Source organism: Calypte anna, chromosome Z (assembly GCF_003957555.1).
Source record: "Calypte anna isolate BGI_N300 chromosome Z, bCalAnn1_v1.p, whole genome shotgun sequence".
Classification (NCBI taxonomy): domain Eukaryota; kingdom Metazoa; phylum Chordata; class Aves; order Apodiformes; family Trochilidae; genus Calypte; species Calypte anna.
The window spans coordinates 9663384-9785946 of NC_044274.1; the positions used below are offsets into that span (position 1 = coordinate 9663384).

The 122563-nt window shown below is 45.6% G+C and overlaps 7 protein-coding genes across 14 annotated transcripts in view; 3 read left to right on the top strand and 4 right to left on the bottom strand.

The window, feature by feature from the left end:
• Positions 1-15483, top strand: part of UBAP1 (ubiquitin associated protein 1) — a 36052-nt gene extending 20569 nt beyond the window's left edge. For all 6 annotated transcript variants that reach the window (XM_030466911.1, XM_030466906.1, XM_030466910.1 and 3 more), the window contains exons 3-8: positions 2365-2489; positions 5654-6583; positions 11340-11375; positions 11805-12002; positions 13402-13503; positions 14784-15483. In XM_030466911.1, the coding sequence (XP_030322771.1) occupies positions 2365-2489; positions 5654-6583; positions 11340-11375; positions 11805-12002; positions 13402-13503; positions 14784-14924 (1532 nt within the window). In that variant the 3' untranslated portion in view covers positions 14925-15483. The remainder of the gene's footprint in view (positions 1-2364; positions 2490-5653; positions 6584-11339; positions 11376-11804; positions 12003-13401; positions 13504-14783) is intronic.
• Positions 15484-25658: 10175 nt separating this feature from the next.
• Positions 25659-52344, bottom strand: KIF24 (kinesin family member 24). The gene is made up of 12 exons (XM_008498167.2): positions 51743-52344; positions 48327-48516; positions 46497-46594; positions 44257-44472; positions 42642-42729; positions 40539-40660; positions 38823-38928; positions 34270-34341; positions 33422-33531; positions 29475-31892; positions 28470-28563; positions 25659-25799 (listed from the first exon to the last, which is right to left on the bottom strand). Exons 1-12 carry the CDS (start codon positions 52342-52344, stop codon positions 25659-25661), a joined length of 4257 nt encoding a protein of 1418 aa, XP_008496389.2.
• Positions 52345-58095: 5751 nt separating this feature from the next.
• On the top strand, positions 58096-65440 carry NUDT2 (nudix hydrolase 2). Of its 2 annotated transcripts, none has more exons than XM_030467787.1 (4): positions 58096-58133; positions 58831-58884; positions 60407-60552; positions 64492-65440. In XM_030467787.1, exons 3-4 carry the CDS (start codon positions 60420-60422, stop codon positions 64803-64805), a joined length of 447 nt encoding a protein of 148 aa, XP_030323647.1. In that variant the 5' UTR covers positions 58096-58133; positions 58831-58884; positions 60407-60419; the 3' UTR covers positions 64806-65440. The 2 variants fall into 2 exon arrangements, with proteins under 2 accessions (XP_030323647.1, XP_030323648.1); XM_030467788.1 differs by lacking the exon at positions 58096-58133 and adding an exon at positions 58248-58272.
• Positions 65441-66109: 669 nt separating this feature from the next.
• Positions 66110-83260, bottom strand: LOC115599951. 2 transcript variants are annotated; one of them, XM_030467786.1, is made up of 6 exons: positions 82895-83260; positions 73044-73511; positions 70453-70593; positions 69974-70042; positions 69232-69322; positions 66110-68822 (listed from the first exon to the last, which is right to left on the bottom strand). In XM_030467786.1, the coding sequence occupies exons 1-6, from the start codon at positions 82947-82949 to the stop codon at positions 68615-68617; spliced, it is 1032 nt and encodes a 343-aa protein (XP_030323646.1). In that variant the 5' UTR covers positions 82950-83260; the 3' UTR covers positions 66110-68614. The 2 variants fall into 2 exon arrangements, with proteins under 2 accessions (XP_030323646.1, XP_030323644.1); XM_030467784.1 differs by having other exon boundaries at positions 73044-73514.
• Positions 83261-93038: 9778 nt separating this feature from the next.
• LOC103532413 (myogenesis-regulating glycosidase) lies at positions 93039-95391 on the top strand. The gene has a single exon (XM_008498164.2). The coding sequence runs from the start codon at positions 93145-93147 to the stop codon at positions 95230-95232; it is 2088 nt and encodes a 695-aa protein (XP_008496386.2). The 5' UTR covers positions 93039-93144; the 3' UTR covers positions 95233-95391.
• A 3142-nt stretch (positions 95392-98533) lies between these two features.
• LOC103532467 (myogenesis-regulating glycosidase) lies at positions 98534-113261 on the bottom strand. Its single transcript, XM_030466725.1, has 2 exons — positions 113164-113261; positions 98534-104453 (listed from the first exon to the last, which is right to left on the bottom strand). The coding sequence occupies exon 2, from the start codon at positions 104314-104316 to the stop codon at positions 102280-102282; it is 2037 nt and encodes a 678-aa protein (XP_030322585.1). The 5' UTR covers positions 104317-104453; positions 113164-113261; the 3' UTR covers positions 98534-102279.
• A 1399-nt stretch (positions 113262-114660) lies between these two features.
• Positions 114661-118850, bottom strand: CZH9orf24 (chromosome Z C9orf24 homolog). The gene is made up of 7 exons (XM_030467701.1): positions 118704-118850; positions 117361-117505; positions 116693-116805; positions 116506-116581; positions 116172-116385; positions 115933-116019; positions 114661-114781 (listed from the first exon to the last, which is right to left on the bottom strand). Exons 1-7 carry the CDS (start codon positions 118848-118850, stop codon positions 114676-114678), a joined length of 888 nt encoding a protein of 295 aa, XP_030323561.1. The 3' UTR covers positions 114661-114675.
• Between the last annotated feature and the right edge of the window lie 3713 nt (positions 118851-122563).

Here is a 122563-nt window from a genome sequence, read left to right on the forward strand (position 1 = left end):
GTGTAGTACTTTCTGTATGTGGGTTTTGCTTATTGCTGTAGAATTTGCCATTTAAAACAATTTGCAGAAGGGTTGTACAAGAATAAAAGGGTTTTTAGCTTTCTGGATCAGATTTTAACTTGGTTACTACTGTCGTGACTGGGCTGGAACAAAGTTAGTAGTGTGTGCATCAGTCTTTTGCCTCAGACTTCTTACTCTCATGTGTCCTAAATCAGTTGGTGTCTTTCTTAACATGTGTTTGCAGGTTTTGTAGCAGGGTTGTTTTTAAGATGAGATTAGAGCAGTGGTTGCTGCCAGTATACTGAAAAATCAGTATACTGGGGAGAAACTTAAGGGTTTTTATTCCTTCTAGCTTCTGAGGTTGAACTGGCAGGTATCAGTTCAGCTCATCCAGTGTAGGTGAGTTTAGGGTGATAGGTTTTGTTGGTTTTGGTTTTTGTTTTTTGTTTGTTTTTTTTTTACAAAACAGAGTGTTGCTGTGTAAAACAGTATGTGTGCTTGTACCCTCTTTGCCCAGTATCTGTTTCAGGCAAAGGCTGCAGCTGTGTGAGTGAGTGTGCCTACCACTGACCATGTCAATAGGTCTAATGAGAAAAGTATTTGCACACTGAGCAATTTCAGCTGTGAGATGGGTGTAGAGGTAATCCTGCTTCCCTTGGGTCACCCTCCTTAGAGCAGGACTTGTGCCAGTGGGACTTAAGCAGTGCAGACTGTCAGCATCCCCTACATGGGGCTCTGAGGAGTCTGGAGATCTGGTTGTCTGTCACCTGGCAGTGATTGACTTCCCACAGTGCAGAGGTTGCCACAGTTGTTTCTGCATAACCAGGCACTTCAGCATATACACATTATCAGGCTGCCAGTTCAAATACTCTTTAAGTGCTTTATTGCTAATAGTTGTGTGTTGGTGCCATCTGGATACTCTGTTGTACAATGCTTAAAGTCAAGATCATTGAAAATGCTATTATATTCTGCTTGGAGTGTTTTTTTCATTCTAGTGGTGCATGTAGGATGTTGGGTATTCAGCCTATTCAAAGCTGGAGGAAATGCCACTTGTATCCTCACAGGACTATGGTACCAGCCATTGTGGTGTGCATAGTATGAGTTCTCAAGTGATGACAACACACTTAACATTTAAGTCCAAATTAACAGGATGTTCCTGTTTTCAAAAGCTGCTCCTCTTGGAGCCAGTGGCTGCCTTGTTGTAGGTGAGTCAACAGTGAAGGAACACAAACAATACATAAACTGTCATCTGAGTATGAAAATGGGTTATAGAAGTATCAACTTGAATCTCACTGAGCAAGAGGTTAGTCATTAAACACTATCTTAGGAATTGCTACTAATGTCTTTTTTGATCTGTAACGTTCAGGGTAAAAGAAAACTCCAGGTTGTCTTACACAGCCAGAAACCTTGCCTGTAATTCCAAAAAGTTAGACCAGTGATCCAAGACATCCCCTTTTAGTTTGTAGAGAAACACTGCAATTCATACTGTGGGATTTTTAATGCTTATTCACAGCAGGTGAAGGAAAACAAATCAATAGTCTGGCTTCTTGGAAGTGGCTGAGCTCTAAGTGATTCTGCCTCATGAGCTTGCAGGATGCTTGACAAAAGAGTTTTGTCCCAAAGGACTTTTTCATACTGTATGTAAGTGATATATAAAGGACAGGTGGAGGGGCTGTGAAACACATCTGAGGCCTCTCATGGGTGTGATCTCAAATCAGACAGATGATAAAGTTAGATTCCCTTGTTTCAAAAATCGTAATCGCTGTGGTAAATATTCTTGAGCTATTTATTTCATGGTGTTTTGATTAAAGTGTAGTGTCTGCTCTTTGGGCCACTGTGGCCACTTTTTGCCCAAACGTTACTTCCTACTTGTATGCCAAAACCTGTGTTTCAGTTTATCTTAGTTGCTCTAAAGCTGGGTCATTTTAAAGCCTGTTTCAAATGATACAAAGGGTTGGATCTTTTTATGGAGTCATTACAGAACACAGTATTCAGGAGAGCTTCAGCTTCCAATTGTGTAGACATAATCCTCACACAAGTGAAGCTAAGATGTTGGGTGTATTGACTTGAAGTTAATTGTTGGATTGTTTCATTGTGGGTGTGTTTTGGGTTTTTTTCTTAAATAGTTATGAGCTAGGATAGTGAAGAAAAAAAAAAAGCCAAACAACTACAAATAAACACCAACAACAAACTGAAGTCCAAACAGATGTGTTACTGATCAAGCAGCTTCCTCTGTATTGAGTCACCTGTTGTAGTTAGGGCATCAAAGGTAAAAATAGATCCCAAATAGGGAAATGTGCAACTTAACTGAATTCATTAAATACCTAAGATTTTTCTTTTTAAAATTTCTGCTTTTGATCTTAGGGCCTTTCAGTTACCTGGATGATGTCCCATTTAAAATAGGAGACAAATTCAAAACCCCAGCCAAGGTTGGATTACCTATTGGTTTCTGTCTGCCTGATTCTTCTCAGCTTGTCAGAGAAGCCCAGGTAAGTGATGTGTTTTGCTTTTCCACTCTGTTCCCTTCACCTCTGAGTTGCTGTAGATTGCAGGTATTCACTGGCTGCACAAATGTCCAATGTTACTCTTGTTGGCTCTGTAGTGTCATTTTGTAGTGTCAGAAGATCTGTTAAAATGTATAGAAAGATAGAAATATGATAGGCTGTGCAAAAAGCTTCTGCTTCTTTTTACTTAAAAAAGCCTAATAGCATTTATCTTAGCACAGGGTTTTTGTGTAATAGTTACATATCTAAATGTTATCCTGGCTAAATGTGAATAGCATCTTTAAGAGGAAAAATGGTAAGAACAGATACCACCCTGCTATGGCATACTTGCAGAATCTTTTTTGAGGGTAACAAATATATAACTATATTTTATGGGTTCTCACAATAGTGGGATAAAGAATAAGATTTCCAGTTCTTGGTGTTTCTAGTAGGGCAGATTACAGCTTGCTACAAATGGCTTCTGGGTCTTTGAGAAGCACATCTCCGTTACCATAAACTCTTGACAGCATAAAATCAATTGCTGTAGCATAACTGTTGAAAATCTGATGTTCAAATGCAGGTTGTCATACAGGAAATTTAACTGAATTGTGTTTTCTCATTTAGATGTTGTTTTCCTTGGTCAGTCCAAATTGTTGGTTGTTTTCACTGCAGCTGTGACAGGTTGCTGTAGATGGTTCTGCTTTTATTTATTTTTCATGCCTGCAACTCATCCACTGGAGAGCTGAATATCTCTATTAGCTTACATTGAGCCTTTTTCATTATACCCATGACATGATTACCTGATTGTCCTAATACACATTTCCACCCAGCTAAGCTGAGATGGCAGAGCTAAGGGAGACTTGTGTCCTAGTGTGGGCTTCCTTGTGCTGTGTCCCCATTTTCCTGCCAAGGTGATGCTCAAATGTAGTATTCCTGGGTAGGCTGCTATGCCTTGCACAATATGATGTGAAAATACAGACTGCATCTCCCACTGCAGTTTCACTTTTTTACAGCTGTAGTGAGAGTTGTTTAAAAAAAAAAGCTGCAGAAAAGCACAATTGACCATAGTCTAGTATTTCTATATAAATACTCTCCATATTTTTAATGCTTAAAAATATGGCTTTGGTCAGTTTTAGTCATGTGTATGACCATGTAGTTATCCACAAAGAGAACTCAGACAGCTCTGCTCAGACAGAGGAGATTGTGTGCATGAGTAGTGCCCAGCATCTGGCAGTGAGATGATTTGGACATGTGCAGAGCATTCAGCACCATACAACATTCTGACCTCTAACCTGGGATGATACAGATCCAATGGATGGACCACTCATTGGATAAGGAACTGGCTGGGTGGTCACACCCAAAGAGTTGTGATCATCAGTGTCCAAATGAGTGGTGTTCCTCAAGGGTCAGTACTTGGACCAGTGTTGTTTAACATCTTTGTTGGCAACATGAGCAGTGGAATTGAATGCAGCCTCATGGAGTTTGCTGGTGACACCAAACTGTGTGGTGAAGTCAGCATGCTGGAGGGAAGGGATGCCATCCAGAGGGACCTTGACAGGCTTGAGAAGTGGACTCATGCAAACTGCATGAAGTTCAACAAGTCCAAGTGCAAGGTTCTGCACCTGGGTCAAGGCAATTCTGAGCATGAATACAGGTTAGGAGGAGAAGGGATTGAGGACAGCTCTGAGCTGTGCACCTGCAGCTCAGAAAGCCAACCAGGTCCTGGGCTGCATCAAAAGGAGCACAGACCCCTGGTCAAGGGAGGTGATTCTCCACCTCTACTCTGGTGAGACCCCACCTGGAGTGCTGTGTCCAGTTCTAGAGTCCCCAACATGAGAAGGACACAGAGCTCCTGGAACATGTCCAGAAAAGATCCAGAAAATGCTCAGAGGGCTGGAGCACCTCCCCTGTGAAGTCAGGAAGTTGGGGTTGTTCAGCCTGGAGAAGAGGAGGCTCTGAGATGACCTTATAGCAACCTCCCAATATCTGAAGGGGGCTACAAGAAAGATAGGGTAGGGGTTTTTACATGGGTGTGTAGTGAGAGGACAAGGGGAAATGGTTTAAAACTTGAAGAGAGGAGGTTTAGGTTAGACATTAGGAAGAAATCCTTTTTTGTGAGGGTGGTGAGACACAGGCACAGGTTAGCCAAGGAAGTTGTGTCTGTTCCCTCCCTGGAAGAGTTCAAGTCCAGGTTGGATGGGGCTTGGAGCAATCTGGGAGGTGTCCCTGCCCATGCAGGGGGATTGGGACTGGATGGTCTTTAAGGTCCCTTCCAACTCTATCCATTCTATACTACTTAGATTTTTCTAAGTCACCTTGCAGATAAATGTGTGTTTCACAGCTCCTGGGGTTTTTCAGTTAAGGGAAGGGAAAATTATTACATAGTTGAGATAGACTTATATTCATGATCTCACTGGACCTTGCTATGGGTTGGTGTGTGATGAAACTTGCAATGTGCTAACCTGGTCGTATAGAAGCTTCAGTGATGTGAGAAAAGATTGTGGAATCCTGTCATGCCAGTAACAGCAGCAAAATCTGCTACTTCTGGTAGTGCTCATTGCTGTAGCCAGTATATCAGCTGTGGCTGGTGAGCTCTTGTCTCTGGGGTAAGAATAGCAATACTGCTTCAACTAGTAGGTGTGAAGTCCCCTATTCCTAGGGCAAAATGAGTTGTACCATATTGGTCTTTGGAAGCAAAAATACACAGACATAGTCCTCATTGACTTGTGCACATGTGGACAGGGGGTAGTTCAGTGTTGCCAGATCTGGGTTATGATTATCCATCTAGTATCACATCAGACTTCCTTGGTACATCTGTTGTCTGAGCTGTGAAACTGATTTTTGGGGTGATAAGTAGCTCTGAAGTAAAACTAAATGTAGGAAGGAGGCAAAATTGAAACCATAGCCAGGTTTTGCTAATAGAAGGAAAACTGACTTTTTGGTGTCTTCTAACTTCACCTGTATGTTGGGTTACAAGAGATGTTAAAAAAATCATTCTGCCTGTCCAGGGCAATTCATGTGGCTTTTATTCTGTTACTCATGTTGCTCTTACCAGTAGTGCTGTGATCTTTATAATGTGTTTGGTTTTGTTTGTTTGTTTGTTTGTTTGTTTGTTTGTTTTCTTTTTCTTTTTTTTTCTTTTCTCTCCTTTCCTCTCCACCCTGGGTCAGTATGACTTCTCCCTGGAAAAGAAAACAATTGAGTGGGCTGAAAATATCAAAAAAATTCAAGCTGCCCAGAGAGAAGCTGAACGCAAGGCAGAAGAAGCCTTAGCAAATTCAAAAGCAGCTCCAGAGGACAGCCACAAAATGGGGTTCTCAGAGGGACCTTGCCCTGAGGCCATGCCTCCTCCTATTAACCCCATCCTTGCTAGCCTGCAGCACAATAATATTCTTACTCCCACGCCAGCTGACAGCAGTGCTGTGAAGCAGAAGGTTCTCAGTCCACCTCGTCCAAAAGCAGATTTCAACCCAGCTGATTTTGAATGTGAAGAAGACCCGTTTGACAAACTGGAACTAAAAACTATCGACGACAAAGAGGAATTGAAAAATATTCTTGGAATTCATGTTGGTACTACTGGGCCAATTGTTGCCCAGCTGTTAGATAATACTTTACCCAAAGGAGGATCTGAATCAGTGCTGCAAGATGAGGAAGTTCTGGCATCCATAGAAAGGGCCACGTTGGACTTCAAGCCCCTTCACAAACCCAATGGCTTTATCACTTTACCGCAGCTGGGAAACTGTGAAAAGATGTCCTTGTCTTCCAAAGTTTCCCTGTCCCCTATCACTTCAGTGAGCAATATCAAGTCCCTGTCCTTTCCTAAACTTGACTCCGATGAGAGTGATCAGAAACCATCAAAGCTCACGAGCACTTTCCACAGCACTACCTGTCTCCGCAACGGCACTTTGCTCAGCTCTTTGCAGACCTGTGCTCAGAGTAAAGCTAGTGAACTGAACGGACACCATGTGGTTGGTCTTTCTGCTCTAAATGAGGACAGTGGCACGGAGATATCAACATTATCCTCTTCATCCAGGCTGCCTTCCCTGGCTGTGTCGACAGTTTGTACAGAAGAAGAGTCCTCTCAAAGCACAGCGACTACGGTAAACGTGCAGTGGGTTGGAATTGGGGTTTGCTGGGGAGATGTGGAGGTGCAGAGGCAAATGTTGCTTCTAAAATGCCCTGTGGCTTTGGGTTTAGTTTCATTTAATAGGAGTCGTGCGTAGATCCTCTAAATTTACACAATAAACTCATCAGTCCAACAGGTCCTTATGCTGGCAGTTCTGAACTTATTCATTATTGCTCTGTAGGCTTCCCAGAACACTTTTTATACTAATTTTAGTGATTTTTATCTCAGCTTTTGTGTGCTCATAGTTCTCAGAATCGTTCTGGTTAGAAAAGACCTTTAAGATCTTTTCCATCCATTAACCTAACCTTATCCAGTCTAGTGCAAAATCATGTTTCTAAGCACATCTGCATGTCTCTTAAACACCTCCAGGGACGGTGATGCAATCACCTCTGTGGGCAGCCTTGTTCCGATGTTTAATAATACGCAGGTCCTTTTCCTCTGAGCAGCTTTCCAGCCATTCTTTCCCAAGCCTGTAGTGTGTCCTGGGGTTGTTGTGACCCCAGTGTAGGAACAAACTCTTGGCCTTGCTGCACTTCATACAATTGGCCTTGGCCCATCAGTCCAGCCTGTCCAGGTCCCTCTTCAGAGCCTTCCTACCTTCAGGCAGATCAACACTCCTGCCCAGCTTGGTGCCAGCTGACTTGAATGTGCACTCCATCCCTTTGTCCAAAACGTTGATAAAGATATTAAAGAGAACTGGCCCTGATACAGAGTCCTGGGGAACACCCCTGGTGACTGGCCACCAGCTCTGTTGAACTCTATTCACCACAGCTCTTTTGAGCCTGGCAATCCAGCCAGTTTTTTACCCAGCAAAGAGGATACCAATGTAGGCCACATGTAGCCAGTTCCTTCATGAGAGCACTCTGAGAAACAGTGTTGAAGGCTTTACTGAAGTCCAGGTAAACAATGTCCACAGGCTTTCTCTCATCCACAAAACAGGTCACCTTATCATAGAAGAAGCATGTTGTGCAAGCAGGACCTGCCTGTCATGAACCCATTCTGACTGGACTTGATTGCCTTGTTGTCCTGCACAGGCTGTGTGCTGGCATTCCAGATGATCTGCTCCATAACCTTCCTCAGTATCAAGGTCAGGCTGACAGGCCTGTAGTTCCCCAGATCTTCCTTGTGGCCCTTCTGGGAGAGGTGCATCACCTTTTCCAGTCTACTGGGATCTCCCTGGTGAACTAGCACTGCCTGGTAAATAGTGCAGACTGGCTTGGTGAGCACTTCTGACAGCTCCTTCAGTACCCTTGGTGGATCCCAGCTGGCCCCAGAGGCTTGTGTATGTCTGGGTGCAGTTGGTCACTAACCATCTCTTCTTGGATTATGGGGCTTTAAAGTGCCCCTCATCCATGTCTCCTAGCTTAGGGGACTGTGTGCCTTGCATACCTTATCTATAGATACATTCTCTATATGATCCAGCATTCTGTCTTATCCAGCAGAAAAAAAATCTGATTCTGAAGTGCTTTTAGGTTTTGAGTTAAAGCTTTTCTGGATTTGTTCCTCAGCTTGCTGATTGCATTTGCTGTAGATAATAGGAAATGCAGGCTTTCCATGGAATAGAGAAGCAATAATAGATTGAAGCACCTAGATGTGCTGTGTCATTCAGGATAGAAGAGAGAGCTTGCAGTTGTTCTGCAGTGAAATAAATGTCTTTTTTTTTTTTTTTTTAAATCTTCCTGAGATTTTTCCTCCTTCCCTCTTTTTAAAAATCTAATCTTTAGAAGAAAGAAAGTTATAATAGTCTGAGATCTGGTATTTACCCTCTTCCTTTTGGTGGAGGATGGAAAAATTGCTTGGTGGATACCAAAACCAATCTTGAAGATCCCCTCAGATCTCTAAGGTTGCAGTTGTTTGCTGCATGGCTCTGAGGTGGGAGCTTCATGCTTTGTTTCCTCAAACTTGCAGCAAATTTTAAAATTACTTTGGGGACACTTCACACCACCTGTTATTGTCTTTTTCTCTTTGTGAATAAGAACAGAGATTTGAGTAAGTTGTGGGCTTATTTTAAAAAAAAACAACAATAAGTGAACATAAATGCTGAGCAGAAAAGAATCATGATTTTGTGAAGGCATGAAGCCCAGTGAAAGCTGTATAGTTAAATTCTTTAGCAGGCTCTCAAATAATCTGGTTTCTTCTGCTCAGTATATGTGGTGCTTCTGTTGTTTTTTTGTGTGTGAAACCATGTGCTCTAAAACTAGTGACAGTGCTTTTCTCCCATTTTTCTTTCACCAGGCTTAGGTAAATGCATTATTAATTGTGAAATACATTATTGTGGCAACCAGTGTATTTGTCAGAGCACAGCAGAAGAGCTGTTTTTTATCACTGGAACAATTTAATCTAGTAAACAGAAGCAGCAGTACTCTGGGAACTGCTGGCTGCTGCTGATCACAGGTTTGAGAGGAGCTCAAAGGTGAAACCTTGAAGTATAACGTGTGGCACAGCTCTTGAATTAACATGTAAGATCACTTGCAAGTACATAGGCATTCAGATGGCCAAATTTTTGGTCTACCTATTCAAATCTCTCTGCTCCCTTTCCCAAGAGGGAAAGTGGATTTTCAGGTGCTATAAGGGAAGACATAAACACAGAAACAAACAAAAAAAGGACTTAATAAGAGAAGTGGTAAAGATTTTAATTTGAAACTATTTCTGCCTTGGAAGTAGCAAACCAATAAAATAGGTATGCTGGCAGAACTAGTTCTTCCTGTTTAAATTTCAGGACTGGACTCTGTTTCATATTTTCACAACATGCTGAAAGTGGGTGAAAAATGACAGCTGAGCTGCAAGATTTTGAAGCAAATGCAACAGAAGTCTTGAAGTAAATGTAACAAAAATATTTAGAATATGAAAAGGATAGAAGGAAGTCACAGTCATCCCAGTGGCTGGGAGAACCCTTTTCTGCAGGGTTACATAAGAATAAGCCTGTCCTTTTTAGAAAGCCTCAGTACAATTGTATGTGTATTCCACAGTGATTTTGTCTTGCCCTCACAAGGCTTGAGCTTGTACCTTGTGGACTTACCAGCAGAGTTTGTTCTACCAGTGAACTGGATCTAGGATTTTTTGATGGGAACAAACTTGTGATTTCTCTGAGCCTGCTCTGATTCTGTCCTGAGTGGTCTTGTTTGCAGCTCATTGCTTTGCTCTTTGCAGCATAGGCTGAGGGAAGAATGACTAGTGAAGAGTTTGGAATTAAACAAAGCTGGTCAGAGATCTGATTAGTATGATGTATTTTATATAGAGAAATCTCTGGTTACAAGAAGATGGGGCCATGCAGGATATAAAATGGCTGCACTCCTTGAAGGTTTAAGACCTAAGGGAATGTGTCTGTTGAGTGACCAGCGCTTGCTTTGTCTCCTGAAATTCCTTTAAGTGTTTCCTTCCTCTGCTGAAAGTCACTGAATGCAAGCACATGCTGATAAGCTCAGGTAGATTGAAGAGGATGAGCTGGTTTTCCCAGACTCTTGAATTTCTGGCTGTCAGAAGCAGTGTTGGTTTTCCTTACTGCAGCATCAATAACAAAGCATCTTCCTTCATTTTGGTAACAGGCTGGTTCCAGGGCTGCTCCAGAACCCCCATTTCAGCCTATCTCATATTCTAGTGCTTTTTACTCTGGCAAAAGTGTCTGGAAGAGGGTATGTTCTCTACCATCATGAGGACAGATTCTTAGGTAAACCAGTCCCATCAGACTGAGTATGACTTCTCAGGCTTTGTTTCCTAGAAAAGAAATTGTTACCCTGGAGATGAAAATGGTGAGAAATGCACAAGAAAACCTTCTTGATGGTAGTTCAAGGTATTTTGCAAGTAAATAGGACTTGACAAAATCCTAATAGGTGTTTCTCAGAATTGCTTTGTTGTATTTTTTTTTTATAAGCAGGGTTTTGTTGTTTAGTTATGACCTTTCTGAAATAAATGGATGATCTTTCAAGCAGTCTTTGGTATAATAGTTATTATTAAGAAATGCAAAGAGCTGAGGCTTTTTGGTCAACAGTGTTTTCTTTCAGTGTTTCGTAAGCCTGTTTAAAATGCAGGAAGACCTTTAAATGGATGAAACTAAATGTGCAGATTTGGTGAGGCTAAGTTCTGACTTTTCAGTGCTGTTATCTTGGGTGAAGCCATATGAAGTGTTGGGCTGGTTCTGCAGGAGCAGAGGAGGTGTACAGCAGGGAACATCACCCAGCCTTGGTGGCACACTGGGAATGGGACCAAGAGTTGAGTGTTGGTAGAAAAATCACGTGTTGCCTTCAGGCAGTGTGCCATGTTGCTTTCATATGGCACGTGAAATGCAATGCTTTCAGAGTAGAAAAGGAGTAGTTATTTATCCTACTCCTTCTCCTGGTCAAAAAGCCCAGGAGAAGTCTTTAAGCAATGACTTTAAAATCATCACTGTGTCAAGAGCTGAATAATCACCAGTGTATGGTGATGACATGAACATGCAGCTGTTGCAGTGACAGCACAAGCAAGCTTACAATTACTGTGAGGTGGGGACACATCCTGCTTGGAGTTCAGGGGTTTGTAGGGTGGTGAGACAAGAAATCATCCTTATGATGACCATACTATAATTACACACAACTGTAACATCTGCATGTCACGTGTGGAAGCCTGATCAGATCACAGATCTCCCTAATGTGGCTTATTCCCAGGTCTCTCCCATAAAACCCTTCTCCCCCAGCTGTAGCAAATTGTGCTCACAAGAGCATGATGTTTATAGTCATTCTTATGTTGTCCAACAGGTACACCCAGACTACAAGGAAACAGAAATCCCTGTGGTAAGTGCCCCAGCACCTGTGTATTTGTACTGGACCATGTTTGTAAAAATTTCCAGATGCAGTGTTCCTTTGAGTACAGACACCCATAAGTGATGAGTAAACTTGGGGTGAAGGAAGCAGTCTGAGGTACAGGGCTTGGCTGTATCCTAAGGACTTCATGGTTGCAAAGGTTGGGAATTGAAAGATTTTGGTCCCATGGAAGGAGAGGATATATTGCAAAGAATCTGAGTTATAGTGTGTTGCTTTTGAGGGTAAAATGGGTATGGTGAGAGTCAGACTGTGCACTGCTTGGTTGTGTGGGTAACTTCCCAAGAGCAGTCTTTAAAGCCTCCCTAGTTAATTGGGATACCCGGTTCTGCACTAGCTAGAAACAGAATGTGGGGATGCAGAAGATGACCATCACCTCAATTTCTGGATTTTTCCCTCTAGGTAACGCACCAAAATTTCCCAATGTCTAAAGTGCCCAGTAACACCAGCTGCACAAAGTGGCCAGGTGTCCCTGCTCCTGAGATGCAGCAGACCCTCACTGCTAGTGAGAGGCAGTGTGTGGAGACAGTTGTCAACATGGGGTACTCACCTGAGAATGTCCTGAAAGCCATGAAGAAGAAGGGACAGAACATAGACCAGGTAAGAGCTTGTGAAGTGGGGGGGAAAAAAAAGCAGGGTGAGGGGGGGAAAATACTTCTGGTCTAACAGGGGGTTGCAGTCTGTAGGTAGAGAAGCTGTCACCTGGCACTACAAAAAAATACCCAAGAAAAGTGTCTTCAGCCTTTTTCAAATGAGAGACTTGAGTCAGCTACAGCTGTGGGTGCTGGGATAGAGCTACCCTGAGTTTGGGTGGGCAGTAGCAGGTCTTCCTAGGACCCACAGAACCATCTGAAGGAAGCTTGGTGAGGCTCTCTGCTGTGTTTAGTGCCCTGTGACCAAAAAAATAGACAGCTTCACTTCTTCCGAGCATGAGGGGTTACAGTGCTGACACCCCTCCTTGTAGAGACACTGGGCCTTGCAGGATTAGGACAGCCCTGAAAAGCTCTGGCAAGGCACTGCTATCTGACTTACTTTTTGTTTGTTCTGGTCCATCTGGTCCTGGTGTTTGCTGCCTCATTCCTTGCCTCAGAGACTTGCTTAAACCAGTCACAGAGCATAAAGCACTGCAGGGTGATGTGTGGCTCTGGGTCTTTAAAACAAACGTTTTACAGCAGGGGAATGTGGCCCGACTTTCTGAGCTGACCCTAGGCAAGGTGTGTAAAGCATCACCTGGAGGGACTGTGCCTGTCACCTGGGGAGGAGGAGTGTCCCAGTGCTTCCTGCTCCTGAAGCTCATCTGCTTGTCCACCACCTACACATTGAGAGCAGTTTAAACTGTGTGCTGGGGTGAACTGTAGTATCCAATGGAAACAATAGGCTTAGGAGAGTGGTTTTAAATCCTGCTGTATTTGCAGGCTGTGTTCTTTCACCCTGCTAGCACTGCCTATCTGATATTTCCCCATGCCCCTTGAGGCTGAGGACAGATGAGAAATCTGGCAACGTTTTTTGGGCCTGTGAGCTGGGATTTGCAGCTCGCTCACCAGTTATGCTCAGCTGATCTCAAAAGGCTGACTGCTTTCAAATTCATCAGCTCTTACAGCTCTCTGAGAGGAAGCTAAGAGCTGACACATCTTGACTGCTGGACCTACAGTTTCATTTTAAAAACTTGTATAAAAAGCACAGTTAAACTTCTGTCTTCTGCTCAATGATCAAGCACAAAAGTCTAAATATAAGCTTCTGAGACTGTTTTGACTGGAGAGGAAGATGATGTTTCAGAGCTGGTGGGAGAGCACAGGAGGACAGAAGTGCTGGTTGTTTTCTGTGAGTGAGCTCTTGCGTAACAAGTGTTTGAAGTCTATTGGGAAGGACTTTATCTTGATCCATGGTGAATCCTGGGGTATAGTCATGCTCAGTCCCTCTGTGAGTATGAAGATGGGATTCAGCCACACACTTTGAATGCCACTCTGCAAACTTAGTTCCTTTTCTTCATTCCCCACAGGTTTTGGATTACCTGTTTGCACACGGGCAGCTTTGTGAGAAGGGTTTTGACCCACTTCTTGTTGAAGCAGCTTTGGAAATGCACCAGTGTTCAGAGGAGAAGGTGAGGGTGCAATAGAGACAGTGCACTGGGATGAGGAATTCCAGCAGCAGTTACTCTGTTCCTCTTGTTTCCAAGACTGACTGCCAAAGGGACATCCTTGTAGTGATAAAGTGAATATGTGTTTAAGCAATAGAGTTCTTTTGCACTCTTTTCTTAGTATCCCTTGCATGCAGTTTTTATGGGCAAAGGGTTTCTTTAAAGACTCTGCTTACTCTGGTTGCAATGGTTTGAACCCAGAGTTCTGTGAGAGTGGTGACTGGTACACAGACAGTTAATTTCAGAAGCAGCAAATTATCTTCCAAACCCTGCCAGCCTGCCCTGCCTCTGCATTTTCTCCCTTGTACAAATGCATCTGCCTGGCTGCTCTGCAAATTGGGTTAGGGCTTGCTGTAGAATCAGCTGGAATACATTTTTTGGGGTCTGGTTCATTGTCTGGTTGCTTTTCCAGCACCAGAAGTACAGAAGCAGGAGTGGGTAGCCAGGGCAGAGCACAGCAGGGCCTTTTAAAATCTGCCTGCCTGTTGTGTCCTCAGTTGCTGTATGAAATCTTTAGAGGTGCAGCCCAGTCCCCTCAGACACACATATGGCTTCCTGCCTTTCTGGGACTTAATGATGAGCTTGCTAACAGAGTAACTGTGAAAATGGGACAAGTGACTGAGTTCAGGAAACACATTTGCTCCTGGGAAAGCCCCCATATTGGAAGTGGCTCATCTCCTGATTGCCCATTTTAACCTGGTTGCTTGGGGTTTTTTTGCCTCTCTGGAGTGGAGTGAATGGCAGAGGGATCACAAAGTCTGATGAGTTGACTCAGTTCTTGTCAGTTTTTTCACAGTCTGGGAGGATTTATGGATGATGATGGTTGCATTGTATGTGTTAAGAGCCAGTTTATAGCAAGGGCAACTCTACTATTCCCAAAGTCAAGGCGACCTTAAAAAAATCCAGATGCAGCAGAAGCTGCTGGATGGGTGAGCAGGGAGCCATTAATCATCATTTTTGGTAACCCACACTGGGCTGGGCTGATATTTCCTACTGGTAAAGACTCCCCTGCAGACTGAGCTTTGGTGTCTTGCTGAAGAGGATTTTGAAAATGCAGGATTGCAGACAAAGGGGACTGAAAGTGAAGCCCTGTGGGCTACTGAACCCACAGCTCTGCCAGCTCTGGTGTGAGTGGACTTTTTCCAAACAGATCTGGATTGGGCTGCACATGGGGAGGAGGGATCCACACCCAGCCCTCTGTGCTAAACCCCCACCAAGCACTGATCCTCTTGTCTGTCTTTCAGATCACAGAACTTCTCCAGCTAATGAGTCAGTTTAAAGAAATGGGCTTTGAACTAAAAGACATTAAGGAAGTCTTACTATTACATAACAACGACCATCACAATGCTTTGGAAGATCTAATGGCCCGTGCAGGTGCCAGCTGAAAACACATTCCTGGATTTTCTGCGTGCAACAGAGCAGGACCAGCCTTGCCACCTTCACATCCAGTGTGACTTGTTCTTGGCAGGAAGGAATCCAGCTTTTCACATATATGGGAGAATGACTGAGCAAGCCCGCCTGTGTGCATCACTCCAGCATTTCTCTTTCCACTGAGAGCCAACTTTCTTTCTTAAATTAAATTTTTAAAGTGTCCTTTCCTAAGTTTCCTTTTTCCAGCTTGGCCACGGAGAGTTTAGACTGCTCAACCTCTACTGGAACTGTACATAGGTAGAGACAGGTGTGGTTTCCCCCCTCACTGTTGCACTGGAGTTGGACAGAAGATTACTAAGTTGGTTCTGAAAATAGGATGCTTTGGTTCTTTGAAGCTGCTTTCATGGTGTCTGCTTGTACTGAATTACTTACTTGACTGTGTCACAGTCCAGATTAACTGGTGAAATTTGACCTTTAGTGCAATGGAGTTTTATTTTTTGGTTGGAAGTTAGTCTGTAACTTAGTAAAACACTGGTTCAGGAACTGTTGCTATGCATAAGGAGAGAAGCTGTTCCTCTTGTGGGTTTGTTTTTTTTTGTTGTTGTTGTTGTTTTTCCACCCATGCTTCCAACCCATGCTACCAAACTTGAGTGTCCAGTGCCGAGTGGTGTGTAAGTTCCCTTCAGACAGGTAAGCTGTGAACTTTACCTGGACCTGAAAATTGTGTTTATTCTTGAACCTGAAGGCAGTGTTGGGGCTCGGCATTCTTAATCCCCCAGGCTTGTAGGATATTTAAGACAATGCCCTGCTAGGAAATCAGTTACCTTTTTGTTTTCGGTAATACTCAGTGTGATGCAGGAGGTTTCTTTCAAGCACTTTCTTAAAAACAAATATTACTCACTGCAGTAGTTCCATTTCTCACACTGCTCTAGAATTACATAACACCTAGTACTAGAAATCAGATTTTTGGGTTGGTTTTGATAGTTCAAAGTATTACATTGTACATTGTTCAAGTTCTAAATACATAAAATATCAGCAGTCTTGAGGAATCTTTAAAGTAATTTGCTAAAGTATTTTGATTCTGCAGACAAACAACTAATAAAGCCCTCAAATACAACTCCCAGTGTCATGGTTCCCATCTCTCATGCTCTTTGGCTTCAGCAGATGAAGAATGTGCTGGATCCCACCTGCCCAGGTGCTTTCTGCTCCTGCTGGCACACATGAACCTGGGTCAGGCTGATGGGCCAGAGCTCTCCAGGCAGGTGGCTGCAGTGGGGGAATGTGCTGCATTTTTCTGTGGCTTACTTGTTTTTTTTCAAAAACTAAGCCTAGGAATCCAAACTAACATTAGAGCATGGAGCTGGGAGCATCGGACTTTGGGAAGGGAAAACTGGGCTTACTGCCTCATCTTCAGTTTTCCAGGAGGATGTTTTAACTCATTAGGACCCCAAAGGAGATGGCATTTGTCTCAGTTATGTTACCAACTTGATACAAGCAAAACATCTTAATTTGGGTCCAGTGTTAATTTCTAGAATTCTCTGTGAGGTGCTCAACTGTGTTAATTTACATACCTTTACTTAAAATGATACTGAGGAGAGATGTAGCTGGCAAGTATCTAGATGTGGAGATGTCTGATGAGTAGAACCAGGGCAGGCTGCCTTGCATTGTATCCCAAAGCACTGAGCTTCACCAGATTGCTGCTGGTGGGGCTGAAATCAAAACTTGTTTGAGGAGGACATTCAGCAGCTGGTGGGTCAGCAGCTGCAGCTCTGTGGGTGTCAGTAAAGCAGTTCCCCAGCTTTCCTTCTCAGGTGAGAAATGTGATAGCTTGAAACAAGGAAATGGTGTTCTTGGTCAGTTAGAAAAGCTGGAAAACTCAAACTGCTTTGCAGTCACTTCTGAGGGTGCTCAGTTGTGTTGCTTGTGTTTGCTCGCTCAGAATTATTATCCAAACAAGTCCCTGTCTGGTCCTAGACAGTCCTGGAGGGGCAACAAGTTTTGCTAGCAAAGAAACTACTATTTTAACCAAACCTCAAAATAATCTTATGGGTTGTGGTTATGTGTGTTTAAGCTTTTTCACAGTTCCCTGTGCAGGGGCTGGCCCTTACCCCCACTTCAGTAACTGCTCTGCTTTGGAGACTCTTGTAGAAGTGAGAGCAGAGGGGTGAAGGTGGGAAGTGATACCTGTGAAGCTGGTCTCCTCCTTCCAGTGAGATGTGTACCCATCTGTGTCTTCCCCTGGTGACATGTTTAGGCTTCAGCAGTTGTTTGTGGATTTGAGTCACTGGGTGGCTGAAGGATGGAAGTGTTTTTCTGGGGTGGCTCCTCACCCTGGAGCGAGGGGATTGGTCTGGTGGCTGAGGGGAGAGGCACGGAGGAGACACGTTTAACAAGGGACAGTATGTGATGAGATTTGAGAGTTGTTTTGGGGGCTGTGCATAGCTAGTGACCCTGGTTCTGTCATTCTCTCCTGCCAAGTTGCAAACCAAGTGCATCCTGGATGTGAGGAGGTCCTACTGATGGCTGGTGCGAGGCTGGGTCTGCCGTGCTGTTTGCTGGTGAGGAGGTGACTGTTCCCCCAGTCACACTTAGAGACCTTGGGGCTTTTCCTTAGGTTCCCAAGTCAGTCTGACCTATGTGCCTGATTTATGTATGGGACACTGCTTAACTTTGCCAGAGGTTGTTCTGCTTTCTTGTGCTAGCTGCTGCCAGGCACCACGGTCTGGGCTAGAGGCCTGTGAGGAGCAGTGTAGAGGCAGAGCCAAAACTGGCAGCCGTGCTTTGAGCCAGAGACCTCTGATAGTGCTGATGAGGGCTGTGACACTGAAGAGACACACACACAGTAGCTGAAGGGTCCCACTTTGTTGCAGGTGACTGTAGTCCTGTTGGGATGAGAGGTGCTGCTGTGGTGGATGATCCAGACTTGGATCCTGCAGTCTGTCAGGCTGCAGAATCTGATAGTGATACCCCAGGGCTATGGAGTGCCCTGAGGCTTTTCTTGGACAGCTTTTTCTGGCTGCTTCTGCCAGCATGGCACCAGAAGCTGGTGCAAGGGTCTCTGTGTGCAAGGGTTCAGTTCAGGCACATGTGGCTGGAGGACAGGTTCTGAAACACCGGCTACATCAACAGGCCTGGCAAGAAGGGGATCTCGTACCAATTCTCAGCCACAGTTAATCTTTTGCACTCAAACAAATGGGGATTTTGATCAATTTACTTTAAAACAAATTTTACCAGAATTGTGTAGTAAATTGAATTTTATTTTAAATAATGTCAATAATTCAAATAAAGTATCAAGCATCTGCTATGAGCATTAATCGTCTTTGTTAAACATGAATATAAAAGTGAAACCATTGTAGTGCTGTATTTATTTATTTGTTCGTCTCTTATTGTCTTAAACTGCTCTAACAGAATCACAGAAAATTAGGGGTTGGAAGGGACCTCAAAATACTGTAAAGCCCAACCCCCTGCCAGAGCAGGGTCTCCTACAGGCAGTCATGTAGGAATGCATCCAGGTGGGTTTTGAATGTCTCCAGGGAAGGAGACTCCAGAACCTCCCTGGGCAGCCTGTTCCTGTCCCTGTTAGTTCCTGTGTCACCCTCACAGTGAAAAGATTTGTCCTCATGTTTATATGGAACCTCCTGTGCTCAAGCCTATATCCATTGCCTCTTGTCCTGTCATTGGGCATAACTGAGAAGAGCCTGGCACCATCCTCCTGGCTCTTCCCCTTTATGTATTCATAAACATTAATGAGGTCACTCCTCATTTTCCTCCAAGCTGAAGAGCCCCAGCTCCCTCAGCCTTTCCTCATAAAGGAGATTTTCCACTCCTTTATTCATCTTGGAGGCTCTGCTCTGGACTTTTTCAAGGAATTCCCTGTCCTTGAACTGAGAGGCCCAGAACTGGACACTATATTCCTCACCAGGGCAGAGCAGGAGAAGGGCAGAGGAGGAGACCCTCTCTCAGCCTACTAACCACCCTCCGTCTAACACACCCCAGGATGCCATTGGCCTTCTTGGCCACCAGGGCACATTGTTGGCTCATGGTCATCCTTCCATCCACCAGTACCCCCAAGTCCCTTTCCCCTTCACTGCTCTCCAGCAGCTCAGTCCCCAACCTATACTGGTACTTCGGATTCCTACCCAGATGCAGGACTCTGCACTTGCCCTTGTGATTCATTAAATTTTTTCCTACCCGACTCTCCAGCCTCTCTGGGTCCCTCTGAATGGCAGCACAGCCTTCTGGGTGTCATCAGCAAACTTGCTGAGAAGACTCTGTCCCATCATCAAGGTCACTGATAAAGGGCTTTGGCCTTGTTGCCTCCCTACATGCTCTGACCAGATCCCTAAAGTTCTCCCAAGTGACCAGTCTCTTCTTCCATGAGCTGTGAATTTCTTTCTTCCATGAGACTTTTGAACAAAGTTCCTTGCTGATCCATGCAGGCCTCTTACCACCTCTACCTGTTTTTTTCACTCAAGGGAATGCACTTATCTTGGGCTTGAAGGAAGTAGTATTTAAAAACTGACCAACTTCCTTGGGCTCCCTTCCCTTCCAGAGTCTTAGCCCATGGGATTCCTGCAGGTAGATCCTTAAAGAGTACAAAGTCAGTCTGGTGGAAGTCCAGGGTTGTAGTCCTACTTAGAGCCCTCCTTCCTTGTAAAATCCTAAATTCCACCATGTCATGGTCACTGTCACCAAGGCTGTTTTTTAAATAGCCAGACCCAACCATTAATATGTTCACTAATACAAGGTCCAGCAGTCGTTCTTCATTGGTACTTCAACTGTGCCTCAGAAAGTTATCACTGATGCACTGCAAGTGCCTTTTGGGTTAAACATGCCTGGCTGTGTGGGCTTGCCAACAAATATCAGAGTGACTGAAGTCACCCATAAGCACTAAAGAGTGTGATCAACTTCCAGTTGATTATAGAAGGCCTCATAAGCATCTTCCTCTTGGGTTGATGATCTGTAGTAGACAAGCAAATCGGTTTAATTCCTGTTTGCATGAACCTTAATTCTTACCCACAAGCTTTCAAACCCTCCCACCTCCTCCCCCTGTACAGGACTCAGTACATTTTAGTTGCTCTCACACATAAAGGGCAACACCACTACCTTGTCTTGTCTTTCCTAAATATTGCACAGCCATCCATGACAGCATCCCAGTCATGGGAGCTGTCCCACCATGTTTCAACAATTGCAATTCCATCACAGCCATGCAGCCTAATGCAGATCTCCAACTCCTCTTGCTTACTCCCCATACTCTGTGCACTGGGATATAAGCATTTCAGACAGGGCAATTAGTTTTCACTTTTGGTATTCCCAGACACTTTCATGACTAATACCCTACTAGTGAGCCCTGTGGTTTTGTTGTCCCTATGTGTGTCACCATTTCTCACCTCGAGTGGGGTAACAGACTGAAGGCCACCTTAGGTTCATCTCTAGTGAGCCTGGTTTTATCCCCTTCCCCTCCCAAGCCCAGTTTAAATCCTCTCAATGAGGACTGCTAACTCCTGTGAGAAGATCCTTTTCCCACAGTGAGGTAGGTGTACCCCAGCTCTTGCCAGCAGACTCAGTGAGGCACATCCTGCTGCATGGCCAAAGAACCCAAAGCTCTGCCAATGACACCAGTCCCTGAGCCATGAATTTACCTGTTGACTCTTCCTGTTACTTCCCTCATCCATCTCCATCATTAGAGGGATGGAGGAGAACACAACTTGAGCACTGGATCCTCTAACGAGTTTCCCCAGAGCCCTGAAACCTCTCTTCATTCCTTTTGTTGATTTTGATATCGCATCATCGCTACCCACCTGGAAGACCAAAAAGGACCAAAAGTGGGTGTTAGTCTGAAGGCCTTACCAGGGTGGGAAGTTTACTTGTGAAGTCCTTTACCCTGGCCCCTGGGAGGCAGCAGACTTCCCTGTGAAGTGGGTCTGGTCTACATATTGGGCCCTCTACACCACTCAGGAGGGAGTCACCTACTACAGTGAACCCATCAATTTTTCTTATCAGGGTCAGTTCTGATGCCAGCCTGAGGTGAGTCAGCCTTGGTGGTGCTTCTGGCCTTTGTGAGCCCTCAACCTTGCTCACAACCAGATCCTCCCGCAGAGCCCCATACCTGTTCTTCAAGGGCACTGCAGGTGGTGCACTTCTTAAAAGAAAAAGCTTGGTCTTTTTTTTTTTTTTTTTTTTTTCTTTTTTTTTTTTTCTATCTGGCAGTGACCTGTTCTCCCTGACCCTCCTCCTGGGCGCTTGCTGATGAGAGGATGTGGGATCCTCTGCTCCACTGAGAGTTACCTCCTGTTCTGTTTCTGGAGAAATCATTTGGTGAAAGTAATCAATTTCCCTCTCACTCTTCCTGATGTTTCTCAGCCTCCTCACCTCTCCCCTGACCTCCATCACTCCATCTTGGAGTTGTGACCCCAGCTGAGCAGGTCACCAACCTGCTCACACCACATACATAGTCAGAGATGCCTCCTGTTGGCAGGGAAAGGCTGTGGCATTCCTCACAGTCTGTGGCCTGGGTACCAGTATCCATTTGGGTGGGTGATGGGAGCACAGTCTTCTTCCTCCAAGGAGCCACCATCACTCGGGGTAAATCACAGCTCCTCAGCACCCTGCTGCTCACCCACTGGCCCATGCAAGCTGCCATGCCATGCCTCACGGATGTGCCACAACCATGTTTGTCTGATCCCGTTTGCCCACTCCTCTTTTCATAGAATCATAGAACTGGCTGGGTTGGAAGGGACCTCTAAGACCATCAAGTCCAACTCTTGATCCACTACTGCTGCAGTTCCCAGCCCATGGCACTGAGTGCCACATCCAGTCTCTTTTTAAATGTCTCCAGGGATAGAGAATCCACTACTTCCCTGGGCAGCCCATTCCAATGCCTGATCACCCTCTCAGTAAAGAAATTCTTTCTAATATCCAACCTAAACCTCCCCTGGCACAACTTGAGACCGTGCCCTCTTGTCTTGCTGAGAGTTGCCTGGGAAAAGAGCCCAACCCCTCCCTGGCTCCAACCTCCTTTCAGGGAGTTGTAGAGTGATGAGGTCTCCTCTGAGCCTCCTCTTCTCCAGGCTGAACAGCCCCAGCTCCCTGTGCTCGAGTCCCTTCACCAGCCTGGTTGCCCTCCTTTGGACCCGCTCCAGGACCTCGATATCCTTCCTAAACTGAGGGGCCCAGAACTGGACACAGGACTCAAGCTGTGGCCTCACCAGGGCTGAGTACAGGGGCAGAATCACTTCCTTGGACCTGCTGGCGACGCTGTTCCTGATCCAGGCCAGGATGCCATTGGCCTTCTTGGCCACCTGGGCACACTGCTGGCTCATGTTCAGCTTCCTGTCAATCCAGACTCCCAGGTCCCTTTCTGTCTGGCTGCTCTCCAGCCACTCTGTCCCCAGCCTGGAGCTCCCCATGGGGTTGTTGTGGCCAAAGTGCAGGACCCGGCACTTGGCCTTGTTGAACCTCATCCCATTTTCCTGCTCCTCTTCACCTGCTCTCGTTTGCTTGCTCCTGTTCTCCTGTTCCTGTTTGCTTGCTGCCGTTTTCCCTCTCCTATTCACCCCCTCCCGTTTGCCTGCTCCTGTTTGCCCACTCCTGTTTTCCCGCTCCTGTTCTCCCGATCCCGTCTGCCCGCTCCTCTTCTCCTCCTCAGATGTGCTTCAATCTCCTGCTCCGCTCTCGGCCGCGCCTCCTCAGCTGCCACCGCCCACGGTGCCGCTGGGGCTGTGAGTGGGGGAGCGGGGGGGTGTCCCTGAGCTCAGAACCCCTCAGCATCACGCAATCGAACCCTCTCCTCGGGCTCACTTCGGTCGTTGTCACCGCTGCTGCCTCGCCGAGTGTCCCTGACGCCGAACACCTTCACACGCATCACTCCCTCCCTCCGGGTGAAACGCAAACCGCTCCTACCCGGTGCCAGTGCGGTACCAAACAACTGGGAGGGGGGGGTTGGCACACTTAAAACGCTCATTTAGCACAATTTCATGGAAGAATCGAAGCAGCGTCTAGGTAAGAACCATGGGAATGGAGAGAAAAATATTACAGCTTTGGTAGTGTGCTGCGTATTAGGAGTCCAGTTTTGGTATCTCTTGTGTGTGCACCACTTCTGACATGTCTGCAGTCCTGCCAAGGATAAGTGGATTTTTCACAGCCAAAGGTGCTGTTTTAGTGGTGCTTTCTTTGGTTTGTTATTTTGTTTGCTTGTTTGTGCTTTTATTTGTTGTTGTTTTGGGGTTTTTTTTTTGTTTGGTTTGGTTTGGTTTTCCTCATTTTAGCCAAGCCTCACATTCATCAGGGAAAATTAAATCGTGAGAGCAGACTGATAATCTTACATTCAACAGTGTAAGCTTGTGGATTGGCTGCATGGCTCCATCCTATAAAAGATTATCAGACTTTGGAAAACTGCTTTGTCATTGTTGTGCTGATTTGTTGTTTCTCAGTGTTCCAGGGAGTGAATAGAGAGCCCTGGGCACTCCCACTGGGGCTCAGGTCTGTCAGACAGAGCTGTCATTTTCATACCAGGCTGGACAGAAGTCACAGCTGGCTCAAATCTGGGAGATGACTTAACTCACATCTCCTCTGCTTATGGAAATTCTGGGTCACTCACTGTCCTGCCTGTAACAGCTACCTCTGAAAATACCAAAGCAGAACGTGGTGGTGGTGTGAATGGTTCTTCCTTGTGTGTTGCTTTAGCCAGGGTCAGCTTGGGCAGCAGACTGAGAATGAGCACACTTTGCTGAGCTGCTCTTTACACTGAAAGCACAACCAGCCAATACTCCTCTCCCAGAAGTTCCCCCCCCCCAGCACTTGTGTTACTGTCTGGACATCTCATTTTTCCCGACCTGTGCACACATCCTACAGCCTGACCTTTTCCTTGGTTCCAATTCCTGGGCTGCTCCCCAGTAGCTGTTCCCTGTACACTCACTGAGAAAATGCCAGGGAAAATACATGTTCACATCTTAATGCTTTCAGAAGGTACAAGGACTACTTAACTGCCACGTATTCTCTTCACCAACCTCTCCCTGGTCCTAGGAGGTGGAAGGAGGTTTTCTAAGAGTTGCTTGTTTTAAAAGGGGCCTCAGTTTAATGCCTGCTCTTCCCTCTCTGGTGTTAGCAACGTGCTGGCTGTCCCACAGCTTTATGGCTCTCTGGTGGCTGTGAAGTGTGGCAGTGCTGTGTACAGGTACCGAAGTACTGCTGACACCAAGAGCCTGGCTCCTGGAAGGCTCATGTCTCTGTGACAGGAAGGCTTTTGTAAAGGGGGGTGGGAGACAGGGCTTCTGGTGTGACTGCTGTCCTGTAACCTGGACAAAGAAGCCATCTTTTGGGCCATACACGTAGAACCTAGAGGTATTCTGCTCCACAGTTAGCAGTATCAATTGCAGGATGGAGGATAACTACTAAAAAAAAACCAAAACACCAAATAGTCAGGACACTGATGCAGGAATTTCTTCTGCTATCATGAGTCTTCCCCTTGGGCTGTTCCTCAGGGCTACTCTGGGTGATGGTCCTGGGTGTGTTTGCAACAAATATGAAACCTAAACTGAGCATCACTGCATCACTGTGCTGGGCCAAACCAAGGCAAACTCAGGGTAGCTGAAGAAGGCAGCAGTAAAATTCACAGCTGGTCAGACAGCAGCATTCCCTTAAGGTCAGCATTTCTGGCTACCATAGCAGGCTTTGACTGAGCTACTGCAGGCATTATAGAGGAGACACAGGAGATGGCCAAGCGTGCTGTGGCAGCCCTTATTTTGGAAAGGGAGCACTCACACAGCGTGCCTTAAGCTGAGCACATTTCAAGGTCACTTGTGGCTTCAGCAAGTGGACTTGGTTTTGTGGTTCTGATGAGTGCAGCAGCTGAGCTTTTTCAGAGCTCATTCTGTTGGGCTTGCTTCAAACACCAGCTCCACATAACAGCACTATTAGCAGCTTCTGAAAGCCCACTGCCTCAAGCCAGACCCTCTGTTGGTGTGGAAAATCAATGCTGTCAACCTGATGATGAGGGCTCTGCAGCTGTGCCACAGTGCAGGGATCAGACATGATTTCCTGTGGGGCATCACAGAATGCCAGGGGTCAGAAGGGACCTCGAAAGATCAGCTGTTGGCCTCCCAGTAGTGGCAGCACTATGAAACCTGTATGCTTATTAACAGGATAGATGAACCTTTAGTACAAAGTCCCTACAGAACCACTTGTTACCCATGACTTAACCTACCTCTTTCAGGAGCTTTGCAGTGTTAGGCCCAAGCCAAGAACAAATGTGACAACAGCTTCCATTCTGAATGTGACAGCACTTCTCACCTTGCCTTGACTTCCATTGACTTCTGGTCCAGTAACATTAGTGTACTTAAACAGTGGATCCACTTCTCTTTGCAAACACTCTTCTGGATAGCTTTTGAGCATTTATGTCCAGAACTCTGGCTTCAAATTTTAATTCCTCCTCATCTTTTTGGCAAGGCATGTGTGAAGCTGCTATGAATACTGTGGGCAGGACTGCCCGTTGATTGGCAAGATGTTTAAAGCTGCTGAACTCTTAAAAACATGGTTTATTGGCATTAAGGAAATATAAAAGCTTGTAGTGCCAAGCAGTCATCTCTCATTTACTCAGAATTCTCCATCTCCATCTCTCCATCCCCTTAGCTAATACACATTAAACACAAACACCAAACGGATCACCCTACCCACCCACACTTCGCAGCACCAAGGGTGGCAAAACAGTCTCTGTGGCTGTTCCTGAGCATGGGTAAAACAAAGAAGGTCTAAACTGGTGGAGGTGTTTGCAGCAACACATCAGTTCCAGGAGAGGCTGTACAGAGCTGTAGCTGGGCTCGCATCGTGTGGATGCACTTTGACTTCAGTACCAGGATTTCATCCAGCTTGGTCACGAAATTCTGAAAATCCTGGCAAGGAAGGACAAAGAGAAGTTTATCAAACACCAGCAGCAGCAGGCTAGAGAAAATCAGCATATATTACTCTGTCATTGCTTGAGGAACTAAAGAGGAGGGAGGGCTTTCAGACTCAGGGTTTGGCACACAGAGGGCTCCATTCACTCCCCTTCCCTGCCCAGACTCTCCCAAGGTCGGGCAGACCCCAGCCCCTCCTCCCTCTCGCCCACTCCTCCCTGCGCTGCTCCTCTACCCCCAGCTCCCCACCTGCTCTGTAGAATCCGAACCCATCGGTGCTGGGAAGAGCCCTGGAGCCCCATCCTGAGCCAGCCCTGCCTCAAGGGGCCCTCAGGCACCTGAATCCTGACATCAGCGAGATGGGGGTGTATGTAAATATCTGTATATAATTGTATTTCTGTTCTTTATCCCTTGTGTTACTGCCTTTCCCCTGTGCTAGTAAATCTGTCCCTAGGCTTTATTCCCCTTTTATTTTCCCTTTGTGGGAGGGAGGGTGTAGCAGAGAATAATTCTGTCCTTTGATTTTTGGTCTGCCCAAACTGCTAAGCAGTGACGTAAGCACTGCAGCATTACATAAAAAACGTTTCCCATTCTGCAGTGTAGTAGATTAAATCAGTATTTCCTTATTAAAGTCCCAGATCTCATAGACAACAGTCAGTGCCCCTAAATACTCAGGTTCACTTACTCTGGTAGTTTCATCTTTTGGTGAAACTACAGTTAATACATTGGTTTAAAAATAAAAATGTATGAAGCACTTGTTAACACCCTTCTACACCAGTTGGCTTTTCAAAGGTTTGGTATTGGGGCTGATGGTCTGAAAAGCAGTTTTATTGTGGACTGAACTCTTTTCCTGACAGCTCTTGTGTTGGAGCTCGCAATTCTGAAAATAAATGGTGACTTGGGCTGCTCAGGGATCAGATATAACAGCCCATTTTTGGGAGATGCAGGGTACTATTTCACATCAGGTCATATGGCAAGTCCAAATCCTGCCTGGCTACAAGCTGGATCTGACATGAAAAACTATCTGGAGGGTACCATAGCCTCAGCTGAGTTAAACTCTACCTTCCTGAACAACTTGCCACACAGATAAAACGTGATATAAAACCTGTAATTAAAATTGAAATAGGAGCAGTTATTTTAAAATAGGGCTTGGGAGATGTCAGCATGCCCAGTGCTAGGACCTTCAACTGCTGCCACATGAAAATCAATCATTCTAAAGCTTATTTGGCAGGAGTCCAGTGATCTCCTGCACTGTATCTCTGCCTTGCAGAGACATCAGGGCTGTAATGCCCAGCTGCTGTGGAATATTTTCCTAAGCACTTTAACTACTGCTTGGTTCAGTATGTGGCTGATGCTGGGAAGGAGTCTCTCCTGCAGCCAGTTTCATGGATGGAAAAGTTGCAACCATCTGACAGTGGAAGGAGAGCATCTTACACAGGAAGTCTGGTCTGAGTTCCTTGCCCAAAGGAAGGTCATGCTGTGAAATAACACTGCAGGATACAAGTTATTCACACACTGCTGGGACACCCAGCAAGCTCATCATAATTCTGACAGCCAGAAAATGAGTTATTGCTGCAAGGGGCAAATAAGTAGTGGGGGTGGGAGGGAGGGTTGCTCTCCCATGAACAACAGGCTTTGGATGAACAATTTCAAAAGATTTAAAAAAAAAAAAATTGCTTTGTATCACAGCATTTTCTGCCACAAAACTAACTCAGTTTATGGCTCTTGTGCTGCTTTGTGAACCTTCTGTATGTTACCAGATCACACATCACATGCAGCTGGAAATCACAGCAGCCAAGCCACATGGTGGCTCCATTCTGAAAGCCCCAAGGCAAGAGTCCCTCTTCAGATCTTAATCTGATAGGAACTGAAATGGTTTGGTAATGTAATGCAGCAATAGACCTTTATTAGTAAGATGAGGGCACTGGAAAGACTGGAGGCCCTCCCTGGGAAATGTTAGTAGTCTGGGTGATCAATTAAACTTCTCACACTGCTGCTGTTATCTGTCTGGATGCAGGAGAAACAGAACTGGGATTTGCCTGTGGAGTGGTGGGTGCCAGTCTTTAGGTCCAGCCTACACTACTAGATAGACAAGGATAAGCCAAGAAACACCTGAGTGACAAAAATCAAGAGCCTGTGAGGGTTCAAGACACAGTGGTTTGAGCACTGGAGTGAGGTATTGGCACATCTGTGTTGTGGTAGGCAAGGGTCTTCCAGAAGGAAGAGGTAACCAGTGGTCACATCCCATAGTCATGCTCTAGGGGTGTGCTGTTTTCTGTGGCACTGACTTACTTGTTCCAGCCTGTAAGCAGAAAAATGTCACATGGAAAGAGGACCTGTTTTGGTACAGTGTGGTACCCGTAAAGCAAGGTGAGAGAAATCTGTCTTTTAAGAGAGAAGAATCTCAGAGTTAGCCCATCAGTTTCCATCTCCCTCAAGGACCTGGCACTGTGAAGTGCGTGGCAAAGACTGTGCCTTCCTGTGAAGACTGGCAAAAGACACAACAGGTACTGAAACTGAGCAGCCTCCCCCAGGGCTCAGGGAGGCATCAGAGGATGAGAGGGAGAGCTGACAAGGAATGTCACGTCACTAATTCTAGTTAATAATCTCCAAGATTTAATTTCTGCAGGCTCAACAGGCACGCAGATTATCATCTGACACACTTACCATTGCTGACATCTGATTTATCAAGCACTCTTCCTTGAAGCACAAGGATGCCATTTCATCCATCTGCTGCTGATGGGCCTGAATTACAGCCTGTCTGATTAACATAAAATACACCACTGGTTACACCGCCTGCTGTGCTACCTGCAGCTACTGTTGGCTTCAAGAAAATTTGAGAGGAAGGAATACCCCAGATGAAGCCTGTCTGTCCTGTGAAAATGCACACCAGTGCTCCCTGGAACTGCAGTGGACTGCACTGGTTTTGGGTTAAAGATGATCTTGGCAACTGAGGATTGCTCAGAGAGGAGTGACCACAACCTCTTGTAAGCACAGGCAGCACAGGGACTGCTTTTTACCACAGGGAAATCTAGAAGCAAAAGAAATAGCTACTTAATTGATGATACAGCTTACAGCCACAAGACTCTAAGTAATTTTGCTGAAAAACAGCTAGAGTGGGAAGGCAATGTGGCTATTCATTCCTCTGAGCAACTTCCTTTGACCAACAGCAGTGTTTTTAGTCCTGTAAATGCAGTCCAGTCCTTGTGAGCTCATAAAGTTTTACATCTACATCTTGAGTGACTGCACAGCCACTCTTGATTGTTTTCTCTCCATAGGGATGGAACAAACTGTCACCTGATTCTGTTCTTGATATTCTTGTTTTGATGTATTACAGGTATTTTACAGCTTACAAGAAGCCAGTTAGTTAGTGAGAACTGCAGTTTGTGTTATAATATTAATTCCTCTAGTGTTATCCTTGAAGGTGTAATAGAATAATTGGCTTCCTGAGAGCTTTTAAAATATCAAGCAATCATATAGTAACAAGCAATCAAATTTATAAGATGATGACTACAAATTATCACTGCCCTTCTTAAATAATTATTTTATAGTTTGATTTCCCATCAGTTTTTAAAGTGCATATTAATTTTGACACACAGATAAGAGGCAAATGTATCACACGTGTAGAATTTCTAAGTTTCATGACAAACATCAGCGACAAGCAAGACTTACTGTGCCTTTTCTAGGGCTTCCCTCTGCCATTTTTCTATCTCAGATACAGCACTTGGAGAGCTGCTGCTGGATGTGCCTGAGGTGCTTGTTGCATTTGCTGCTGGTTTATTATCTTTGGTTGCAAATCCTGAACCTGCAGCAAAAGTCTCTTGTGTAGAAGTACTCTGCATTAACTTGTTTTTTAGCAACCCTACTTCCCCATGGCTGAGAATGGAGTCTGCTGGGTCTTCAGAATGACTGACATCTTCATTCCTGAGTCCTGACATGGGCTGCAACACCAAACTGCTTTCTTCAGGGGGGGACTGGACTGCATAATCCATATGATCCACACTGAGAATGCACGATGCACATGAAAAACAACACTTTCCAGGCATATCAGCATGTATTTCCTGAGCCACAAGCTCAACACTGGGTTGTTGATTTGAGTTGGATTTTCCTGAATTACCAGTATTGCCTTCAACATCAGCATCACACTCTCTGCCACCCGAGTTTTCCTTGCATACTGAGTTACTGAAAAGCAAACCACTCTCTGCCATGGGACCTGTGGATTCAGCTGCAGATGGTCCTGTCAGGTCACACCCAACAAACAAACTCTGAACAACTCCCTCCTCCTTCGATGAGCCCAATCCCAGGAGGCAGCAGCATGGCTTCCCATCACAGCAACAGCAACAGGCAGGTGACAGACACTTGTCCCTTGTCTGTAGGGAGTGCAGCACAGCACGGTGTCTCTCACCACGACACATCTGCTCCCCCAGTTCCAGCATGCTGTCTGTCAAAGCTCTGCTTCTTGTACACTGCCAGCCTTCTTCCTCAAACCTGTTCTGGGAGCCCAGGATGTTCCTGCCTGACATCTGCTTCACACGGGGGGACTTGTCTTGGTTAGAGGACACCTCCTCTCTATCAGTTGTTTCCTTAGAGTTAAGAAGAGATGCCTTGAGAGGGGCCATTAGGTCAGAAGTGAATTCAGAGTAACAACTAGAAGATCCACAATGGTTAACTCCCTTTTTCTGAGCTTTCCATTTTACATCTGCAAGGGCAGCCTGTCTGTCTGAAGCTGATTCCTCGTTCTCTTCATGCTGGAGGTCAATCTCTTTGCACTCCAGAGCTGCTGATTTCAACACAGGAGAAGCATATGAGTTTGAAGCATCCTTTTCTGGAATTAAGCTGGCTTCACTGGAGTAAACCAGGTGTCTGTGTTTGGATTTGTACTGTTTGTGATCAGCTAGAAAATCTTTGCCATTTTTCCAGTTACTAGCAGGACCCTCCTGCAGGCAGTAAGGTTTTTCTGCAGTATTGCTTGAAGAAGACTTAATAGTTAAGTCATAGCTCCAGTCTGATGGGGTTTTGCTGCAGCCTGTATTTTTAATGGATTCCTGTCTCTTTGGGCTGCCCTCACTGCAATCCCAGCTGCCACATGGTTCTTGTTCTTGCATGGATATTGCATACTTAAAAAATAAATCCTGTCGCTTTGGACCTTTTTGCTCTTCTTCAGTTCCTTGTTCTCTTTGATGAAGGAAAAATGAATGTTGACTGCATTTGTTGGCATTTTTTCTTTTCACACTCTTTTGACTACAGACAGGTGAGAATGAATCTTCACTGAAATCACTGTCATCCAGATCTTCCAGCTGCATCCCCTCGTTGCTCTGTATTTCTGTGGGAGGAAGGCTCAGCTCCTGCTTCACTTCCATCTCCTGAGGCTTGTATTGCATTAAAAACCTCTCCAGAGGCTGATAGTTCACTCTTTGCTGTAGAATAGGTGGCTGCTGAAACTGCTGGTGATAAAGACGTAAGTGCTCTTCCCTTTCCTTCTGAAATGGTGGAAGATTGGTCCAGGTGTCAACACATTGTTTAGAAAAGGTGTTTTCCCACTCCTGTCTGGCATCAGAAGGCAGATTTCCCTCTCCAAAGGAAACACCATCTCTAGAAACAAGCTGTTTCTCAACAGGTTGCACTGTCTGGACTTTCAGGCACTGGACAGGTGGTCTGTCTTGCATATACTTCTCTCCCTGGGCACTTTCTTTTGTTTCTGCTGTGGCATCATTTTTGACAATGAAATCCTTCACAGTGGGGTTCTTTTCAGAGAGGGAGGACAGATCATCAGTTTTCTTCTTCAGGGGCTGTACCATCTGTAGGACTCCCTTGACTGGGCTGGTGTGGTGGAACCATGGTGAGTTGGGATTTCCTTTGCAGGCATGTCCTTTGCTGATTCCCCTGGGAGAAGAGGTAGAAGAGACACTGGGTGGCTGGAATGCCTTTGCTTTTGTAACATTTGTGGGATGCTGAAGGCCTAGCTTCACTTTCTTTGGAGAACTCTTTTCTCCAGGGTTTTGGACACGTTTTGGAGATACAATTCCAGCTGCTGGACGCCTGTTTGTGGCAGGGATAGAACACTTTATCCCTTTCTTCAGCTCTTTGACCCTGTAAATGAGACTGGCATTAGAAGATGTCATGCTTTTGATGGCTATAGAATTAAACATAGATTTTTTGTTGTAATTGGGAATCTGCTTTATATAATGCATACTGAAATGAAATTCTGTTTTGTGAAATAATGCGCTGTATGAAATCCACATTCTTGGGTAAATAACTACAAGACTGTCAGCCAGCACCCTGTAGATCAAGGTAAAATTAGCCCAGCTCTGCTTGTGTAACTCTTGAAGACTCTTTTCTGGTACTAAACAATAGGATGTTGATTTGGGCTCATCTAAGCTGTGTCCAGTCCTTTTGCATGTAAATAGGTATCAAGCTCAAGCAGTTAAAGTCCTTATAAATGGAAATTGTCTAAGTCCAGCTAGACTTGCTGACCAACATTATGCACTTTTCAGAGAAGGAATCAACAAAAGGCCATTGCAGGATGACTTCCCAAATATCACCAGAGACACCCACACCCACACAATTAAGAATGCAAATATTTCCAAGAGATCAGATAAATATTAAAATTAGTTCCAGGAAATCTCATGTTTATTACAACGAGGCTTATAGATACATATCTATTAGTACAACATAAGTCTGTTGTCACTCATGCCAGGCATGACTTTGAAAACCATCTCTTGTGCATCCAGTGCTGCAATAAAGAATTGCCTTCTAGAACTTAAGTGTTAGAGGGTTCTTTCATCTGAATTTTACAATATCACTTTCAGATAAACAGAAATGTCTTCAGAACACAGTAATGTTTTCACATGTTAGGGCTAAACACTGAATTTGGTGCCATTATTTCTCCTTTAGCTGTCAGTAATTCATACAGGCATCAAAACTCTTCTGTCAAATTGCCTGAACTTCTAGAAAGGTCTATATTAGTATTCTGAAGTATCTCCTTGCACAGGGTGCAGCATGAAAAATGAGTGAAGGTGGCCTCTATTTTAGTGTAAGAATTTCCATTTCCACACTTTATAATGCAGCAGACACATCAGAGTCCCACAAGAATAACCCAGAGCTTCAGGAGCAGTTGTGGTGGGGCTAATTTGCTGGGGTGATACCTGTACAGAGCTACAGCATTCCTGGATCAGACCCATCACAGCAACTGTGAATTGCTGCTTAGCTGCTATCTCCCTACCACTCAACTCTTTCCTTTACTCCTCTTCCCTGTAACCATCTCTTGTCCTCTTAAGCCCTTGCACAACCTATGATTTACCACCTCCTGTGCAGGAAGGACTTGCACACATTCCAGACAGAACTACAATACAAAACTAAAAAAAAAAAATAAATGTTAGATCACTGAAGATTGTAACCCTGCAGTTACAGGGAGCACAGTGATATTTCCAAGACCCAGGGAGTTTTAAGACCAAATATAACACTTGGAACAGATAAGGATTTTATTTGCATCGTGAAAAATCACGTCTCTTGCCTAAAACATTTCCGGTGCAACTGAAATAAAATGTAATCACAAACACCACTCATTAGTTTTTTTCTTGCTGTTTTTCACCTTTGGTACATTGAGCTTCATCACCTACCTGTCAGCATATCGTAAAGTGTTCAGGGTGTGCTCTGTAGCTATGTGGCTGGGTGATACATTGGCTATCATGCACGTCTTGGAATTGCCAATGAAAGAATCCTTTAGCACCTGGTGTTGGGAATAAAAAATAAGATTCTTAGCAATTCATGTATTCATTTGTAACCCATGTGTCTGGTCTTATTTTACACGACATATGCAGGAAAGTTAATTAGCTCATAACATAGGGAAAGGCTAAATTACCTTGCATTTCCTGGAAATTAACAGTTTGTAAACAGGCAATTTAACAGTCAGGTGATGGCCAGTTACTGCCTTTTTTTTTTTTTTTTTTTTTTTTTAATGTAGTCTGCTTGTCTTAAATTGTCTTGCAACTCTTTTTTTACTATTCAGAATGAACATGAGTTAATTTGGGCTATAAACAGCCCCTTGCACTAGGTGCCAAAAGGGTGCCCATATGTTTTTTTAAGGGACAAAGCATATGCTACAACTAGAGTGAAGAAATTTTACTGCACAGGAGGTGCAAGATTGGTTGCAGAGTAAGTAGACAGAGAGGGTGATGGAATGACTCTGGAAGGTACCATTTGGGGTCTGGATTTAGCATTTGGTTTTTACCACATAATTCCCCAGCCCAGGTCTGACTGGGGGAACTGGAAGTTGGCCTCAACTCTTTGTTTACCTTTAGAATGAATGTTTGGAAAAGTTATGCATTTATCTTTTTTTTCAGAAGTTTAAAAGCAGTTACTGAATTTTGCCTCTTTTTACGTGGTGTTTTTATTTATTTTTTTTTAATTTATTTTAAAAATTTTGTCCTCATCAGAGAAATATCTGTTACCTTTCTGCTCCTTTTACCTGAGTTAACTTGCTTTGCCGGAACGGAGTATGAGCATGTTCCTGATCCAGTGCCCTAATGCATTCCTTGAGCTAAAATAAGGAAAAAAACAAACCAAAAAAACCCAATCAACAAAGTCCACAACAAAACAGAGGGAGGAAAACACATTAATCACACACTGGCAAAGAACTGAATTGCAATATTTCCCTCATGCAATTTTTCCCTCATTGACTCGTTTTATGTGATATCCCTGGTATGGGGGGGGTTGCTGCTATTCCAGCCACAGGGATCCTGCTCCGACTGGATTCAGATGGATTAAAGGGAGCCAAGCTGCAGCACAGAGCACAGCTAGCCCTGCCTGCCAGCTCTGTGTGCTGTGCAAAGCCCAGGAAGCTGGGTAGGCACAAACAGAGCTCCACATTACTGTGGGTCTGCTGCTAACACATCTGAAGCCAAGCTGGCTGTTCACCACACTATGCTGCAGCTTGCAGGACAGTTTTACCTCTAACACCCTAAAACACAGCTTTTTGAGCCTCGTCTCTTATAAAATTATTTCATCTAGAAGAAGCTCTCTCCCTTCTGACAACCCCCCCAACAGCAGAAAAAAAAATTTTATGCTATTATCATAGAATCATAGAATTGGCTGGGTTGGAAGGGACCTCAGAGATCATCAAGTCCAACCCTTGAATCACCGCTGCGGTTGCTAGACTATGGCACTGAGTGCCACATCCAGTCTCTTTTTAAATATCTCCAGGGATGGAGAATGCACTACTTCCCTGGGCAGCCCATTCCAATGCCGGATCACCCTCTCAGTAAAGAAATTCTTTCTAATATCCAACCTAAACCTCCCCTGGCACAACTTAAGACCATGCCCTCTTGTCTTGCTGAGAGTTGCCTGGGAAAAGAGCCCAACCCCTCCCTGGCTCCAACCTCCTTTCAGGGAGTTGTAGAGAGTGATGAGGTCTCCTCTGAGACTTCTCTTCTCCAGGCTGAACAGCCCCAGCTCTCTCAGCCTCTCCTCATAGGATCTGTGCTCGAGTCCCTTCACCAGCCTGGTTGCCCTCCTTTGGACCCGCTCCAGGACCTCAATATCCTTCCTAAACTGAGGGGCCCAGAACTGGACACAGGACTCAAGCTGTGGCCTCACCAGGGCTGAGTACAGGGGCAGAATCACTTCCCTGGACCTGCTGGCCACACTGTTCCTGATACAGGCCAGGATGCCATTGGCCTTCTTGGCTACCTGGGCACACTGCTGGCTCAAGTTCAGCTTCCTATTCTAGCAGTATTTTTCATACTTTGGTCAGAGACAGCCTGAGCTAGCAAGTGCTTATTCCTCTCCATACTGACAATAAATCTGCAGCTTATGTGTCCCCCCTGTGCATGGGCACACTGGGCTGTGTTAGAAGGCAACTGATCTCCAGGCATTTTGCCTTCACACCAGTGCAACAAGCCAAACCCAACCAAAGGGGGGAGAGCGGGGACCAGGAACAAATATTTAGCTGGATTTAAGCCCAGGTTCATGCCTGCTCTCAGAGGGTATCACAGACACAGCCTGCCTGTCTAAGCAAACATGTCACTAAAGAGTCACATCAGCCTTTGACAGGCTAATAGGACCTATACACAAAACAGAATCAATGGACTACCTAGGAAATGGAGGCATAGCTACAGAAATCCCATTATAGCTAAGAGAACAGAGCAGCTAGATACACCCATCCCTTTCACAGGATGCATCAGATCCTCTTGCCAACAGCCAACAACAGAGGCAGCCTGTAGTCTTAAAGAAACATCCCTTATTACTAGCCTTTTAAAAAGGATGTCACGTTCAAGCCCCAAAACGTGCTCTTTTTTGCCATGTTTCCTCTGGAGTGAGCACTATAGCAACACACTCCCTGTCATGCCTGGATGCTCATTGAAATTGGCAGTGAGTGAGGGACTGGATGTAGGAACCACCTCCATCAGACCCTCTGCAGGGAGCCAGCACCAAGTCACCTTAGCAAACCCCCCCCCCCATCCAAATCCTCATTAGCATCTCCAAAGGGATTACTGGAGAGGAAGGAGACAGACAGGGTCTGCATATGGCCTATGGGCTGGCAGAGATAAGGACTGGAGGGCGAAGTGGGTAGAGGTCTGGTTGTTCCATCTGATATGCCTCAACCACGCTTTCTAAGCTAAAAAGGCCTCAAATATGAGGGGCTGCACTGGGGGGCTCAGGGAATCTCATCAACATCAACCCTGCCCCATAGGCTGGCTTAGTGCTTGGGTTCAGGACTGGTGGACTCTCTCTTGTACCCTTTCCTGCTCTGTCTCTGAACTGAACAGGACACCTCCAGCCTCCTGCTGGCAGCTGAGTTACTGATGCTCATGACAGCTCTGATCCTGGAGAGAAAATCTGGAAAAAATGAGTTTACTCTCTCCTTGGGCCAGCAAAGGAGCAGTGAATCATTTGCCTGGAATGGGAGAAATTTGGGGGCATGTAAGTAACACTGAGGTTCCCACTTTCCTCGATGTCCTTCACTGACCCACTATCCTGCATCAGGGCCTGTCTGGAACGGGAACAGCATCTTGAACAAGAAACCTGACACCTCTGGACCTGTGGCTGTGACTTACTCAATCTTTCCTTTTCTTTTTTCCTCTTCCTTTTTTTTCTTTTTTCCTTTTCCTTCTTTTCCTTTTTTTCCTTTTCCTTTTTTCCCTTTTTCTTCTTTTCCTTTTCCTTGTTCTCCTTTTCCTTTTTTCCCTTTTCCTCCTTTTCCTTTTCCTCTTCCTTTTTCTTTCCATTTCCCTTTTCACTTCCCTTTTTCTTTCTCTTTCCCTCTCCCTCTCCCTTTCCCCTTCCCTTCTCTCTTCTCCCTTTCCCTTATCTCTTCCCTTTCCCTTTTCCCTTTCCTCTTACTATTTTCTCTCTTGTCTCTTTCTTTTTTTTGTCTCTCTCTCTCTTGCCTGGCAACCTATGTGTCATACCTTCACAGGGTTATATCAGTTTGCTTGTACTAATTGTCAAATAAAACTTCAGGCTTGCACCCAGCCCTTTGCTGGTTGGCCTTTGTTCTTGCAGATCCAAAAATTATAAGTTACTTTGAACCATAACAAGGTGATGAGTGATTTAGATCAAATATCAAAGGAAAAATAAGCAGATTACGGTACTGACATGGTGATACTGGCATGAAGCAGCCTCTTTACATTTAAAGCCTTTCTACATTCTACACACACCCACTTAAAATGACAAGTACTTCTCACTTTTACTGCATTTTATTAAAAATCTCACCTTTAACAAGTAAGAGATCAAACTATTCTAATTTTTTGTTCTGCTTCTCATAGTTGTAGTATCCAAATATGTTCGACTCAAAAGCAACATAAATATTCAAACCAGCATCAAACTTCAAACTTCATGTGTTTTAAGGCCTGAAAAGAGCATTATAATCATTGAGAGCACAGCTAAGTTTTACAGGCTGCTCGTCATGTAGACCTACCAAAGATGCCTTTATAGTAAATTCAGTCACTACTTGTAGACTGAATAGGTATTTGCTCAGCTTCACACAATACCAAAATTACACATAATCTGATTTTAAAGGTTTTTTAAAGAATTCCCTCAGCTTACATTAAGAACAATGTATTCTTACATCTCAGAAATCTTTTTTATCCAGGTCCTATCTCCCCATGCCACTCAATTACTCACCAGCAAGTACTGCAGAAAACATTGTGCACAGAAACACATTAACTTTACATGTCTCCCAGTATGAATGCTAACATTCCACTGCAGGAAAGCTTCTGTATAAAGGAACGTTCTACATTCTCAAAACAGGGCAAAGCACTTCCTTTTTACAGCAAGCCAAGAGGTACAGTTGTGTGCAGTAACTTCTGCACTGACTTCATACTCACTGATGGTTTATCACCTTGATTCTCACAAAAAGGCCTCAGTCATCAGTGAGTTTTGTTCCTTTGAACTAAAGGAGGAGCAAAGTCTTCTGCACAATGTACACCTAGAGGCACTTCATTGTCTTAGCATTTCTCTACTCCTTGTCCCTCTCTATGCAACTGTGAACATATATAAAAGTTTGCATTGAAGGCCCTTCTTACTGCTCCTTTCTCCCCACATAGAAACTGCTGGTTATATGCTGTGGAGTATTTAAGTCCTTCACTTCTGATTTGAAAGAAAAGTCAGAGTTCAAGAAGTGAAAATAAGCAGCAGGAACAGATGTGCTGTTATGAAAAAAATATGGCAATTCCCAGCCAATATTGTCTGGAAGTAAAAGGGACAAAAGTTTCTACCTAAAATGTGAGACACTTATTACAGTATACCTAAGTCTTCATGCTGTGTTTTCCTGTGTTTAGCTGTAAGAATGAATTAAAAAACCCCTTTATTTTCATCACATTTTTTTCCCCTCTTGTCCAAAAATTGTCTTTCAGGCATAAGACAAACTGGAAATAGTACTTTGGTTATTTTTCCCCTTCATGGAACACATTCATGTTACTCTATCATTAATTTTAATCCTATTTTAATCCCATAATTTTAATCCCATAAAGCACATGGTAGATTAAATATGAAGCCTTCCCCAGACAGGCTGTAGCTTACTGCTAAAAGGCTTTGGTTTATTTCTGCTCCTTCCATCTTTGTTTGTCGATCAGAGTCTCTGGCATCAGCTGCCCTTTCACTGCCAGCCAAGTCAATGAATGATATCCTAGGAAAAAACAAAGCTGCATTTATCCTGGGAGATTTTTTTTTCCTCTTTTTTTTTTTTTTTCCTCCAAACCAGAAGGCTGCAACACATGACATCAGAAGAATGAGGGATTATAAATAACTACTTCTGAACAAGAAGAAATACACACTGGAAATATCTAAGGCACCAAAATAAGCACAGAGCAGGAACAGTGTCAGAGCATCCTGCCACTAACACAATGAATATACAAGGTATAATTGTGATGATAATTGTTCCATATTTTAATGGATAAGATGTTTCAAGTGCAACACACTAATTTCTCCAGATAATCACTGTGCTTGTAACTTCATAAGTTAAAAGAAATTGTAAATGTATTGATTCTCCTTCCAGACACAAGAGACAGCTGCCCTGCCCAGTGGGAATTCAGGGCAATATGAACAGAAATTTCCAGTGTAGTAAGTAATACACTGAGTTTTCAGTGTTCTTTTTCCCTTCCATCCATAAAACTGCATTGCTCCCTCTCATGTTCCTTATCTCTGGGTGGCAGCTGCTGTACTGACTGTTGCATTAACACTGTTGCACTCTACCTTTGTCTTTTCCCTTCTTTTCTTGGAACAGCCCAGACTTTTCTTAAAGGCATATCTTGGGATCTTTTCTCCACTCCAGCTCCACCACGCTTTCAGTAATAAAAAACAACTGGCACACACACCACACATAAATAACCACTGATACCTCTTATTTCTAAGCCTGCCTGCTCTGCTTCTTTCTCTCTCCTCTATTTGTACCTTTTTCACTTTGCCTTTTATTTAAAATAAGATCCCAAGATGTGAAACTGCGTGGTAGTTGCTGGAAGGGTGTGTCAGGATATTTTTTTGATGCTAAGCAGTTATACAGCTACCTAGACCTCTTTCCTCAGACCTGATTCTTGAGGTTACTTAATCTGGAGAAAAAAATGATTGAGAATAGCACAATTGTGGTTTTCAAATACATACAATGGCTGTTACAAGACAAGTAAATTGTGTTTTGTCTGCTGCAGATAACACCAGTCACAGTCTCAAATTGTCAGGGAGGTTTAGGGGAGGTACTAGTTTTCCCCTGACCAAAGACAAACATCTCTATTTCAATAATCTTCACCTGAGTAGTCATTCCAGACTCCCTTTGTAGTCAATTAAAGGACAGAGGTGCTTTGAGGAGCAAATCCATCTGACCTAATTTAGATGGCTTTGCAGAATGGCATGAAGTGGGTCCAAGAAATGACTTTTTCTTTTTACTGACTTCAAAGGTGACAAACTCCCATGTGGATGTGCCCATTGCAGACATGTGCCTTCAGGCAGATTAATTCCAAGACAGGAAAAGCATTCAAACACTGAAGATGAAGGGATAGACTTGATTGCCTAACTCCTTCACTGGAAATTTTTACTAGCAAGTCTGACAAAGCTCTTCACAGATGTGGCTCAAACACTGTCCCTGGGAAAGAGAAATGACTGTGAAACTTACTCTAAGTCCCTTTTAACCCCATCTTCTGATTTAACACACGGCTGCTCACTAACTCATCACCTCCTCTTTGCCTCCAGGATGTCTCTGGATATCCTTTCCTGATCAGTCCTGACCATTCCTGCTTCCAGTCTTACCTTCCAAATGTCCTGTTGGCTGTGTCTTTAATTTGGATTTGGATAATAGCATGTGATCGAGAGGAATCTGAGTTGACTCCAGTGGCTCCCGTGCTACGTTCTTTCCCCCCCTTCAAAATCACCTGCACAATAACAGGGACAAAATCCAAACGAAATTGTAAATAAGAACATTGTGTCTCAGAAAGAGATCTTGTCCTCCTCAGATGAGGTAACATTAGGAGACATCCTTAAAATTCAGTACAGGGCAGAAGGTGGGTTAGGCTGGATCCCTTCCAATGTTTTCTTTCACAACTTTGCATATGGACATGGCTTGCAGTGACACTGCAGAGCTCAGAGAGCAATACTGCAGGGAAGAAGTTCTTGTATCACACATTTTTTTTTGTATTTGCCAAATAGCCAAACTATACAATTAGGAAAAAAAGGTATGGCAGCAATGAAAGAAAAGACTGCAGACATTACAGGATTGACTATTTCTTGTGTTCCTTTGAAATTTCACTTTCTTAGCTCATACTGTTACCCAGAAAGTCACATGCAAAATACAAAGTGCCAAAACATTTCTCCATTTCCATAACTAAAAGAAATTATGACAGAGTAAGGAACAAAGTTAAAGCATAAATTATTCCAAATGCAACAATAAAACAAGAAAACAAAAAAGAGAGGTAATGGAGGTGGACAAAAGCTTCTTTAAAATAGATATCTGGACAACTGTCTTTTGAAAACTTTTAAGGACTGTTGCAGAAAGCCTAGCAGCAGCTGCAGCAGAGCATTCATAAATTGTCATTAATATTTTTTCTAATATTAAGAACAAATTAAAGCATTATCTAACAAAATCCATACATCCTTAGTTGACACTTGTCTTCCAGTGGTCACTTCTCAACCAGCAAACTAACCAACTGCTGCAGCTCATGAGTGTTATATTAGTGCTAAATGCAGATAGTTTCTGAACTAAAACCAACATCAGTGAACAGTGAGTAACTGGGGATGTATTCAAGACCCTTCTCATGTATCTGTTGCAGATTGCTCAGAAGGTCTGAGTCAAAACAGTGGACAATATAAAATTTCTTTTTCCCCCAAAATACCTATATGAATGAAGTCATCTGTGTGTGGAATGTGATGATAAATGTGCTAATAAACCACACAGCAAATTTACACTTGCAGGGGCACCACCAGCATGTCCCAAAGCTTGGAATTAATGGGAAGATGAAGAACAAAATTAAATGGCATATAAATGGGCAACACTATCCCAATTTTAATGAGTCAATTACACTATCAGACACTTGTAATTTAGAATTCCTTACTGAGAAAGGAATTAAATTATGCCAGGTGAGGATAAATAAAAAGCAGATTTAACTAGCTAGTTTGCTACAGGACAATGCAGAAAAATTGCCCTTTTAGGGCTCTGCCAGGCAGGGAAGGGAAATTGAAGCCTCACCTGTGCTGTGTCACCTAAGGATCCTAATTGTACGTGGCTGTTACCACACATCATTACCTAAGCAGTGTCTTAATCCTAATTCAGATTACTTAAATATTTACGTATATAAACATATATACTTAAATGTAAAATTAATTATGTAATTTAGTATATTATACTAAATATATATACTTAAATAAAAAATTAATCAATAGTAGTTCAGATCAGTACCTCAACCTTAAGTATTTTTTAATTTGTAGTTTATTTATTTTCAAATTTATATCTTTTGTCCCACATACACATACCTTTAATACAGGAAATTTAAGTTTATTGAAGCCAAAGAAACCACACTGGGAGAAAATACTTATCCAGCTTTTAAAGTGCCTTGCTGGTACATTATTTTATTTCTGGGATAGTGACAGCAGTCTGTTTCTTGGCAGAGATCTTTCCATAAGGAGTGGCAGCAGAACTGACAGCTGCAAATCAACAGCTTGCATGTTGCTAACAAAAGTCACTGTGACCCAAGAAGCTCACTGAATAAAGGCACTTTGATTGCATTCCTCAGTGATCTGGTGGGGTTGACAATTTCAGAACCTTGAACAGGAATATAAACATCTACTGCACAACAAATAATCTCTGCAAATGACAGGTGAGGCTGCAGAAGATGAAAAATAATCACTAACATAGTTTACCTCCAACAGTAGATCTACAGAGTCCACCTGAACCTCTCGCAGGCCAACTATCTGAACAACATGCTTGCTATCTTCTCTTGCAAAAAGTCTGAAAATGAAGGAGTGCAGAAAGGAGATTTCTGAAATCTCAAATAGCATGAATGAAAACATATGTCAGAGCTATCACACTGTGGAAAAGCAATTGAGGCTACTGACTAGGGAAAAGCACCACTGCCATTCACTTATTTCCAGAGCTGAAGAGATATCTTATTTATAATATATACCACTGACATTTCAATGTGTTTCTGCAAGTTCAGGAATATAATAAAGAAAGGAAATAAATACCACATTTACATTATTGAGTTCCTGCCTCAGCTGCATCTTAGGCTTCTCTAGGAAGTTCAGACTTTTAGTCATACTGTTCAGGTTCTGAAGATTTTTGCACAGGATTTTAAAGCTGCTCCCTTAGCCATAAAGCCAGATTTCAGAGCAGCTCTGCTAAGAATCACACAGAAACATCACAATATACAGGAAGAATACAGACATGATGCATTCAGGGGGAAGTATTATCTTCTTCAGTGACATGTAAACTAGTCAAAGGACATGCAGAAAACATGAAGACAGTCTTTCTTCCCTAGTAAATGAGCTTCTTACATAGCAGGTTACACTACTTACTCCTTAAAAACTCCTCAGGTGAAAGGGAACACACATGAACAGAAACTGGAGCCTCCCTTGTGAAGGGGTGCTCACTTCCCCAGGAAGAGAGCCTCCCTCCTGTGTGCTGTCCTCTAAGGATAGCACAGGCTCTCCAGGATACTAAAAGCCTCAATCTGACAGGTTATGTTTCTTACAGATCTCCCTGAGAAGATTTCACTGCTGAGATCTTAAGTGACTGTCAAGATATAGTATTATTTTATTTAGAGATTTCAGACCACAGTGATTTTTAGATTTTTTTTTTTTTAATTGAAGTACATACAGACTTATTCCAATTGCCATTCTGGATGGAGCTTCTGTAGGAGTCTATGTCCATCCGAGTGAGTTTGGGGCTGAGGTGCTACTACTGAGGGTCAAAAAAGCATCACCTACAGAGACTTGCTCCAGTTCAGTGACTGACCTCAGAGAGAAGGTGAGCAGACTCTGCATTATATAGCATAACAACTGGGAAATTAATGGAATCTTTGGAGACTGAAGTGGCAAAAACCAAAGCCCCACTGTCACAGCAGGAGGGACAGCTGGAAGTTGTGTATGAGGAGGGAATTACAGGTACTATACAATGGCTGGCACCAAGAATTTCTGACCACAAGAAGGTTTTCTCTACCTATGGATGTTCAGCTATTACATTATTATAGTCTAAGCAAAGCAGCATGAGTTCATATCTCAACCACAGATCCTTTTCTTACTTCCTTCCCCTTGAAAACAGTAACAACCAGGAGCCTCACCAATGCCACAATACTCAGTGTCAGATTCTGCCTCCCTCTCTAGTGCTCCTAGGAAAAACCCTAATAAAATATATAACATTTACTATAAATGGTAATATGCTAAATGTAATTACATGAAACAGTAACTGATCTATGCCCTGGAACCAACAGTTCCATAACCATAGGTTTATAGGAAAAAAATATTTTTATTTAAATACCTCTTCCTTCCATTTAGCAGGTCATAAAGCTGTCCGCAGTAGATCTCATAAAAACTGATCAAAACAAGGAGATCTTTTCTTGACTGTGACGCTTCCAGGTGTCTAAAGATGTCCTTGGCAGCCAAGGCATAGAGTCCTGGGTTCCGGTGAGTACCTATCATAGTGTAAGTCTTGCCAGCACCAGTCTGCCCATATGCAAAGCAGGTTGCATTGCCTCTGTGAAGATAACTTATATTTTTAGTGTCATATCTGATTTATTCATATCTATTAAAAGCAACGTCAGCATAGCAAACTCTTAGCAATGAAGATTTGGCTTGCTGTCCTATCTGGGAAACTGCAAAACACTTAACAGTGATTCCCAACCATGTCCTATGGAGATCTGGCATGCCACAACATGCTGGCTCTCTTCCTTCCTTCCAGATGCCAAAAGTCCATTCAAGGGAACTAAGAATTCAACATTATTTTTCCAGCTGTTTAGATGCTGCAGACATATCATAGGATTATGAATGGGAATCCTACTGATGATGAATCACACAAAAAATGACTGTGACATGAGACACAGAACAACCACAAGTCAAGTTCTGTATTAACATATGTTGTCCTTGATGAAAATTAACACCCCAGCACTATAATTTACTGAGTGAGGTTACTTTGTCTCAGGCTGCAGTGCTGTACACAGCTAAATCAATCTGAAGAGCTGTTCTGCCTAAGGGAAGGTCTTGCTCTTCCCTTCTGCTCCCAGCTGTGTGACCTACCCACCCTGCCTGTGCTGGCTCTGATGTTTGACATCACTGCACTGACACAACAGAAAGCTTTCCATTTTTTTGCCAGATAATTTTCTACTGTTTTAGTGAACTAAAGTACGTCACAGGCGGTCACAAAACATGTCCAAAATGGCTTAATATATCTTATGAGAATGTATCAGGTGGGGGCTAAGGAAAAGGGTCATCTCTGTTCAGTGGCAGAAACCTGTCTGGTTCATGCACTCCAGCTAGTGAAACGACATCCTTAATCCAAATTGCTTCATCTTTGTCATTGTATCATTTTAAGATTATATTGGAAGTGCAACATAAAAGGCCAAGGAGGTCTCAGGGTATGGCTCTGTTTCAAACCCATTTAAGTTGAGGTTACTCTGTGCTTAAGTCTCTTACCCAATCCTTGCTCTTATACAAACATTGAACCCACAATTAGGATAGGAACAGATAAAGGGAACTGAATCAACCACAAAAAAAAGGATTACAGAGCAAAATATATTTGTACCCCCTTTTCTTAAAAACCAAAACCTTTTATGTGGCTCAGTGACCCCTGGACACAGATATAAGGGTAAAAATGCAGGGCTATAGTAAGCATACTGAACAATTTCTTGACAGCTTAGATTGCAGCAATAGCTCACCATGGTGTCAGATTAGACCAATGCCAGTGAAGGGGATGCATCAGAAGGGACAGAAAAGTTAAGGAAAGCCAAGAATAAAAATAAGTGGTATCTCCTCTGGTGGCAGTACTAGATTAGCTGTATTGTGAATTGTGCCTTTCATGATTATTGCATGGAAAGCTACGAGCCTCATACTCCTTTCTAACTTTCATCTTCTTAACAGCATGTTAACTCTCTCTCTGCTGCTGCTGCTGCTTGGAGAATTTCAGTAACAGAATGCTCTGTTTTGTTATTTTTCTGCATGGGTAGGTAATCCTTTCTTTCAAAGATTCAAAAATATAACTATATTAAAGGTTGTTACTTTGCTGAAAACAAGCTCACTCATGTAAAGCCACCACCAATTTCACATTAATCAGGAAGTATGTATGATTAAACCTCTAAGCAAATATAAATCAATAAAAGCAAATCACAAGGTTATTAATTTCTATTTCCCTGCACAAATATATGCAAAAGAATTACACAGCACTTTCATGAAAGAGTTGATGTTATTCCTCAGCAGATAAGCATGATATCCACAATGGAGGCCTTTGCTTGAGTGGTGGCTCCAGAGACCCTGGCACAGATTTTTTTCATTCTAGGCTGGCCAGCTTTAATTTAAAAATTAAAGATTTCTCACCAAAAGTGAAGAAAGTCTTCCCTGATTTATTATGTCAGAATTGCAATCAAAGACATTTTGAAAGGGGGAAGGTATGTGGTAAAGGTGAAATGAATGTATTTTTGAAAAGATGAAGAGCATAAAGAAAAATTAAAGCATTAAACTGGAAAGCAACAAGGCAAAAAATAACAAATGAAAGCACTGATGCCCTACCCGTTAAAAATATGCTGAATGAGAGGATGAGCTGTCTTCATATACACATCGTGATTGGTACATGACTCCCCAAAGACTTCATCAAAATAAAAAACATGCTGAAAAATAAATATGATCTTTACATGACAATGAACAAGTTTCAGTGACTTCATATGGCATGGATCAGCTATTAAGTGATCTACTACATTTAACATGCAGCGTGACATATGCAGAACACCTCATTAAGGCTAATTAAGAGACTGAGGGTAGAGAAAAAAAAAAGAGAAGCAATGATGCCTCAATTTCCCATCATTCTGAAGCCTACAGATGTACAGGAAGACTATAGCAATAAAAAGAACAGAGTCAACTCTTGACTCTCTCAAAATTAGTGATTAATTGTCTCCATTTTGCAGCCTTAAAGTCTGGTGCCACAGAAGGCAGAAACTATTCTTTGGCAAAGCTGGACTGTATTATTTCAGAAGGTGGCAATAAAACCCAAAACTTTCCATACTCTATCCCAAAGCAGCTGGGTCACTGGAAACACTGCACCATCATTCCTTATGAGATCCATCTAGGGTAATAATAGTGTTTGTAGGGACAAAAAAAATTGTGACACATAGTTCACAAACACCATATTTTCAAAAGAACCTCCACAGGCTGGTGACTAACAATGCACTCTAATAACTTACTGCAGTGAAAATAAGGACTAAGGATAATTTCATTAATAAACAAACCACACTAGCTTGCTGGCTGATTAATACAGGGATCTACACTCTGCTTAGAGGGCAGATGTACTCTCTAGTGGGCCTGAAGTTTGGATCTCCAAGCCATGGATGTGGAGTGTGCCCCACCACCTCCTACTTGCTCTGTACCCTTTGCTGTCCTCTCTACAGGATTTGGGGGACAAATGCAGGGCAAGTAGCCAGACTTGGAAGCAGACAGATCCTCTTGGGTCCTATAGAAAAGACAGTCTTTGCCATGGCATACTTTTCTGTTTGGACTTTCTATATTGATTGAGTTTGTTTGTCTGGACTGATGTTAACAGAATTAATTAGCAGTTATTTCAGCAGTGAGATCCTAAGGTGATAAGCACTGCATAAAAGACAAACACAAGCAGTCAGGTGGAGGGAGCATGGTGGAGTTGCTGCATGTGTTGCACCACACTGTAGAAGGTGGTACATGAACTGGGCTGGAGAGAATTGCAAACTGAATTTTTACTCGGTGTTCTGAACAGTTGTTCCTAGGACCCAGACTATAAAAATAACATCCAGTAGAGTAAGAATGGCTTGCTTCTCTCTAGAAATCAGTTCTGTTCCTGGTGCTGTCAGTCAAAAGTGAGAATTTGAACTATGACTGCACAAGGTATTTAGGATTAAGAAACAAAGACCAAAAGGGAACTTAATTTTCAAAAGCATTTGAGAACAAAGGAGGGGAAGGGATGAAGGTACATGTGATTCTCTGAAAGAGACCTACAAAGCTGAAATAGTGAAAAGGGAACTCCTCACTGAAGTACTCCAGAAAGCTGTCAGGAGACTGCAGCAGGCAACTGTCCTAGAGCAATGGCATTTAACAAAGGGTTTTATTTTGCCACATGCAAAGAAAGCTGCAAAGGACATGCTTTTGAGGCTTAAAATTCTGGGCTCAGGCTTCCTGTCAATGGCTCCACATAAGCCAGAGTCTCTGCAAATGCATTTTTGCTGTGCTCATAGAAAAGCCCACCACCTATTTCAGTGTAAGAAATGCAGACAGCCCTTTTCTGTCTCCCCTTACGGAAGCTCCAAGTACAATCTGCTTTATGCCACCATGCAAATGACTGGTCCAGATACACAACATTCAAGTGGAGCATGTTACCTGTAAAATATATTGGGTGAGATCAACTGCCTCCTTCTTTTCATGAAGAAGTAGGGTTTCTTTATCTTTCACTGTGATTATATTAACCTCTCCACGTCGCTCCTCTCTCAGGCCTAGGGGACGCTTTCGGACGCACACTCTGATTTTTTCACTCTCTGTCCATGGGGACTCTTTCTCAGAAGCAGTGGATCTGCAATACCAGTGAAGGTTTATATTTTAAAAGCAGGTTACTACAGAATCTAGACCATGCAAAAATTCATTAGTTTTATCAGATAAGTATTTTGTCTTTGAGGGCTTACTGAAAAACACCAAATTGCTTTGCATTGTTATACAGTGAAGTTTCTGCTGTTGTTCCTAAATAGACTGTTGCCTTTTGTGCACTTCTGTTGGAAGAATAGTTGTGTTTATACAGCTACATTCCTGAACTTGTTGCTGGACTGGCATGTTTTCAGTTGTCCACGAGCACGTGATCGAAGCTGGCATAATATGCAGTGAAATTTCATCTTGCTGAAATGATTCACAGTCATGATTTGTCGTTTAATTATGTACAGATAAAAGTATAAACAGACCTTGAAAAGGAGAGGGTATAGCATTTAGTTGCTCTTCCTCCTATGCTAACTTTTACTCTTCCTGTTATAGGCTGTCAAGTAGCTTACAAGTAAGTAACTCAAAACTGTGACACAAAACAGTACCATCATGTTCCTATTCAAATTCAAAGAAAATCTGAAATATTGATATCATTCTGTCCCTAAATGATAAAGTTTTATCATTAAAAAAAAGAAACCAAACCATAATATTTCAGACCACAGGCAAAGTTATGTTCTTATGTTTTGCAAATCTACTTCAGTCCCCTTCCAGACACCACTTTTCATTGATTCCCCTGCTGTGTGATGCATCATACACAGTATGCTTGGGTTCAATCATATTCATTCTATCTTTCTCTTTTTCCAGATGCCTTCAGCCAAATAAATTATGATTTTCAACATGGACTGGAATGTCAATTTTTGAGAGAAAAATAATTTTTATCAAGCACCAGCTTATCCAAAAGTAGTGTTTCTGCCATGCTGTCTGAATGCCCTTCCAAAGTGTTAGTGTGGTGAGTGAAAACTACCATACACTAGTTGTTTAGTAAATTAAAAGAAAATCCACAAGTTACTCAGTATCTGGTTACAACTACCAGTTTGTAACTAGTATTGCTATTGCACAGCATGATTCTCCAGAACAATATGCTATGGCAGATATAAATCTGAAGACATGGTCTTTGAAGACCACACACAAATAACCTTTACTTGTAATCAGAGTAATTTTAGTGCAGCTGTCCCAAGCAGACCAGAAGCAGGCCCTGCATTTAACTGAAAATTCTTTCCCCTGAAAAGACAGGCAATGGTACTTGAAGTAAGATGCTTCAGAAGACAGAGTGAGCTTATGGATATCACTAGGTACCAAATGTTATCCAACAAGCAACCTGAGGCTCTGAAGTTCAATTCTCATGGCAGAAGCTGGACTCAGTGACCTACAGAAAGAGCCCATTGTGCCTTTAAGAAATTGAAGCACAAAGGCCTGATGGCAAGAGAAAGGAAAAAATTAACACTTGAAGGCTGAAGGTAATAAATTCTTTCTAGTCCAGATGCACATTTAATTGAATCTATTTTGTATGGGAAGAAAACATATTTTAATTCTACGTGCTGAAGCTGAAGTTCCTATTAGATTAGATAGATATAGATTTCCTATTAACCTTTCTTAAATAGAAGCTGCATTATGTAACAAAATCTTTTATTACTAGAAATATAAAAATCTCGACACAGATCATTAGAAACCTGCCCAGCCAACAGGTCAAAAGACTCACTGTTCCCTCTCTGCTACTGCCCAAACCCAAGCCATTTGCTGTGGGGTAGTGCAGAATATATTTAAGCAGATGGAAAGAGTTCTTTATCTTCCTGCCATTTGAAATCATGCCAGTGTCTTCAAATGTTTCTCACAGACGTGACTAGGTTAGCCTTTGCAGTGCCCAAGTCACAAGGTGACATGGGGATGGACGGGTTCAGTCACTAAACTTTTGCCATCACAAAACAGGAATCACAAACCCAAATGTCAGCAGACTGGCCCAAGCTTGGAATGCACAACATGTACTCTGTGGTCAAAATGGGAGAAAGAGAAACTCAGACATGTCAGGAGGAAGATGGCAACAAGATGAACCATAATGCTAGGGACAGATGAAGGTGTTTAGGAAAAAAAGAACAATGAAATGAAGTGAGAACAATGGAGAACATGGCTCCATTGCAGGATTTAGAAACTTGAACTCCTCTAGCTGAGACACCAAGTTATATTTTATTATTTATTACTTGCCAGCATTATGAATCCTGCCCTTTTAGTTGAACCTTAGCTCAGCCTCTAGAAGATACAGAGAAAGCACTAAGGTGCCAATATACATAAGAGGTTAGTGCAGTTCTCTGAAAGGTGGGAATGATTTCTTTCCAAGGAAGGGGAACAGTACACATCTTACATTTCACAGGTTAAGTGCTTTAACTACTATTCCACAGTGGCAACAGCATCTGTCCCTCCAGGCTACCTGCACACTCAGTGGGAGTTGTCACAGACAAGTCAACCCCATGGATCCTCACACACACCAAATCTTCCTCCACAGCCTTCCCAGAACAAACCTCTGCCTCATACAGCTACCTCTTCACTGCATTTTAAAACAGACCTGATCTGCCTGCATTGCACTGAGCTAGATGCTGGTAGTATGTGTGCAGAGTGATACTTGGTTCTGCTGCTGAATCATGAGAAACAAAAAACAAAAAAACAACTTTAAAAATGTTGCCATGGTGGCTTTACCAGTGGCTCAAGATAACCATAGCCCCACTCTTAACAAACACTGGAAAAAAATATGGAAGTTACAGGTCATGTGCTTGAGGAGCAGCTCTAAGATAACCCTTTGACCACCATGCCTATACCCCAACCCCATTATATTGATTCTATTTCTTTGTAGGAGTCCAGTTCAGAAATTTCTTTATAAATAAATACAGCATCATAGCACATGTCCGGTTTACTAGGAGAAACTTGACAAATCTATCAACATATTTTGGAAAAGTAATATTTTGTAAGATAGCCTTTTTCAAAAGAAAAAGAAAGATTGGCCAAAGCACCAAGAAAGCAAAGCCTTATATTCTGAAACACAATGAGGGCTATTCTTAGACAACCTTGGTGAGAAGCAGCTGGTGAAATTCAGCTGATTCCCTCTACCAGACTTAGAGAGTTACAAGTGCTTATTACTATATCTCTCTTAATAAGATTGTACATTGCTCAGAAGAATTAGATTGCTTATTTGGAGATGAAGAAGACAGATTCTCCTAAAAAATGAAGAAAAAATTATTTCTATTTTGAAACACAGTAAAATAAAGGCAACTTATTATTACCTGATACAGGAATGAGGTAGTCCATAATTATACCCTGAAACATGAGTTATTCTTTGTATAATTGGAGTTTCAGAATCCCCCAGTAGAGAAGCAATATCATCAGAAACTGTTGGACAGCTGACGTCCTTTTTTGTGCGTATTCCAGAAATATTTAGGTTTCTTCTAGTTAATCTGACCAGCTCTGAATCATGTGGTTGAATATGTCCTGCACCATTCTTCTCTTCATTGGCACTGGAATCAGATGAACCATATGATTCAGATTCACAGTCTTTATCTGTCTCACCATTCTCTTCAAAGAAGGACTCAAAATGCAGCTGTCTACGGGGACCCGATCTGGTCACCTGAGGCTGAATGAAAAGGCCTTTTGACTGAAAATCTTGCTTGCTTAAATCTGCAACATCTTCCTCTTGCATAATTTTGATTATCCTAATGAGCTGAAAGAGTCGTTTGCGGTCATTCATGTCATGGACCCCCAGTTTGGTGTAATCTTTCATGGAAACTTTGGCAAGCTCATCAATCTTCTGAAGACCAAAGGCAGCAAAATGGGGATAGTATTTTTCAAGTTCTGCCTCACAAAGACATTCATAAAGGCATGATGCCATCTTCAAGATAAGGTCTACAAGAAATCAAACAAGTAAATATTAGAATCACATGAAACATTACACCTGAAAAAATAATGGAGAAACTGCATTTCCTGATGCTATCACCTGCAGCTGGGCTAGAAGCTTGTCTAAGTTTAAGTTTACAATACCCTTGACTGACAAACTACACAACATAGCAATAATAATAAACTAAACTAAACAGGAAACAAATATTTCATGTGTGAAACTATGGTTTAAAATTATAGACAACACAAAGCAATAAGAAATGCACAAACACAGTGTTACTTACTGCTGCAGAGTTTCTACACACTTGATATCTACTTGATGAATGCCACAGCTACTGAAACCCTGTCCTCAAGCTTCAGAATGCAAAATGCCTAATTTTAGACACCCAATTTAATATCAGAGCATGTGGTCTAATGTGGTTCAGCTATCCCTGATTAGCTAAGTGAAGGAGAAGAAACTGCATTTGTACTCAAGTTGAATAATTAAGACCATAGATGAACGACAGTGAGGTTGTAGTTTGGTTATAAATCTCATGAGCATTTCTAAAGGTCCTTCACAGAATAACCAAAATATTCTGCAAAATCTGAAACATAGAATTTCTCTTAATCTATCCATGCTACTGGAACGCCATACTTGCATTCTTGAAGACTCAAAAAAGCAACATGCATCACTGAAAGGTATGCCAAAAAAACCCTCAACTCCTTCAATCGTGGCTCTCTAGCAATGCATTGCGCAGCTGTCTGTATGCAGATGGATTAATATCTGCAGATATTTTTACTTGTTCCATAAAATGGAAAAATGATAGCACTTCAAGTATCTGATGCCCACTGCCTTCTTGTATCTTTGTTTAGTCTAAAATCTTTGCAGATACAGCTCCTACTCCTGTTTAGAAGTTACAGTAACATTCAACAAAACCAAGTTATCTGAGATTTGTTTTTTTTTTACCCCTGTAATTAAGGGTAAGTTCTTTGGCAGGATTTTCAAGCACATTATATAGAAAAATAAAGTCACCCCAAAATCTGATTCTGTATCATTAAGTTAACACATTATGTCGAAATAATAACAAAACAATAAAGATTATATTGGAGATTATATTGTGTAATATATTATACAGGCCAAAAGGTGCAGTAGAAGACAGGTAAAAATTACTTAGTCTAAGCTGTGTTTGCCAACTTCTCTAAGATAATTTTCTACAGGAACGGTGGACTTTGTTTAAAGAAGGGTTATGTTTTTGAAAAAAAAGCTAGTATACATTAGGTAGCTTAAAATACAAAGCTCTTATAGGTCCTGTGCAACTGTCTGTAGGCACTGCCATAGGAAATTTATTCTGTTTGATGAAAGAAGCAGCTAGAACACAAAGCCAAGACATCAAAGTGTTGAGTATCTGTTAAAGGTGAAGACAACACATCAAATCTCTTTTGTCTGTTCTCACTCTATAGCCTACATTACACCTACATCTGGACATATGCTTAAGTTAAATACAGTGGACAAACACCAGTGCAAGAAGTAATTTGCTGTTAACCTGTTTGAATTATAATGCTGGACAAAGGAAAGAGAAGAGAGGGCAAGAAGTTATGAAAATATGGAAAAAACAAGTAATGTAGGCTTTGTAAAACATACAAGAGGGTGAGTACTGACACATGTGAGCAGCTCTGCACAGCTTATGGGCTAAGGGTTTGTGCCATACGAAAGCAGCTACGTGGCTTCTTAATGAGAGATGGTCTGGGAAGTAACATAACTGCTTCTGCTTCCCCAGATACAATAAATTGTGCTGGATCTAAGTGGTTTCAGGAGATAACCCCACCCCAGATAACTGAACATTGATTAATAAAGGAGTGAAAAAATTAAGCAGTTGTCATGGTAATGGTTTCCACCATTTCTGATAACTTTAAAACCCAAGAGCAGACAATTTTCTCAAATATTTGGTCTGGTTCATACCTGAAGAAATTCAGGGGGAATGGCAATTGTCACTGAAACCTCTCTGTCCTTTCAGTTGGCAAGTCTGGTTCTGTCCTCCTTACATTCACCCTCTAGATATTTTATTAGGTGCTTTAGTTTGTCCAACACTGCAGAGTTCTTTATGTCTGAAGGAACTGTTTCTAAAACAGACATACAATTCTTCAAAATAAATTCGCTTTGTAAAGGTGTAACAGGAGTATTGCTAGGTTTTCAAGAATCCTATATTGTTAAAGATAATGCCATCTTCTGGCCAAAAAAAGAGATACAATAAATAACAGCCAGAATTGCCAGCATTCTCTCAGTTACTGTCAAATGTAATTTTGCTTGTTCACCTGAGAGAACACTGTCCTGGGGCAGAAAAAGATAACATTCCAGCAGTTCCATATCAGAACCTAGGCCTTACTCTCTGCAAAGCTGGGGGGTGCTTCACTAAAAAGAAGACTGAGACAAAAGCTTAAGACCTCTTAAAATAGTCAGATATAAAATATTTTGAGAAAAAGGTGAGTCAGTATGGAGGCAGAAGTCTCCATGACCATCTATGACATGGTCTCAGGGCTAAGAAGAACTTTTCACTTAATTCCTATTGCAACATCTCTTGTAATTCTTCAGCTGTTCAGTGGTTGCCCTTCTCATTGCAGCTGGGAGAGGAGACTCAGCTTCCCTTTGGAATTTTTCCCTTCTGCTCACACAAGGGACCTGCTTTGCCACTGGCAAGAAGATGCAGATCAGTGGAACAGTGAAGTCAGCAAAGTCTGAAGTGGCTTTTACTCACTAGAAGGCAAGGAGCAAGGGACCAGTACCACCAGTTAATGGTGCTACTACTGCTGGAATGTGTGAGATGTCTGAACAGGGGGCCTGGCACATGACAAACTAGAGTGCTCTGTGATTTATATCTTAGGCACAGAAGTTTTTCAGGGATCTTAAAAGGCTGCCAGATGCTGGTAATGGATAAGTATTTATTCTGAAGTAGAATTAGAACTTTATATTAAGGGACTGGCTCAAAGCACAGAATAAGATCACAGCACTATTCCTCTGAGTAACAGAAGGTTTTTAAAGGTCATAAATCTTGTAAAAACAGAAAAGTAAAGCTTTAACAGTAGAAATTAGTGGTTTTGTTTTATGTATTCTGAGAGAAATTAACTTACCACAGAATTATGCTCTAGGAGCAGATCCTCCATTTTAAAATGTTTTACAGAGATCTTTTCATTCTCAGGGCACTTTCAAAGTGGAGAAAAGGCTGGGCTTCAGTGATACTCAGCAAGCACCAGTCACTGCATGAAATAAATCACATAAAATCCCTACATAGACTATTTTAAGAATAAAGCAGCCTTAGACCTCTATATCTTGATCCCTATTAACCTCTGATATATTAAAGATCTCTGTGCTCTATTTACTTGAATAACACACATGCTGTGTTATCCCACTGTAGCTCACTCATATTTGCCTGACAATTTTACTTGACTTCCACGGATAATTCTGAGTGTCAGCACTGAGACATGACACAAGTATCACTATATCCACATTTTAAACTAGAAAAATTAAGTCATGGCAATGTGAAGAGATCTTAAGTGGCATTCCTACAAATGCAAACCAACGCAACTACCCATCTAATCCTGCAAATGACTGCTATATAAGAATTCTGAACCACAAACTCTAGTCTGATCAATAATTTTATTAGGCAAAATTTCAAAGGCATCTGATAAAAGTAGTAATTGTTAATATGTGTACAAAACCTAAAGAGCCTCTTGCTTTCCTGCCTGTGGCTTTGTATTATGTAAATAATTTTGCTCTACAAGTGCCTTATAAAACAGGGAAGTTAAGAGCACACAAAATTTGTAAACACATGTACTAAGCAGGTAGGTTTTCTCTCCAGAACCCAACTATAAGTGTATTGCACTCGTTACTTGTAACCACGTTATCCCAAGCAAGACTTCAGCAAAGGCTCTGTCAAAGTATTTGCTGTTTTTTGAAATACAAAAGCAGAAGACCAGAACAAGATTTACTAACTCATGTCACAAGTAATCCATCTTTATTTCTTACTCATCTAACATTAAGCTCTTTTTTAACTGTGATCCAAAGCCAAATCTGATTTAGACGTCCAGAAGTGAATGGCTAATTTGTTTTTCCAGAGCACCACACAAAAAGCTTTAGCTTTAATCACTCTGACCTCATTCCTTGGACATGAGGGTATTCCTGGGAAGAAAGGGGTCAGGGTGTGGCTGCAGTTTATTATAAACCTGAGCTCCATAATGATAGATAATCTGTACTGTAACATGAATTCATAATTTTATTTTAATGCAGTAGGTAGGGAACTGTGAAACAATGCCTGGTGTTGCAGCATATCCCTCTGTAAGATCACAGGATTATTCCACACAAATCCCTGCACCCATCCACATTATGGCATTAAGCATTCTGTTGCTCACTGAAACAAGTGCTGTAGCAGCCTGCTTCAAAGACAGAGGAAAAAAAAGCCAAATACTAGCAATAGATAACCACTTATAGTCATGGTAAAGAAAAAATAAATTGGGATGGAGGGAATAGTTTTGATGTTAGCTGACAACAATCTTAAGAGTTTGGCCCTTGATGCAGGTCTCCTGACTGCAACACTCCTATTGCCCTGACAATAATTGACACAGAACTGGTTACTAAAACTACACTTCATTGTTTGAAACTGACTTAAAAACCAGAAGTAAATGCTGGGGTATTTCTTTTTTTAATATTTTTTTTTTTCATTTGGCAAGAGACTGCTTTTTTTATAACCATCCCTTCACACTAAGTATAGTCTGGTGATCTCAGCCAGAGAGACTTCATCCTACAGCTGATCCCCGACAACTGCTTAAAACAACAGCTGCAGGGGAATGGGAAGTGTCTAATATTCAGCCACAAGGTAAGAAAATAATCTACCAGTTATCTTGGGATGCTGATTATTTGAAAATTGTGCCCGAGCTTTTCCTGTCACTAAGTGTTACCAAATGGCTTTCAGCATCTATTTTGTGCTTGGATATATATATATATATAAAAAAAATGCTGTGCAGCTGGAACTACACACTGTGACTCCAGGGGGACACGGTCATTGATTTTAGTCCCATTAGAATTTATAGTCTCCCTCTCTGAATTTAGCCACAGACTGAGGGACTTCGTAGCTTCACCCCCTGGAAAACGGGGTGCCGGGGAGAGACAGGGGCCTCGCACTCAGACACCTGCAAAGCTCCTCCACCCCACCCTCTGCGGGCTCCCCTCTGTCCGCTGTTCCACCTTTTTTCCTCTCAACCCCGCACACCTCGGAGACAAGCGGGTCCCAGAATAGGAGCGGGTGGGGGAGAGAGTAGACCGCGCCGCGGCCCAGAGCTCCGCGTCGGAACAGGGCTGAGGAAAGCCGCGGCATTGCCCCAACACCCTATGAGGGTGCTGGCCACCGGGACAACTCACCTCCTCCCTCCCTCGGTGTGACCGTCCCCTTCCCCTCACGGCCGGCGTGTCCCCCCCCCCCCCCCCCCTTCCCTCCCCCCTTCCCGCAGCCACTCAACAACCCCGACTAGGCCGCGTCTCCATAGCGACGGCGCTTTCCCCGCTTCAAACACTCGCGCGCAGCCTCGAGCCCGCGGCCAGCCAATAGGGGCGAAGGAAGGGGCGGGGAGGAGCCAATCCCGGGTCCCCACCGCCCGGAGGGGGCGGAGCCAAGAAGGGGGGGACGGGAAGAGAGGGGAGGAGCTACCGCCGGGTTTGTGTTTTTTATTTTTTTAACATTGTCCCGCTGTGATTGGCTGAGGCTGCCTTCAGTCATGTGCCTACGCCCCGCCCACTCCCGCGGCCCGGAAGTGAAGGTGAGGGCGGGGGGTCGGGAGCTGCCGGTGCCCCCTGAGCCTCCGCCCCGCTGCCATGGCAACAACCGGGGTCGTGATGGGGGGGGGGGGGGGGTTCTGCCTCCAGACCTGGGTCCCCGCCTCAGCCCGGGACGTGGGGGTCTGCATGCTGGGGTGCCCCGGGGTCACTCCTGGGGGCGGCAGGGAGAGGAGCGGCGGCGTCTCGGGGTGGTTGGGGTCCCTGGCTGGTCGGGGTGGGGGGTGAGGGGGTGTCCCTGGGTTGTGGGCCTTCGGAGAGGTTTGTTCTTCCACGCTCCGCGCGTTTCTCGGAGCTCCCGGGAGGTGGAGCTGGTTCCCCGCCTCGGGCCTCCTGTGTTCCGGATCAGCCAGGGGCGGTACCTGTGCTGGGGGCAGCTTGGGTGGGTGGGTTATCCTCGGGTCAGGGACTAGTTGAGAAGTTAACTAAGTGTTAACTAAGTTGAGGGGTTAACTGAGTGAGCTGAGCGGCCTCACGGCGTTTGGGTGTTGGTGAGGGACTCGGTGCCGAGTCTGGTGACTTCGGGGTCTCACTGGGCACGCCGGGGAGAGGCAGCGTTGTGTAAGTTTATTACTGACTGGAAGGTGCTGGCTTGTCAAAATGCAGAATTCTGCTGGGAACTCTGAATTGCTGGAGTCTTTCACACGGATTTCTCATGTTGCTGTTTTTTCCTCTGCATAGGACCCGTTGTCCTGGCTGCGTTGATTATTGATTGCAATATTAATCACTTAAGAGGTGTGTTCCTTTCTGTTTATATCGAATTAGTACTTAACATCTGTGCCAGGAAACTTAGTTTTGTGTAACAGCATCACTTAAAGCCCAGACAGCAGAGAGCCTGTCCTTTGGCATTCATTTTCAAAGAATGCTTTCAGTTGGAAGGGACCTTAAAGATCATCGAGTTCCAACACCTCTGTAACACCTCCCACCAGACCAGGTTGCTCCAAGCCCCATCCAGCTTGGCCTTGAACACTTCCAGGGATGTGGCAGGCACAGCTTTCCTGGACAGGCTGGGCCAGTGTCTCACCAGCCTCACAAGAGTTTGTTCCTAATAGCCAATCTAAATCTCCCCTCTTTCAGTCTGAAACCATTCCCCCATATCCTATCTTTCCATTCCTGTAAACAGTTACATCCCCCACCCCCCACATTCCTGTAGCCCCTATGAGGTACTGAAAGGCTGTTGTATTTTTTCAGTTCTGCCACTGGCATCTTGAGGACTTCTTTGCTGCATGGGATATGTCTTGGGCAATTATTTCTGTATCCCTCTTCTAGTAATGTTGAGGTGCTGTCTTTGGACAGACTTTTCATTTTTGAAATGGAGAAGGTTCAGAGTGTTACTCATTGGCTTTCCTTCTGAGTTTTTTTTTCCCTGTGGTGTGGTTTGTAATATGTCAGAAGGAAAGAAATACTATGCAAGTCATATTCCATGCTGCTTGCTAATTTTTTTAAAAAAGCTTTTGTATAGGTTCCTGCTTGCTTCTTTTAAAAGGAAAGGATGCAATTTTTTTTATTATTCAAAGATAGTTAATAAGGTGCACTTTAATTCATAGAATCATAGAATTGGCTGGGTTGGAAGGGACCTCAGAGATCATCAAGTCCAGCCCTTGAACCACTACTGCTGCAGTTCCCAGCCCATGGCACTGAGTGCCACATCCAGTCTCTTTTGTAATATCTCCAGACACGGAGAATCCACTACTTCCCTGGGCAGCCCATTCCAATGGCTGATCACTCTCTCCGTAAAGAAATTCTTTCTAATATCCAACCTAAACCTCCCCTGGCACAACTTAAGACCGTGCCCTCTTGTCTTGTTGAAAGTTGTCTGGGAAAAAAGACCAACCCCCACCTGTCTTCAACCTCCTTTCAGGGAGTTGTAGAGAGTGATGAGGTCTCCCCTGAGCCTCCTCTTCTTCAGGCTGAACAGCCCCAGCTCCCTCAGCCTCTCCTCATAGGATATTTGCTTAAGTCCCTTCACCAGCCTGGTTGCCCTCCTTTGGACCTGCTCCAGGACCTCGGTATCCTTCCTAAACTGGGGGGCCCAGAACTGGACACAGGACTTGAGGTGTGGCCTCACCAGTGCTGAGTACAGGGGCAGAATCACTTCCTTGGTAATTCTGTAGTAACTACAAAGGCATGAGGGAGGGATGACTTTTACCCCATGCTGAGATCTATTTCCTGGCTAGATACCACTGGTTTGTTTGAGATCTGTGTTGTATGTTGCTCCTGCTTTATTCTCTCTGCTCTTTCATTGTTCTCTGTGCAGTTAACAGAGGGACATGGCTGTGAGAGCTTGTGGCTTGATCATCTACAGGAGGCTGCAGTCAGCACCATCTTCTAAGGTCACTGACTGCATTGAATACCTCCTCCTTCAGACATCCTATGGAACCCATCACTGGACCCCACCCAAAGGTGATGTTTGTTCTGATAACACTCCTCAGGGCTGTTTGTGTGGGGAGTGAGGGAGTTTACAGACACATCTGTGGCTGAATGCTTCTCAGGTCAGGTTTGTAAGGCACCTCATGGGTTGACAATAGGTGCAGGTTATGCTGTTTGTGCAGCAGAGTGGGGCTGAAATTCTTGGCAAGCTGAGGCTGTATGAACTCTTGGGCATGGCTGATTTGGGCAGGTCACCTGCTCCTGCTCCTCAGGTGTCTGGTGCTGCTGGCAGACCTGGAGCAGACAGCTGAAGTGATAGTATCATATGGTATCATAAAATGCTTTGGGTTGGAAGGGACATTAAAGATCATCCAGTTCCAACCTCCCCTGCATGGGTGGGTGCACCTCCCACTAGACCAGTGGGAAGAACTGCTCCAAGCCCCATCTAACCCAGCTTTGAACAGTTCCAGGGCAAGTAATTGGGTAGCTAGAGAAATTTTTATTACTTTCTTGTTTGGGTTTGACCCTCTGCCAGTTACTGATGTTCCAGTACGTGGTTGTTAAGCCCATGTGCAGTCAGTAGGGTCACATTTTGCCACGAAGCATTGGGAAGCAACACTGAAATCCATGATAATTTACTTTAAAAAACCTTTCTGAGAGGATGTATGAGTTTCTTTGAGTTCAAGAGATCCTTGGTGAAGACCACATACCTCATGCAGCAGAGATGTTGGGGACAATAAAGAGAAGTAGCCTTGTTAGCTGTTTTCACCTAAACCATCCTCACTCGTTAATAAAGTTGCAAAGGAGAAGACAAGTCTGCTTCCCCGAGGCTGAGTAACACCTTGTTTATAAATATAGAGACAGTAATAGTAGTAATAGTTCACTAATGGTAGCTGCAGTCCTGGTATCAGGGAAAGCCTCAGTACAGAAATACTCCAGGTTACTTCTAGATCTCCTTAAATACTTCTTTTTACCCTCTAAAATTTTTTCCTGCTAGTTGCTAGTTTTTGTTTTGTTAAAAGCAGAGCTCTTAAAGCAGAGTGCTGGAACACTTTGTAAAGAGAAATTCACAATTTTTTTTTTTTTTTAAAGCTTGTAACAGTATCAACTATGCTATCCTATTAAGGGAAAGGACAAAACTTTCCAAAACTCTGCCTTTGTACACTTCACCAAAAGCCTAAGGGAGTACAGATTGCAACCTAATGGAAAGATAAAAAACATGTGCTTGTCTGTGACTGGTTGTTACAGGAGGAGCAGCCCATGTGGAAATGCTCACTGGGAACACATAAATTCTGCACAAGAGATTAAAATGATTCCTTGGCATTTCAGTAGGGAGTGAAATGACTCACAGGCACACGTGTCACACTCAAAATCATTAAATTATCAAATGGTTTGGCCCCATCCAACCTGGCCTTGAACACTTCCAGGGATGGGGCATCCACAACTTCCCTGGGCAACCTGTGCCCGTGTCTCACCACTTCTGTAGTAAATAATTTCTTCCTAGTGTCTAACCTAAATCCCTTGTCTTTGTCTTTCAGTTCAGAACCATTCCCCCTCACCCTATCACTCCATGCCCTTATGAAAACTCCCTCTCCAACTTTTCTGTAGCCCCTTCAGCTACTGTAAGGTGCTCCAAGGTCTGTCCACACTCTTCTCCAGGCTGAACAACCTCAACTCCCTCAGCCTGTCTCCACAGGAGAGGTGCTCCAGCCCCTTCTTTCTGTGCAGAGGACTCAGGAGCTGGACACAATGTTCTGGCTGGGTCCTCAACAGAGCAGAGTGGCAGAAGCACCTCCCTCAGTGTATTGTTCAAGGTTTTATAGTTCAAAAGCCACAATCTGCTGGCAGCCTTTTACATTATTTTGGTGTGGTTTGGGGAGTATTTAATGTAGGGAAGCTGTTGCATTGTATATTCTATGCCATATGAGTGGTCTTCAAAGGCATCCTCAGGTTGTGTGGTGCAGTAACATAACTTGTATATGATGCGGACATAGATTTAATGTGACAGGAGACAGAATGAGAAGCTGTAATCATCTGTACAAGAGCACACAAAAGCAGTGTACAGCTACAGTTCTACATTGGCATTTTAAAAGTTCCCTAAGCACAAGCCTTATGTCATAAAACTGGACTTGCTTGGATCCCCTTACGTGAGCTTCATTAGCATGATCTCTGCTGCTAGAACTGTGATGGGACACCAGGCAAGGCTGAGAGGACAAGGCTGTCCTCCTCAACTTGCTGCAATAATGCAGGAGGACCTGGAAGCTGTGGTGTGGGGTACTGCCAGCAGTTCTTTTCCCTGTCATTAGGCAAACTGCATTGGAGAACATTGTAAACCTACTGAACTTAAACTTCAGGTTATAAAGAGCAGGGTGAGGTGATGGCCCTTCACTCTGCTGGAAAGCATGAGGTTGCACTGATGCCCTTTGAGTTGAAACAATCTTAGCCTTTCAGCTTTGTTGCTGCCTCAGTGCACGGCACATTTGATGTCTACAGATCAGGATTATCATCAAAAATAGTGTTTGCTTAGTGTTCATGGGTACTCTGTGGATACTTGCTGTGGGTATTGTAAATGTAATCCAGCTGTTCAAGGCCAGCTGGGTTCTGCTTCTCAACTGTTCATAAATGTCCCAGCAATGGAAACACAGATGATGTCAAAAAGAAGAAAGCAGCCTGGTGTGCAGTGCTGACACAGAAGGGGAAAGTGTTTGTAGTTAAAGCCTCGGTGTATTTGATCTTAAGTATCAGAGATGTCAAATATAACATCAGATACTCTTTTTCTGCACAGTTGCTGCTTGAAATAGAAATATATTTTACATTTGAAATGATGTCATGTTGTAAGGGGTGGTTAAGCTTCTAATATGCAAGGAGGTGAGCAAGACCTGTTGGGAAAGTAAAATGAGTTTCCCCACATACCCTGGTTCTAGTAGAAGTGTGGCTTCATGTACCTGTGACTTGAGGAAAGATGAATGTGTGTGATGAAATTCTGGCTATTTGCAGCCAGCTGTGTAGAAAGTGGATTGACACTAGGGGCAGAGTAAAGCTTAACTTTTTTTCCTCTTGAAGTCTCCCAGCTCCTGCTGTGTTGCTTTTTTGAGAACTTGCTTGGCTTGTTCTATTTATGTTCTGGTCTAGAGCTTTCATGAGAAAACCAAATCTAACATTTCTCAACAAAACTACAAGCAGCTGGGGATATGTTATATTTATCTGTTGTTTGTAGTGGCACCTCTCATTCTGAGCAATGTAAAATAAATGATGTGTCATAGAAGAACTACACAGCTGGTGAAAGGGCTGGCTTTTAGTCTTACTGCTTTTCAGACAGGAGTATGGGAGAGAAACAAAAGCACCTCTAACTGCTTATCTGGAACCCACCTTTTAAATGGTGCTTGTTAGTGCCTGGTCTGCTTGTTTCTGAGCTGCTTTTTGCAGAACTGAGCTGTGGGAGGAAAGGGTTGAGACAGGACTAAGACTCTTGTAGGTAAGCAGTCTTTCCTGTAGCTGGGTAAAGGAGAACATTCACGAGGTGCTCAGTCCTCAGTAAGATCTGAGGAGGAACATTCTGGAAGCATTGAGAGTTGGGTTGGATGGGGATCTGAGCAACCTGATCTAATTGAAGATGGCTTATTGCGGAGGGGTTGGAGGAGATGATCTTATGAGGCCCTTTCCAACCCAAACTATTCTCTGATTATGGGGGCAGAGTGTTGCAGAAGAGGGGAGGAAGACTGGGAAGAAAAGATACCTAGTGCTAACAGACCACTGGGAGTTCCAGAAGGTGTGCTGGTTGATCCTAAAAGCCACAAGACAAAGACAAATCAAGACACTAGAGCTGGAAAAGCAGCCTCTTCAGTTTCTGTGTGATTCTGTGCCGTCTACTGTGTACTCACATCTCTGTCTTCTCACGTGTCCTAGTTGTCAACTGAGTAAACAAAATCTGAGTTTTCTCCTCAGGGACTTACTTTTTCACCTTCTTGACAGGCCATGTGGACCCAGGAGAGGATGACCTGCAGACAGCCCTACGAGAAACAGAGGAGGAGGCTGGTCTTCAGGCCAGTCAGCTCACTCTCATAGAGGGCTACAGGAAAGAACTACACTATCCTGTCCATGGCAAACCTAAGACTGTAGTTTACTGGCTGGCAGAAATGAAGGACTGTAACACAGAAATCAAGCTTTCGGAGGAGCACCAAGCTTTCCAGTGGCTGAAGCTGGAGGATGCTTGCAAATTTGCTGAATATGAAGACATGCAAGCTATGCTGAAGGAAGTGCATCAGTTTCTCTGCTCCAAAGAATAAATGCTTTTGAGAGGAATAAGGGGAATTTTTGAAGAAATATGTCCTGCTTATATTTCTGTGTTTTTTTTCTGAACCAGAAGAAAACATAACTGCAGAAAGATAAATTTCTTTATTAAATCTCTACAAATTCAGTGAAGAGCTTTTAAAGAGCTTCTGCTCCTGTATCCCCTAACTAACAGAAGTGTGGTCTGATTGAGCCATGAGTTGTCTGGACTGAAGCTCACAGCTAACAAAAACTTCCTCTGTCCCTGTCTCCATTTTTTTTCCCATTTTTTTGCCCCTTGAATTGCTGAGCAACCACAGGTCTTTTTGAAAAATCAAACACTTGGTATTTCTTAACTTGCTGGTGTAGAGCTGTGGAGTTGAAAAAATGAGTGGAGATTTTTAGTAACAAAATCTTCACTGCAAAGATTTTTTTTTTTTTTTTTTTTTTGTTACTGCAGAGTTGCACCTTGCATTTCAAATGGGGAGGCAGTAGTTCTGTTCCCAGCTCCTCCACTGATATGATGTGAGAGCTTGTCAGATCATTTCAAGTCTTGTTTGTTTGGATCATGAATTCCTGTACATCACTAATGTACTGTTATGAAAACTTTTTCCATCCAAAGAGTAAACAGTTATAGCATTTAAATCATAAACTTGAAGTTGTTCTTTCTTTTCATTCTTTAACAAGTGCCTTGGCCATCCATTGTTTGGTGGGTTGGGAAAGAGAAATCTGTCTGCCTAATATAGCATTTTCTGCATGGAATATCTCAGGTAATATGCATTATTTTGTTGTTGGCACTGGTGGAAGCTGAGATTGTTAGCACTCTGTGTGATGGTGCATGTTCAGGTCCCTAATAATGGGTCATATTTTTTTTTAATGTTTTGGTACATAAATACCAAAGAAGCATGATGGCACTAATAATAGTTTCAGGTGTGGATTGAGATTTTCTGAATCCCGGGGAACTTTCAGGGACAGCAAATGTCCTTTCTTCCCTGTGTCTGCTGTAGCCTTTGCTGCTTAGGCACTGGGACCTCACAAACCAAGTAAGTGTATGGGAAAGTGGATTCTTTCCCTTTATCTTATTCCTTGCTTTGGGTGTGAAATGAGGGTGATCAGCATCACATCAGACCTGAAGAAGACTTGACATACCAGAGATGCAGCATAACAGGTCTGAGAAGTATGGGATGCAGTTTAGTATTATGTTGCTCATTCTGTGGTGCAGCATGCATTAATAACTTTAGTACAACTGTGTCTTTCTCATCAGTCTATTATCTTTCTGCAGTGTGACTGATGAAAGCCCCTTTATAGCTCACCCCTTTTAATGTATGTGTATGTACATATACATACCCACAGAAAGGGATAGGCTATAAGGGAGCTTTAATATGGATATATACACACATAAACAATTCCAGTGCTCCCCCACTTTACAGTCAGGTTTTGTTTTGTTTGTGAACACTGCTTGAAACCACTGCATTCAGCTGACAGCAGAGAGGGAACAGCACATAGTTTGTGCAGTTGCTCTGCATGTTTCTCAGCTGTCTTTAGAAGCAGAGGAGGGAGCATCTCTCCCACTCTCACCTGGTGCAGCCTGAGGGCAGAATCAGCTGTTCTTTTTAAGACAGCTCATGATGAGTGCTCCCACTGTCAGCTTCCCTGCCCATACCTTGGAAAATTTTGTCTCTAAGCATCTAATGTAGGTGAGAAATACCTATAACATAATAATCAGTAAAAATGAGGGGAGAAAGTAGTTTTAAAAGTCTGTGCTGCTTCACAGCCTTATTTTTTCATTATTGTTTGAACTACTGTTTAACCAGTGCTATGTATGTAAACAATGGTGGTGACTGCCTTCATGTTTATGAGCTATTAGTGTATTCAGTAATAATTACAGAGAGTCATTACCAAGTCATCTGTTTTGCCCATTCAGCAATAATGAACACAAGCACTTGCTGCTTTGGAAAGCACAACATCAGCTGAACTCCAAGTAAGTGTTTACATTTTAATGACACTTCATGCATCATGTTCCTAAAGTGTGTCCAGGTTTTGGAGGCTACCAAGTGCTATGCACTGTAAGGGGATGTGCTCCTTGGAGAAAGTTTCAAAGGCAGGCATCTCAATTGTGGTAGGAAAAGATAGAACTGTGGTAATTGGTGAGGCACCACATGTGCATTTTGATCAATTTCTGTACTGGAAGTATTCCCACAGATTCTTTGTCTAAAGTGATGTGTATGCATTTGGAAACTTGGCCCGAAAGCCTTTGGATTTGTTTTAAAGTGGACACACTGGAAAATCAGAATTTAATCCTGATGGTTGTTTTTGTTCACTGCTTGTTGGTGAACAAAGAGTTCTTCTTCTGCCCATGTCTAGTAGTAAAATATTTTCCCAAAGAGTATGTGGGAAAGCCTCCAGTAAGTAATTATGGAATAACCTGTCTGGGAAAGACAATTTTTTCCAGCCTTTATGATTTTTATGCCCTGAACTAGTAAGATTTGTATTTTCTTTTTTGAGACCAGCTAAGCTCTTGGTTGTAATAGTATCTCATGGCAGCCAAGTTGTTACCGGGCTGTAGATCTATGTTTAAAAAGTAAAAAAGAGAGATTTAAAATTCCCTGAAGACCTTACTTCTACTGTAGGTTAAATAAAATCAAACTAGAGAAGTCCAAGCTCCACTGAATTACCACAACAACTTAGTTTAAGTAAAGCAAAAATTCTTTAAGTGTGAGTAAGAAACACATTAGGATATATTTTCCCTTTCTCTACTGAACAAATACAGTGATGCAACTCATGCTTGTAATTTCCTGGATCAGAGAGAAGGAAAGCATAAATACATGAATATTAGCAAAGCACCAAGACATTGTAAGTTTCACTGAGAAAAGATCAGGACTAAGTGTGATGGGTCACAGTTAATTATGCACATACAAGAAGAGTGAAGGCTGTAAATAGTGCCTTGCTTTTTTCTATAAAGAGCCCATATTTTGGCCCAAATCGGAGCAGCGTCTGTTCATTGATTATTCCATAGGACTATAGGGAATTAGAGACTGAAGCTGGCATAGGATGGCTGGAAAAATGTAATATCCCCAATAAGCATCACTGACATCACTTGTCACTACATAGAGAAAGAGACTGTGCGTTCTAATAAGGTCTAATACATTGTAAATATAGGTATATTCTGAGAGATACATTATCTTTCAGCAGAACTCTTGCAGTGATGCAGAGAAGATGATAGAGTGCTAAATTTTATATTAGAAAAACGAGTGTAACTTAATCGATAACTTAGCGGGAGGAGTATTTTGGCAGGTATCTGAAGGAGACTCTTGAGTCATGAAGGTAGTGCTTATTATTTATATTCTTGTGCTGACAAAGCAACTGACAACCTCCTGTGTGTGTTGGCAGGTATTTTTGTCTTAAAAGAGATTTAAGGATCATCAGGGCACCTGTTTCTCACACCTTGCCTCCAAGGATTTACTTTTTCATATGCTTTAGTAACCCTAGAATTTCAGGTCATTGGGCAGTTGCAGCTGGCACGAGCCTCAGCTTCTTTTAACTAAATCTGGGGTTTGTTGGGTTAAATCAGCTCTGGAGGAGCTAAGCAGCGTGTGCCTATACAAATCAAACAATCTGCTCTGCTTGCTTCAGCCTCATGCTGTGCAAGGAGATTGTTCTCAAGTGTTAAAAGAAAAAAAAAAAACCACAAAAAACCCAAACAACAAACAGTGCTTAAAACTCCCCATCAAAACAGCCAGCTAGGGAGGAGACCGGGAATGGTGGCACCCTTCCTGGTGGGAAGAGTGACACAGCGTGGAGCAGCAGCTCCCTTATTTTTGTGGTGCTAGTCCATTTGATAATTTGTGTTATCAAAGAGAGGCGTGACAGTCCCATCTTTCCACTCAATGAGGATCTCACCATGCCTCAGGGAAGGGGAGCGGGATGGTGGGAGGTACAGCTGAGGGCCTCTTCGTAAGGGAGGCGGCTCCCGTAAGTCAGCTCTGCTGCTGTGGGCTGGGGAACTCTTCAGAGCAGAGAGGACTTTCTTCTTCCTAGGAGGAGAGAGAAGAGGTCGTGTAAGTGCATCTGCCTGTCTCTTAGTTGGATCAGCAGCCACAGTGCCCAAATTCCCTAAACCTTCAGGAATGGTGGTGGGGTGTGTGAGGGAGAAGGAACCAGTATCAATTGGCTGCATTTGAGTGGGACAGTAAGCGGGAGGAGGAAATAGGGACAAGAGGGGATAAGGGAGGGGAGGATAAGGGAGATAAGGACAAGAAATCAATAAGGGTGACAAAAGTGAGCAGACCTGTCTTCTCAGAGCCAAATGCTTCAGGTGTGGGATTGGGAAGGGTGCCAAGATGAAGACCTGTTTTGAGATACTAGGCACTTTGTATCTCTCTGAGGGACTTGAGATACTTGCCACTAGAAGTGGAAAACAGAATGAACTTTCCTCTCACTTACTTGTTGTAATGAACATTGAGTGTCAGTATTATTAATCCCAGTATAAAGGCCAAGGGGCTGAGGACCAGCATGGCTGTCTTCCAGTTGGTGCCTGGAAAGGACATCATAGAAAACATTCATGCATTAGCTGAACGTACCCCTGTTCTTAAGCAAAAGCCATGATTCCTAAGAAAAACAGCCCTGCAATATCTCTGAAGACTAGCAGATAACAGGAAAACTGCTGGTGGCTTTTGTGGTTTTTTTCTTTGTTTTTTTTTGGTGATTTTTTTTTGGGGGGGGGGTGTTTTTTTGGTGTTTTCTTTGGTTGGTTGGTTTTGGGATTTTTTTGTGAGATCAAACACCTTATACCTGCTTTACACTGCACAGCATCCCTCTATCAAAAACAGTCAAAAAAGTTGTTTTGGGTTTTTTTTCTCACAAGGAAGATAGTAACTGTTCATGCCACCCTGCTCTGCAGCTCTCTAATAAGGGCAGGGGGAAGGCACCGTTGCCAGTGCATTGCCAGGGTATCTATTTTTCCTGGTTAACTGGGTCAAAACATTTGCTTGTTTTCACTCACTTTCATACTCCAGGCCCAGGGAGACTTGTTTAACCTTTAAAAGGTTTTTTTCTAACAGATAATTTGGTGCTGTCATTCCCTAATGAGCATCCTCAGCAGGGCCCAGGTTAACTCTTTATTGATGGGAAGGTGAGGGGCATTGAAGAACCCTCATCTGGTCTCTTCCTCTTTCCTCTTTCCTACCTGAAAACCTGGCCCCAGCATTTTTCCCTCGATTTCCATGGTGCTTTTTTGAGTGATTGTGGGACACATCTGGAGGAAGAAGCAGAGAAACTCAGATTAGCATCTTCCACTGCTGGACTGGAGGAAGCTCCAGCTTTCTCCTGGGGCTGCACAGTAAGTCCATAGCCTCTTTGTCTGGAGCTGTCAGGGAAAAGGGAACTTTCTTGTTCTCATCATTCCCTAGCCACAGATATTTTTTGCTTATTTTCTTCTCATGGCTGTGCTTCCAGGTTGCCTGGAAGACTGTGGCTGTATCACTGCACCCTTTGCCAAGGCAGACGTCTCAACACGTGTGAGAGCAAAGCCTTGAACTGCTCAGTGGTACACATGGAAGTTGTTCCAAAGTGCCCAGGTACTTACCACCACTGAAAATACTGAGAGTATTTTCACTTTGCTTCCTGCTGTTCTCACACATGGATTCAGAAAAGAAAAGTGCTCACCCTCGTTTGCTGGGAGATATGCTTGTCTGGTCTTCACTGGAGGCACTGTGCTGTTAAATTTGTTAGCCAGAGGTGGGTCATTCAAGCCCACAGAAGAATCGCTGTCCACAGCATCCATCTTTGATGAATCAATGGTTTTAGCTTGGGAGGAAATAAAGCAAAGATGTCAATGATTATAATTTACTTTTTAAACAGGAATCTGGACGCACTCAGTTCCTGGCAAGGAAGGGAGCCCAGCCTTGCCATGTTAGTCTTAAAAGTAGCACCAGCTGGTAACAGATGAGGTGTGAGGAAGAGACAAGTAGATCTGTAGTTAAGCATCACAGGTTTTACTGACACAGCAGATGAAGAAATCATGGTGATTATCTTCTGCAAGGCTCAAGAGTTTCCTTTGCCTTGCCATTTTGACTACAGAAGCAGGGTATGTGGGATAACAGCTACTTCTAGAGGGGGTGTTGTGGGATATCTTGTGGCAGTGATAGTCCATCCCCCTCCTTATGCAGTGATAGTCCTTATCCCCTCTTGCCACTTATTTGTGTGGCAAAACCAAGATACTTCTGCAGAGTTCCACACTGCTTATCCCAACCTCATCCCGGTCTGTGGCATGAGCATCAATGGGTACACCAGAGGTGTAATTTATAGAGCAAACAACCTGTTTAAGTAAGAGTTGTTGGTCAATGGCCAACTGAATCTTAGGTAAGAAAAGCCTGAAAAAACACATAGACTTTTGAGGTTATTACTGATTAGTCAGAGGTTCCCTCCAGTAGATGCTGATCCATGGGGTTGATAGGAACACTACTGGCTAGCACAAGATGCACCAACCAGCTGGCACAACCTGATTCAAAGCCTGCTCTGTGTTGACCCTCGCAGCCTTATTTGTGGAGTCTGGCTTTGAGGCAGTGCTGGACTGCCAGGAACATTGCCTTGGGGAATGCAAATGCCCTTTTCACTCCTGTTTTTTCCCATATCTTAAATGTTCCACGCATTTCCTAGTCTATATTTAACTAGCTTATTATGGTATCTAATTTTTATTGGTTGTATTTACCTTAAAATTAAATAAACACTAACAGTTGTGGTAATTATATCATGGCACATGGTTAACCATCTAGTTTGCTAATTAAAAACCTTGGTAAAAAGGCCGTCTTGTCTGCACACAAGGCTATTGTATCTCATGTCAAATTATATATAGCTTCCTTGTGTCTATAGGTTATAATCCATTTCCTTATGCCAACCAGATTCATCATTTTTTCTCTTTACTCATTTCTGCAAAGCTGAAAATCTCACTGGAGCCATCAAGCCTCAAGGTAGGGGATAACCTCATGTAAGGAAAATAATTTCCCCTGAGGAAGGTTGGGAACCTTATCACCTACAGAGGAGACAGGCACTGAAAAGGCATTATGAATTCCATCCCTTTTTTGGTTCCTGTAGTGGAAGAAGAGAGAGAAGGAGAGGATGGGGTAAAGAATTGTGGTTTTGAGGTCTCAGTTCAGCACACAGCTTCACAAGAAAAGTCCTGAAGTGTCCTTCATTTGCACAAGTGAGTAAATGAAAAAGGGAAACGGACCTGATCATGAATTATCAGTGGTAGCAATGACCTTCATTGGACATTTGACAAATGATGACAGTCACATCTTGATGCACTGATGCACTGATCAGCCCTGTTGTCTGTTGGCAACATCAAGACCAATGTTTCTGCCATTTTTGTGTCCAGTCTCAGCTAAATTATATTTAGCAGAGACCAAGGCCATAAAGCTGTTAATATAAAACTGAATTTTTCTGATCTTTTGGCTTTTCTTAATACAAAGGGAGGGCAGCACTTCCCACCACATGCTGTGTTCATTAATCTCTTTTAAGATTACATCAGGCACCAGGAGTGAGGTTTACTTTTGAGGGTGATGAAGGCATGGGATGATGGTTAGAACCATGGCTTCATTAGTGACAGAAGCACTGTCTGACAGGAGGTAACTGTAACATGTTGCTTAGAAACTGAAGCAACTATTTTTCATTTCTCATAGCAGCTCAATAATTCATACAAGTTTAAAAGAGGCTTTCAGCTGCACCAGTGTTCTGGTTACCAAAAAATGACATTATTAAGTAATGAAAACCCCTTCAAAATCTTAAGGACCCGACTTCATGGGGCTTCCTTGTTTTGTATTTGGGAGGCTGAAGCAATTCCAGCTATTCTTAGCTCTGGGCACTGATTCATATGAACTTTCCAAAATACTTGACTTCTGCCAGTCATCAGAAATGCATCTGGGTTTTAGTGACCTGATCCTGTAAATACCTTACAGGATATAATAATACCTTAGTAATATAAATAAAATACCTAATATGAATATATTATATACCTATAAATATAAAAAAATACCCAATACCTTAACTATTTTATGGAAATGACTGAACAGTGTCTATTGCAAACCAGTTGTACCAAACATTGGTACCAATATGGGCTGACTTGGAGCTATTTGATATCTCTCCAGATGGGGTCGAAGTGACCATGAGTTAGAATGATGAATGTAAGCCAGGTGTTAGGTGGCTTGGATGACTCCTAAGGTTAGATGTTATCTGATGCTAAATCTACCTCATCTTACTTTCATAGATCCACACATGTGTGTCTGCAGCTGCTTGCGTGGGTTTGCTGGGCCTTGGGGCTGCCATCCAGGCAGGAGCACAGATGATTTCATTCTCTGAAGTCTTCCACTTGCTGAATTTGTCCTTCTCCCTCGAGACAAAGACCTTGTGGCCTCCTTCCTTGGTGCTAAGGTGGAAGCCAAAGCTCTGCAGAGTCAAGTGTCCCTTCTTGCTGCAGGACCAGGCTTGGCGTTCCCAGTCCCTGCAGGGCTCTAGCTTGACCAGAGCCTTCTCCTGTGTCATGGGGGCTGTCAGGCACTGCTTTGTCTGAAGGCTGATGATGGTCCTGGTGGCAGGGTCCCAGCTCCACTGCTGAGGCTGGGAGTGCACCTTGCAGTCAGCCAGGCTGATGCTGTTGGTCTTGTGGTGGGAGACACGGATGCACTTTTCCAGCCGGCTGTTCCTGATGAGGAAGCCTTGTCCCTCTGCTACTGGGGTACAATCAGAGCAGGGTTTACTACTGTGCATGGCTAAGGCAACTCTGTCTTCTGAGCACCAGACACTGTAAATACCCCAGGGAAGTGAAGACATAACTCACCAGTCTTTTCCTGGGTGGGCACGCCTAGGTAAACTGTTCCCCCAACTTCCTAATTCCCCAGAATGACATTTTTTTTAAAATACAGGGTATGCAAATAGCCAGGAGTAATACTAGAGAAAAAAACAAGGGCATAACTAACTCACTTAGCTAGTGAGGAAAAACTCACAAAATTTGAAAAGTGGTACAATTAATTATTCAATATGTGCCTATGCATATTTAATTCAATATTTCAGCTGCTTTAGACAGGTGCCCACCCATCCCTCCCTCCAAAATAATTGGGTGGTTTGGCTTTTTTTCGCTCCTGTCTGGATCAAATCATTCTTACCAAAAGCAACTGAAACCCCCAGATGCTCCAGGTGCTATTCATCTGGGGTGAATTAGGCCACCTTGGACTGCTGTTTCCATCAAGTGGCTTCTGGTGATACTACAGCAATGCTGAGACAAAACCATACCCCATCAGAACCTGGGAGTACTTGGCTGGCACAGCTCATGTACATATTGAAACCTGAATTTAGCATACCTGAGGTTGGTCTGTGTTCCCCAGGCACGAAGGGACCATTTTTAAGGATCTGTTTGTAAGAGGGCGAGGTTACAGCTGACACACAGTTTGAAGCAATTTCTATAATTGCTTGTTGCTTTTAATAGAAATGTGTCCCAACATAGCTGGATGGATATTATCCTGTTAGCTAGCTAATTGCTCCTGTTTTCAGTACAAAATCATCAGGTGTGGCTTTTGAACATCCTGAGTGAAATGTCAAATGCTAAACCATCTGTCACTGATGTCAGTGCACCTTCTGCTTTGCATTTTATGCCTAAGACAGAGGAACAGAGGGATATCTGAGAAATCTTTTAACACATGGTAACTCACAGCTTTTGTAGTAGCTGTTTTTCCCCCTCTTTTCCCCAGGAGTCAGTTGTGAAAGCCCCATCACCATACAGTACTGCACCTAAAGACTTAGAGGAGATTGGAAAGTGATGATGATGAGAACACTGATGTTTATCTAAACAACAATTTCTGCAGAGTTTCCCCTCCCAAAGCAAAGAACAATGCTTTCCTTGGCAGTGAGTATTTGGCTCAGTACCTGAAAAAACTAATGACAGTGTAAACAGAAGCCAGTACACAATACCAAGTGGATGAACAATAGCTTAAAAGACCTCTGACAGATTTTGTCAGGAAATCCTAGGGGTCTGCTAGATTAATAATGCCTGGCCTTTGTTCAGTCACAAATGCTCAAGGATTTCTGCTCATCCTGGATGTGTGGGGAGAGGCAGCCAGAAACTACAGTATAACTCCTGTGCCAGCTCTGAGGTGAGGAAGGATGTGTCCATTCTGGCATATTAAGTTTTGTGGACTTGTAATAACCACTGATCCAGGCAATTCCTACCGAGCCCATGTGCCTAAACTGAAATTAAATTTCGGGGGTGATCTGTGAGCACCTTGTGAGTCCTGTCCTTTTCACCCCTTATTGAGGGCTAAATGGAGGGAAGGTGTTCAGTGCATCTTGGGCTTGAGTTTCTGCCAGCTTCCAAAGGAAATGTCCCATAAGCTCCCATAAGATTTACATAATACAGGGGGATTAATACAATACCCCCACCATATTATAGGACCTGGTAATCCAGGATTGTCACCTCTTTGCTTTACCTTAACAGGGAGAAACCCATTTCCAAAGCAATGATCTGAGCAACACACAAAAACATAGCAGGGGAACTTAAACTCCTGAACCCAGTGTAGTGCTTTCAGCACTTGACTGGACCTTATTAGCATTTGCAAACAGGGAAGGAGGATAAAACAAGTAAAGAGCTCACTTAAGGCAGCAAGGACATCAGTGCTTGCTTCCTAAAATGTATTAGCCAAGGAAAAGAGCATCACTCAGTATAAATAGTTAAAATGTTTTTTCCCATGTACCCTGCATTCTGTATAATCTGAAGTTCAAAAACTGTTGTATTGCTCAATTGGTACCATGACCTCCTCATGCAGCTTCACATGGCCAGGTTCTGTTTTGATTATTCTGAATAATTCTTTGTCATCAGCAAAATTTAACTTCATTATTCACCACTTTCCTCAAGATTACTGCCTCAAACAGCGGTGATTTTTTTCATCACTTGCTGATACCTTCCCTATACTGTGATCACTGTCAACTTATTCCACCTCTTTGTACCAGCCAGGGACTGAAATCTCTCTCTTACTCCACAAGAATGCAATTTTAGGGCCCTGGTGGAAGTATCTTACCAAAAGCCTTTGCAAACGCAACACAAGGTCTGGATCATCTTACCACATTTATGGTAAACTCATTGATGCCATAACAGATGTCAGGCCCATTACAAAAGCTGCATTGACTTTTCTTGTGTTTCTCTGTCTGTCTGCAAATTCCATTTTTTGTTTTCACTGACTTGCCTGATCCCAAACTTTAACAAAGTGACCTGTGTTTGCCCAGACTCTGCAGGAATCACTCTTAAGGTGCACACAATTATCGTAATGCAGTCCTTTGATGCTGAGGCTGCTTTAAGCCATAGTTAGAAGTTTAAAAAAATGTCATTTTTACTTTCTCCTAACTCAGTGTGAATGCCATTTGGGCTTCTCATTTGTCACAGATTATACAACTTCTCCCCCTCCCCTTAAGCTTTCTTTCTCAACAATTTTGCTTGTGGGTGGGCTGCTTTGTGATGACCTCCCTGACCATGTCTGCAATAGTGCATTCAGCCTTTCAACCCTACCCTGCTATGGTTGTTCTTCTTACTACTAAGTTAGTGGTATCCTTACAATCCCACTGAGTTCCTACTTCATATAGAATCATAGAATCATAGAATTGGCTGGGTTGGAAGGGACCTCAGAGATCATCGAGTCCAACCATATACATTTGAAAATTCCTGTTAGTATTTTATGCTCTCTATGTTGCTTCTCTAAATTTTTTTCTCATAATTTTAATTACTAAACATGCCAGAATCTCCGTTTTGTTTTTCTTCTCTTAGACGTGACTGTTCATTTCAAAGTTTCATTTAGAAAATAACAATTGAAGAGCATTGCTGTTTAACTCAGGATACGTTTTGTTGCTGTTCTCCGTGTACAGTCCCTGGTCGTGTACGTTATCTTCTAAAGAATCACTGTTACCTGCATGGCAGCATCAAGCATCATGCTTCCCCATGTCACCTACCAGCCTGTTCCACTTTTAAGCTGTCCTTTTCTACAGCTTTTCTTGGCTTTATGCAAGTCTCAGTTTGCAGAGACTCACCTTACTGAAGGTCCATGGCAGCCCTCCCACAACAATACACGTGAGCTGAGGAACCTCAACACTGCAGCTGAAGTGCTTTCCTCTGAAATATGTGTAGCTCCTCAGCAGCATATGACACCAAGTTGTTAATAGTTTTTTATCTTCACACCATATCTTGGGTGTGAAGTATGAAGTCTTGGGTGTGGTATAAAAGTATAGCTCCCATTTTACAGCTCGGGAAGAGAGGTCTACCTAAACCTTGGTTGGTTCAACCTTACACAAGAAGGTGGCAGCAAAGCTAGAGCCATAATTCTGCTCCTCTGAGTGGTCTGTGTCTTCCCTGTCTTCCCAGAGGCCCTGAGCTCTCTGTTCGGTGAGCTATCAACAGCAGGATCTTCCTTGTGATGCTTTGTGTCATCCTTGCCAAGATGTGAGCCCATGTCCATCATACAGGTTCACCATCCATCACTGCCTATATGTTGCTCTCCTGAGGTCAGAATGTTGTAATCTCAGTGAGTAACTTACACTACATGTAACTGATGGTCACTACAGATGCCCCACACAGTCATAAGAACCACAAAAAAAGCTGGAGCATATTTGCCTTGGGATACACATCAGACACTGAGAATTCTTACTCAGGAGGCAAATTACTTTTTTTTTTTTTTCCCATCACTGCCAAGTCCCAATCTTCAGCAGCACAGCAAATAAGGCCATCAGCCATGACATTTTGGAAAGGTTAACCTGGAGCAAGCAGAGAATCCAATGTACACCCTGGGGATGGGGCTCAGAATCTCTAGAAAAGGCCAGCCTTACCCACAGAGCCTGAGTAGATGCCTGCTTTGAGCTTGCATCTCTTGGCCTTTTTGTATTTTTAGGAACAAAATAAACAATTTCTAGCAAAAGCTCTTAATGCCAGCATGTTTGTCATATGATATTGCCACTCTGGTTACAAGAAAGAAAAGTAAGCAAGCTGCCCCTCTGCAGCATGGCCACCCTTGGGACATGCTGTTCCTTGTAGGATTAGGAGCAAAAACTGTGCAACATTCCTAATTAAGGTAATGCCACCAGGAAAGCCTTGGTTACCAGTAATCCCAGTCTGGCTGGGAAAGTTTCTGCTGCTTCTCAGCAGTGCCTGGGTGGGCTTGATCAAAGCCATTCTGCAAACTGCTTGGGCATGGGTCTCTCTGATTAGAGGCTCTGAGGAGGGAAGGGATAAGTCAGATCTGAGCAAGCACAGGTTCCAAAACCACTCCAGGCTCCAAGGAACCTCATCATTGCACTTGGTATCTTTTGCCCTCCCTGGTGAGGTTCCTAACTCTTTGAAAAATCCTTTAATTTGGATAATTAATTAGGATAAAAGTGCCAAATAGGTGTTTTCTGTTGGGAAAAGGTGACCACAGGGTCACAGTCAGGAATTTACCTTTACCAGCCTATGCCTGTCCTCAAAGGTACTCATCCATCTGCAGCAGCCACTGCACCTCTTGTAAGGACTGCTTCCTGGAGACATCCCACAGCCCAGGAGAACTCCCAAATGTGGCTCTTAGATACCACCATAAGACAGCAAGTCATCCTGAGTCACCCAAGCCATAGCAACAGTGACTTGGAGAAACTCCAAGCTGTCTTTGTTGCTTCCACCCAAAATGAGCACAGCACATGGATGAGAAACCTTGGAGCCAGCAGTGCCATAGCTTGAGTTATGGTGAGACAAGCTAGGGATTTATTCTGGCTCAGGTAAATCTACCTCCACTGCTTGCTGCTGCAGGTGACCCTGTTCCCTACAGAGTATGCACTGATGGACACTGACCCACACCATTCTCCTACACATTACATATCCTTGCCTTCTTGCATAACATCCTGAATATAGGTTCTCCTAGGATTTAGGGTCCTCTTCTCAGTCAATTGATCCAGCTCAATGGGCATTAGGTGGGAAGACGTTTTGGAAGACTGGTATCCTCTCAAAGGTGCTTTGCCAGCAATTTGGTCTTTGCCATAGCTCTAAAAACAGTTGTGAGGGACTCCAGCTCTTACTAGAAATGCTCTCAGCCCCAGAGAAGAAAAATTAACCAGAGCATGTGGTAAAGGCCATCTTTAGCTCTTCAGACACTCTGTTGATGAGAATAACACAGCTCCCTATCCTGGTACTGATTGTTGGACCCTTCCTTCAGGCCAGCACAGCATCTACCTTCCCCTGCCCTCCTGACCTTGCTGCTGGGCCTCACACTGGTAATGATAAGTTACCACAATTTCTATCCCTTGCTGGGATTCAGGTTCAGGCCTAGCTGTAGAGCAGGGCTTTTGTAGCACATCTGGATGGAGCATGTTAGGTGAGGGCAGAAGAGTCTCCCATGTGTCTGGCCATAGCAGCAGGAGCCATCTGCTGCCATGGCCTGAAGTTATCACATCCTGCCTATTCCAAATAGGAGGAGAGGGCCTGGAAGGCTGTTTCCACCTCCTGCAGAGGGTCAGGACCAGATAGAAATGAGAAGTGGTGGAAGAGAGAAGCTCCCATTTTAGACAGAAGGGTTCCCCATGCAGATGGAGCTTGGTGCTCAGTGTTTCCCTGTAAAAGCACTTGTAGGAACAGTACCTGAGTATGCTTAAAGCAAGCAGCTTGAGATGCTATCATGCAGACACAAACAAGGCCTTGAATAAATAAACAGGAGGAGACTTGAATGTGGCCCACCAAGAATTCCTCAAGAAAAGATCCCCCTCCATCCAAGGGACCAAACCCTTCTCTGATGCCCTAGCAGGAGACCAGCCCATGGCCATGGGATAAGGAAATTAAAACCAGCTGGAAGACACTTGGTTCCAGCTGTGGTAAGAGGGAGCTGGTGACCCAGCTGTTCTTGATCAAAGGCGGGAAACCCATATGTGTACAGGACAACAGTGAGATTGGCACTCTGCTGTCTATTTTGCCTGAATTTATACCCAAGACCAGTATGGCAGGAGGTGAATTAGGTATTTTTTGGAAAAAAACCCCAGCTGTTGACTGAAACCAATGTTATCTGTATTTTACTCTGGTCCCCCCTTGGGCTGTAACTGTGCTTACTTGGATGTAAAGTTTAGGGACACAAATACTCATGGCAAGCCAGTGGATGTGGCCAATCTACCTGTGAAGAGGGTAATGCTAGATGGAGCCTGGTGACTCCTTGTTGGAGAGCAAATGGGCACATGCCCATCAGGACCAGCAGAAAAGGCAGAGCTGGAGCTGGGTAAGCAGCTACCTGGTCACTCTCGGGAGCTCTCGGTTTATGGAGAACAATTTCCATCACTTCAGACAGCAGATCAGCTCCTGTCAATCTGTGTCATTGTTTATGGTGGAGTAAAAAAAGCCTACTAGAAAGAGACAGTAATTAGATGTCAAAGATGTCAAATGCCTTGTCACCACAAGTACCTGACTGCAAATACTTTTCTCAAATCTGCACTCAGATTATTTTCCAGTGTCCCCAAGAGAAGCTCCCAGCTGTTCCTTCTGGCAATCAAATCAGCTTGTGGGTTTTTTTCCAGCTACTGCTACTTTCTAAAGGTTATTTTACTTTTTATTTAACCAACAAGGCTTGATAGCTTTCTATGTTACTGCAAGATCCACTTCTGGTCAAGAGTCTCCACAAAGGCCTCCAAGAGAGCAGAGCAGCCACAGAAGAAGAAGAAAGGTTTTGTTATGGAAAAGCACATGGACAAATAATGGGAAGCAGGAGAGGCTGGTGAAGTCAGCATGAAGCTTATGCATGAGGGGAAAACCAGCCCCTGGGAGGAGGAGAGGCAGGGGCTGCCTGGTCAGGGATCAGTCCCAGGTGGGACACAGGGTGCTGAGGGAAGGTGGCATGCAGGAGGTGGCTGCTCACACAGCAGACTTGCATCCTTGCTGCCCAGGAGAGCCTGAGCAAGCTGGGGGAGGTCATTGATAGCCACAGAAGAGTCAGACACACCAGGGTCAAGAAGTCCCCTGAGTCTCCAGTGGGAGGCTGGAAAAGTAGAGCCAAGGAGAGGAAAGCCACTGACAGCCTCACTCTCAGTGCATGAGACTCAGTGTTAAAAATGGGGTTATTCCAGGTATTCTCTTCCTGCTTGTACATGCCCAGATCTGGCTGGTGCCCTACTTCCCACCACACGTCTCATTTCAGTGGGTTACTGTTTGTCTTCCTAAGAAAACATTTCAGCTCCATCCTTGCTTGCTGGGACTTTCCAAAGAAACCACTGTCACAGCCAGCTTAGGCAAGTCCAGGATTTCCAGTAGGAAACTGAACCCTCTCAGGTCTGTAGAGAGCAAGCACCTCTGTCCTGCTGGCAGTCTTCAAAACTCAGAAACCCAAGGCAGGATGAGATGAGGAGAGGCTGCTGCAGAGTGAGACCATTTCCAAGCAAGAACATGTTTGCTGTCTGCTCCCTGAGTTTGCTTTGGGCATGGCCAGGTACTGGGAAAATAAATTCCTATCTTGCACAACAGTTGTGCATTTATTAGTAGTCTGGCTGAACAGCTGATCATGTGATTGCACCAAAAGCATTTCACTGGAAAGGAAAATAAATGTCCTGTGCCAAAGGCCCTGTCATCCTCCTTAATTTACTAATAACACACAGACATGGGGCTCCTATCACTTGGCAGCAGTAAAGAGCCACCTTCTTCTAACACCAGAGACAAGATGTGCTTTAGAATGAGAGAAAGAGAAAGACCCTAAAGGCTGTTCTGCTCTGGCATCTCACCATGGTGTCACCTCCAGGTTCTAACCAGATCTCTCTTAACTTTGAGAAGATGCACATGTATCCTCACCCTTCAGTAGCACAGTGACAAACTCCTACCCTGTGACTTTAAAAATGGAGTAATTCAATTTGATGGATGTACTTTAATTGGCAAGATTTGGGGTGCAAAAAAACCAGCAGCAGATGGACAAAAGTCAGATCTGTAGGAGCACAAACCTCTCCTTTGAAGAGGCTGCAAAAGCAAACTGAGGGCTAACTGCTCAAAGAAACCCAGGGAACATATGCTTAGAGGTTGTGTAGCAGCTGCTGGTCAGAGCTGCTTGTCTGAGGTTTGTCTTTAAGGCATAAACATCCAGCTGTGCACCCCAAGTAGCTGTAGCCCTCTGGTCTAGGAAACTTGAAAAGCTCTGAGCAGGTAACCTGGAAAACTGCTGGGCTGTTCTCCTTGCAGATTCATGGACTCAACAAGACTTGAATCACTTCAGGGATTTATTTCAATGAGAGTCTTTTAATCTGGTATCTCAGACATTGTGGCAAAATAAAAAGGGAATTACTTACTAGCTCAGAGGCTTTGCCTGTTTTTAAGAAAAGAGATGCTGCCCACTGCCCATGGTGGGACAGCGGGAGATAGCGGGTAGGACTGCACATGGATATCTGCTCCTGGGTAGCACTGCTCCAGCTCTGCAGGATGATGCTCAGCAGGACCTCTGCTTTCCTCATATACCCATACACATCAAAAGTAAGGTTGCTTGGATTCAAAACACTCCTGTGTACGAGCAGGAGAGGGGATTTGAGCAACCTCAACAAACAGCTGGATGTTAAAATGAGCCACCATCCAGTTTGCTCCACAGAGATGAGTTGTACAGACACTACAGCTCCCCAGAACATCTCTGTCCCAAATGACTGCCACAGGAGCAAGACTATTGCAACAAGTTACTGCTCCTCTTCCCACCATACTCTTCCATACTGTATGCCCTGAGCCCACTCACTTCTGCTGAAAGGAGCAGCTGGAGCAGAGAGCAGAGGGCTCAGGAGGTCATTTAGTGCCTGTCTCACCCCAGAGCAGGTTTCTTCATCTGATACTCTCCGCAGTTTAGAAGCACTTTATAAAAGTGGCCAGGGTGATGCCACGATATCCCTGACCAAACCATCCCAGTACCTTGCCAGCCAGTCCCTCACTCCCCTGTACCCCTGTGTTTAATCTTATTTTAAATGCTGCCTTGAAATGTGCCCAGAGCCACTTATTTTACAGCTGGTGTGTTCAGAGCTTTGCAGCCCAAGCAACACTTCATCAGGAAAGCAGGTTAAAGCCTGGGAAGCACTTTGCTTCTCACTTACCATCTACCCCAAAGGAGAAGAAACTTACCTTCAAGCCAAGGAAGGAGGCAAATACAGCCCAGGCTCAGCCTGAAAAGATCCATGTTCTGCCAGCACTGCAGGGGGGAAGGAGCCCCTGAAGCCTCTTGCCCACGAGGAGTGCCAGGCAGCTCAGTTTTCCCCCTTCCTCTGTCATTCACAGCAGAAAAACCTGCTGGGAAGAGAAAAACTCTTTTGTCACAGTGCTGGAGACTTGGCAGCTGGCTTATCAGCAAAGGATCAGCATGGAGACATGGTCCTGCTCAGTGGCTGTCCCTGAGGAGAAATCATAAGACGAGCCAGAATGGGGGGGATGGGGACACTGGACTGAGATGCTCACAGCCACCAAGCTCAGCTCCTTAGCAGCCAGGGCTGGTTCCAGCAATGAGAGCAGAATGCTAAGCAGGCTGGCATGGTGCCTTGGCCAAGGATGGGAGCAGAGGAGGATGGAGGGCTGGGCTGGTAAGGAAAGGCCAAGTTTGCCTGGAGTGCGCGGAGGGGGTGTGGGATGTGTCTGCTCAGAATCTGTGCATGCTCACATGGTAGCTGTGTCTTTTGGGAGAATTATCCCTACTGAGATGAGTTTTTCAGCACTGTTACAGGTCACAGCAGGGGTAAAAACTCAGAAGTCAGTTCCAGGGATCCCAGAGCCTGAGGATGTTGGAGGGGAAGCCAAGCTCCTGGCCAGGGAGCAGAGTCCTGCTGCAGGTCTGTCCTGATGCTCACTCTGAGGGTAACTTGAGCCACGTTTGGCTTCTTGTGCATCTGCCTGGGCCCTGCACAGGGAGAAAAACTGCCCTGCCCAAAAGCTGCTGCCAGGTAAAATGGAAGCAGGGAAGTTCAGAGATAATTTTCCTAGTGAGATGCTCCCATTTAGCCAGATCTTCTCTGCACTTGTCTGCCCCATATGCTCGCTGAAGTAATTTCTCATCCAGGTATATCATTAACCTTTATGCATAATACACATAAATGTGATTGCTTAACATTTACTTTTGAGTTCCAGCCCCGGATGGCACCAATGTCATATCTCTCATCTGGGCAGATGTGACATCTCCCAATTTAAGTGGCCAGGCTGCCAAATTAAACCAGCACAGTGCTGGCTTCCACGAGAGGGCACTGGCTTGGGACAGAGCCTTGCAAAGGTGTCATCCCCTCTGTGCCCAGCCCGGGCTTTATGGGTCCCAGCTTTCCACCTATCAGAGGGGGGATCTGGCTTCTTCCCATGTGGATGTAGATAGGGCAAGGGGTATCCTACAGCCAAACAAAAAGTAAGGCTGGGGTAAATTCTTGCCCTCGTGAGGTTGCTCCTGCCTGGCTGTAGTACTGTGCTCAAGAAAAATACCATGGAACAGTTTGTTTTTTTTTTGGTATTACAGCTTTCTTTGGGATTACAGGCTTCTGTCCCTCATGTCAATGTGTCAAATTGCACTAAATACCAGGCATTTTTAATTTTAAAAAGTGCAGATGTTAAACTCTCCGCCACATGACTGGAGCTGAAGATGCAAACACTCTCCACAACATTTTCTGAGCAAGGGTTGTCTCTCCTACAGGAGGGGGAGGAGAGGAAAGGCACGTCCAGAGATGTCTCCCTGTCAGATGGAGAGCACCACAGAGAATATCCTGGTGAAAATTTACTGTGGTGTTCTATCAGGGATCCTGATGTTCCCTTGCCCCTGTGAGTGGTACATCTCCTGAGTTCTCCTCCTGGCCCTTTCATCCATTTCACACAAGGGAAACCGAGGCACAGAGAAGCTGTGAGCTGCCCAAAGCCATGAATTCTGAGGTCCTGTGTCCCAGATTTCTCCCAATCCACTGGATCACAGTTCTTTTTAACATCCAGAAAGTGGATCCCTCTCTATGTCAGGAAGGTTTCTCATCCTACCAGTTCCCCCACATGGATCTTTGATGCAGCCAAAGCATGAGAAGCACCATGCAGGGCCAGGCTACAAGTGTGTATGCCCAGGTCTAAATCCATCAGGGGCTCACAGAGGATGCCTTGGGAAAACTAAGAAAATAGTAAATGTGTCCTCTACTGTTTTCCTGCTACTTTCACCTCCGGATTTCCCAGGCCAAGAATGATTACCAGCTCCCCTGCTTCTGTTTGATGGGCAGCTTAGGTTTTGCTGTGAGCAAGCCTCTGTCACCTTCATGAGGACAATGATCACATCCTTATTCCCACTGCTTCCCTTCTTCCTGTAGAACCTTCCTAGAATCTTCCCTCTTACCCTGAGTCTTCTCTCTTCCTATTGTGCCCATTTAAACTCTGTGCAAAGCCTTTGGGAATTCCGTGTGTTCTCTTCTCTGAGGTGTGATTCCAGCTGTTCAAAGGGTATCTCTTTACTTCAAATAAAGTCTCCCATCTGTTGCCAAGCCGTGTTCACTTTCTTGCCCCAAGGAAAGGAAGGAGAGAAAGGCAAAGTCTCCAACTATTCTTCTAGAGGGCATGTGCTGGTGCTCCTCTTCCTATGGTGATGTCTTGAAGCATCTGGGCTCACCTCTACACAGCTTCTGATGCCATCATCTCCAGCTGGCATCAAGGGTGACAAAGGATGCCACAGCACAGGACGTGGCTGCTCTCCTTGCTGCCCATTGTCCTGTCCTGGGAAATTGGAGCAGAGATCATCTGGATATCTGCTCCATCTAGAGTCCCAGCTTAACACCATATCCATTGACAATTTTCTTCTGGCTATGGCACTCCCTTTATGAGATACAGGATGTTCAGGCTGCCACAGAACCCCTCTACCAGCACTACACTGTGTAAACCCTAACTCAGTAACCAAAGCCATTTTTAATCCTTGAGGAAAAGTCAGTCTAAAAATAATGCATCAGCACCAACCGAAATCAATCAGTGGAATATCAGCCACTGGGGTTTCAGGACACCACTTTGGCCTTATTTCTTAGACATCCAAGGAAATACTTGCATATACAATTGTTCTGTAGCCTTAGAGCCCATTCTTCCATGATGCATTGGCTTGCTGAAGGCATGGTGTAGCCTTGTACTTAAAGATGCTTTCTTCAAATTGTTTCCACTTTTCCTGCGCTGACCCCAGGAGAGTACAAGCTAATTTCCAGCTGTGGTCTCTCCCACGCAGAGTACTATAGTCCCATAATTTCTGGCTCTTGGTCACAAAATTTCTACGTGCAGTTAGTTCTTACTGACCTGACTCCTGTGGAGTGTGCAGCTGTGTTCTTGGCTCCATCATCAGTTTGATGGGTGCATTGCTTTCTCCTCTTAATTTTGCAGCTCACAGTGAATTTAACCAGAGTGAACTGATGAGCAAGTGGAAGTGCCTCTCCTGATAGGGATATTCTGTTATACACCACATCTTTGAACACAGGGATCACTCACCAACCACCCAAATACAGCCCTGTCTAGATGTAGGGCCAGTGCTGCCTTCTGGAACACAGCAGCTGGAAGAGCAAGTGGAGCTGAATATTTTGCTAGCCTAAAATCCAAGGGATGGTCAGGAACAGCACAGCCACTGATTAGGTTTCACCTCAGTCTTGGAGCCAGCAAGTCTTCACCGAGCTTAAAATCTGAGCTCAATCCTGCACCCTCACTGTCATCTCAGGACAGGGATGGCAAAAGTCACACTGGGCCCCTGGGGTCAGGAGGGCTGGGGCTCTGTGAGGACCCTCCATTTGTTCACTGTTTTAGGGATGCAGTCTTCATCTGCCCTTGGGTAGCCTCCTTTGGGCAGAGGTGCAAATCCTTATTAGCTTTTTTTCCCAGATGTCTGGCCTCTTGCAGGTTTTTCTGTCTGGATGCTCGTTCAAATTGCTTGTGAAAGGATCATCTTCAGGCCTGCCGGGTAATTTCTGAAAAACCCAGGGAAGTCTCTTCTGCTTATGACCAGGCTGAGTTTTGATGGTAAAACCTCTATCACACTAATCAAGTTTCATTCATCCATCTGTCCATCCACATTCACTTTGAAGATGGGCTTTCACTGTTCTGATTGAAGCTTGATAAGTGTCAAGACAAGATGAAAGATCTGGGGTTGTCTCTGCAGTGAAACCTTTGACCACAGAGAAGCACTTGATGTCAAACATGTAAGAAAATAACCACAGAAAAGACCCTGCATCTTCATGAAGGGATACAGAGAGAAAAAGAGATTTTTAAGTACTAAAACTCTCCCATAGCTGAGCAAGGGAGCTGGTTTGGCATAAAGCTGCATCTTCAGAGATGTCTGGGTTAGATGTGGTCCTTGCATCCCTGCTCCCATGTATGCAGCAGGCTAAGGCTGTAGGAACCCCAGAGCAGGTGCTCTCCACCTGCCCAGAAGCCTCATGTCTCTATGTGAATATGTCAGTGCAGCAAGAAAAATGCCTGCCCTGCTAGGGCAGATATGAGATAAACTGCCCAGTGCCTCTTACCCTGGCAGGCAGTTGGAGTAACCCAGGCAGAGCTTGCAGCATCCCTCAAGAACTTATCTGGAGTGTTTGGTGCTCATTGTTGCTCTCTGGCTCATTCTCACAGGAAAATAGCCACCAAGAGTGGTTCCCCTCCTAGATGAAAGCCTTTAGCCTACTGAGCCTTTTTTACCTCACGGCTGTTGCAGGCAGCTACCAAGGACTTCATCTCCAAGCAGAGCCTTCAACTGAGTCTGGGTCCGAGTGGGAGAAAGCCCAGCTCAGACCCAGATTCTTTCCTGACTTATTCTTTCACCTTGCACGAACCCAGCTCACTGACTTCATTCAGAGCACCCTGAGCTGAGAACATCTTTTTCCACCCTGTTTGCCTGTATTTCCACTGTCCTCCAGACTGCTCACATGATTCCAGCTGCAGCACACAATAACCTTCTTTCTCCTCTCATGCTCTCACATCAATTTGCTCCTTTGTCAGGGAAAGTCACCTCAAAAACTTCCTGGAGCTCCTCACAAGCACTGATTCTCATATAGCAGAGTCTGATGGTCTCTGCAGTCCCCAGGGGATGCTGAAGGATGGGGTCATCCTGCAGCCCTGGGAAAAGACTGGCAGCATTCCCTGGGCTTCAGCCTGGGCTTTTGGCTCAGCAGATGGAGCTCCTTCCCAAGGATGTATGATGCTGCCGACTACTTGCAGCTCGGAGCAGCACTTGAGCACTGTGTGCAAGCTTGAGTCAGAGAGAGCCCTGAAATGGGGAAAAAATTGATTTAGCATTTTTTTTTTCTGCTGGTTTGGGAAGGAGGAGTTTGTTCGTAGAAGAGGACAGAAGTGGGCCTTCCCACTGCTTGTTCCTGTAGCAATTAGGACTCAAAGACCTGTGCAGTAAACTCTGCTTTGTTCCCAGTTGTGAAGGACTGGGGTTCTCTTGATAAGGAAAACCCCAAGGTAATATTTCTGGTCCAGACCTGAGCTGGTTTTGTATGGATTGAGAGGGCTTGCATAGGGTTACCTGATTTGTGGCAGCACTTTGTAAAGGCACAAGCCAGCAGAGTATGTGCAGACACCTTCATGCTGAGATGAGCTAAAAAACTTCCAGCCATCAGGGGCCGTGGAGAAGAGTGTGGAGACCCCCAGATCATCACAGCTCTCAGAAATGAGCCTGCTCAGAGCAGACTGGTGGTGGATGTGGGTCTCTCCATTATGCTGGTGCATCCTGACAGGATACAACAGCAACCCTCCTGGCAGGTTGGACTCTGCTGGTGGTATGGGGTTAATATGAACCAGACTGCTGCAGTGGGATCCTCAAAGGCCAAGGGTCAAGGCAGCAAAGCCATCACAGTTAGCTCCTTGCTGGAGCTATCAGGAATTGCTCAAAGCCCAAAGCTGGGGTCAGGGTTGTAGACAGCACTCTTGCTAATATACTCTCTATTTTGAAGCACAAGCAAGCTTTGAGTTTTTTCCTTCTGGAAGGAGGAGAAAAAAATCATGCCCCACTCCATGGGAGGGACTCTGGTCACATCCAGGGACGTGGGTTCCCCTGCCTGCACCACATGGGTCACAGAGCGTCCTTGGCAATGTCACCCCACCCTCTGCATCCATCCCCCAGCCACTTACCCTTGTGCTAAGCCTTGTTGGCTTTGTAGCTAATCTGTGGCAGCTCATGAGATAACCTTGGCTCTCCCTCTCTCCCCCTCTTTGGCTGCAGTGATTGCAGATACCTCTTTTCTCACGTCACCTATTAGCACTGAAAAAAGCTGTGGGCAAACCTTCCCCAGGCCCTATTTAGCAATGAATTCCCCATATGACGCCAGTGTGTCCCAGACTGATGTGGGAAATGAGAGCTGATAGGGACTGCTTTCTTTTTTGGGGTATTTTTTCTATGAAGAAGGTCCCATTTTGAAACAGTTTAAGAGAGCTTGGTAAATGATTAATCAGTTCTTGCAGAGTTTGGCAGGGCAATAGTTTGTTTATGATCGTGACTTATAGCTACCTGTGGTGTTTTTCTAACAGAGAATGTTGTAGACCCTCCCTATGAGCACCTGGTAGTGACTCCTAAGTGTCTGAGAACCTGTTATAAAAGGAACTTTAATATAGAAAGCTACCCCATTACTTAAAGGCAGAATTATTTCCTGGTGGGTTCTTTGATGAGTGATGCCCACCATGCATTATCCAGCAGCTAAATCAGATGGAAAGGAAAAAGTCTGAGGATTCAGTTGTCACCTAACTGAGACCTGGATTAAGGCCTGACAGACTCATGCCATGTGTGCTAAGAGATCAGGGGGGCTTCTGGGGACAGATTTGGTCTGGAGGAGGCTCTGAAGGTAATTGTACAAATGGGTTTGGGTATGTAACTGCCTTCATGCTGGCTGATGTGTGTTTCATCACTTGAAACTGTTGCTTAGCTTCTGTTTAACTCTGAAAGAGTCTAAAGTCCTGGCTCAGTTTTTGCATGTCGTGGTGCAGGATATGTCAATGTTTAATCTTTGCATGCTAAAGCCTGCTCTGAAACAGGCTGAGGAATCCTGGCACTTTTTGAAGGAAGGCCTGGGGGATCCAGACCAGGTCAGCATCTGATAAACCAGCCCAAATATAACTCAACAGTGCCTGTGTCCTGGACCCATCTTACTTTTGGAGCATTGGTCCCATCCTTGCTTGGAAGCAGTAGCACTTTGCCTGGATTAATTCAGAATCCACTGGAACAGAGAGATTAGACTGGTTAGATATTCATGGAGGAGAGACACTGTGATGCCTTAACTCTGTGGATGAAGCAAGGAAGAGGCTGGATCCAGACTCCAAGTCACCCATGTGTGCCTCTTGGCAGGACTCTGTGCTGCAGAACTCAGAACTTGTCCAGCAGGCGTTTAGTGTTTTCATAAGACATAAGCTTTGGAAGAGCAGGACTTCAGAGCTTCAGAGACTCCTGCCCCTGGCAGGATCTATCTCAGCAATCCAAATTTCATCCAGGTCACACCAGTGCCTGTGCTTCCCACCTACCAACTACATCACCCAGGCAGTTCCTCTCCTCTTTGAGGGATGGGGTGGAGTACCCATGCAACATCCACCACATCATCGGAGTGGGGAAAACACAAAAGGCCCCAGGGACAGGACAGTTTGGACCAGAAGCCCTGTCTTGCTTGCATACTCTTTCTGCCACTCATGTTCTGTCCCTGGGGAAACCAAGAGATTTAAAGCAATTACCTGGGATTTAAATCACTGCATAGAAAGCTAGGGAACTGCCCATGCATTCTTTGTTCTTGTAGGGATTTTTTAAACCTGATGCCCCTGGGTTAATTTTGTTTTTTAAAATCTGTTGTTTAATATTAAAAAACAAAAAAAGAAAAAAATAACAGAAGCCCTGAAAGACATTTTTTCCTTTTCCTTTCTTGTTTTTATTGGGTTGTTTTGTGTTTTTTTGTTTTGTTTTGTTTTTTTGTTTTGTTTTGTTGTTTTTTTTTTACCCTTGAAAGTGGTGGGGTTTATCTTAAAGGAGAGTCCTCTCTCCAAACTGGCTGGGAGGCCAAAAGGAGGAAGGAAGAAGAGGAGGAAAGATCTGAGAGCAGCAATTGACTGACCCAGCACATAAAAACATCTTCAAAGCAAAGGGGTTGTTTTGCAAAAACACCAGGGTTTCTCTGCAAAGAACTCAAGCTGGAGATGCAGAGCTGTGTCAAGGAACTGAGCCAGCACTATGGACACTGCCAGCTCTGAGCATTTTGGGGCTGGCAGAATGCCCCAAGCACATGTGTAACCTAACCTGCTCCCCCAAATCCCCCCTGTCCTGGATCATCACCTCTTTTTGGGAAGCAGTCACCTTCCTTCTCTCACCCCCCACCTCAACATGGCTTTCTTGGGAACACTTTTATCCAGCCTGGCTCTTTTTCACAGCAAAGCCTCAGTCACCTGAGAACACATTACAAAAAATAATCAAGAGGTTCAGCTGGGTGATGGGGAGGCTGCTGCAATTGATCCCAAGCACAGGAACTTCTAATATTTTTAATGGCTCCCTGGCCATCTTGTCATCTTAGATATATGTAAGATATATATATGTATACTTAGATACTGATACCACAGCAGTGCTGCTAAGACAAACAGCACGTATCGCTAGGCAATACATTCTCTTCCTCTTCATTCTCTTCATTACTCTTCATTTTCTTCCTCTCCATACAGGCTTTTATTGCAAACTTTCATTCCAACAAGTCACACAGACCCCAGGATGAGGCCAGGCAAGCCAAAAACTCAGCTGTACAAAGTGTGTTCCCTCATATTGTCTGCCTCAATTTCCCTTACCTGTTATTTGTGTTGGCAGAGGATGTTCCTGCAGATGCTGTGGATGCCTAGGTGATGCTTCATGCAGCCAGTGTGTTATCTTCTTGTGTATTTCTTGGCAAAACAAGGTTTTAATGAGGTCAACAAGCAGAGAGAGGTGGTTTTTCAGCCTGGAAAGGAGAATGCTCCAGAGAGACTTTGTATCACCTTCCAGGACGTGAAGGGGCTACAGGAGTGAGAGAGAGGGATTTTTTACAAGAGTATGCCATGACAGGGATAGGGAGAATGGTTTTAATTGAAAGAGTAAAGATTTAGATTGGCTACTAGGAAGAAACTCTTTAGTGTGAGAGTGGTGAGACCCTGGCACAGGCTGCTCAGGGAAGCTGTGGCTGCCCCATCCCTGGAATTGTTCAAGGCCAGGTTGGATGGGGCTTGGAGCAACCTAGTTCAGTGGGAGGTGTCCCCGACCATGTCAGGGGGGGTTGGAACTACATGATCTTTTAAGGTCCCTTCCAACTGAAACAATAATACGAAAATGAATGCCAAAGGACAGGCTCTCTGCTGTCTGTGTTTGACATGACACAGTTACACAAAGCTAAGTTCCTTGACATACACATGAAGCACAAATTTGACATAAATAGAACATTCCATTCCAACCCAAACCATTCTGTCATTCTGTAATTCTATGATCTTGCAACAACTTCAGTGGCACCTGCACACCCTGTGATTATTATCTAGCATATTGCCTTGCATAACCTGGGGAGTTACAGAAACTGAATTAGATAAAAAATGGAAAGGTGTATGCAGGAATTTTTCCCATGCTCAGGCAAGAGGGGCTGCCTCAGGTTGACATCTCTCAGCCTGGCAGCAGGGCTGGCAGCTGAAGGGTTTAGCACAGCTAACCTGGACCAGTGCAGGGCTGGCTGTCCCTGGCTACGAAGTGCACAAGTGCCCTTGTCCCCATGTCCCCATGCAGCTCAGGGAAGTGGCAAAGTGCAGAGAGATACCACTTGCTGTCTGCATCTCTGGGTGGTGGTGGAGAACGCCAGGCAGAGGCTAAAGGCTTCAGCACTGTGTTTCTCTGCCTGCATTTGATGATGAGAAGTTGTAGTCAGGTGGTAAAATCCTCCAGTGCATGTTATTAATGTAAAAACAGATCAGCTTTTTGACATTCAGCTTCTGTGTTTAGGTACCAGCACCTTTCCCTGGCCCCCTTGTCCCCTAGGCTCTGCCCTGGCTTTCATCCTCTTGACCTTTCTCTGCAGGGCTCAGGGAAGCTGCAGCCAAGAGAGTGTCACGAGACTCCTGGCACAGCCCTGCTCCAAAAAAGCTCAGCCCAGCTGCCAGAGATCAGGCAAAGCCATCACAGAGCAGATCAAGACAGAGCTACAGAGCAAGCGAGCTGGGAGGGCTGCAAATGGGAGGAGAGAAACAAGATTTGATTGGGGTTTTTTTTTTAATAACATGGAATATCATTTGGAATAACGTTTTGTTTCATGGAATAACATTGCAGGTGTGAGTAGCCAGGCTTTGGAAAGGAGATTGTGATCATATTCATGTAACAAAGTGGATTTTGTGCCCTCTCATTGGAAAAAAGATTCAGGAGCAAAGTCTCTAACTAAGAAGTCATGATTACCTACCGTGCGGGAAAACATGGGAACAATCAAATGAGTGATGCCGAGAAAAGTCATTTGCCCAAAAATGTCACACCGGTGAAGCAAAAGCCCTCTAAGGAGCTGAGGCCCATGCTGATGGCCATCTTGTTGGGCCTCATCCTGTTCATTGCTGCAGTGGTGGCCTGGTGCTACTACACCGTGTCCCTGAGGAAGGCGGAGCGCCTGAAGACGGAGCTGATGGACCTGCGGGCAGATGGCTTTGTCATCAGGAACCAGCACGGGGAGGTGGTCTTCCGCCTGGCCTTCCACTCAGGCAGGCTCGACCTGGAGTCGTGCTCCAAGGAGGGTGAGATTTTGAGCTGCTCACGGTCGAGCACGGGGCCGCTCAACTTCTTCATCCAGACAGTGAAGCCCAAGGACACGGTGATGTGCTACCGCGTGCGCTGGGAGGAGCTGGCGGCCGGCCCGGCGGTGGAGCACACCATGTTCTGGGAGGACGCCCACTGGTACGGGGGCTCGGAGATGAGCACCCAGCACTGGCCCATCCGCCTGGCTGGCTACCAGGAGCCTGTGCCCTACGTGACGAGCGACGTCTACTCCTTCCGAGACAGCTTTGGGGGCATCCTCGAGCGCTACTGGATCTCCTCCAAGGCAGCGGCCATCAAGATCAACGACTCGGTGCCCTTCCACCTGGGCTTCAATGCCAGCGAGCGCACCCTCTTCTTCCAGGCCCGCTACAAGGACTCTCCCTACAAACCTCCCCCGGGGCAGCAGCCCTTCCCCGAGCTCAGCTACCGTGTCTGCGTGGGCTCCGACATCACCTCCATCCACAAGTATATGGTGCGCAGGTACTTCAACAAGCCCTCCAAGATCCCTGCTGAGAACGCCTTCCGATACCCCATCTGGTCCACCTGGGCACTCTACAAGAAAGATATCAACCAATATAAAGTTCTGGATTTTGCACGAAACATCAAGAAGTACCATTTTAACTGCAGCCACATTGAAATCGATGACATGTACACACACGCTTATGGGGACTTTGACTTTGACCCTGTCAAGTTCCCCAATGTGACAGAGATGTTTGCAAAACTAAGGGAAGATGGGTTTAAAGTCACACTGTGGATTCATCCATTCATACACACAAATTCTTCCAATTTTAAGAGGGGGATTGAACGTCAGCTGCTCATCAAGGAGCCATCTGGGCAGCTGCCAGCCATGGTGAAGTGGTGGAATGGAATTGGGGCCATCCTGGACTTCACCAACCCAGCAGCCCGGGACTGGTTCCAGAGCCACCTGCGCCAGCTCCGACACAAATATGGCATCTCCTCCTTCAAGTTCGATGCAGGTGAGACCAGCTACCTGCCCAAGCAGTTCAGCACCTTCCGCCCACTCTCAGACCCCAGTATCTGGTCACGGCGCTACACGGAGATGGCCATCCCCTTCTACGAGCTGGCCGAGGTGCGGGTGGGCTACCAGTCACAGAACATCTCCTGCTTCTTCCGCATCATTGACCGTGACTCTGTCTGGGGTTATGAGCTTGGTCTCAAGTCCCTCATCCCCACGGTGCTCACCATCAGCATGCTGGGGTACCCTTTTGTACTGCCAGATATGATTGGAGGAAACTTCCTGCCCAACAAGACAGATGGGGCAGTGGAGATCCCTGACCGGGAGCTGTATGTGCGCTGGTTGGAGCTGTCAGCCTTCATGCCCTCCATGCAGTTCTCCATCCCACCGTGGCTCTATGACAAGGAGGTGGTGGAGATTGCTCAGAAGTTCACCGAGCTTCACGAGTCACTGGTGGCTCCACTGCTGCTGGAGCTGGCCGGGGAGGTCACTGACACAGGTGACCCCATCATCCGTCCCATCTGGTGGATCTCTCCCCGCGACGAGGCCGCTCACCGGATCGACTCCCAGTTCCTCATTGGGGATACCCTGATGGTGGCCCCTGTCCTGGAGATGGGCAAGCAGGAACGTGACGTGTACCTGCCAGCGGGCAAGTGGCGCAGCTACAAGGGGGAGTTGTTTGAGAAGACCCCGGTGCTGCTCACAGACTATCCTGTTGATCTGGATGAGGTTGCCTATTTCCTCTGGGTTTCCTAATAGGGTGCTACACCAGCTAGGCAATGGTCTCAGGGATTAGTGGGCTAATGACATAAATGACCTGGGAATTTTAATTGTTTTCAAAGGATATATACTTCTGTGTGAAATCTGAAGGAATCTTTCTGTCCCCTGTTTTGTCTGGCAAATGCTGTTGAATAACTTTGCTATTAAAATATTTTGGTTGCTGTCTTTGTTATTGCAGTGTGATACATACAACATATAGACACAGTCTCTGCTTGTATTTCTTTCAAGTCAAGAAATTCCATGCATGCTTCTAGTTTGCAAAGCTGTGAAAGTTAGTTTCACAACTGATTCCTTTTGATATTTATAGTTCCATAGAATCACAAAATGGTTTACGTTGAAGGCAGCTTGAAGACTACCTAGCTCCAACCCTTCTGCTGTGGGCACCTTCCACTAGACAAGGTTGCTGAAAACACCACCTAACCTGGCTTTGAACATTTCCAGAGAGGGGACATCCACATCTTCCCTGGACAACCTGTGCCAGTGTCTCACTACTCTTGTAGTGAAGAATTTCTCCCTAATGTCTAGATAGATCTCCTATTGCAGCTTAAAACCATTCCCCTCTCTTGTCCTATCACTTACTGAAAGTCCCTCTCCAGCTCTCCTGTATGTAGCCCCATCAGGTAGTGGAAGATGCTCTAAGGTCTCTCTGGAGCCTTTCTTTTCCAGGCTGAGCAACTTCAACTCTCTCAGCCTGTCCCCATAGCAGAGGTGCTCCAGGCCTCTGATTATCTTTGTGGCCTCCTCTGGAGTCACTACAACAGCTCCATGTCCTTCTTTGTGGCCTCCTCTGACTTGTTCTAACAGCTCCATCTCCTTCCTCTGTTGGGGGTCCTGAAGTGGACACATCACTCTAGGCAGGGCCTCACCAGAGCAGAGCAGATGAGCAGAATCCTCTCCCTCTCCCTGCTGGCCATGTTCTTTGGATGTAGCCCAGGACGCAGGTGGCTTTCTGAGCTTTAAGCACACACACTGCTGGCTGGTGTGGAGCTTCTCATCAACCAACATCCCCAAGTCCTTTTCCTCAGGACTGCTCTCAGTCCATTCTACACCGGAGAGTGTATTTGTGCTTTGGATTGCTCTGACTCAGCAGCAGGACCTTGCACTTGGCCTTGTTGAACTTGATGTGGTTTGTAGGGGCCCACATCTCCAGCCTGTCAACATCCCTCTGGATGGCATCCCTTCCTTCCCGTACGCTGGCCACACCACACAGCTTGGGGTCATCAGCAAACTTTCTGAAGGTGCGCTCAATCCCACCATACATGTTGCTAACAAAGATGTGAAACAGTAGATTTCATTTACCTAGTGAGGGAGGCTCTGCAGCAGAGTACATTTTTTACAAAAGCAGTCTGATATTATCATGAAGAGAAAGGCACACAAGTCTCAGCTGTCTGATGGATGCTGATGCAAAAGGGGAACTTGCCATTTCTCAAAACCTAAGCTAATTGAGCAACCAAACGAAGCTACAGCACTTGCTGATGCTGTGGCAACAGTTTCCCCTCCTTTTATTGGAATCTTTTGTTGAGCACCAGCTCCTTTCTTCAAAACATGTAACAAAGCTGCAGGCTGCAAGCTTTAAATAAACCAAACTGTGGTAGTAGACTACTACCAAAAATTAATAACAAATAAAAATCCCTGCTTCTCTCTACTTGGCTTCTGGGATTTTTCCACCAGCACAGACCATATTTATGGCTCTGTCAGGTGAGGGACCTGAAGGCTGGCAGCTCCCACCTAGCTTGGAGTGAACTGCATTTGAGGAGGTTGGTTTTTTTCTTGAGGCTGCCAGCCTGGCCACATGCCCAAAGGGACTCCACTGCTCTTAGCCTGTCCTTTTTCCTTAGTCCTCCCCAGCCTTGGGCTCTGCCTCTGCTTGTCTGACTGTTGGGGTTTTTTGTTTTTGTTTATTTGTTTGTTTGTTTTTATTTTTTTGTTTTGTTTGTTGTTTTGTTTTTGGGTTTTGTTTCTTTTTAAATCATTTAATCAAAGCTGTGATTTCCAGTAGCGATGGACATGCTCCTGGCCAGGACTGTATGGGTCTGCAGTCCAGCTGCTGTGACCTGTATGGACCTCCTTGAAATATGGCTTGAAATGAATTGGGCTTTTGCCCGTAAGACCCACTGTGGTTCAGACTTTGCCATTAACACTCCTCCCTCCACTGTACCCAGCTGTGGATGTGTTTTCAAGCACTGCCACATAGATGGGACTCAGCACAGTGCAGATCCCCCCCTTGCTGTCCCCAGATCCCTGCTGAGCTTCACTCACCCTCCCTGTGCACAGCACCAGCCTTTTGGAGGGTGCAAACCAAACCCAAAGTCCAAACTCACCAGTTCCAGGGAGGCAGGTGCTGCAAGTTTCCAACCTGCCTCCAGGTCTCCATCTGGCACCGGCTTTGCCCCCCCAAGGTGAGCATCAGCCAAGCATAAAGATGCTGCTCACACCCAAGAGAGAGGCAAAGAGTTGGAGAAATATCTTTTGTTGCAAAAGAAGAAAATCAGAGTCTGTCTTGACCCCCAAGCTAAGCCATGAATATTGGTCAGTGCTCCTGATGACTGGGTGGCCCAAGGCAGGCTGTGTTTTCCACAAGAATAGATAGAAAAGGTAAAAATATCATGGCATGGGGCAAGGCAGGCTTCTTAATGAATTTCACCTGCTCAGATAGCCACAAAAATCCATTCTGCCCCCCTCCCAGCCATCTGGAAAGGACCCTGGGGACTGTGGAGACAGCTGGGGCCCAGACAGACCTTCTGGAGTGCCTGAGGGGAGCCAAGAACAAGAAGTTCCTCTTCTTCAGTGCTTGCAAACAGTTCCAAAGCATGTTTCCTCTGGGAGAAGAGTGGACCAGCAACAACACCCCAGTTGATGCTGATGTGCCCTTTTTTGGGTCGATGTCAGCAGGAGTGGCATGATGGTCTAGTCCCCACTCCTGGGGGTGAACCTTGAACCCACCATTGGGTGGGACCACATCAATGTGGTCTTTCCCAGGCCAGCCCTAGGACACAGCTATCCCATTTGCTGTTGGGACCCAAGGGAGGGCAGTGTGTGACTCCCCCACCAGTGGGTCACCTCCACATCCCCATCTCCTCCCACCCCACCACTGTAAACAGAGGAGCAGGGGGCTGCTGGCTCCTTTCTTCAAAACATGTAACAAAGATGCAGGCTGCAAGCTTTAAGTAAACCAACAAAAACTCTGATTTTGGTGGAGTCTGGATTAAAAAAGCCCCAAATATGCCTGAACCACTGGCCCCATGTACTTGATACAGTTGGACACAGTTACACACACTTTTGTTTTCCAAAGTTTTATATCAATCAAGGCAATTCATGATACATTTGTTTTTGTAACAGTTAATAATTAGAAAAGTGGTTTAAAACATGCCCACCAGCATTACAGTCTGATGTAGGATGGCATGTGCAAACACAAGCATCCAGAAAACCCGATACATGACAGTGCAAGCTTCAGAATTCAGTCACATGGGCATCACATTTATCTGCTTCTCAGCCATGCTCCACCCTAGGCAGGGGTGGAAAAAGATGAACCCAACCCAGAACCCCCTTTCAGGATGTTTCCTTGGTTAAATCAAACTAAACCCTGTTTTGCTCAGTGACCCGTGGTGTAAGCTGGAGAAGTCCCCCCATTTGGAAGTTCCCAAGGTCTCTGCACAGAGTGCTTGTGGTGTGAAAGGTCCTAGAGGTCCTTGAGTCCTGCAGGGCTACTGGATAGTGTTAGAAATAGTGGTTCTGGTAATAGCTAGGATGGAAAGGGCACCTGGAAAGCTCTGAGATAGACTGAAGCAGCACTTGCTGAGCCTATTCCTGACATGCAAGGAAAGCTTGGTGCCATGGACCCACCAAGAACTACCCATGTGGAAACTGCTCTTCAGCATTATCCCCCATGTCCTCTCAATAGCTTTACCTTTCTCCTTGCTGGAGTACTGAAGAGCCATGGCCACTCAGGCCATAACTGGAGCATTTATAAAAATAGGGACATTTGATAATCCCACCCATTTACGCATATGGTTAAATAAAAAGAAAATTAAAATTTTTATAATAAAATCCTTTTTCTTTTGATGGGAACAGAAGGAAGATGGTGTTTCTAACAGGAAATTTCCTGCATGACATTCCTGAAAGTGCCCAAAACCACTGTGGGGGGATGGAAGGGAATGATCTAGCAGTTCCCATCATTTTCACAATAAAGGGATACTAGTGGGACCATGGTGTTTCTCTTCACATAGCTTTGCCCCTTGCCAGTGAAGGATGCAGCAAAGATGCAGCACAGTGGGGATAAGGAGGAGAAGACATGCAGCATCCCCCCAGTCATGCTGGAATCCTTCCCATGAAGTCCTAGGTCCAAGATCCCATATCTCCACTGGCAGCTGAGCTGTGCAGCAATATCTCCTCCACCCAATGACCTCCATGACAAGGAAGGACAAGCAAAGGATTTCACAAGCAAAGGAGGAAAGAGCTGGAGGCCCTCAAAGCATGGCCCTTATGTGCTTCTGAGGATGGAGAAGCCCACTGCACCTCTTCCTCCTTGCAGCCTGTGGTCAGACTCATGTCCAGAACCTCTTCCACCTTCACCCTCAACAAAGGCCAAATGCTGCCAGTGCCCTGATGCTGGGGCTCCAGGTTTGACTTCTTGCCAGAAGGTGCCTGTAACTTGTTACACAACTGCTATTTGCACCAGTGGCAGGAAACAAACTGTCCTTTGTGTCTAAAAAATACAAGAAACAGGCTTTGGGACACACTTGTTCTCCCACTGGGCAAGAAACTATAGGGCTCCCCCACATCTCACTTTGAGGCTGAAACATCAATTTATGCAGAGCAGACTCAGGCCACATGGGATGCTCCAAAGAGTCCATCAAACCAGACTTCCTTGCTTCCTAACCACAAAATCACTTGTGATTTTGCCCCAGATATCTACTCCTCGACCCATTGAGAACCCCCAGGCAGAGTGTACCTCCTTTTCTGCCTCATGCAATACCCAGTGCAGGAGGTGAGCTTTGAGAAAGATCCTTATTGGTACCAACACTACCCAACACACAGCTCCATCTTCGTGGCTGGCAGACTCATGCCAGACCCTTGCTGAGCCCAGACACAATCCTAAGAGAAACTCTACAGATGATGAGCACCACTTGGCTGACCACAGCCTGGGCAGGGTGCCCCAAACATTTCCAGCCAGTGCAGTTCAGTTCTGCAGGGGAAAATTAAAAACTCAAGGGCTGAAATGTGCTCCTAAACCAGGGCACAGCCAGGAAACCAGGGCACAGCCAGGAATGTCCTGTCCTGGGAAGGAGGGCTGCCAGACTCCTATGCTGTTTGCTCTGTCTCAGAGTAGAGACTGTCCATGTCTCTCTAAAAATGCATTTTCCTCTACAAAACCAAATAGAAGAACTGGGGAAGAGGCATCTCTGCAGCTCTATCCCAGCTGCTGGGGACTTGGGGTACAGGATCTCGTCACCCTGTGACCCATCCAGAAGCCTTCCACAGCAACCCTACCTCCAGCACCACAAATGCTGCCTGAGGAAGGCCCCCTCATTCTCCTGGGGAAGAGACGGAGGGGCTGCTTCAGCAAGACCACCACCTCCACCTGCAACCTGAGACAGAGGTGGGTATTAGCTTAATTTCGTGATAGACAAGAACATTTCCACAGCTGCAGTGAGAACAGCCACTGGCACAGACCCATCAGTGCAAAAGTCAGTGTTCTGCACCCACGGCTAGCAGCAAATGTCACTGTCAGTTCCAGACACGTGCTGCCTGTGGGTACCAGCTGTTCCTGGGGATGTGCCACACGTACTTTCTGAGAACGTCTTTGCTCTAGGCAGCCCATCCACCATCAACAAACCTGAAAGCTCATCTGTCCTTTAGAAACCAAAAGGGACGACAGAGGCAAGATAATAATGCAATAAAACCTGGCTTTTAAGTGCTTTAAAAAGACTAATGGGGCATGCAGTTATGGAGGGCCCTGCTTTGGGAAAGGCAGTGTTGACACCCAGGGCAAAAGGGTGTTAAATGGGAGAGGAAGTGGTGGGATGAACCTGCTCCAGCAAGGGACACACAGACTGTACAGGTAAAGTACCTGGACATCACTCTAGTAACATGGCCTGCCTGGTACCTGGGACAGTGGAAACATGGGGCAAGTGTTAGTCTGGCACACTAGACTGAAGGGGGAAAAAAATATATGAGTGTATATAGAATCACAGAATGTTAGGGGTTGGAAGGGACCCCTGGAGATCATTTAGTCCAACTTCTCCTGCTAAAGCAGGTTTACCAACAGCAGGCTGCACAGGATAGCATCCAGATGTGTTCTGAGTATCACTAGAGGTGGAGACTCCACAACTTCCTTTCCTCATGCTCAGATGGAGTTTCATGTGTTCCAGCCTGTGCCTGTTGCTCCTCGCCCTCTTGCAGGATACCACTGAAAAGAGTCTGGCCCCATCTTCTTTATAAAGATGAACTTTAGATATTGACATGAGCATCGATAAGGTCCCCTCTGTTTTCTCTTTTCCAGGCTAAACAGATCCAGGCCTCAGACTTTTCTCCTACATATATCTCTCTCATTAGTTAGTTTTCTGCTCTTAAAAAAAATTCCTTTTAAATAAATTTGCCATAATATAAAATTTAAGGCAGGCTGTGCTGTAGCAACCCTCCCACATCACCACGGCCCCATGCTTAGCACTGGGTGCTCCCACAAGATCAGCAGCTCTCTCACTGGTACCATCCAACCTCCACCACCCTTGGGAACTGAACCAGTACTGGGTTTATTAAGTGTCTGTAAACAGACAGACAACTCCTTCCTGACCCACACAGAAAATTCTGCCTAGCATAACACAACTGTAGTCTCCCACCTGCCCAAAACTGGAAAAAAAAAATCACCATTCCTCCAAACAACAATAATTACCCAAAGGAAAGAGAAGCCTATTTAATTCTCTTCCTCATCCCCAGACTCAAATGAAATGTGCAATTAGAGTTATTATTTGTTACAAAGTCCTAGGTAAGGCATGGTTATCCCCAAGCTGGTGTAGCACCCTATTAGGAAACCCAGAGGAAATAGGCAACCTCATCCAGATCAACAGGATAGTCTGTGAGCAGCACCGGGGTCTTCTCAAACAACTCCCCCTTGTAGCTGCGCCACTTGCCCGCTGGCAGGTACACGTCACGCTCCTGCTTGCCCATCTCCAGGACAGGGGCCACCATCAGGGTATCCCCAATGAGGAACTGGGAGTCGATCCGGTGAGCGGCCTCGTCGCGGGGAGAGATCCACCAGATGGGACGGATGATGGGGTCACCTGTGTCAGTGACCTCCCCGGCCAGCTCCAGCAGCAGTGGAGCCACCAGTGACTCGTGAAGCTCGGTGAACTTCTGAGCAATCTCCACCACCTCCTTGTCATAGAGCCACGGTGGGATGGCAAACTGCATGGAGGGCATGAAGGCTGACAGCTCCAACCAGCGCACGTACAGCTCCCGGTCAGGGATCTCCACTGCCCCATCTGTCTTGTTGGGGAAAAAATTCCCCCCAATCATGTCAGCAGATATGAAAGGGTACCCCAGCATGCTGATGGTGAGCACCGTGGGGATGAGGGACTTGAGACCAAGCTCATAACCCCAGACAGAGTCACGGTCAATGATGCGGAAGAAGCAGGAGATGTTCTGTGACTGGTAGCCCACCCGCACCTCGGCCAGCTCGTAGAAGGGGATGGCCATCTCCGTGTAGCGCCGTGACCAGATACTGGGGTCTGAGAGTGGGCGGAAGGTGCTGAACTGCTTGGGCAGGTAGCTGGTCTCACCTGCATCGAACTTGAAGGAGGAGATGCCATATTTGTGTCGGAGCTGGCGCAGGTGGCTCTGGAACCAGTCCCGGGCTGCTGGGTTGGTGAAGTCCAGGATGGCTCCGATTCCATTCCACCACTCCACCATGGCTGGTAGCCGCCCAGATGGCTCCTTGATGAAAAGCTGACGTTCAATCCCCACCCCAAAGTTGGAGGAATTGTAGTTAATGAATGGATGAGTCCACAGTGTGACTTTAAACCCATCTTCCCTTAGTTTTGCAAACATCTCTGTCACATTGGGGAACTTGGCAGGGTCAAAGTCAAAGTCCCCATAAGCTTGTGTGTACATGTCATCGATTTCAATGTGGCTGCAGTTAAAATGGTACTTCTTGATCTTTTCAGCAAATCGCAAGACTTTGTCTTGGTCAATATCATTCTTGTAGAGTGCCCAGGTGGACCAGATGGGGTATCGGAAGGCGTTCTCAGCAGGGATCTTGGAGGGCTTGTTGAAGTACCTGCGCACCATATACTTGTGGATGGAGGTGATGTCGGAGCCCACGCAGACACGGTAGCTGAGCTCGGGGAAGGGCTGCTGCCCCGGGGGAGGTTTGTAGGGAGAGTCCTTGTAGCGGGCCTGGAAGAAGAGGGTGCGCTCGCTGGCATTGAAGCCCAGGTGGAAGGGCACCGAGTCGTTGATCTTGATGGCCGCTGCCTTGGAGGAGATCCAGTAGCGCTCGAGGATGCCCCCAAAGCTGTCTCGGAAGGAGTAGACGTCGCTCGTCACGTAGGGCACAGGCTCCTGGTAGCCAGCCAGGCGGATGGGCCAGTGCTGGGTGCTCATCTCCGAGCCCCCGTACCAGTGGGCGTCCTCCCAGAACATGGTGTGCTCCACCGCCGGGCCGGCCGCCAGCTCCTCCCAGCGCACGCGGTAGCACATCACCGTGTCCTTGGGCTTCACTGTCTGGATGAAGAAGTTGAGCGGCCCCGTGCTCGACCGTGAGCAGCTCAAAATCTCACCCTCCTTGGAGCACGACTCCAGGTCGAGCCTGCCTGAGTGGAAGGCCAGGCGGAAGACCACCTCCCCGTGCTGGTTCCTGATGACAAAGCCATCTGCCCGCAGGTCCATCAGCTCCGTCTTCAGGCGCTCCGCCTTCCTCAGGGACACGGTGTAGTAGCACCAGGCCACCACTGCAGCAATGAACAGGATGAGGCCCAACAAGATGGCCATCAGCATGGGCCTCAGCTCCTTGGAGGGCTTTTGCTTCACCGGTGTGAAGTTCTCAGGAAGGAAGGTATACATGGTGCTCTGCTTTCTCTAGTAGTTTTTGCAGAAGAATGGGCAGGAAGATCCTTTTGCAGAAATTCTGGGGCTCTCAGCAGAAGACAACAGACTGTTAGGAGTGTTCCCAGCTCCACTGAGTCCTGGAGCACCCTCCTCTGAAAATGGAGAAGATATAAATAGTTTCAGACGAATCTCTGAATCAAGGGACCGCTTGTTACCCCTTTGCAGGCCCCATTTCAGCAATTCCCTCCCCACCTTCCCACTGCTGGGTTGCGACATGGCAGGTGCTGTACGCCAAGCCCCAGGCACCATCTCCAATTACTCTGTGTCCCCCTGCATTAGTCTGGGTGAACAAAACCCCATTGCTCTTTATTACCATCCCCACCCTCTCAAGGGAAGATAAAGAGGAGAATAAGGAAGAGAGATGGCAAAGGTCAAAGTTAAAACTGGATCTGTTTTAACACAATCGGGAAGGGGTAGTAACACGTGGGATAATGAGGAAAAATATATGAATATATACAAAACGTAACACTAATGGTTCATGACACAATTGCCCAAAAGTCCTCTGTGGCAAAACCAGCTAATAAATAAATGTCCAGGGCTCTCCCCAACAGCTGACAGAATCAGATCCTGCAAAGCATGTTGGAGACTGAAGATCAAGAGTGGGAGCCTCTCCCCATGATCTGCTCTCTGCAGCTGCCTGGAAGGAGGCTGTGGTGAGGTGGGGGGGTTGGTCCACCACGTAACTCATTACAGGATGAGAGGAAATGTACTCAAGTTGAACCAAGGAAGGTTCAGATTGGATATTATGAAAAACTCCTTAACTGAAAGGGTGGTTGGAAGAGGCTGCTCAGGGAAGTGGTTGAGTCACCATCCCTGGAAGTGTTCAAAAAACATGTGGATATATCACCTCTGGACGTGGTTTAGTTGCCACAGTGGTGTTGGGTTGATGGTTGAACTTGATGATCTCAGAGATCTTTTCCAACCTTAATGATTCTTAATGATTCTATGACCAGACCAGTGAGGGGAAGAAGGAAGCAGGAAGAGGGGAAAGGGCAGACTTTTACACCCTCATGACTTTTTTTTACAGGGTATGGCAGAAAATGGGAGGCAGTCCTGATCCCCCTCTGTTCTGCTCTGTTCCTGGGATCCCTCAGCATCCTAAGTAACACCCTTTCTCTAGGTTCTCCTATTGATCCCATAAAATTAGCCTGTAACACCTGAGGCAGACAACACGTGGAGAACAGCCTAAGACCCACACAAAGGGTCCCCAGAATATAAAGGCCAAATTGTTGCCAAATTGATTTTTTTTTTTTTTTTTTTTTTTTTTTTTTTTTTTTTTTTTTAGGGGTAAAGACTTTCAGTGAGACAGGAGCTGAGAGCAGCAGGGTGTAGAAGGAGGCTAAGCCAGAGCTTCATCAACCCACTGACAGTAACTTTAAGGGACAGGGCTAATTAAGAACCATAAAAGAGACACCATGCAGTGAATTCCAACTAGACGTTCCTAATTTTAATCAATCTGCCTCCCTGGCAGATTTCACTCAACTCACTCCTGACACACACACAGACTCCGGGTGGGGGGAAGGCTAATTTTGTTGGAAGAGAGCAGTGAAGGAGCTCCAAAGGGTTTTTCCTTCACCCAGCACAGCCTCAAGCTGCGTTTCAGCTCCAGCCCACAGCCCCCTTGCATGGCCCCGGGGTGGGATGCGCCAAAAACCTAATGGCTTTTCCTTGGCTGGAGGCTGGCCGGGCTGGGCCAAGCACAGAGGAGCCAGAGGGAAAAAGTGAAGTAAGGACACGGGAAAGTGAGAAACGAAGCCAGCTGCAGAAGGAGCAGGGGAGGGGTGGGGGTGGAAGAAGAGAGCTGGAGAGGCACAGACGAGCTGGCCAGGACCTGAAAACATCCCCTCTCCAAGCCCCAGGGCTGTGAGCCTAGCAGTTCCAGGAAAGCCAAGGAAAAACAAAACAACCTCTTTGCAATAGCTCCCTCTAAAAGGATTGGTGCCTTTTTCTATATTTAAAAAGGAAAAAAAAAAAAAAAAAAGAAAGAAGAAGAAGAAGAAAAAAAGAAAACAAAGAAAACAGAGGAAAAAAAAAAGAGAAAAAGAATAAGATCCAAAATGAAATAGTGAACCCTCTCCGCACCAGATGCCTGGCAAACTAGCACACATTTTCCTCTGCACCTCTAACAGATCTTTCTCCTCTTTCCTCTGCTCCTCTCCCGAGCATCCCCTCAACCTTCCTGCTCCGCTGTGGGGATTGCTCAGCAGTAGACCCAGAGAGGCTTCTGAGCACAAGCTTCACAGAACATCTTATATTCAGCATTTTATATTCACCTTGAAGCTTGTATTGGGCCAAACCTTGCTGCTGGGGGGAAGGGGGGGGACGACTTTTTCATAGTCAGCTGGGTCGTTTTAACCTTCTCCTGGGAGTGGGTAACTTTCTAGGCTGCCAGCTGCTTTAAACGGGATTACGGGGGCATTAGGAAGCGATTAGCTTGGGCGGGCGACAGGTTTAGCTAAAGGACTTGTCCAGCTGCCAAGTTCCACTGAACCCTCATTTGCCAGCTGAGAGCTCCAGCATGGGATGGGGACAGCTCCAGACACCCCAACTGTGCCACCCAGGCTCAGATCCTGCCCCCCTGGAAGGGAACAGGGCATCCTCCCACCACCACGAGGCCGGCTGAGTCCAGCAAAAAATCAGGCAAAAAAGGCAGGGAGCAGAGGGTGGTGGGAAGATGCTGAGTTTGGGATAAATCTTCAGCCCCTCTGTCAACCCTTCCTTGGCTTTAGGATAAACCAGAAGCAGGACAGGTTTGTGTTGGCGATGGTGGTGTGAGGAAGGCTTGCAGAAGTGGCTTGGCCAAAACCATCACAGCTGAGCAAAGCTGCAAGAGGCAGGATGCTTCTGGAAACACAGGAGAGTACGGAGCCCAAAACAGCTCCCTGCCTCTCAGGAATGGGAATTTTTGGGATGCCAGAGAGGGAGATGGAAATACCTGTCACTACCAGAGGCACTGCCTTTGCCTCATGTGTACCTTATCTGGGGGTACAGAGGGGAAAATAAAACACAGCCTCCACCAAGCAGGGCTTAAAAATTATTTGGAAAAGGAGATTTTTTTTAGGTTTTCAGACTTTCTCAAAGAAAAAAAAAATAGGACAAAATGAAGGGTAGTTTTATTTCCCAGCTCTCAGTTAGGGTTTTAGGCCCAAGGAATGGCAGGTACTTCCACTGCAGGGACAGCCATCTCCTCAGTCCACGTAAAACTACCAGTAGCTCCTAGAGTCCCAGGGAGTTTCTGGATTTCCATCTCCCTTTCAGGAGGCCAGTTTATTATTTATGAAGTTGTTCTATTTTTAGGCTGTTTCTTTCTCTTCAACCCCATGGGCTGGAACTCATGACATACACAGAGGAACCATCACTGCCACTGCCAGGAGAGGAATAATGTACTTTTTAAGAAAGGTTTTGCAGCCCTTCGACACCAATCTGCCTCAGAGGGATGTGCAAGCCTGGTGCTTGAGCTGGTGGATTCAGTCCTGCCCTGGTCTCCCTGGCTGGACCAGGATCCAACCCCTGTGGCTACTGGTTTGATGGACATGACCTGCTTGGGTATTTACTACTCTAAAAAAGATGCTGAGGAGGTGCCAAAGTTTAATCCTGGGCCATCAATTAAATGAATGACAGATGCTCTTTATTAGCCCCTCTCCCTTCCCAAAAAGGGGAAGGAAAGAGAATACAGGAGAGAGACTTACAGATTGGAAACTAAACTACACAGTTTTAATGAAAACAATGATGAAAAAGAGCTTGGCCCCAGTGATCCCTCAGCTTTATACTAAGTATGACATGTATGTGATGGAATACTTCATGTTGTCAATTTTGGGTTATCTGTCCTGTCTGCTATTACCCCCAGAAGGGTCTCAAGTGTGACCCCTTTTCCTCCCTTTCATTTCTGGTGCACAAGAAGTTGAGCAGAACCAAGCAGTGGCTTTGGTTCTGCATACCAGTCTCTAGTGATAACTATAAACATTGAGCCTTATCAGCCCTTCCTGCAGACACTGGCTAGAAAAGACACCATGAATTTCAGAAGGTGCAGTCACTTAGAATAGACTGAAATGAAAAGTAAAATTACAAAAAAAAAAAAAAAAAAAAAAAAAGGTGGTTTTGTCCTGGCTAAATAAAAGGATAACAGGGTGTTTGCAGGCATCACCCAGCTTATCATCAATGGGCAAGGAAGATCCCCCAAAACAGTATCCCATTCAGTGGCCTATCTGTCTCCTCTTTTTTTTTTCACCTTGTTAACACAATATACATTCTCCAGTCAGAGATCTGGCCATGACCCAGATGACAGGTAAGTCTCCTGAGCTCTGAGGCATCTCCAGAGATATCTGCTGCCTCGCACTGGGGAGTTGCATCCTGAAGAGGTGCCTGCTCATGTAAAGCCTGTCTCAATATTTTAAGTGTTTTTTGTTTTTGGTTTTGTGTGGGTTTTTTTATACAAACTTGTTATTTTGCTTGACAATGACATTGCAGTCACCTTTAACTTCTAAAAAAATAAAAAAAGGGAAGGGAAGGGAGGGTGTCAAAGCCAAACAGCATGTTTGCAGCTTGCTGTGGTTGCTGGGAGCTTCCCAGCTGACCCAAAACAAAGCTTTTTCTTCCTGTTCTGTAGAAGCAGCAAGTCATCTTGCTTTCACTTGAGATGAAAGCAAAACATCTGAGCAGGACACACTTCTCAGAGTAAAAATAAAACCCCATTTTTTGACCACTTCTATTTTTACCAGCACTGCTGCTAACCATGGGCTGTGAGACCCACAGCACCACTAACCCCAGCAACTTTGCAATTAGGACATTCATTTAAAGAGGGTCAATAACATTTAACTGTGCTCTGTTGCCCTGGTGAGGTTAGGCCTGAATCTTGTCAGAGACACAGACCCACTTCCCCACACAAGGATGCTGGGAAACCCTCCCCTCCAGTCCAAGGTGCTGCTGCCTCCTCCCCAAACCTCTTGGCAGGAGTTGAGCTAAGGGAACACCACAGATTTCACCAGGAGGCATCCTTAACCCCACAGAAGAGAAGGGAATAGGATGGTAAATTAAATAGGAAATTACTTCCCAGAAAAGCAGCTGTGGGGAGAAAAAAGCCTCCACATGCCCTCCCTGCATACCCCCATGGGGGGACCAGCCCTGCCAAAAGGACTTCGCAAACCTGAGATGGGGGATGAACAAACCCTTCCTGGGGTTTTGGTTTCCCTTGGAGAGGTCTGCAGCAGCACTGTAACTTTCTGTGGGGCTTTTTGGAATCACAGAAGGTGAAATCACCATTCCAGCTGATCAGCACTGATGGGATTGGTGGGACAGGCAGGGGCAACCAGCTGCAGTGCTGGCACAGGGCTGCTCCCTGCACATACCAGCCCCCCATGGACCAAATTCCACCCCCAGCCCTGCAGAAGATCCCTCTAAATACTGCACCAGAACACTCCAAGGCTCTGAGTCAGGACAAGGAGGACAAGAGACATGGTTCCTCCTTCCTTGGGGACCCCCACCCTGAGTCCCTCTGGGACTCACAGGGCAGGACTGCTGTGGCGACAGGTCCTGCAAAGTGCTTTTGGGGCTGCTGCTTCTATGGCATCAAATTCCCCTGTAGCTACAGATACGGACATCCCTGGCCAGGAGGCAGCTCGTCTCACTCCTCCGATGCCCACTGGGGACCCCTGCCTGCTGCCCGGCTCTGCAACAGATGGCTTTATCGGCACGTAAGAACAACAAGCCCTGCTACCTTATCCACATCCCCAGCAGCTTTACCCTCTCCATCCCACGAGGGTGTTTCGGGGCTAGGAGCTGGATGTGCCCCAAACCGCCGCGTGTGTCGGCGGGCAGGAGGAGGGGAACCAGCACATCACCACCAGCGAGTTTTCTCGGGCACGGTGTCAGACGGCTGAGCAGCCAACCCTGGGATCCCTGGGATCAGGGATGTGCCGGGAGGCGGCTGCCGCAGGCATCGCGGAGGTGCAATAGGGGGAGGGAGGGATACGGGCTGGCACCTCACCTTCCTGCCAGGTGAGTGAGTGGGGACAGCCAGGGAAAGCTCATCCTCTCCAGAATCAGAAGGAATAATAATAATAATAATAATAATAATAATAATAATAATAATACCACAAAAACAGAAACAAAAAACCCACAAAAACCAACCAAAACCAACCAAAAAACCCATCAACCAACCAAAAAACAACACAGGATTTTTCATTTTTTTTTTCTTTTTTCCTCTCTTGTGATTTTAAGCAGAGCCGTGATTCAGCAACGAGGCTGTCTTGAGTGGAAAGGAAAGAAGCAACTCCACTGCTGCTGTCTGGTTGGTAAGCCAGGATTAAACAACACTGGGCATCCAGAGAATAAACCCCAAATCCAAGGGGGACTAGTGAATACAGAGCTCACCTGTGAAGGACAGACACATGACTAGGACCTCCAAAAGGCCTGCAAAAGGACAGTAGACTTGAAGCTGCAGCATTCTTAAATACTTTCTACCTACACTGTATGAATTTGCATGTTGCAGGCTTAAATCTGCATGTTGTGCCTTAAATCTGACAGTGTCAAGTGGTGCTCCAAACACGTTTAGATACCTCATCCAGTGTCTGACCACGAATACCAAACAGCCACCTGGAGTCAATGCTGGCAACAGAATACTTAATGCTTAACATCCCTGACAGTTGCCCTGTTACAACATCATCTTTCTTTGTTCCTCACCCTGTGCTAATCAGCAAGATGAAGGTGAGCTTTCACTTTAACCCCGCACATCGCTGCAGGCTCATGACTAAACCAACACCCAGGGCTTTTGCTTTTCCCTGCCTTAGAGGCACAGTGTGGCACTTGAATTTGTCCAAGCCACAAAGGTTTCTGAAGACTATAAAATAATGTGAATTCTCCTGGTTGATCCATATGAAAGTGCATTGGAGATGCAGAAGAGAAAGCCCCAATATTCTCCCTTCATGGAAATGTCTGTGTCCACCTCAGAGATGTCCTACATCCCATGAGGAATAGGAGGCAAGCTGTCCCTGAAGCTGTGGTCTGGAAGCCCAGCAGCCAGCTCCTCAGCACCTGCAGGGCCAGCAGCTTGCAGACAGGTATCCACCAACACTAACCAAATCATGCCTAACAGCAGTGAAAGCAGAACACCAAATACCAGCAGTTCCACAGGCCAGCATGCTGGAATGATACAAATCTCTGACCAAAAGAGAAATCAGAGTGGGTAAGTGTAATAATTCCATCGCTCCCACCAAAGGAGACAGCACCAGGCTGGGACATGGTGCAGCAGGGCTGGTCCAGTGGGCAAGTGTATGAAACACCATTGCCAGGCATTGGTTTCCTAGTAGCCTACTTCATTTGCCACGTGTGCCATATTTTGGTACCTTTACCTATCTTTTGTTTCCACAGCCCAATTCCAACTGGTACAAGATGAGCTTCATCTACCACCCTGTTACTCCAACAATCTCTGTCCTCAGTGCTCCCACAGGTGTTACTCTCACTCCTGCTCATCTCCATCCTCAAAGACAAACCACCCCCACACTGAGGGCCCAGCAACTCATTCCCCACCCCAGATCCTCTTGGAACAGAGCCAATTCAGCACTTCGGGAGTGCTCAGCCTTTCAGATGTGAAGCCAGGCTGAAACCCGAGCCCACCCCAGCACCCAAGGGCTACAACAAGATATAGGGAAGAAGTGGTAACCTAAGCACATCCCTCTGGCACGGCCCCTATGATTTTCCAGCCAGTGAGTCACCACGGAGCTCCAGAGAGCACTGGGTAGCTCATGGAGCTGGTCTGGCAACTCAGGACCCCGAATTTCCATCTGTATTCAACAGCCCATCATGATGGACACTCTTGGGCCAAACATCATCAGCCCCTTAAAACTGCTCCCTGAAAGCTCTTCCATGTGCAGATCTGTTGTGCAGACATGACCCCCAGGGCCTCATCCCCCACTAGGTGTTTGCTTCTCCAGGCACTTGCTCTTTAAGCATCGTGAGCATCAAAAGGGAGAAAGAAAAGAGAAAGAACTGTTTGTGCTTTCTCAAAGAGGTTTGGCTGCTTATCACTGCCAGCAGCTCTTGCTGACAGAGGGGCTGTCCCAGAAACCACTCCAAACCAAACCCACACATCCCTGGAAGTTTTTAAGGCCGGGCTGGACAGGGGTCTGAGCAACCTCATCTAGTGGGAGGTGTCCCTGCCTATGTGAGGGGGTTTGGAACTAAATGATCTTAAAGGTCCCTTCCAACGCTGTAAATTCTGATTCAATGTGCTGCATAAACCCATCTGCTGGAGTTTTCAATGCCAAACATCTGTCTAGCAGCAAAAGCTGAAGTTACACTTTGAAAGCAGAGCAGGGGATGTGTCTCTGGCCTCTGTTAATCTTCTCCAGGCTGCAAAGACCTCAACCCAGCACAAGAAAAACTCGCCTGGCTCCTAAACGGTGGAAAGAGAAAAGCTTGTACCCCAAGGTCAGCCTGCAGGCGTTTTGCCTGGACCTCGCTCCGTCTGACACAGCAGACAGGAGATGTGAAGTTGCAGCATTACCCCTGCCCAGCTGTCAATACTTTCCACCTACATCGGAGGCAATCGGTGCTTTCACAGCCCAGCTCTGCGGACACGCGGGACCCCCCGCAACCCTCCTCTCCCCGCTCCTTTATCCTGCTCCTTTTCCCGGAGCAGGCAGGCAGCAGGCAGGCAGCTGCCTCTCCCCGCTGCCAGATGCAGCTTGGGATCTGCGGGAGGGGGCACCCCCCTGCCCGCTTCCAGCCCCAGCACCCTCTCATGACCCCCTGACACATGCCGGGGGATGCACACCACAAGAAAACTGACCCGTGGGGAAAACTCACCGGCAGCACCGAGCCATGGCCGGCCTCAGCGGGGATGGGGCGAGGGGTAGCCGCGCTGGGCACGGCCGTCGGACCGCTGTGGTTCCGGGGTTGGGCGATACCCGTAGCCCCGCCCCGGTCCCGGCTCAGCCGCCTCGATCCGCCCCTCTCTGGGCCCGCCCTGGGTCACTCCTTCCCGCCCAGGACCGCCCCGGAGCTGCGGTCCCCGACGGGAGATGTAGTTCGGGTTCTCGCCCCTCGGCCCCAGACACTCCACCGGCTATTGGAGCTCTGAGGATGTCCAGGGTTGGAGCTCTAGGGATGGCCGAGGGATGCTGGAGCTCTGGGGATGTCCGGGGGTTGGAGCTCTGTGGATGTGGGGTGGGACTGGAGTTCTGGAGATGTCCAGGGGTTGGAGCTATGTGGATACGTAGGTTGGAGGTTTGAGGATGTCCAGCAGGTTGGAGATCTGAGGATGTTTGAGTGGAGTTCTGGAGACGTCCAAGGGGTTGGAGCTCTGGGGATGGCCATGGTGCTGTTGGAGCTCTAGGGATGTCCAAGGAGTTGGACCTCTGGGGGCTGGAGGCCTGGGGACATATACAAGGGGGCTTGTGGCTCTGGGGATGCCCAGGAGTGGATGATGGAGCTGCTGGGGATGCTTGGAGGTGAGGAGTGGGGTTGGAGGTCTGGGGATGTCCAGGTGATTTGAACCTCTTGGGATGTTGGGGCTGGGGGGTGGAGTGGAGGTCAGTTTGGAGTATCTGGTGAATCCCAGGGGGGATTGGAGCTCTGGGGCTGGCTGGCTGAGTGGGCATGTGGAGTGCTGGGGATGTGCCAGGGTACCCCTGGGCTGTGCTGTGGTGCTTTGGGTATCTGGCTATCAGCAGATGGAATTTTTGTGGGGTTTTCCCTGCTCCAGTGTGAGATTTGGGTGCTGACTTGGGTGAGCACAGCATGGCAGCAATGCTGCACCACAGGGATGTGGAGCCCCAGACAGCCCTGTGCTGGAGCATCCCTCCCATGGGGACCACAGCCCCATGGGTTTATGATTTGCACACATGGAAGGAAGGCCCTGGGTGGTGAGTGTTCCCTGCTGTGACTGTGCTCTCAGAGCTTAGTCAAAGAAGGGCATTTCATGTCTTCATTAATTACGTGGTGCTTTCAAATCCCCCTTCTTATTTAGTGCATGTCCAGGCTCAGCATCACAGATGGATGGCAGGTCTTCCTGGATAACTTGGCAAAAGCAATCATGTTCTAAGCAGCCCAGCATGAAGCTGACAAAAACGGGTAAAGATGACTGCTTCTATTTCTGTCTGTGTTCCTATGCTCTGGGAGCTTCTTCTTGAGAGCTTTCTTCATCTCCAGATTGTGGGTGGTGACAGTGCACCAGCCCCTGAAAGCTGTTAAAGTGCCCACCAAGCCTACAGTGGATGAAGTTTCTCCCCACTCCCCAGGGACTTCCCCAGACTGTAGGAAATGATCTGAGAGGAAGAGCTGCTGGAGACAGTTTTAATGACAGGACATCTTTGCTCTTCACCAGGGACGCTGGACATAGTGAGCCTCTGAGAAAAATTCTGGGTTGATGTGGTAGCTGCTTCTCCGGATTCCTCCTACCCTGAAGAAGTGGCTTGTGTCCCACCTAGGAGAGCAGATAAAGTTGTCAGCCATGGGAGGATGTAAGTCCAGTGAGGACGAAGAGCAGCACACCTGCTTCTGGCCACCAGCATGTCTCAGGGGAGAGCAGCAAACACACAGCTGCCCCCACCCACTTTGAAGAGGTCAAAGCAAAGCCTGGGCAGAAGGGCTGAAGCTCCTTGGCACTGACAATCAGCGAGCTGCTTCCAGTGAGCCTCTCACCCTGCAAATATCCACTCTTTCTTGCACTGTCATTTTTCTAAAATCTTCATTATGAGTGCCACGGCAGTCCAGAAAAATATGTTTCTCAGTGCAGAAGACCTTGAGAAACATCTCGCCAAGGCTCTGGCATAGGAACATCTATTGGGGAACACAGCACTCCATATCAGTTCTCATTGTTTGGCTTTAGTTTCTGGGCTCAGGAATTTAAAGCCATTCATACATTTTCTGTGAAGCCTGACACCTAATTTTGGCCTGCAGAGGGTTGATTGCGTAGCAGAGTGATGATGAAGTTGGTTGAACAGCTTCCCCTTCTCCCCTTCCTACCCCCCCTGGGCTGAAAAAAGCTGCCTCAGCCATGGAGACATCCTAAAGGCAAACATGGAGATAAAAAGGTGCTGGCAGACCTTTAGTGGGTGAAGGACAGGGCTGATTACCACATAATGAACTGGGTGACCAGGGAACACGCTCTTGGATAAGAAGAGCAAATAATGACAACAGAAAATAAACAAGAGCAGCACAAGGAACACAGGGGTGGCCCTCAACTCTAGGAGACACTATGCTACATACAGCTGGGCTCAGGGGTGCAAGCAGGATTTTGGGTGCCATACAGTTCCAAGGGCCTCTGGATGAGACCAACAACAGAAGCACTGGTCCTGGGAGTAAATTTGGCAGCTGTTTCTCCACAGGCAGCAGCATCACACTCCCAACAGCTCAGCACCACAACAGTGTCCCTGTTCACATGCACTTAGCCTGTGAGATGAAGGTGCAGAGGCTGCATCTCTGCCTGCATGGGCACCGTGGTGGAACCCACTACCCCTTGGGGTCTGCAGTCTGCACCACCATCCCTAGAATAGCCCTCTGCATGAAACCTTAATGGAAAGAGAGCTAGTGGCTGGCTGGTGTTACGGGAAAAAAAAAAGAACCTCTCTGCACCTAGGGCTCGCGTAGGGAGCTGGTTGGATGCAATCTGTAGAGGTACAGAAGATCGCTCTGGGGCTGTAACCACAACACGGCATACTCCTGCAGGAGACAGAAGAGGCTGAGTAAGCAGTGGGAGGTCATTTCAAACCCAGTCCAAGGCAATCCATCCCATCCTGAGGCAACCCATCCCATCCCAAGCCATCCCATCCCATTCCATCCCCACTCAAGCCATACCATCCCACCACTCCAACCTTACAGCTTTATCTCCTAGTGAGTGGAGATGTGTTCTGATGGCAGGGATCCCATCAGGGTGGTAATCTATCCCTTGCAGGAAGTAGTGGCGACCAGAACAGGGGCTGTAGTAGCCCTCGAAGGTTCCCCTCCCAGTCAAAGTGTACACAGGCTGCAGGGATGGTGGTGCGCACTGTGACAGCCTGTGCAGAACACTGGTGACTGCCCCCCTCTCTGCAAAGAGATGGAGAGGGTAGGGGTGAGAAGGAGCGGCCAGCCTATCACTTGGATGGATGCCAGCATGGCATAGGCGCAGCGATAGCTAGGGTACAGGGACAGGGTGAGGGTAGTTACCATATTGATTGAGGTATCTGGGTTTTGGGGGGTACAGCACAGGTATGCTGTGCAGAAAGGTGTCCATCCTTGTCTCCTGCAATGAATGAAGGCAGCCTTTGCAGGATTGCCACCACTGCAAAGCCTGAGGTGCCCTTGGCACACTAGGAAGATCCAGTTGGTGGAGACCAGGGGGGCTTAACTCTACCTTGGGCAGGAAAGGAAGGTAACAGGAGTGCTTATTCCAGGCTGCAGTGTTGTACGGACCTGTTCTCCAGGTAATGTATTTGTGGTCGTTGACAAAAAGTGGCTTGTACCTTTCTGCAGTGAAAAAGTGAGAGGTAGGGTTGTCCTGTGAAGCTGGGAGGGTTGGGGAGACAGTCGGAGAGTCCCAACTGTTTCCTCTCTCTCTAAAATGCAATGTGATGGGGCCAGGGGACATATCAGAGATGCTGCTCCTCGGGGCACCATTAGGGGACGTCTGATGGAGCTGACACCCACCACTTCCAGCTGAGAAGAGAAGAGAAGAGAAGAGAAGAGAAGAGAAGAGAAGAGAAGAGAAGAGAAGAGAAGAGAAGAGAAGAGAAGAGAAGAGAAGAGAAGAGAAGAGAAGAGAAGAGAAGAGAAGAGAGAAGAGAACCCTGGGGAGCTGCAGCCGTCCCTGGGACAGGGTCAGTGTCAGTGCAGGAATGGTGATGGACAGCTGTGGCAAAGCCACTGGAGGAGTTACTGAGGGAGTGTCCTTTCACCAAAGCTGGGGGGAAGCAGGATGCTAAAAGGGTTATGAACAGAGCCACTGATGGCACCCTCAGTCCCTTGTCCCCATGGGGATGTGCCCTGTGTGAAACAGGGGGTCAGCTGGGACCTTGGCAGTACCTTCAGACTGGGGCAGCCAGCGGCTGTCAGGACAGAAGGCAGAGTTATCGATGCTGTTTCTGTAGTAGTCCTGTGTCACCGACTTAATCAGATGCTCAGGCTGACCCTGGATTGCTGGAACTTGTGGTGGGGGTGACCATAAACCCTAGGGAGCAGGGAGTGAGGAGAAACAAACAGGCCATGTAGCAGTCTCTCTCTCTCTCTTTGTGGCCGCTGGGACACAAGGTGAAGCTGATTCCTGGGCAGGGTCTAATGCTGGAGATGTATCTAAAGATCTGAGCACCAAGACCCCCCCACTCCCCTGGCAGTGTGTGAGCATGTGGGGGGTCATAGCAGCACTGTGTTCCTCCCACCCAAATCCTCCCCCTACCTCCAGAAACCAGGGGATGGAGGTTGGCTGGGCATCACTGGCTCCTCTCCCTCTGAACCCAGGGCATCCACAGGCATCTGGGTGCTTTGCAGAAAGGCTGACAGGGTGGGTGTACCAAGTATGGGGCCAGAAGAGGTTGGGAAGGGAATTATGGGACCAAACGGATGTTCTACAGCTGGCAAAGCCCAAGAGGGCTGGGGTCTTGCAGGGCAGATGGGTGCCCCGGCTGCATGAGCTTTTTCTGTCCCTGCACATTGGAGACATCACTCTCCATGCCCTCTGCTGGCACCCTCACTATAAGGCACAGGCTATGGAGGCTGCAAGAGATGGACCAGTTTGCAGCATGCTTTGCACACTTGTTAGACTGTGTGTGGAGACCTTCACGTCCCACAGACACCCCCCACAGTGAGGCCATGGCTCAGAGATTCCTCCTCCTCCTCCAGAGCCAGGGCTGGGAGGGCTTCTCAGTTTTCAGACCCATTCCATGGTTCCTCTGCCATAGATGGTCTCCCTGGTCAGAACTGAGCTCAGCCTGGAGGCTTCTCATGACCCAGAGAGGGCACCCAGGGAGATGTCCCTCCAAGAGCTGTGTCTTGAGACAGCTCTCAGAGACACCTGATCTGACTGTCTGTGGCCACCATGTCCTGCAGCAGCCTAGCACTGCCTCAGTTTCCCCATCCTCAGCAGACTCTGCCCCTTGTGCATTCTGAAACCTACTGAGGGACACAGCTTGATGTGTGAGAGCTTGTGCTGGTGCCTGCCAGCCCTGAGAGCCTGAAGACACGTCGGGGTGCAGCTCCAGGGGACAAGAAGCCAGCAAGCACAGGCCATGGGCTATGCATCCACTTTTCTAACCGGAGAGTACAACCCACCCACCACCCATGTGCAGAGAGGAACCCGAGCCCCCATGCCAGCCCCCTGCCCAAGGAGGGGTAGAAACCCTGATGTTTCCTCCTTCTGCCGTGGAGTTTACCTGTGTAATGAACCTGTTTTCTCCCATTTCCTGCATGCTTTTCATCATCTCCTGGCTTTTCATGGTCTTTCGGACAGAGCATGGTGGGCGATAGGAGTCGGTGTAAGTGCTGACGGGGGTCTTGAGTTTTTTGGAGAAGAGGAACATGGTGCCTGCAACCTAATAGGACAGGAGGAGTGGCCGGAGTCCCAGAAAGTCCCGAGGAATGCCCCACTGGATGACCAACCAGCACAGTATGGGGTTGGTAGCCACTGTTCTGCCAGCCCGGGGTGGTGCTTATGTCACTGGTGAGGTAATAGTGTGGGAAGCAAGGTGTATGGTGGCTTTCTGGAATTACCATAGCTACACTATGGTTCTAACCTAGGGCACAGCAACTGCTGCCTGCATCCCTCCATGGGCTGCACCCTCCTGGCCTTGTCCTGGCTCCTGGCTTCCTCCCATCCTGCAGGCAATTGCCTTAACAATGGTAGGAAGCAGTTTCAGCTGGTCCTGGTCAAGTTAATTTTGGTTTTGGGGGGGTGCAGGAGCAGTGATTGTGCCTTTTCCAGCCCCAATCTCCCACATTTCTAGTTCCCTGCAGGAACCTATCCAGCACCACATCAGTGCATCCAGGGCACAGCACCAGACATTGCTGTCACAGCCTGCTGGAGGTAGCCAGGGGAATTACTGCCTGCTCTGTCTACCCTTCTTAATTAAAAAGCTGGATTTAGGTGATCCTGTGTGGCTTGTTTGGTCTTTTGTCCAGACTGATGGGCTCTGCAGTCCGAGTGAGCGATCTTCATCCATCACAGTGCTGAGAGGCAGCTGGGTTATGCCAGGAAGGGATCTGCATGAACTGGGATTGCTTTTCCCCAGGCTGGGGAGCTGAGCAGAAATCACAGACACCCTGCTCTGGCCTGGCTTTTCTCACAGTGCCAGTTCAGACCCCTGCTCTAATTCGTGGTTTTGGAGATGACCAGTGAAGAAGAACTGTGTTGCTCTTGGCAGGGTGGGAGGATGCCAACCCATCCCACTGATGGGATGCAGAGCCCTGCTCTGTTTGCTGCAGGTGACAGCAGGGCTGGGCAACCCGGGGCTCCCAAATGTCACCAGGCAATTAATGTGCTGACAGAGATGAAATGAAGAAAACAAGCTGCTATTAATCTTCACACACTGCCAGGCTTAGGCTCTCCCGCCTCCCCTCCTGGGAGCCTGTGGAAAGGTGGACATGGAGATGTCTAATCCCCCCCAGCTCAGCTCTGTGGCCTTGGAGTATCCCAGGGTGCAAGATGTGAATAAATGGGCTTTAAAAATCAGCTTGTATCTGGAGAGGCAGAGTTCAAGCTTCTTGGGTGGTCAGGGGCTAAAATCATGCACTGGACCTGTACCAGCATGAGCGAAGGATGTCCCCTCTTCTGGGGTTTTCCAGGGGCTACCACTGAACTTTCAATTCAGTGCTTGGGTCTCATGCCAATGGCTTTGAGGGGCAGAAACAGCTGCCTTGGAGCTGGAGAAAAGGTTATTTCACCCATCAGTGCCATACAGATGCAGCTCTTCCGTTGCAGCCCAGATGCAGGGGCTGAGTCCAGCCTGAGAGTTGGTGTTTCCTAAACGCTGGCTGGGGGCTGGGCTGGCCCTGGTGGGTTTACCTGTGCCTTATGGCCCAAGGTCCACACCAGCTAGCTGCTTCTACTGCACCCAAGCAGGATGGCACTGACCCCAGCATGAGGGCTGGGGTGTCTGTGGTTGCTGGGGATGCTGCTGGTCATACCCTCTAACCCCAGCTGGCTTCAATGAGAAAAGGCTGGCAGGCTGTTTTTCATATGTATGCTTTTTAATATCATTAATTTTGTTACACTACACACAACCAGTAACAATGATAAATACTGCAATGGAAATGTTAAAAAATAAAATATTATACACGTTTCATGTTTTTGAAAAAATAAAACAAAACAAAAACAACAACAACAAAAAACCAACCCAAAACAACAAACACATTTTAAAATAAATTAATGCATAAAACTGATGGTAGAAAAAAGAAAACCTGAAACAAACCACAACACAACTGATCTGTTTAAGGCAATACTCTACGTGGACAGGAACAGAAGTACAACAGTGTGCTACATGTTCTAAATGGGAAAAAAAGAAAGAAGAACCATACAAGATGCAGATTGATGCTTCCAGGAGTGAAAAAACTCCCAACACCAGATAATAAAACCAATGGCCAAGTTAAGTGCAGCATTAATACACTCTGCATGTCAAATGATTAGCAGGTTCCTAACACAGACTAAGGTCAAGCTACAACAAATTTATCTTCCTAATTAAAAGGTTATTCAGCTCAAACCCTACATTTAATTCTACTTTGCATTTGGCTGTTTCAGCTATGTTTCACTATATGCAAGGACAGCTTGAAATTCATCTCTTGCTCTGAGATTAATGCAAAGGTTGGGAGGTCTCTCCTCCTGAAATATGTTTCCATTAAATACATCCAAAAAGTATCTCACTTTTGGTGACCATCAAATGCCTCCCACCCACCCTTCACATGGAGAAAGGAGACCTGGAAAGCATTTGGTTGGGTTGAGTTTTTTCCAAGCTAAGGACACAAGATGGAAGTGTAGATATGATCCAGACTTGGAGGAGTGCTGTTTCCCTGTCTGCCAGAAATGTGTATCTGGAGCCTGCTGAAAGCACTTTGCCAGCTTGGGAGAAACCCAGCCTACATCCAGGCTCTGCATGCAGCCATGGCATTTGCTATTAAGGTAGACTGTGAAGCTCCATACCTGCCTGGACAACCAATTAACTCCAATTATTAATGCAGTCCAGAACTTGGCCACTGGAAGGTTGACAATAATTATAATGCCAAAGATATCCCCTTCTCCCTCACAAAAAAAAAAAAAAAAAAGAAAAAAAAAAAAAAAACAAAGGGACCGTAGCCACTTCCTGCCAGCTTCCCCCAATGGATCCCCATCAGCTGCCACCTATGCAAGATGGGCAGCACCAGATCTCACCAGCATTGACCCAGTTCATTCCCAGTAAGGTGCACGTCTGCAAGGTGCTGCCAGGGGGCAAAGAAGCTTCTTGGGACATGGTCAGAGCCTCCTGTACTGCCCTGCTGGAGTGTGTGAGGAGGACACAAGTGGAATTACTAGAATTGTGATGGCCAAGAACTGTTCTGGCTGCCTTGGATTCGGGTGGGAGAGGGGGATGCAGAACTGGGTTGAGAGTCACTTTGGTGCAACTGCCTCTGGTGCTCATCACTAGTGCATGGGGCCAGGGGAGGAAATATGATGGCTGCTCTGATAAAAGAGGAGTGGAAGGACAGGTGCAATATAACAAGGTTTGCGACTCTAGGACTAACCACTGGACATGGATACCAAAGATTACCTGTGACAACTAGCTATTCTTCTACCACTGCTGTTCCTTCCCTCACTTTCTGGCCTGATTCTTCTTCAGTTTGGGAAGCTGTGGCTGTCTGGAATGGTGGTCAGCACTGGCTCTAGTGCCCTTGTCCCTGTGCAGGGCACAGGGTGACTCAGCTACGGGATGTACAACAAGGTCTGGAAGCTCCATGTTTGGCACAACCAGCTCTGCATGCAAGTGGCACCTGATTTCAGACCTAAAAGCAATTTACTGGTGGCTCATTTTGTTTAACAAGGTTAAATAAGCTCTGTGGCAGGAGTAAAAATGGCTAAAAATGTGAAAAAAGAGTGAAATAAAAGTTCTGCGTCTTCTCCCCTGCAAAGACTTCACCTTCTGCAAGAGTCTTTCTCCCTGCAGGACTCAGGGCTGTTCAGAGCCCTGCAAACAGCCAACAGGCATCCCACCCATGCCTCTACTGCAGGTCTCCATCCTGTACCAGGAGTCCATGGGCCAGCAGGCCT

Excerpts from the sequence above, each read along its gene's own strand:
- NUDT2 (XM_030467787.1), top strand. The coding sequence starts at position 60,420 with ATGGCTGTGAGAGCTTGTGGCTTGATCATCTACAGGAGGCTGCAGTCA. Across the intron at positions 60,553-64,491 it reads TCACTGGACCCCACCCAAAG|GCCATGTGGACCCAGGAGAG; the intron begins GTGATGTTTGTT and ends CCTTCTTGACAG.
- KIF24 (XM_008498167.2), bottom strand. The coding sequence starts at position 52,344 with ATGGCATCATGCCTTTATGAATGTCTTTGTGAGGCAGAACTTGAAAAA. Across the intron at positions 48,517-51,742 it reads CTACCTCATTCCTGTATCAG|ATCCACTGCTTCTGAGAAAG; the intron begins GTAATAATAAGT and ends CTGGTATTGCAG. Across the intron at positions 34,342-38,822 it reads TAAACCAAAGCCTTTTAGCA|CTCAAGGAATGCATTAGGGC; the intron begins GTAAGCTACAGC and ends TCCTTATTTTAG.
- LOC115599951 (XM_030467784.1), bottom strand. The coding sequence starts at position 82,949 with ATGGATCTTTTCAGGCTGAGCCTGGGCTGTATTTGCCTCCTTCCTTGG. Across the intron at positions 73,515-82,894 it reads CCTCCTTCCTTGGCTTGAAG|TAGCAGAGGGACAAGGCTTC; the intron begins GTAAGTTTCTTC and ends ATTGTACCCCAG. Across the intron at positions 68,823-69,231 it reads CTCAATGTTCATTACAACAA|GAAGAAGAAAGTCCTCTCTG; the intron begins GTAAGTGAGAGG and ends CTCTCCTCCTAG.
- LOC103532413 (XM_008498164.2), top strand. The coding sequence starts at position 93,145 with ATGATTACCTACCGTGCGGGAAAACATGGGAACAATCAAATGAGTGAT.
- CZH9orf24 (XM_030467701.1), bottom strand. The coding sequence starts at position 118,850 with ATGTTCCTCTTCTCCAAAAAACTCAAGACCCCCGTCAGCACTTACACC. Across the intron at positions 116,582-116,692 it reads ACCTTCCTTTCCTGCCCAAG|GAGACAAGGATGGACACCTT; the intron begins GTAGAGTTAAGC and ends CATTCATTGCAG. Across the intron at positions 116,020-116,171 it reads CTAGGAGATAAAGCTGTAAG|GAGTATGCCGTGTTGTGGTT; the intron begins GTTGGAGTGGTG and ends TGTCTCCTGCAG.
- LOC103532467 (XM_030466725.1), bottom strand. The coding sequence starts at position 104,316 with ATGTATACCTTCCTTCCTGAGAACTTCACACCGGTGAAGCAAAAGCCC.